The sequence below is a fragment of the Raphanus sativus genome, chromosome 5, assembly GCF_000801105.2.
Source record: "Raphanus sativus cultivar WK10039 chromosome 5, ASM80110v3, whole genome shotgun sequence".
Lineage (NCBI taxonomy): Eukaryota > Viridiplantae > Streptophyta > Magnoliopsida > Brassicales > Brassicaceae > Raphanus > Raphanus sativus.
The window spans coordinates 33,229,815-33,355,824 of NC_079515.1; the positions used below are offsets into that span (position 1 = coordinate 33,229,815).

At 37.6% G+C, this 126,010-nt stretch overlaps 30 protein-coding genes, 3 long non-coding RNA genes and 1 other non-coding gene across 54 annotated transcripts; 17 read left to right on the forward strand and 17 right to left on the reverse strand.

The window, feature by feature from the left end:
* Positions 1 to 791: 791 nt before the first annotated feature.
* On the forward strand, positions 792 to 3,294 carry LOC108859119 (NAC domain-containing protein 82). Its single transcript, XM_018632973.2, has 5 exons — positions 792 to 1,035; positions 1,519 to 1,762; positions 1,865 to 2,142; positions 2,223 to 2,660; positions 2,787 to 3,294. The coding sequence occupies exons 2-5, from the start codon at positions 1,606 to 1,608 to the stop codon at positions 2,949 to 2,951; spliced, it is 1,038 nt and encodes a 345-aa protein (XP_018488475.1). The 5' UTR covers positions 792 to 1,035; positions 1,519 to 1,605; the 3' UTR covers positions 2,952 to 3,294.
* A 370-nt stretch (positions 3,295 to 3,664) lies between these two features.
* On the forward strand, positions 3,665 to 6,743 carry LOC108859122 (glutamate--tRNA ligase, chloroplastic/mitochondrial). The gene is made up of 12 exons (XM_018632975.2): positions 3,665 to 4,069; positions 4,154 to 4,275; positions 4,353 to 4,535; positions 4,680 to 4,798; positions 4,891 to 4,939; positions 5,052 to 5,153; positions 5,263 to 5,365; positions 5,474 to 5,537; positions 5,640 to 5,754; positions 5,847 to 5,947; positions 6,022 to 6,178; positions 6,258 to 6,743. The coding sequence occupies exons 1-12, from the start codon at positions 3,715 to 3,717 to the stop codon at positions 6,489 to 6,491; spliced, it is 1,704 nt and encodes a 567-aa protein (XP_018488477.2). The 5' UTR covers positions 3,665 to 3,714; the 3' UTR covers positions 6,492 to 6,743.
* A 466-nt stretch (positions 6,744 to 7,209) lies between these two features.
* LOC108859124 (photosystem I reaction center subunit N, chloroplastic) lies at positions 7,210 to 8,151 on the forward strand. Of its 2 annotated transcripts, none has more exons than XM_018632978.2 (3): positions 7,210 to 7,602; positions 7,701 to 7,826; positions 7,928 to 8,151. In XM_018632978.2, the coding sequence occupies exons 1-3, from the start codon at positions 7,315 to 7,317 to the stop codon at positions 8,015 to 8,017; spliced, it is 504 nt and encodes a 167-aa protein (XP_018488480.2). In that variant the 5' UTR covers positions 7,210 to 7,314; the 3' UTR covers positions 8,018 to 8,151. The 2 variants fall into 2 exon arrangements, with proteins under 2 accessions (XP_018488480.2, XP_018488481.2); XM_018632979.2 differs by having other exon boundaries at positions 7,256 to 7,602; positions 7,932 to 8,151.
* Positions 8,152 to 8,221: 70 nt separating this feature from the next.
* LOC108859123 (probable methyltransferase PMT26) lies at positions 8,222 to 12,858 on the reverse strand. Its single transcript, XM_018632976.2, has 9 exons — positions 12,660 to 12,858; positions 10,639 to 12,142; positions 10,406 to 10,555; positions 9,960 to 10,230; positions 9,709 to 9,819; positions 9,449 to 9,623; positions 9,080 to 9,352; positions 8,803 to 8,997; positions 8,222 to 8,703 (listed from the first exon to the last, which is right to left on the reverse strand). The coding sequence occupies exons 2-9, from the start codon at positions 12,088 to 12,090 to the stop codon at positions 8,472 to 8,474; spliced, it is 2,859 nt and encodes a 952-aa protein (XP_018488478.1). The 5' UTR covers positions 12,091 to 12,142; positions 12,660 to 12,858; the 3' UTR covers positions 8,222 to 8,471.
* A 2,209-nt stretch (positions 12,859 to 15,067) lies between these two features.
* LOC108859128 (uncharacterized) lies at positions 15,068 to 17,235 on the forward strand. 8 transcript variants are annotated; one of them, XR_008946235.1, is made up of 8 exons: positions 15,072 to 15,485; positions 15,562 to 15,725; positions 15,830 to 15,915; positions 15,992 to 16,099; positions 16,189 to 16,377; positions 16,457 to 16,533; positions 16,614 to 16,728; positions 16,867 to 17,235. It is a non-coding gene; the product is annotated as an uncharacterized LOC108859128 (long non-coding RNA). The 8 variants fall into 8 exon arrangements; XR_001950442.2 differs by having other exon boundaries at positions 15,830 to 15,905; XR_001950443.2 differs by having other exon boundaries at positions 15,830 to 15,897.
* Positions 17,236 to 18,300: 1,065 nt separating this feature from the next.
* On the forward strand, positions 18,301 to 20,222 carry LOC108859125 (protein trichome birefringence-like 14). Of its 3 annotated transcripts, none has more exons than XM_057010876.1 (4): positions 18,301 to 18,561; positions 18,698 to 18,903; positions 18,990 to 19,185; positions 19,269 to 20,222. In XM_057010876.1, exons 2-4 carry the CDS (start codon positions 18,744 to 18,746, stop codon positions 20,140 to 20,142), a joined length of 1,230 nt encoding a protein of 409 aa, XP_056866856.1. In that variant the 5' UTR covers positions 18,301 to 18,561; positions 18,698 to 18,743; the 3' UTR covers positions 20,143 to 20,222. The 3 variants fall into 3 exon arrangements, with proteins under 3 accessions (XP_056866856.1, XP_056866855.1, XP_018488482.1); XM_057010875.1 differs by having other exon boundaries at positions 18,302 to 18,528; XM_018632980.2 differs by having other exon boundaries at positions 18,304 to 18,528; positions 18,698 to 18,900.
* A 213-nt stretch (positions 20,223 to 20,435) lies between these two features.
* LOC108859127 (uncharacterized) lies at positions 20,436 to 21,947 on the forward strand. Its single transcript, XM_018632982.2, has 7 exons — positions 20,436 to 20,670; positions 20,763 to 20,874; positions 20,966 to 21,124; positions 21,252 to 21,292; positions 21,390 to 21,492; positions 21,564 to 21,606; positions 21,694 to 21,947. The coding sequence occupies exons 1-7, from the start codon at positions 20,476 to 20,478 to the stop codon at positions 21,743 to 21,745; spliced, it is 705 nt and encodes a 234-aa protein (XP_018488484.1). The 5' UTR covers positions 20,436 to 20,475; the 3' UTR covers positions 21,746 to 21,947.
* On the reverse strand, positions 21,920 to 24,187 carry LOC108859126 (SAL2 phosphatase). The gene is made up of 8 exons (XM_018632981.2): positions 23,678 to 24,187; positions 23,511 to 23,586; positions 23,369 to 23,442; positions 23,075 to 23,283; positions 22,780 to 22,993; positions 22,616 to 22,705; positions 22,356 to 22,509; positions 21,920 to 22,230 (listed from the first exon to the last, which is right to left on the reverse strand). Exons 1-8 carry the CDS (start codon positions 23,741 to 23,743, stop codon positions 22,052 to 22,054), a joined length of 1,062 nt encoding a protein of 353 aa, XP_018488483.1. The 5' UTR covers positions 23,744 to 24,187; the 3' UTR covers positions 21,920 to 22,051.
* A 300-nt stretch (positions 24,188 to 24,487) lies between these two features.
* On the reverse strand, positions 24,488 to 26,946 carry LOC108857639 (probable SAL3 phosphatase). Its single transcript, XM_018631643.2, has 8 exons — positions 26,762 to 26,946; positions 26,245 to 26,320; positions 26,085 to 26,158; positions 25,796 to 26,001; positions 25,380 to 25,605; positions 25,176 to 25,265; positions 24,937 to 25,090; positions 24,488 to 24,830 (listed from the first exon to the last, which is right to left on the reverse strand). The coding sequence occupies exons 1-8, from the start codon at positions 26,825 to 26,827 to the stop codon at positions 24,640 to 24,642; spliced, it is 1,083 nt and encodes a 360-aa protein (XP_018487145.1). The 5' UTR covers positions 26,828 to 26,946; the 3' UTR covers positions 24,488 to 24,639.
* Positions 26,947 to 28,580: 1,634 nt separating this feature from the next.
* LOC108838778 (SAL1 phosphatase) lies at positions 28,581 to 30,566 on the reverse strand. Its single transcript, XM_057010874.1, has 7 exons — positions 30,329 to 30,566; positions 30,120 to 30,195; positions 29,915 to 29,988; positions 29,614 to 29,831; positions 29,209 to 29,536; positions 28,978 to 29,131; positions 28,581 to 28,892 (listed from the first exon to the last, which is right to left on the reverse strand). The coding sequence occupies exons 1-7, from the start codon at positions 30,533 to 30,535 to the stop codon at positions 28,717 to 28,719; spliced, it is 1,233 nt and encodes a 410-aa protein (XP_056866854.1). The 5' UTR covers positions 30,536 to 30,566; the 3' UTR covers positions 28,581 to 28,716.
* Positions 30,567 to 31,368: 802 nt separating this feature from the next.
* LOC108862974 (E3 ubiquitin-protein ligase RGLG3) lies at positions 31,369 to 33,583 on the forward strand. 3 transcript variants are annotated; one of them, XM_018637256.2, is made up of 10 exons: positions 31,373 to 31,427; positions 31,516 to 31,605; positions 31,696 to 31,780; positions 31,867 to 32,007; positions 32,109 to 32,222; positions 32,318 to 32,495; positions 32,582 to 32,687; positions 32,786 to 32,904; positions 33,028 to 33,235; positions 33,325 to 33,583. In XM_018637256.2, exons 2-10 carry the CDS (start codon positions 31,534 to 31,536, stop codon positions 33,406 to 33,408), a joined length of 1,107 nt encoding a protein of 368 aa, XP_018492758.2. In that variant the 5' UTR covers positions 31,373 to 31,427; positions 31,516 to 31,533; the 3' UTR covers positions 33,409 to 33,583. The 3 variants fall into 3 exon arrangements, with proteins under 3 accessions (XP_018492760.2, XP_018492758.2, XP_018492759.2); XM_018637257.2 differs by having other exon boundaries at positions 31,411 to 31,427; positions 31,502 to 31,605; XM_018637258.2 differs by having other exon boundaries at positions 31,369 to 31,605; positions 33,031 to 33,235.
* LOC108862973 (DNA polymerase delta catalytic subunit) lies at positions 33,517 to 40,796 on the reverse strand. Its single transcript, XM_018637254.2, has 29 exons — positions 40,381 to 40,796; positions 40,188 to 40,298; positions 39,988 to 40,094; positions 39,735 to 39,894; positions 39,456 to 39,651; positions 39,213 to 39,348; positions 38,984 to 39,121; positions 38,724 to 38,801; positions 38,460 to 38,551; positions 38,261 to 38,327; positions 38,081 to 38,152; positions 37,918 to 38,004; positions 37,547 to 37,666; positions 37,367 to 37,462; positions 37,142 to 37,249; positions 36,941 to 37,036; positions 36,780 to 36,845; positions 36,633 to 36,689; positions 36,429 to 36,516; positions 36,268 to 36,347; positions 36,053 to 36,166; positions 35,619 to 35,906; positions 35,224 to 35,295; positions 34,733 to 34,807; positions 34,552 to 34,641; positions 34,304 to 34,464; positions 34,072 to 34,139; positions 33,898 to 33,985; positions 33,517 to 33,786 (listed from the first exon to the last, which is right to left on the reverse strand). Exons 1-29 carry the CDS (start codon positions 40,652 to 40,654, stop codon positions 33,699 to 33,701), a joined length of 3,273 nt encoding a protein of 1,090 aa, XP_018492756.1. The 5' UTR covers positions 40,655 to 40,796; the 3' UTR covers positions 33,517 to 33,698.
* A 1,868-nt stretch (positions 40,797 to 42,664) lies between these two features.
* LOC108856273 (protein CHROMATIN REMODELING 24) lies at positions 42,665 to 48,854 on the forward strand. The gene is made up of 22 exons (XM_018630042.2): positions 42,665 to 42,933; positions 43,021 to 43,143; positions 43,306 to 44,303; positions 44,391 to 44,521; positions 44,635 to 44,689; positions 44,923 to 45,045; positions 45,169 to 45,276; positions 45,367 to 45,422; positions 45,500 to 45,590; positions 45,944 to 46,078; positions 46,165 to 46,242; positions 46,437 to 46,646; positions 46,750 to 46,821; positions 46,900 to 46,980; positions 47,086 to 47,204; positions 47,289 to 47,400; positions 47,500 to 47,568; positions 47,654 to 47,748; positions 47,829 to 47,960; positions 48,049 to 48,123; positions 48,214 to 48,349; positions 48,451 to 48,854. Exons 1-22 carry the CDS (start codon positions 42,810 to 42,812, stop codon positions 48,619 to 48,621), a joined length of 3,294 nt encoding a protein of 1,097 aa, XP_018485544.1. The 5' UTR covers positions 42,665 to 42,809; the 3' UTR covers positions 48,622 to 48,854.
* A 376-nt stretch (positions 48,855 to 49,230) lies between these two features.
* LOC108863410 (protein kinase STUNTED) lies at positions 49,231 to 52,635 on the reverse strand. Its single transcript, XM_057010719.1, has 10 exons — positions 52,241 to 52,635; positions 52,077 to 52,159; positions 51,753 to 51,987; positions 51,090 to 51,680; positions 50,751 to 50,999; positions 50,502 to 50,665; positions 50,317 to 50,396; positions 50,067 to 50,214; positions 49,792 to 49,944; positions 49,231 to 49,682 (listed from the first exon to the last, which is right to left on the reverse strand). Exons 1-10 carry the CDS (start codon positions 52,425 to 52,427, stop codon positions 49,449 to 49,451), a joined length of 2,124 nt encoding a protein of 707 aa, XP_056866699.1. The 5' UTR covers positions 52,428 to 52,635; the 3' UTR covers positions 49,231 to 49,448.
* A 2,767-nt stretch (positions 52,636 to 55,402) lies between these two features.
* Positions 55,403 to 57,602, forward strand: LOC108856168 (farnesylcysteine lyase). Its single transcript, XM_018629906.2, has 5 exons — positions 55,403 to 56,024; positions 56,181 to 56,354; positions 56,444 to 56,803; positions 56,891 to 57,066; positions 57,157 to 57,602. Exons 1-5 carry the CDS (start codon positions 55,497 to 55,499, stop codon positions 57,419 to 57,421), a joined length of 1,503 nt encoding a protein of 500 aa, XP_018485408.1. The 5' UTR covers positions 55,403 to 55,496; the 3' UTR covers positions 57,422 to 57,602.
* A 98-nt stretch (positions 57,603 to 57,700) lies between these two features.
* LOC108858776 (increased DNA methylation 1) lies at positions 57,701 to 58,820 on the reverse strand. Its single transcript, XM_018632649.2, is given in 4 exon segments — positions 57,701 to 57,884; positions 57,886 to 57,938; positions 57,941 to 58,195; positions 58,197 to 58,820. Coding segments are annotated over 4 exon segments (801 nt in total). The 5' UTR covers positions 58,506 to 58,820.
* Positions 58,821 to 60,171: 1,351 nt separating this feature from the next.
* Positions 60,172 to 62,969, forward strand: LOC108863392 (histidinol dehydrogenase, chloroplastic). Its single transcript, XM_018637803.2, has 13 exons — positions 60,172 to 60,334; positions 60,447 to 60,556; positions 60,645 to 60,697; positions 60,771 to 60,843; positions 60,928 to 61,029; positions 61,110 to 61,211; positions 61,297 to 61,368; positions 61,478 to 61,540; positions 61,626 to 61,667; positions 61,760 to 61,819; positions 61,967 to 62,077; positions 62,218 to 62,388; positions 62,474 to 62,969. The coding sequence occupies exons 1-13, from the start codon at positions 60,256 to 60,258 to the stop codon at positions 62,843 to 62,845; spliced, it is 1,410 nt and encodes a 469-aa protein (XP_018493305.1). The 5' UTR covers positions 60,172 to 60,255; the 3' UTR covers positions 62,846 to 62,969.
* Positions 62,941 to 64,681, reverse strand: LOC108863393 (vacuolar protein sorting-associated protein 20 homolog 1). Its single transcript, XM_018637805.2, has 6 exons — positions 64,391 to 64,681; positions 64,011 to 64,163; positions 63,739 to 63,891; positions 63,523 to 63,606; positions 63,285 to 63,426; positions 62,941 to 63,149 (listed from the first exon to the last, which is right to left on the reverse strand). The coding sequence occupies exons 1-6, from the start codon at positions 64,490 to 64,492 to the stop codon at positions 63,124 to 63,126; spliced, it is 660 nt and encodes a 219-aa protein (XP_018493307.1). The 5' UTR covers positions 64,493 to 64,681; the 3' UTR covers positions 62,941 to 63,123.
* A 163-nt stretch (positions 64,682 to 64,844) lies between these two features.
* LOC130495087 (uncharacterized) lies at positions 64,845 to 66,633 on the forward strand. Its single transcript, XR_008934366.1, has 4 exons — positions 64,845 to 64,989; positions 65,094 to 65,240; positions 65,659 to 65,767; positions 65,850 to 66,633. It is a non-coding gene; the product is annotated as an uncharacterized LOC130495087 (long non-coding RNA).
* Positions 66,634 to 68,112: 1,479 nt separating this feature from the next.
* LOC108856543 (ultraviolet-B receptor UVR8) lies at positions 68,113 to 71,308 on the forward strand. The gene is made up of 12 exons (XM_018630374.2): positions 68,113 to 68,307; positions 68,436 to 68,622; positions 68,769 to 68,915; positions 69,046 to 69,127; positions 69,368 to 69,523; positions 69,611 to 69,784; positions 69,979 to 70,050; positions 70,138 to 70,209; positions 70,303 to 70,421; positions 70,550 to 70,635; positions 70,727 to 70,782; positions 71,019 to 71,308. Exons 1-12 carry the CDS (start codon positions 68,211 to 68,213, stop codon positions 71,076 to 71,078), a joined length of 1,308 nt encoding a protein of 435 aa, XP_018485876.1. The 5' UTR covers positions 68,113 to 68,210; the 3' UTR covers positions 71,079 to 71,308.
* A 682-nt stretch (positions 71,309 to 71,990) lies between these two features.
* On the reverse strand, positions 71,991 to 74,923 carry LOC108861528 (amino acid permease 4). Its single transcript, XM_018635408.2, has 6 exons — positions 74,773 to 74,923; positions 74,602 to 74,662; positions 74,261 to 74,494; positions 73,880 to 73,973; positions 73,591 to 73,805; positions 71,991 to 73,009 (listed from the first exon to the last, which is right to left on the reverse strand). Exons 2-6 carry the CDS (start codon positions 74,660 to 74,662, stop codon positions 72,213 to 72,215), a joined length of 1,401 nt encoding a protein of 466 aa, XP_018490910.1. The 5' UTR covers positions 74,773 to 74,923; the 3' UTR covers positions 71,991 to 72,212.
* A 5,050-nt stretch (positions 74,924 to 79,973) lies between these two features.
* LOC130494811 (uncharacterized) lies at positions 79,974 to 80,473 on the forward strand. The gene is made up of 3 exons (XR_008934251.1): positions 79,974 to 80,033; positions 80,127 to 80,191; positions 80,293 to 80,473. It is a non-coding gene; the product is annotated as an uncharacterized LOC130494811 (long non-coding RNA).
* A 383-nt stretch (positions 80,474 to 80,856) lies between these two features.
* On the reverse strand, positions 80,857 to 85,094 carry LOC108862225 (probable glucan 1,3-alpha-glucosidase). Its single transcript, XM_018636287.2, has 6 exons — positions 83,453 to 85,094; positions 82,787 to 83,060; positions 82,564 to 82,699; positions 82,041 to 82,251; positions 81,717 to 81,923; positions 80,857 to 81,491 (listed from the first exon to the last, which is right to left on the reverse strand). The coding sequence occupies exons 1-6, from the start codon at positions 85,037 to 85,039 to the stop codon at positions 81,123 to 81,125; spliced, it is 2,784 nt and encodes a 927-aa protein (XP_018491789.2). The 5' UTR covers positions 85,040 to 85,094; the 3' UTR covers positions 80,857 to 81,122.
* Positions 85,095 to 85,319: 225 nt separating this feature from the next.
* LOC108861625 (uncharacterized) lies at positions 85,320 to 86,727 on the forward strand. The gene has a single exon (XM_018635526.2). It carries the CDS (start codon positions 85,369 to 85,371, stop codon positions 86,593 to 86,595), a length of 1,227 nt encoding a protein of 408 aa, XP_018491028.2. The 5' UTR covers positions 85,320 to 85,368; the 3' UTR covers positions 86,596 to 86,727.
* On the reverse strand, positions 86,611 to 90,712 carry LOC108861622 (beta-galactosidase 10). The gene is made up of 17 exons (XM_018635524.2): positions 90,336 to 90,712; positions 90,020 to 90,115; positions 89,814 to 89,926; positions 89,664 to 89,730; positions 89,485 to 89,577; positions 89,257 to 89,400; positions 89,071 to 89,159; positions 88,893 to 88,998; positions 88,718 to 88,805; positions 88,354 to 88,637; positions 88,071 to 88,255; positions 87,881 to 87,990; positions 87,686 to 87,795; positions 87,486 to 87,593; positions 87,298 to 87,408; positions 86,984 to 87,204; positions 86,611 to 86,908 (listed from the first exon to the last, which is right to left on the reverse strand). Exons 1-17 carry the CDS (start codon positions 90,516 to 90,518, stop codon positions 86,791 to 86,793), a joined length of 2,226 nt encoding a protein of 741 aa, XP_018491026.1. The 5' UTR covers positions 90,519 to 90,712; the 3' UTR covers positions 86,611 to 86,790.
* A 1,537-nt stretch (positions 90,713 to 92,249) lies between these two features.
* Positions 92,250 to 97,822, reverse strand: LOC108861623 (beta-galactosidase 6). The gene is made up of 16 exons (XM_018635525.2): positions 97,332 to 97,822; positions 95,561 to 95,656; positions 95,341 to 95,453; positions 95,108 to 95,267; positions 94,772 to 94,915; positions 94,594 to 94,688; positions 94,400 to 94,505; positions 94,241 to 94,325; positions 93,880 to 94,163; positions 93,591 to 93,772; positions 93,415 to 93,506; positions 93,187 to 93,296; positions 92,979 to 93,086; positions 92,772 to 92,885; positions 92,555 to 92,700; positions 92,250 to 92,454 (listed from the first exon to the last, which is right to left on the reverse strand). Exons 1-16 carry the CDS (start codon positions 97,515 to 97,517, stop codon positions 92,340 to 92,342), a joined length of 2,136 nt encoding a protein of 711 aa, XP_018491027.1. The 5' UTR covers positions 97,518 to 97,822; the 3' UTR covers positions 92,250 to 92,339.
* Positions 97,823 to 99,300: 1,478 nt separating this feature from the next.
* On the forward strand, positions 99,301 to 100,589 carry LOC108861627 (NAC domain-containing protein 102). The gene is made up of 3 exons (XM_018635530.2): positions 99,301 to 99,513; positions 99,603 to 99,886; positions 99,974 to 100,589. The coding sequence occupies exons 1-3, from the start codon at positions 99,354 to 99,356 to the stop codon at positions 100,298 to 100,300; spliced, it is 771 nt and encodes a 256-aa protein (XP_018491032.1). The 5' UTR covers positions 99,301 to 99,353; the 3' UTR covers positions 100,301 to 100,589.
* On the reverse strand, positions 100,518 to 103,209 carry LOC108861626 (uncharacterized). 3 transcript variants are annotated; one of them, XM_018635528.2, is made up of 5 exons: positions 103,011 to 103,209; positions 102,355 to 102,430; positions 101,033 to 102,007; positions 100,883 to 100,957; positions 100,518 to 100,808 (listed from the first exon to the last, which is right to left on the reverse strand). In XM_018635528.2, the coding sequence occupies exons 3-5, from the start codon at positions 101,885 to 101,887 to the stop codon at positions 100,695 to 100,697; spliced, it is 1,044 nt and encodes a 347-aa protein (XP_018491030.1). In that variant the 5' UTR covers positions 101,888 to 102,007; positions 102,355 to 102,430; positions 103,011 to 103,209; the 3' UTR covers positions 100,518 to 100,694. The 3 variants fall into 3 exon arrangements, with proteins under 3 accessions (XP_018491030.1, XP_056842106.1, XP_018491029.1); XM_056986126.1 differs by lacking the exon at positions 102,355 to 102,430 and adding an exon at positions 102,729 to 102,838; XM_018635527.2 differs by lacking the exon at positions 102,355 to 102,430.
* Positions 103,210 to 106,434: 3,225 nt separating this feature from the next.
* Positions 106,435 to 110,518, reverse strand: LOC108856264 (diacylglycerol kinase 2). 2 transcript variants are annotated; one of them, XM_018630030.2, is made up of 8 exons: positions 110,273 to 110,518; positions 108,836 to 109,989; positions 108,225 to 108,600; positions 108,072 to 108,148; positions 107,776 to 107,895; positions 107,263 to 107,433; positions 107,004 to 107,141; positions 106,435 to 106,874 (listed from the first exon to the last, which is right to left on the reverse strand). In XM_018630030.2, the coding sequence occupies exons 2-8, from the start codon at positions 109,946 to 109,948 to the stop codon at positions 106,725 to 106,727; spliced, it is 2,145 nt and encodes a 714-aa protein (XP_018485532.1). In that variant the 5' UTR covers positions 109,949 to 109,989; positions 110,273 to 110,518; the 3' UTR covers positions 106,435 to 106,724. The 2 variants fall into 2 exon arrangements, with proteins under 2 accessions (XP_018485532.1, XP_018485533.1); XM_018630031.2 differs by having other exon boundaries at positions 108,836 to 109,992.
* Positions 110,519 to 111,970: 1,452 nt separating this feature from the next.
* LOC108860415 (probable E3 ubiquitin-protein ligase ARI13) lies at positions 111,971 to 113,932 on the forward strand. Its single transcript, XM_018634299.2, has 2 exons — positions 111,971 to 112,860; positions 113,136 to 113,932. Exons 1-2 carry the CDS (start codon positions 112,010 to 112,012, stop codon positions 113,797 to 113,799), a joined length of 1,515 nt encoding a protein of 504 aa, XP_018489801.1. The 5' UTR covers positions 111,971 to 112,009; the 3' UTR covers positions 113,800 to 113,932.
* Positions 113,933 to 114,542: 610 nt separating this feature from the next.
* On the forward strand, positions 114,543 to 116,349 carry LOC108857470 (probable E3 ubiquitin-protein ligase ARI14). Its single transcript, XM_018631458.2, has 2 exons — positions 114,543 to 114,744; positions 114,850 to 116,349. The coding sequence occupies exon 2, from the start codon at positions 114,856 to 114,858 to the stop codon at positions 116,146 to 116,148; it is 1,293 nt and encodes a 430-aa protein (XP_018486960.2). The 5' UTR covers positions 114,543 to 114,744; positions 114,850 to 114,855; the 3' UTR covers positions 116,149 to 116,349.
* Positions 116,316 to 119,191, reverse strand: LOC130494976 (protein KOKOPELLI). Its single transcript, XM_056985864.1, has 3 exons — positions 117,801 to 119,191; positions 117,623 to 117,700; positions 116,316 to 117,539 (listed from the first exon to the last, which is right to left on the reverse strand). The coding sequence occupies exons 1-3, from the start codon at positions 117,906 to 117,908 to the stop codon at positions 116,316 to 116,318; spliced, it is 1,410 nt and encodes a 469-aa protein (XP_056841844.1). The 5' UTR covers positions 117,909 to 119,191.
* A 736-nt stretch (positions 119,192 to 119,927) lies between these two features.
* On the reverse strand, positions 119,928 to 120,029 carry LOC130495415 (U6 spliceosomal RNA). Its single transcript, XR_008934685.1, has one exon. It is a non-coding gene; the product is annotated as a U6 spliceosomal RNA (small nuclear RNA).
* Positions 120,030 to 122,069: 2,040 nt separating this feature from the next.
* Positions 122,070 to 125,835, reverse strand: LOC108856503 (probable LRR receptor-like serine/threonine-protein kinase At5g63710). Of its 6 annotated transcripts, none has more exons than XM_018630316.2 (10): positions 125,273 to 125,835; positions 124,675 to 124,800; positions 124,467 to 124,596; positions 124,325 to 124,396; positions 124,077 to 124,220; positions 123,923 to 123,988; positions 123,766 to 123,836; positions 123,203 to 123,688; positions 122,722 to 123,116; positions 122,070 to 122,660 (listed from the first exon to the last, which is right to left on the reverse strand). In XM_018630316.2, the coding sequence occupies exons 1-10, from the start codon at positions 125,283 to 125,285 to the stop codon at positions 122,319 to 122,321; spliced, it is 1,845 nt and encodes a 614-aa protein (XP_018485818.1). In that variant the 5' UTR covers positions 125,286 to 125,835; the 3' UTR covers positions 122,070 to 122,318. The 6 variants fall into 6 exon arrangements, with proteins under 6 accessions (XP_018485818.1, XP_018485819.1, XP_018485814.2 ...); XM_018630317.2 differs by having other exon boundaries at positions 122,070 to 122,639; positions 125,273 to 125,831; XM_018630312.2 differs by lacking the exon at positions 125,273 to 125,835 and adding an exon at positions 125,246 to 125,267.
* Positions 125,836 to 126,010: the final 175 nt, after the last annotated feature.

Genomic DNA, 126,010 nt, shown 5'->3' on the forward strand with positions numbered 1-126,010 from the left:
CCAATTTAACAAAATATTAATTGGTTCAGTTGAAATAAATATATTTTAAAAAATTATATGAACTGAAAAAATCACTATAAGAGTACTTACATTTGGATTCAAATCATTTTTTAATAACAAAACTACACAAATATGTTGATTTGTATACAAATTTAAATTACAATGTAAATATTTAATTGAACACAATTAATACAGAAATATGTCACATTGTTTAAACAAAATATCAAAGTAAACAGTTGCGTTCTAAAATCATTTATTTTAACAACAAGCCAAATAAATATGTTGATTGGAGAAGGAATAAAATAAAGCCAAATAAATACATAGTTTACCAGAGACACTCTATATGTCAAATTTATTATAAAGAAATTTTTACTAAGATAAATACATTCAATAATTACAAACAAATAATATATTTTATAAAAGTAAAAAATAATATCCGCGCTTCGATATGTTGATTGGAGAGGGAATAAAACAAAGTCAGAGAAACACATAGTTTACCAGAGACACTATGTGTGTCAAATTTATTATAAAGAAAATTTTACTAAAATAAATATGTTCAATAATTACAAACAAATAATATATTTCATAAAAGTAAAAAATAATACCCGCGCTTTCGAAGCGCGGGTCAAAATCTAGTTTAGATTAAACTCATTTCCAATCTAATTTTTGGTTCAAGATGCATCCTTCTTTTCTGACAATTCCTTTTCTTCGATTGACAAAACCCATTTGGTCAAAATTATATACTTTCCAAAAAAAAATGCGAATAAATTATAAAAATTCAGTTACAAAATAATAGTAAAAATTTCATAACTTGGTTGAGGTTAGTACGTAACCCACGAAAACACTCACTCTTTTTTTTTTTTTTTTTGCAAAATGAGTCCTTAAACTTCCTCTAATAAAACGCGTATTAAGATGTATATAAAACCCTAACCCACAACACTCTCTCACACCCTCTGGCTTCTCTTTCAAGCTACTCTCTCTCCTCTCTCACTCCGACCACCAGTCCTCTGTTACTCCGGTTCTTCTTCTCCACGGGTGCGATCTCGATCCTCTTTACTTCTCTGTTTTTTTTTATGATCCGAGTGTGAGATCCCTCTGTCTTCCTTAATTTCAGTTCCCAAAATGTTTATCCCTTCTTATGATTTCTGGGTTTAGTCTAAGCGGACTTACATTGACTTATAATGAGATCTTCTTATGATCAAAAGAGACGTTTTTACTTGGTTTATAGGGTCTTTCTCTGAAATCATCTTCTTGTTGCTTAAAATCAAAATCCAATTTTGCAGGGTTTTAGGGTTTATAAGAAAATTAGTTTTGATTTCATTTCTCCAAGTCTGCTCGTTTCCTGACTCTTGTTTGATGATTTTTTTTTTTTGGCTTACCAAGTTGATCAGCTGATGCAATCACAAACAGAGATTAGCCCTAGATGTTGTTATTTACAGTCCATCAAAATGAGCTTGCTCACTAAGTTTCTTACTAAAAAAAATGTTTGTTTGTTTGTGTCTCTCTGTTTCACACCAGATGTCAGTTGATATCTGCAAGAAGACTTTTCTGAGGGAAGTTACTTAGTTGTTGCGAAATTTTGTACTCTTTGAGTTTCTCTCTGCAATGGTCAAGAATAGCTTGGAACCTGGCTTTCGGTTTCATCCCACTGATGTTGAACTTGTGAGATACTACTTGAAGAGAAAAGTTCTTGGAAAAAAGTTCATGACTAATGCCATAGCTGAGCTCGACATCTACAAGTTCGAACCACCTGATTTACCTGGTAAGTAAGACCTTAAAAGTCTCATTCTTTTTTTTTTTCTTTTCAGTTCTGTATGTGGTTTGGTTACTCTCCAACTCAAAAAACACTTTTTATCTTTTACAGAGAAGTCATGCTTAAGGACTGGAGATCTTAAGTGGTACTTCTTCTGTCCGAGGCTTAAGAAGTATCCCAACGGCGGTAAGGCAAACCGTTCTACTGAATCTGGTTACTGGAAGACCACTGGGAAAGATAGAGATGTTACTTACAATGATGAGGTCGTTGGGAAAATCAGAACTCTGATTTTTCACTACGGGAAGACGCCTCGTGGGGAACGTACCGACTGGGTCATACACGAGTACAGACTTGAAGACAGAACACTGGTACAGAGGAATATTCCTCAGGTAATGAAAATCTTAAGCAGATTATATCTTTTAGAGATAAACTTAGTTAAATATGTTGTTGTTGTTTGTGACCTCTGCAGGATACTTATGTGATTTGTAAACTCTTTAAGAAGAAAGGACTTGGACCAAGGCATGGATCTGAATATGGAGCTCCATTTAAGGATGAGGATTGGAGTGATGAGGAAGATATAGAGAGTCTTGTAGCTATTCCTGATCCTGCTCCTAACAAAGTAACCAGTGTAGTTGCTTCGGCATCACGCTCGCATCCTCCTGAGGATTGTATCACTAGAGTGATATCAGAATCTTGTGTCTCTGATGTACCGCAACTAACTGCCACAATGCTTCCACCTCTAGCGAGTGATGCTGTAGCTCACACTCCCTTGTCTTCTTTTTCTTCTCCTCTTCTTGAGGTTCCTCACGCAGTACAAGATGACGATGACTTTTATTCTATGCTGGATCTCTTTGTTGTTGATAGCGACGAGTCTTTACGTCTGGACGGATTCAACAACCAGTATGAGGTAACTCTCTGAATCATATACTTTTGATGGATCTAACATTAGTCTTTAAATTTATAGTGATCTTTAGTGGTTGTTGATCTTTTGTTTAAAAGAAAATTTTGTTGAATATTTTTTCAAAATTTACAGGTGAGACATGAGACTGGAGTTCCTGTTGTGGATGAAGCTCCTGTTTGCTTAGAAGATGTCGATATGAGCTGGATGCAAGGCGATGAGCTATTCATAGGCATAGAGGAACTGATTGAGCCATCCACTCCTCCCGCTGCTCAGGCTGGTCATCCCGGTGCTTCATGACTCTATGTAGTCAGACTTAAAACCACTCTGGTATTCATTGCTGTTTTGAGGATCCGTGTTGCTTTGATGCCATGGAAACAGAGACAAAAAATTGTGAAGCTTTAACCAGAATGTTTTCTCTATCGCAAACTCTAGTGTGCACAAAAAGACAGACAATGTCATGACTCAGTAGTAGTAGCTTCTTTTTTTTAAGCAAACACAGTAGTAGTAGCTTAACACCATGAGATGTTTAGCTAGCTTCTATGTTGTGTTTGCCTTAACTAGCATTCATCATCATCATCCATCATCATCATCATCTATGTATCAGAAAAAAATCATTTGAAATTATGTTTTTTCATGGATTCTTAGCTTGAAATCAGAATGCCACATCACACTATCATTAGTCTGTAATCAAAGGCTACAAAGATTAGATGGCAACGAATAATTAAAATGGGTGTACAAATGCAAAAGAGATAATAAAGGTATGTAAATTCAAGGAAGCAAAAGTTATGGGAGGTTTTATAAATAAATAAAAAGCTTAATTTCTAGTAGCAGCATGCCAGCAGCAGACATACGTTTCTTCGTATTGAAATTCGCATTATAAACGAGGGTCATTACGATATCAAAAAATAAAATACGGGGATGTAAATGTAAAGCTGAGAAAGCTAGAAGGGCTCTTATAGAATTATATGCTTTTTCAATTCAAAGCAGACGGACTCTTTCTTACTTCTCTCCGATTAAAAATCCATTTTATCCTCTCTCTCTCAAGCTTTTTAATCAAACGATGGCGAGTCTCGTCTTCAACACGCCGTGGCTTAGGGTTAGGTCATTACCGGAGCTCGCTCCTACTTTCCTTCGACGGCGTCAATCTTCACGGCGAAGCTTCGCCGTGGTTGCGTGTTCATCATCGCCACCAGGCAGTAACGGTGGCTCTGTCAGAGTCCGTTTCGCGCCTTCTCCCACCGGTAATCTCCACGTGGGCGGAGCAAGGACTGCTCTTTTCAACTACCTCTTCGCCAGGTCTAAAGGAGGCAAGTTTGTGCTGAGGATTGAGGATACGGATTTGGAGAGATCGACGCGTGAATCTGAAGCTGCTGTTCTTCAGGATCTCTCCTGGTTAGGTCTTGATTGGGATGAAGGTCAGGGTCTTTAACTTCAGATGCTGATCTATTAAGACACTACTTGTTGTGTGATTGTAAAATTTGGGGATTGAGGTTTTGCAGGTCCTGAGGTTGGTGGAGAGTTTGGTCCTTATAGACAATCTGAAAGGAATGCTCTTTACAAACAGTATGCAGAGAAGCTTTTGGAGTCTGGCCAAGTTTATCGATGCTTTTGCTCCACTGAGGTTGTTTCTTTATCCTCTCAAAATTCGATTTTAAAACCTTGTTGTTGACTTTTTTAATGTTTATTATTATTATGTAGGAGCTTGTGAAGATGAAGGAGATTGCCAAGTTAAAACAGTTGCCTCCGGTTTATACTGGCAAATGGGCAACCGCTTCTGATGCTGAGGTGGAGCAAGAGTTAGCAAATGGTACGCCTTTTACTTACCGCTTTCGTGTCCCCAAGGAAGGCTCTTTGAAAATTAACGACTTGATTCGCGGTGAGGTACGTTTTTTGTTTTGTGTGTTTATTCTCTCAGTCAATAACCTTACATTGTGATCTTGTGAAGTTTTTTACTTTTTTTCAACTTTTTCTTGTGTAGAAAGGTGTAACTATTTGTTATTGAGAATGTGTGATAGTGTCTTGAAGGTATGTTGGAACTTGGATACTCTTGGAGATTTTGTGGTGATGAGGAGTAATGGCCAGCCTGTTTACAACTTCTGTGTTACGGTAGATGATGCTACCATGGCTATTTCACATGTCATAAGGTTACTATACTACTCACTCCCATGCCTTCTTTTTCTTATAAAACATATTTGAATGTGATCTTGATAAAGAAATCTTAAACTATTCATATCAGGGCTGAAGAACACTTGCCTAATACATTAAGGCAGGCTCTGATTTACAAGGTAAGCACTACTAGCTTTTATGTCTGTTTCTTTCAGTTGCTTTACGAAGTCATGTGATCCTGAAGATAGGAAGGAAGAAGAATTTGATTTAGTCTTGTCTTATCAATGGCAGGCTCTGGAGTTTCCAATGCCTCAGTTCGCACATGTTTCTCTAATTCTAGCTCCGGATAGAAGTAAACTATCAAAACGACACGGTGCAACTTCTGTAGGACAGGTGTTTGTTTAAAGCTGTTATTTGTCTTTTACTTCACGTTTGATTCATAGAGTTACTCAACGTATGATTCGTCTTCTAACAATCTGGGTTACGTTGATAAAAAAAACAGTACAGAGAGATGGGATTCCTACCTCAGGGGATGGTGAACTATTTGGCGCTCTTAGGCTGGGGAGACGGCACTGAAAATGAATTTTTCACACTCGAGCAACTTGGTAAGTCGTTCTTGTTTTGACTAATAACTTTTCTTTGCATGAACTTAGTTTGTCGTCATCCTTCATTTTTCTGACTTGTTGGTTTGCATGTTTGTTCTTGATTTGCAGTTGAAAAATTCTCCATTGAACGTGTCAACAAAAGTGGTGCGATTTTTGATTCTACAAAGTTAAGGTGATCCATCGAACTTGTTTAGCTGTTTGATTTAATATAATCTTCTTCTCTTTATATTTGCTAATAAATAGCTTTTGATTTTGCATGTATATAACTTGGAAGATGGATGAATGGTCTACATCTGAAGGCACTTCCATCTGAAAAATTAACAAAACTTGTTGGTGAGCGATGGAAGAGCGCTGGCATCTTAACGCAATCTGAGGGAAGCTTTGTAGATGTATGTATGGACACACTTTCTTCTGATCCTAAAGAACAAGAGATGTTTTCTGTATAGACTTACAGAGTTTGAGATTTTTGTTGGAATTACAGGAAGCTGTCGAGCTTCTCAAGGATGGGATTGATTTGGTGACGGATTCGGACCAAGTACTTTTAAACTTGCTTTCGTATCCTTTACACGCTACATTGGCTAGGTAACTATCAAACCGTTTGAGCATCATGCATTGCCCTTGTTCCTTTCAATGAACCTTTCTTATGGGTTTTGTAGTCCTGAAGCTAAGCCCGCCGTTGAAGACAGGCTTCATGAAGTAGCAGCCAGCCTCGTAGCTGCATATGACAGCGGGGAGATTCCAGGCGCTTTAGCAGAAGGACAAAGTGGTTGGCAGAAATGGGTGAAAGCCTTTGGCAAATCAACGAAGCGCAAAGTAAAGTCATCTGCTCTCTTTGAATGAACAAAACGTTACAAAAGATTGTTTGCTGACTTCTCTGATACTGGTGTTACAGGGGAAATCACTTTTCATGCCACTACGTGTGTTGCTAACGGGAAAACTCCATGGACCTGAGATGGCCACTAGTATTGTTCTAATTCACAAAGCTGGAAGTCCCGGTATTGTGGCTCCTCAGGCCGGGTTTGTGTCCATGGAGGAACGGTTTAAGATCCTTAGGGAGATGGATTGGGAAGCTTTTAACAAAGGCGAGAGTGTTCCTCTTGAACCTACTGCCGCAGCATCTACCTGAGAAAGCTTGTTAATCTGAGTTTTAGTTGGTGAAATGACCATATCCTAAAGACTGATTTCTCGATTCATTTGTAGAGTATTATGTTCTTGATCAAGCTTGCGTTTTTGGGTAAAGTTAGGAACAAAGCAGAGAGCATAGACATCTTATTAAGCAAGTTTTGAATTTGCTTTCGGTGCTCTGTTTTCACATTTGTTGTTTTCATTCTCTTTAAGATAATCTCAAATGATGGAATAATCTCTTTTAAAAGCACAATTTGTTCTTAATAAGGTTCTAAAAATTGGTCTTGACAGTCTAGACAACAAATCGGTTATAGGCTTATAGCTAAAACAATTATCGTAAAGTGGTTTAAATTATCGTAATTTGGTTTGAATCAGTTTAACATTGTCTAAATCAATTTAAATTGGTGTAAATATGTTAAATGAAACAATAAAGTTAATGAAAATCTACAAATTTATATGATTTCTGTATCTAAATGTTTATGTTTCATTAAAATAATTTTATAAATTAAATTCAAAAATTAAAAATATTATTGAATATGAAGAGCAAAAATATATAATAAATAAACTAATAATTCCGTATAGGCACCAGATTTATATAAAGATAGATGAGAGGTGGGGACTGAAGTGAAGCTAACCACATAAGCACTTTAAAGAGAATCTGATTTAGGCTTTTGCCAATAAGACTGAAGGGAAATCTCACCTTATCCACACTCCAACCACAATCGCTTATTACATTCACGTCCACGTCATCATGATCCTCATTCATCTCCTCAATACTAAAATCTAATCTCTTCCTTCTTCAGTCACCAATCAAAAAACTCTTAATGGCAGCCATGAACTCAAGTGTTCTCACCTGCAGCTACGCAATCTCTGGTGCTGGCTCAGTAGAGCTAAACCAGAAAGTGAGTTCATCAGTCGGGTTTGGTCAGAAGAAACAGACGTTTCCTGTGATCAAAGCTCAACGAGCTGGTGGTGATGATGTTGATGGGTCTAATGGAAGAAGATCAGCCATGGTGTTCTTAGCGGCTACACTCTTCTCCTCTGCTGCTGTGTCTGCTTCTGCTAATGCTAGCATCTTCGATGAATATCTCGAGAAGAGCAAGGCCAACAAAGTAAAGTCTTGAAACATTATGAATCTTGTTGAGATCTTTAAAGAAACCTTATATGCAGCAAAGTAATGGTTTTGTTTTTGAAAATTTTTGATTTATAGGAACTGAACGATAAGAAGAGATTGGCAACAAGTGGAGCAAACTTTGCGAGAGCATTCACTGTCCAATTCGGAAGCTGCAAGTTCCCTGAGAATTTCACTGGTTGCCAAGATCTCGCCAAGCAAAAGGTTTTAACTCAACTCTTTTTTTGTTCTTTCTTAGGGAGGTAGTTAATCTTTTGAAGAGATTATGATCATGTTCTTCTTCGTGCTCTCTTGTGTGTTTGCAGAAAGTCCCATTTATCTCTGAAGATTTGGCGTTGGAATGCGAAGGCAAAGACAAGTACAAGTGTGGTTCCAATGTTTTCTGGAAATGGTGAAGAAGTCTGTTTGTTGTTTGTTATTCATTCTTATATAAACCCACCCCCAACAACAATGTATCTCCCTTTATCCATCAAAATTTTCATGTCCCATTTGAATCTATCAAAGTTATCCTCTCATTAGGGATTATGAAGATTATTATGCACACATAGATAGATCAACTTTGGATAAGAATCGAGTATCAAGTTAAATTGGGTAGATGCTTGACTCTGTAATCATCTAACATTAACAAAACAAGAAAGTTCTGCATCTTCAAGACGAGAAACAGGTGCGGGTATTACATACAAACAAACGACTCAACTCGGAGTTAAAACTTAAAACGCTAAAAATGGGAAGAAATACCCTAAAAGACGACAAAAAGGAGGAAGATGATATAACGAGTTAATAAGTGTGTGTGTGTGTGTGTGTGTTTACGTACAAATAGAGTGGGGGGGACTCGAACAAAGTTTGTTCTCAAGCGGCGATAGCATACGCGAGAGTTTGTACATCTGCAGGTCGCCAAATTGACTTTTGAACAGTAAGCAAACCTTCTTTTCCTTTAGAGTAAGTCATATGAACTTCCCATTTCATTGCTTTCACCATGGCTTCCACTTCTTGTACGGTTTTCGCATCGTCCCGGACTATCATTTTCCCTTCTGGTCTCAGAACCCTATCCACTTCCGCAACAACCGCCGTTAGATTGCACCTGTAAAGTACAAAGAGATGGAGATTTTTATCTAGTTAGTTATCATGCTTCTGTTGTTTGAAACAGAGACTCTCTTTCTTACACAACAGATGAACAGACCTTTGTTTGAGTTTGGAGAAAAGATGGTCGGCGTGAACAAGATCGTATGATCTCGGATAAGTGCTGAAAGATTCACACCAGTCGTGGTAGATACCGAAGAGTCCTCGTTCATAGATTATTGCTAGTGTGTCTGGTGAGTCTATTGGAACCACATTCATCACCCACACTTTCATGTCCCTTAGAGCCGCTGCAAATCTGCAAAGAGAACCAAACCACACAAAAACACTAAAGATGCGTCTAAAATCAGATGAAGACATTATGTTTTGTCATGTCTTACCCTCCATAAACGGCTTTCATGTCCATGACATTTCTAACAGATGCCCAGTTAATTCCTAAACCATTAAGGTATGATTTGGTCACTACACGTTTCCAGTGCTCATAATCAGCGGTGAAATCATCTGGTGCTGCTTTTCCATAAACTCCGGTTTGGGAACTTGATAACCAGAACGGTGGTTTCTCTAATCTCGCTGGCCATTGCTCGGGCCATTGAGATCCACGCTGCGTTGTGTCTTCTGGTGCCGTGTGCATGCATGCTTCGAGTGGCACTTTCCTGTAAAACCTCACCCAAAAACATGTATATGAGGCAACGTAGATTGGCTGTTTCTTTTTTAGCTCGGTAACAAATAATAAAAAAACAAAAGCATACCAAGATGCATTTGGGTCATCGGAGTCCGCACATATTGGAGGTTGTTGTTCTGATCTGCCTTTGTAGCATTCATTTGAAGTAGGCTTTTTGTATGTCGCTACACCAACTCCGTTGATTGTGTCCTTGTTGATGGATATAAGTTCCCAACACATTTTCTTAGTTAGTTCAGTCATAGCTGCAAAATTTGCCAACATGAGGTAAACTGTGAGAAACATGTTCCAGAGCAATTATATATATGGAGAATAGATTGTTTTTACAACCTTTCCAAATTTCAACATCTTCGGTCTTCTTCTGATAAACAGGAGTAGCAGACCACACAAAGAAGCCACCGGGTCTCAATACACGATTAAGCTCCAAAAGGAGTTTTCCACCTGTCCATGTATAGTGCACACAAACATCAGAAAGGTAAGAAAGAGTTTGACGGATTCACTAGAAACAGATGGTTAAGATCAAAGGAGTTTCCCATTAAAAGACTACATGTATGGTATGGTATGGTGGTTATGTCACTTACCTTCTATGTGCCATGGAACTCTACAGCGAGCACAGTGAACAATGTCAAAAACTCTGCCAGGGAAAGGTAGCCTTGTAGTGCCCATCACTGCAGAAATGGCGGGAATGCCTCTCTCAAGAGCAAATTGCACTTGAGCTTCATGTTCATCTTTAGGCGCGAGGGACATCGTGACCACGTCTCTGTCAAAGAGGAAGCCTCCAAAGCTTGCAACACCACATCCAACATCCAAGACCACACGAGAGCTTTTACCCCACTCGATACCAGGGACAGACTGTAAAGCAGATTTTTTTTTCATCAGAAGAGGAACTCCATAAGTACAAATATTACCCCTTAAGCAATCAAAGTACAAAACCTATTCACAATTTCTAACACAATAAAGGAATAGAAAACAACTGGATTCATATAAGAAACAATGGGTGTATTGAAGATCACATCTGAATACCAACCTCCTGTATGAAATCGATGTAATGAAGAGCACCATGCTTGAATTGGGTTCCTCCTCCAGGGAAAGTTAGAAACTCACCGGTAACTTTAACCCAATTTTGATGCCCCTTATACTCAGCAAGCTTGGTATGAGGGACGTTAGTGTACCAAATCTGCATAAACGCGAAATATTTATTTTAGGTCCTTCACAGATATATATTTATATAAATGATAAGAGTGAACAAAGTAAGCAGACCTTTTCTCGACTTTTGGGCCACTCAATTGGCCGCTTGTATCCTTCAGGCAAAGGAACAAGGCAGGTGGGTGGGCTGTCTGGGCAATGCCTCTCACGATGCTCATAATGTTTAGTATCCTTTAGACTCTTAATGGCTTGCACATTATCAAGACAGGGAATGTAATCCGGTCCAGCAGTTGTATTGCAGAGTGTCCATTTGAAATCAATTTGATCACCAGAACTCTTCTGAGCTTCTTTCTCAATTTTGGACTCCGTTGCCTGGGTTGTAAAAGAACCATTTTGTGCTGTAGTTTCATTCAGTAGCTCTAACTGTGCCCCAGGAGGCGAGAGATCACCCGAGGTCTCGTTTTTAGGTTGACTCTCTTGCTCCACAATTGTCTCGGTGCTTTCCTTCTCGGTCTTCGTTTCAGCACCTTCAGTGCCTGTTTTGGTTTCTTTGTCACCTTTTGCCTCTGTATCACTTTCATCAGCTGTTTTTTTCTTTTGGTTTTCACTATCCTCACTAGACTCGTTGTCTTCTGTTTCGGGTTTGGTTTGCTTATCATTTGAGTCAGGATTTTCTTCATCTGGGTGGTCTTTCAAATCCTTTTTCTCACCCAAATCACTTCCATCACCATTCTCTGACTTGGAGTCATCGTTTTGATTTTCTTCATCTGGATCGTCTTTCAAATCCTTTTTCTCGCCCAAGTCACTTCCATCACCATTCTCTGACTTGGTGTCCTCGTTTTTATTTTCCCCACCTTCAGTCTCACTTTTTGTCTCACCAGATGAAGTAGGCTCTTCTTTAGTGTTCTCTTCTTTCTTCTCTTCCTGGTCCACTTGTTTGCTCGAGCTTTCATCACTAGATGAAGTAGACTCTTCTTTAGTGTTCTCTTCTTTCTTCTGTTCCTGGTCCACTTGTTTGCTCGAGCTTTCATCACTAGGTGAAGTAGACTCTCCTTTAGTGTCCTCTTCTTTCTTCTCTTCCTGGTCCTCTTGTTTGCTCGAGCTTTCATCACCAGATGAAGTAGCCTCTTCTTTTGTTTTCTCTTCCTTCTTCTCTTCTTGCTCCCATTGTTTGCTCGAGCTCTCATCACCAGACAAAGTAGACTCTTCTTTAGCTTTCTCGTCTTTCTTCTCTTCCTGGCCCTCTTGTTTGCTAGAGCTCCCATCACCTTCAGGCAAACCTTCATCACCATCTCCTTTCTTCTCCTCATTCAGTGTTTCACCAGCTCCATCTTCAGACTTCTGGCCACTGCCCTCCTCGGCAGCAGGTGGGGTCATCTGTTTCTTTATCCCATCTTTAGTGTCGAGAGAAACCTCATCAACGTCCTGAGCAGGTCCAACATAGGATGATGTCATCATCCAGATCCCGACTAAACATAGGGCCACAAACACAACAACCATCACCGTTGAGCAGTAACTCGACGGGGGCCTCCTGTTGTCTAACCTAGTGTACCTCACTTGTGCCATGATTCCTCCGATAACAATAGACTATATAAAAAAAAAAAACGTGTACACGCGCCTACACAGATAGAGAAACAATGAAAACAGACGTTAGGCATCATCGCAAATAAAAATCATCTCCAGAGAGGAGATATCAAAGACAAGGCCACGTCAGCAGCTACTATATAATATATATTCAAGATGCATAAACATACTAATTCGAAAATTAAAAAAAAAAAAAAGTGGTAGCACACTCTAAAATCAAATTCCGTGGCCATGCGCATGTTTTCTGAATAAGATCGAGTTGAGATGATCGAAAGAAAGGTAAAGCCACCAGATCTGGCTAAACCGTCACGATTCCAAAGAAAAAAAAAATCACTCTTAAAAAGTTACTCCTGCAATAAGCAACAAATGATGCTCTGCGAAGATCAACTAAAGAAGAAATCTATGGGAATAATAAACGAATGAATAAAAAAGCAGCAGATCCGCAACAGATCTAGGGAGAAGAACCGTTTCTCTACATTATCGAGATCATCACTAAGCAACATAAGTTACAGAAAAAAAACACACGGCGAAAAGAGTCAGAGGAATGTAACCTGTTACAGGTGAGAAGCAATATGAGGGGCGAGAGAGAAGGGATGATCTGAATCTCAAAAGTTTCAGCTTATGGAGCCATTTTCCGTCAGTTTCTCGGGAAAATTCGAAAGGCACGACGGGGATGTGTATGTTTGGGGGGGGGAGAGAAAGGTGTTATTTATATACAGAGGATGGAAGGAAAGGAATTATTTTTGATTTGATTTATGAATTTTGATTTTAACACGAAAAGATCTCTATTAAATTTGGGAGGGAAATGCCTATTTTAGATGATACGTCGCGGAGTGAAAAAGAGGGAACTACGGAGCAGGCGTGAATTTAGTAGTGGTCGAAAATCTATTCAAAATCTTCTCTTTTTTTTTTAAGATTGTTTTTGTTATGTTTAGTCAATTCCTTATCAGGACACTAACCATATATATTTTTGGTATCAGAATTGTATTTCATCATCATATGATATGATAACTAATAAAGCAAGTTGTGGAAGAGTGGTGTTGTTACTTATATAGCATGTTTTTAGCCAAAAGCAAAAAACGACACTTTTTAACTTTACTCTTTCATACATTTCATTTAAGTCTTTTTTTTAAAATTACCTCTTGGTTAGATTTATAAAGTTCTATTTTAAATTAACAAAGATGAAATACTAATTTCATCTGACATATATAAACTATACTACCAAGTTTCAGTTAGTAATATGATTCAGTTGTCGCTTTTATTTGAGGGCTTGAACGTAATCATTTGGATTAGCAGGTAAGATCATTTTGGCCGTGAAAACGAGTGAAGTAAAGACTAAGGAGTCGAATGACCAATAGGCTATAGAGACTGATCCCTTTAATCTCACTCCAAAGATGTCAAACTTATTTATTTAACTTAAGGTACAATCAAAATTCACATAGTTTCCCTTAATCGCAAAGACCCAAATGTTCACGTCTTTGCTTGTTTGTGACATATTAGCCCATGAAGGCATGTGCTCACTCATCTTTGAGGCCCTTTTGTTAACTACTAAAAACGACGCCTAATCTAAAACCTAACCTCATGATCTATGACATATTCAGATAAGTTAATAATAATGTAACGATCAGCATTAAATTATTGACAATATTTTGAGTTTGTCAAAAATACTAGCTTTAACTTTTAATACGAGTGTTGCCGTGTCTCGTGGATCTTAAACGAGCCTGCTACTTTGAGAATGTGGACAATGAATGTCGCCATGTTGGTGTCTCCTGAAGTTTCCAACATGTCAAACTAGTGCATAAGGGATGCCATTGCCGACGGCCCAAGTTTTGTTTGTTTTCAAGAGTTTTGACTTTTAGCAACTGAACTGATGAAAAGCTAGTTACGTTTGGTCAGTGCTTTCTTTTATTTAATCCAAAATACTGTAATTTTTTTTTGGTAAAATAAATAAAAATACTGTAATTTACAGACGTTAAACAGATAAACGGTGCATGAATGAACCAATACCTTTTTTTTTTTTAAGGTAGCAGTTATCTTTATGCAACCTCTATAGTTTTGACTCTTCAGAGCAACGTCAGATTCCTAAACCCATAAGAACTTCTTTTTGACGAGCATTGTTTAGTTATTTTCTGTACCTTGAACAATTATGTATTGAAAATTATGTATGGTATTTCTAGTGTGGAAAAAACCATTAGTTTTCTCTTTGCACTTCACGTATAAGTTTTTTTCTGTGATATAATGGTTTCAAACTAATATTAGTAATTTCTCAAAAAAAAACTAATATTAGTAAAATAAAATGTTGAAAAGAAAAATACATTGCCACCATTTGAAAAAAAAATCTGAATTGCTACCTACTAAAGAATTACCCTGAAACTTGGATACTGGGCCTATATAAATAAAAGCTATGGTTTGAGTTTTTATTCTCCAAAAAACAAAACTATTACTCGTAATTAGGTAAGAAAGATCTATTCATTCATGTATATATTTTAATGATTTGAACATTCATTTCAAACTTATCAATTTTTACAAAGCAATGATATCAAAATCCAGCAAAATATATTCTAATTAGCATTTAGTTATTTACTAGTTTAGTTTTGTCTTCTGATTTATATCTTTATATTTTTAACAATGAGTTTTTCTAAATCTACTAAATCTGTTATAAACACAAATTTATAAGAAATATATAATATTAAACAAAATTTGATATTTAGAACAGTAACAAGTAATTTGAGCCAAAAACATTAATTTAACAGTTACAAGAAAACATTAAATTAGTAACACGATTTCTAAATTTATTAAAATCATATATATAATGCCTCACTTTTCTCTCTTTAGAGAGCATCCACGTCGGACTATTTTTAATGCCTGTGGGGACCACATTTTGTCTGGTTTCGTATCGTTTGGTCTGATTTGAGTTATCCATGTTTGGTTCGATAATTAAGTCAAACCACTGCGTTTTTCGTTTAGTTCATTAGGGCTTCATTGTTTTATTTCTTCCATCTTCAACACGCCGTCTCCACTTAGCCTAATCTGAATCTGCAAACATAATAATTTTTTTCCTCATCTCTTAACCTCCCCTGTTTTAGCCTATTTCTGTGGTTCAACGTATTTCTATCGTCTCGGAATCCACTGCCCTGTTTCGGTCGGCGAGACCACAAAACAATCAGTGGAAGATGTCTCTGACATATCATGGATCTGCGACATGGATAGAACGCCATTTCTCTTCAGAGATGGCTCTCCAATTCAGGCCTCCCATCCGCAGAAAATGGCTATCGACAGAGTCGACATCGGAGAGAGGACTCGCGCTTCTCAAAACCTAAAAAAAAGGAGAGAAGCTTCTCTTCGTTCATCCTTCTCTCTTGATCAGTACTGATTCCGTAAGTTCAAAAGCGTTGAATTTTTATCTAAGCTTCCAATAAAGTCATGGGCTTTAGATTCCTTTCATGGGTATAGGTGTCGACCAATGGTGAGGCTGGTGAAGTGATGAAGCGTTATGATGTTCTGGATTGACCTTTGCTAGCTACTTATCTTATCAGTGAAGGGAGTCTTCGGAAAGATTCTAGATGCTTTAACTATATCTCTGCTCTTCTGAGACAACCTTACTCGCTTTTATACTGGTATGTTTGTTTTTTTTTTTTGTTTCTGTTACTGAACTTGAAAATATTCTTTCCATTTGATGGCATTAGTCTCACTCTTTTGGTGTACTCTTTTTGTTTTTCAGGACTCAGATAAAACTTGATATGTACTTGGAAGAATCACAGATTCGAGAACGGGCAATTGAAAGAATCAGTAATGTTGTGAGATATTGTATTCTCTTTCCTTCTCTCAGCTGCAATTTGATGCGTAGAACTTTGCTTTACTTGATCTTGCACGTGATGTGTAGGAGACTGATTGTTATGTCCTGCATCAGACACAGCTGAAAATATGAAGTTGCAAGATGCCCAGATATGTACAAGATCATCCCTCAAACAACCATTGATGAAGGCATCTGGTTGTGAAAGAACTTTATCTTATTTAATTTCTTTTCCTTATTTAATAATGTTCATATTGTTTATATTTAGATTGATTTAATCCTTGCAGGTTACAATAACTACTGAAGTCTCATCAAAAAGTGTAAGAGAGCAATCATTGTCTTTGTTAGTGAGACTATACAAAGAGTTTGGTCTCGGGCCGGAAAAGCATCTACACCGCCGGATAGCTTCCTTTCACTTGGAAAGAGTTCGCTGTTATGATCTTTAATGAAGATGACGGTATCATTAATGGCCCTAGGTAAGATTTTTCTTCACTTACTCGAGTCATATTGTTTTTATTTGAAAAAATTGACATGTTTTTGTATGGGTTTTGGTAGAAGGGAGAGATCATATAAGGTGGCTATCAAGTTCATTGCACTGGCCAATATGCATCACTTGGGCGAGTTTCTAGCTGGTAAACGCGCGGATCGACCACAAACCATTTAAGTAATTGATACGTTCTTTTTTATGAAGTTGTGTGGTTTTAAAGTGTAGGCGTGCGAAATTGTAGAAGGACAACGGTGCACAAAAAGGTTGACGAGAAGCAAATTACTGCTCTTTTGAAAGATACATGCCAGAGCTAAGGGACATAGAAAACGATATTCTAAAGGTAATATTTTCAATGGTTCCTTTGTGAGTTAGAACTGATTAATCTTGGTTTTGGATAATGTTTTGAAAACGGTGCAACACAACGTGTATTATCAAGATCCATATTAACCTTGGTGATCATATCTGAATCTGTCTCCAGAGTTGCAAAATCAATGAAACCCCATTTGTTGAAGGGAAATGTGAGGAAGCATCCACTTCCGCTTCTGCCAGCAACACATTTACAGCTGATGTGAAAGAAGGTGAACGCATACACCACGCCGACACGACTCTGCTCCCGTCTCTTTAGATTTTTTTATATTACTTTGCATTATCTATTTCAGATTTTGCAATATGTTCCCTATTTCCAGGTTTTTTTCAAAGCCATTTACGGCAACTTACCTCATCCAAGGAGAATTATTTCTAAACTTTAGTAGTTAAAAGGATTTGATTTAATATTTAGAATAGAGGTAACAAAATGCAAAACATGTTATATATCATAGCGTAAGTAAACATGCAATATTCAGATATATGTCTCCTTCGCATTCCTACCTTCATTTGCATTTCCAGACGTGCATTAATATGAATTTAGAGATCTCTTGTCTTCTTCTTATACATTTATTCTGATAATCACTACAACTATACTAAACAAAACATCACTACAACTATACTAAGCAAAACACTTGACTCCACCTCCTATAACATTTTAAACTACAATATATGTATCTTTCACATTTCAACAGCGCGGCTTTCACATTTTAACATCTCCGCGCTTGCGCGGGGCTCTGCCCCTAGTTCAATAAACCATTCACCTCTCTTGGGTTAAATCATCCATGATTTAACGGTAGCTAATTTGCATTTTTGACACTTTTATTCGTGAAAAAAATAAAAATTCGAAACGTAAAGAATGAAACATGAATCATAGAAGTGTCAAAACGAGTTATAACTCATGAGTTGGCTCAGCTCAGTTCAATGATTGAACGTAGATTAGATCACGAGTTATATGAACGACTTTAATGTATATGAACTAATTCATGAATTTAGTCGTTTTTATATTTTATATATATATATATATGAATGACTTCTATATTTTTTATGTAAAAAATATAGTTTCTATATTAATCATATTTATCTTCTATTATTAAAATGTAAAATTAACTTTTTAAAAATTTTTATAAAAATATAAAAGAATATTGATATCAATCCTCGTATCATATAACTTTATAATTAAAATATAAAATATTTTCAAGAGATTCTTGCATAATATATATTTTTACAATTCAAAACTCTTATGTGAAATAGATTTTTTGATCACTTATTTAGTTTTGATAGAATATATTATTAGGTGTTGATTTTATTCAGTGTTTAATGTTAACATTTTGGACTTTTAATATTTAGATTATATTATAAACAAATATTTTATATTTTATATTTTATATTTATTTATTTTTTATAATTTTTATTTTTATATTTGATCAAGAATTAGCTTATTTAGCTTATGATCTAAATGATCTGAATTTGAATTTACATATCTAATCTCATATAATAAATAAAATGAACTGATCTAACTCATAAAAGAACCAAACTTGCTATGAATTTAGCTGTGGTGAGCGAGTTACCTGGTTTTGACATCGCTGATGAATGACAAATTTTAATAGCGCCCCAAAATAGTTAAAAAGGCAACATACATCAATCGCACAATGGATAATTGTTCATTGACGAACATGTGACTGATCCAAGTAGCCAGAGAATGGATTCGTAAATTGCTCGCTTTCCTGATCTACAGACTTCACTGGAAGATCCGTTCAATCAACCCGTTTATTCGGTAAAGCTCCTATCATCTCCACCCCTTGAATCCGTAAATTCACGAGCTCTCTAGCATTTGTTGTTTTACTTTTATCATCCTCAATTGTCAGAATTAGAGACTTGGATATGAGAACCCATTTTATCAATTGTCAAAAAGATTAAACCTTTTATTGTTTTGTTTTGGAAAGGAGCTTTCTTTGGTGATGTTATCTCAGAGGCATCCAATCTAATAAGATGATTGGTGGGAAAAGTTATATACTCGGAGGCAGTGTATCACTTGCCTTAGTCATCCTCATCCTTTTCATGATGACCCTCCTTGTCTCCGAGGATAACCCACTTCACACTTCTCTCTTTGATGTTAAACGTCAGTTCACTTCTTCTTCTTCTTCAGGTAGTGCTATTCTCATCTATGTCTTCTCTGATTCAGTAAGATAAAAAAAAAATCCAAACTTTAATTTACATTTTTTGTTTCCTTTTTAGTTTGTAACTTTGCAAAGGGGAAATGGGTGAAAGACGAGAACCGACCGTTGTATTCTGGTTTTGAATGCAAACAGTGGTTGTCAACCATGTGGTCCTGTAGAGTAATGGGCAGACCAGATTTCTCTTTTGAGGGTTACCGGTGGCAACCACATGGTTGCAACATGCCACACTTTGATAGATTCACCTTCTTGAAACGGTATGCAAAGGATTTTTCTTCTTATGTAATGTAATGTATATAGTTAGATTGGGTTGTAGTGGAAGCAGTTTTTTGTTTCCTAGAATGCAGAACAAGACGATAGCATTTATAGGAGACTCGTTGGGACGGCAACAGTTTCAGTCTCTCATGTGTATGGCCACTGGTGGCGAAGAGAGCCCGGAGGTTCAAAACGTGGGATGGGAGTACGGTCTGGTGAAACCCAAAGGAGCCATTCGTCCTGATGGCTGGGCTTATCGGTTCCCCACCACAAACACAACCGTCTTATACTATTGGTCAGCTAGTTTATCAGATTTAGTACCCATCAACGACGACACTCATCTCACCGCAATGCATCTTGACCGTCCACCAGCTTTCATGAGAACGTACCTCCACCGTTTCGATGTACTGGTTCTAAACACTGGTCACCATTGGAACAGAGGCAAGATCGAAGGAAACCATTGGGTGATGCACGTGAACGGAACACAAGTCGAAGAAGAAGGGGAGTTTCTCAAGGATATCAAAGACGCTAAAGATTACACGATACGCAGCGTTGTGAAGTGGCTAGACGCACAGCTCCCGTTGCATCCGCGTTTAAAAGCTTTCTTTAGGACGATATCTCCGAGGCATTTTAGAAACGGAGATTGGAACACGGGTGGGAACTGTAACAACACGGTGCCTTTGTCTAGAGGAAGCGAGATCACAGGGGGGGATGGTGGTGATGGATCGATTGATACAACGGTGGAGAGTGCTGTGAATGGGACAAGGATCAAGATTCTTGACATAACTGCACTCTCTGAGCTGAGAGATGAAGCTCATATCTCAGGGTCTAAACTCAAACCTAAAAAGGCTGCCAGTAACGTGACCTCCACTCCTCCTCCGATTGTCAACGATTGCTTGCACTGGTGCTTACCTGGGATCCCTGATACTTGGAATGAAATATTCATTGCTCAGATTTAAAGTACTCAACACCCATTCATTGTGTACACAAAGTGTAGTTCAGTGTATTGGCTCTGTTTATAGGAAGATTTTGTTTTCTTTTTTACATTCTTTTGAGGAACAAAAACACAAAGGCCTACAGTTTGTGTCATACAAATAGCGTTACAGGCTGCGGTTGAGAGTGAATCACGTTTGGTAGTTCTGCACTCGACTGTTATACACAATCGGTTATAATATCAAACCAATCTCATTTAAAGAAAAAAATAACAAAGCGGTACGGTTTAAACAGTCAGTATTAAATAAATGGCTTTATAAACCGGTTCAAGGGAAGAGGAGTCGACTTTTTCTAGAACCATGGCGAGTTTCGAGGGATTTGAACCCGTATTCGGAGAAGTCGTACCCGAGCGCACGGATACGGGTTCGGGTCTACTACGGCGGTGTCTCTTCCACGTCTACGCTTCCGATTCGTTTCACCTCACCGTCCATGCGACGGACTTTATCTCCGGCGCCTGGGAGACGATCCTCTCCGTCTCTCAGCTAGACGATATGGTTCGTGCGTGAGATATCAATTTGACTTTGTTATTGGAAATGACGCTTTAACTCATAGAGAGAGAGATGTTGACTTGTGAATTTTGAAACAGAGGGATACTGTGGGCGTTGGTGGCTCGTGGTCCGAGTTCCTCGATTACACTGTTGCTTCCTTGAAATCCGAAAACGTGAAGCTTCTCCTCGGTGATCATTCACTTTCAAATGGTTAATACTTCTTTCAGCTTATATTTGTTAAATTAAAAAAAAAAAAAAACTTATGGTTTTGACTTTGTAGTTACATTAAATTGAATTCTAGGTGTAGAGAGGGCGAGATTAGTTTGTCAGAAGACGAAAGGAATGCCTCGCGTAGTAGTTCCTCTAACAAAGATGGCTGACTCAGCTGCTACTAGTGAGGCCATGGCAACTCTGTCTCTCGAGTTGTTCAGAGCTTTCAAGAGAAAGCAACACTTTCAAGGTATATATATGTTCTTATTATCTTAACCAGGGCCATTCACTCTCTGCTCTTCTTCTTTGCAAGTAGAGAGTGAGACCAATATGACTCTTTTCTTTTGTCCCTTGTTTGTTTGTTTTGTGCCTTTCAGGGGAAACTGCGAGTACTTTATCTGAGACAATTGATGAAAAGGTATTTTTGGTCCAGTTCTTAACAGTGCTGCTGCAGTTACTCTACTCCTACTTCTTTACCTTGGTTGAAAATATCTCATCATCTGTACTGTGATCAGGATAAGAGGGATGATGCTACTCATAACCAACTGGAACGACACTCCTCTGGAAAACTAGATGTTATGATGGCTCCATCACTAGATAACCGGAAAGACTCTCCCGGTTAGTCATGTTTAACCACATTTAGTCTTTTTTTTGTTTCCATTTCACAAAAGCTCATATTTTATTTGCAGCCAAGCAATCTAAACCTTCTAAACGAGTACCTGCTCACCGCAGGTATTTACATATCTTTTTTTGTCTCTCTCTCTCTCTCTCTAAATCTTTGCCTAAAATCCCAGCTATGTCTTTTATTTTTTTTTGCAGAACACGAAAACGAGGTGCTCTTCTGCAGGACTCAGATGAAGAGGATGGCTAAACGGAACTGAAAATATCAGTAACAATCTGGATCTCCCGAGGAGTTATGCTTAATGCTCATAATAGTTTCCCAGATTTTCTCTCCTCATTGGGTGATGAATGGACATGTGAACATTCCATGTAACATTCCTAGTGAACACATTTTAGAATCCTTTTCTGGAGGCTAACGAAGAAATCAAATGGAATCTTGCTTAGTGTCATTATCCAACCTTTGTACAAATTATTTTCATATCTTGCGTATCCAACGAACTAAGCAGCATACAACCAGTTACCAGTTCAGACATATACAGATAAAAGAGTATTAGTTTCAGCTGTGCGACTCAGAGATAAATTTTCTCTCCTCTTCCATGGCTTCTCTGACTGCCATCAAAACCCATGGCTCGAGTTTCTTGGTGGTAACAATGATCCCTGTCTCGTGAGCAAGATATTTTCCTTTCGAGAAGTCCAGAGATTTTCCTGCAGCATCGCAAACTACGCCTCCAGCTTCTGCACAAGGTTAAAAAATTTGTTCACTTCCCTTACGTTTTTGGCAATTACGATTACGAGCAACCCGTTGCATTGTAATGTGCATGAGAGCTATAACAGTTCTCAGTGTTTAAAAGGGTTTTTACCTGTTGTGATGATGAAACCAGGAGCATGGTCCCATATAGTCTCACGGTGTCCACTGAGAGTGAAACGCAAGTATATCTCTGCGTCTCCTCTCGACACAGCTGCATACTTTGCTTGGCTATCCATCCTTACAGGTAACGCTGTGATCCCAAGCTTCTGTTCAAACCGTAAACAGTACCGGTTTTGTAATAAGAATCCTACCTGGGTATGTCTAAATGAGAGCGAGCATACTGTAACACAAGAAAGAAAGAAAGATCTTTACCTTGGCAATGGAACTATGGATGGGAATTGGTTTGTGGTATGATTCTAAGAACTTCGCTTCTTCGAGATTCTCATTGCTACTCACTCCTACCTGTCTTCAACACAGCTTTCACTCTCTTTTAACACTTATTACAAGGTTCAGCTTTGGATAAGGTTAGATGATACCTTCTGTGGAGGAGAATGCCCTTTGAGCGGTTGCACGTAGGCCCCTGAACCAGATGTAGCAAAGAAAAGACATCCAACATTTTCTTGGGAAGACATGTCTGTTTCACCAAACTCAGAAGCCAAAGGTAGATTAGGACAAGCCATGACACCAAGCACCACTTTCCCTTCCACAAGCAACGCTAATCCCACAGCGTACTGCTCTCCTCTCACAAATCTAAACAAGCAGAGAATCTTAGCACTATCGGGAAAGGTAAAAAGCATAGCAGAAGAGATTGGCGAACAGAGATGTGTTTACCCTCTGGTTCCATCTATAGGATCAAGAACCCAGTGGTAACCACTGCAACCACCTTCTGATTTACCGCAGTCTATAGCGTTCAACACATCCTCTGTGGATAGAGGAGGAGAGTCTGCGTATGATTCCTCAGAAGCTAGAGTATTTTTCACTAGCTTAGTAATACCTTCTAGAAACACCTCACTTCCCTTCTTCCGCAGCTCTCCTGTTTCCTGCAAGAAGAATATCATTAAAAAAAACATTTAACGCTTACAAGACATCTGATTAAGCGTTTGTGTGTGTTTAGAGTTACTGCACCTCTTCTGCTACTAATGAAAAGGTTTCAGGTCGAAGCTCCCTCTCTAATACAAGACTAACAACAGCTTGTGACCCTGAAGAAACAAATCCATTAGTGGTAGAGTTAAGTGAACTTTTAAACTTCATAAGCTGAGGTACAAACCAAAATCAGCTGCAGTAACCGGAGTTCTGTCTGATTTTGTCCATACTTCGGATTGCAACAGAGTCTTCTGTACTCCCTACATCATTCATATAAGACCAAGGTTTAAAATCGATTCTAGCTCCAGGTGGTATGATTAATTCAATGATAGATATGGAACACTTTCTTACTTGGCTGAGACGAGCAGCAAGAGAAACAGCTTTCTTTGCAGCGGCTAGCTCTTTCTCGTAAGCCATTTTACAAAAGATCCAAGAATATATATATGTATCAAAAACGCTTTATGCTATAGGTTTCTAGTGAACCACAATCCATAGACGTTTGTTACATATATGCAATTCACATATTATATTTTATGTTTTGAACGGAGTTTCGTGGGTGATGAATGATGATGGTTCAAACCTTCTTCCAGGTAATGATCACATAACAAGTTGACGTTTAAAAATGGAACTTAAAAGAAAATACATAGTGTATACGACAAACTACAAAGAATATGTAAGTATGCAGAACTATTAAACGGACTTTTTTGTATCGGTCATCATATTTTAATCGAACTCTTAACAAGACGAGAGTCATCACTAATCGTTAAACACTAAACAAATCAGCTATGTTCCAACTAATCAACCTAATAATCTCTCCATAATAAACATTTATATAAGAAACTTCGCAGAAGTTTGTAAATATTCTTTCATAATGATCAATTTGATTCTTTCTTATATGCGAAAAGTCTTTTTTAATTTGTCTTTTTATAGTACGTGACTGGAAAAGAAGAGTATAATTGTCCTTTTATATTCTCGATTAAAAAAAAAAAGAAGATGCGTAGCAATCAGTTAGCTAAGTGAACAAAAAAAAAAGCAATCAGTTAGCTACGTAAGTACACAATTTCACTTTCTCCCCATGATTTAGTGAACTTCAGAAAATCATCCCATACTTTTTTCAAATTACATTCACGTACTACTTCAGAATTTAGATGATTAGGAAAATTAGATTCAAAAGAGAATTAGTGTTTATTATATATCAGGAGTTGAGTTTTAATATTTTTTTTCCAGTGATAATAGTCTGTGTGAGAAAAACACAGACAGAGAGAGAGTAGACCCGAAAGGACAACAATAACAAGGTATATTACAGTTGCGTGTCAGTGAAGTTTCAAAGAAGCAGCTTTCTCTTCTTCCTCTTCCTCTTCTTTAAGTGATTCTCTCACGGCTTTCAAAAGCCTTGGCAACAGCTTCTGCGTCGTGACAACAATGCCTCTCTTGTAATCAAGATACTTCCCTTTCGAGAAATCCAATGGATTCCCTGCTGCATCAGTCACTTTTCCTCCCGCCTCTGTAAGATAAACCAATTTCCCCGCAAGCGTTTTGAGATCATTCATAGACATTGGAGAGCAGAAGCTAGTGAGATAATAAGGGTTTAAAGGGTGATTAGTAGTTACCTGAAACTAGGATTGATCCAGCGGCGTGATTCCATATTGATTCGGGTCTTGCTTTGCGGGTGAACCTCAAGTACACCTCTCCATCTCCTCTAGACAAAGCTGCATACTTTGTCTGACTGTTGATCTTGATTGGAGATTCCTTTATCCCCAGTTTCTGTCACCCGTGCAAACAGAGTCAAACTCAGACCGAAGCACAAGAAGAGATATGTATGGAGAGAATGTGAGGAAGAGATGTTCACCTTAGCAATGGTGTTATGGATAGGGACAGGTGTGTGGTACGACTCAAAGAAACTCGCTTTGGCCGGATCATCATTGCTGCTTACCTCCACCTGATATAGCGTATGAGGAGAGTCAATAACATTGAGCAGAACATATTGAGAAGGTTCCTATTCATAGTAATGAATGAATATAGAAACAGAGTGGTTCTTCTGAGTAGTTTTTACCTTGACAGGAGGAGAGTCGAGAGCATTGAGTGACTGGACATAAGCCCCAGTGCCAACAGCGCCAAAGAAAAGGCAACCCACTTTTTCAGGTGAGGAGGACTTGTGTGTATTGTTGCTGCCAGCAGTGGAAGCCAAAGGAAGCTTGGGACAAGCCATTACACCAAGCACTACTTTGCCTTCCACCAACAATGCTAGTCCTATTGCATACTGTTCTCCTCTTATAAATCTACAAAATAAAAATTGGAATTTCACGAGTAAATAAGTTAAGTTCTCTGATTACACTTCAGTAATGTGTGTATTTGACAAAACAAATCCAATTAGTAACTCTAAGTCCTATTGCAAAACAAATCCAATTAATAAGTAGTAAGTAACTCTAAGTTGCATGAGTGGGACATTATAAAGTAAAAAGGACTGACCCTCTGGTGCCACCGATAGGATCCAAGACCCAATGGCGACCCTTAGGACCTCCTTCTGATTTGCCAGAGTCAATGGCGTTGAGGACATCATCGGAAGACAAAGGAGAAGAAGCGTAGGATTCATCAGTGGCGAGAGTATCTTTAACAAGCTCTGTAATACGTGCCAGAACCGTCTCAGCAGCAACTTTCCTCAGCTCAGCAGAATCCTATCACATAGATCACAACAGAACAAAGATCGTTGAGAAAAGAAAAGGAGCAATAGAGATATCATTGTTTGCAGATAGGGCACCTCTTCAGCTACTAAAGACACAGGTTCATTCTTGAGTTCCCTTTCCAGAACAAGGCTAACCACCGCCTGAGACCCTGCAAGAACATTAACAGATAATGAAATCTAGAGAATGAGATTTGCATAAACAGAATAAAAAAAAAGGTGAAGAGTTTGCCAAAACCATAATCAGCAACAGTGACAGGACTATCATCAGATTTGTTCCAAACGTCAGAGACCAACAGAGATTTCCTCACTTCCTGTAAAACAAAGCCAAGCCAAGCCCAAGCAGTGTTTCATCACTTGTTAAAGAAGATCTGAGTTAAAAAGACTCTCTCTCTAACATCAATCAATCTAGTTTACATATAAAAGAAGGAACCAAATCAAAGATTCTCAGCCTCATTTGGTTAGATTAATTTCACACATTTTATGATCCATAACAAAAATCAAGATCTTCAAACCCTAAATCCGAAAAACTAATCGCAGTTGACGATTTCCAAAGGAAACAACCAAAAAGTCTACACAAAGAGAGAGAGTTTAGAAGAAAAAAAAACAAAAATCTGATTCTTTCAGTCGAACACGCATCATCACAACAATGTCAACGAGATAAAAATGAAGAGTAAATAATATCTGAATCTAAGAAATCAAAGATGATGATGATGATGATGATGATTCACAAAGGAACGAGAGAGTCATCGTACGTTACTGAGACGAGCAGCGAGAGAGACGGCTTTCTTCGCAGCAGCAAGCATCTCATCATAAGACATTTCAAGCACTAAAGAAGAAGAAGGAAGAAGGAAGACGGAAGACGAAGAAGATTTCTATCTCTGTGAAAATCTCGATTTGTGACGGAACCAAAAACCTCTCGCGACTCTGAACCAACTTCTTCACATACGTATTTATTTACTTTTTTTTTCTAATACGTATCATTCTTTTATTTAAATTTCATTTAATTGCTTTTGGTATTAAAATATTATATTTACGCATCTCAACCGTTGTAGAAGACTAGTCCCAACCAATACCGTTAAGACAATGAAAGTTTCCCTCACGTTTTTTTTCTCTCTTACTTTATTCACAAATATCTGCATAAATTACATCAAAATTCGCATTGTTTGTTACAAAAAAGAAGTTACATCAAATTTCGCCTATCATAATTATTTCTAATTTATTAAATAACAAGTGTGGTTTTTTCCCCTGTTTGTTATTATATACTCTGCAAATTGTAACATGCCTTATCTTGTAAGTTATAATCCATGAATGAATTGGTCCAATAGAAATATACATTTATATATTTGGAAAGAGATATTTCAGTAATAAATACTTCAGTGTTTTGAAATACTAGTTAAATATACTGCTACTTTGTAGGTGAGGATAATACCCATGTTACATTCAATGTCTGGCAATAAATAGTACTCCCTCTGTTCCAAAATAAGTGAGTTTTGAGGTTTTTGCACGTTGATTAAGAAATTACAAACTTTTATTATATTTTTCTCGTTTACCTAAAAACAATAATGATTAAAGTAATTTCAACCAATAAACAATTATACTATAGAATATAAATAATTAAAAATATTAAAATACATTTATTTTTTACCTAGAAACTTGAAAACATCACTTAAAATGGAACCAAAAAATTTCTCTAAAACTCCACTTAAAATGGGACGGAGGGAGTATATGATTGTTTTTTTCGTTATATATAGTATATGATTGTTACTCTTTCAGACCCGATAAAATCAAAATAGTATATGATTGTTACTTTTATTATATATATTTTCCAAACTATTTTTTTTTCGGGTACGTTGCATTTAGTTATCTTGACCCTTTTTTCCATGATTTTATTCTAAAGGTTGTGTTTTTTTGTTCTTTGTGAATAAACTGTACTGTAGGGTGAGAATAGGTTCCTTCTTTCGTTTTATAGTTAATGGAGAGTAGTGTAATCTTAATTGATGATATTGCAAATTGTTTTGATTATAGTATATTGAATATGACGTGTGAGAACCTTTGTCCCGATCTGGTCGACTATATATCATGTTCTCATGAGCACAAAAATATCTTTAATTGACAGAGGGGTTATCAATAGATATACCATTCACATTAACGCTTGCGTCGACTAGATTTGTACTCGTCCATTTTATTTGTAAAGATTGACTTTATATGACTTATCATGTGACTGTAGGAATCCTTCATCGTGGATGGGAAAATTATTTTCGGGAATAAAATCTCGAATTTTCAACTTTTTCTTGTTGTGGATTAAAAGTTAACAAAAATTATATATCTATACGTTGTTTATAGTATGTATGGAAAGATTCTACTTAACGCGCTTACTTTTTCTGGAGGATAAAAAAGCAGCTAACGCGCTATCGACACGTCGAGGCCTATTAAAAGGCCTTTTATGGTTATATTGGCCCAAACTTAATACTCTTCATCACGTTATACTCGACCCATATTAGATATTTAAATATCTACTTTTTTATAACGTCTTCTTTATTACTTTTAACTTGATGTTGCATAACGAGACTGTAACATCATGTTTTTTCTTTATTTAAGTAGAAAATCGAAGAAACTCTCAACTGTGTAATGAAACATGTTTAGTTGTAGTGGTGGTGAAAGGAAGAGTTATATAGCAGATACAAAGACACACAAAAGAGAGAAAGAATCAGAGAGATGAAGAAGAAGCCTTCTCTTGCTCAGCAATGGAGTCACGAACAGCTTTCAAAAGCAGAGGCATAAGCTTCTCATTAGCAACGATGATGCCTGTGTCCAAATCAAGATACTTCCCTTTCGAGAAATCCAATGGCTTTCCACCTGCATCCGTCACGATTCCACCCGCCTCTGCTCCCAAAAAAGATATTGGCATATTCATTATTCACATTCATTAAAAAAAAAGAAAAGAGAAAGGCTTAATTATTAATGTTACCTGTAACAACAATAGCACCAGCGACATGGTCCCAAATCTTTTCACGGTATCCTTTATGAGGAAACCGTAAGTATATAGCTCCATCTCCTCTAGACAAAGCTCCATACTTTGCTTGGCTATCTATCCGGACAGGTGGCGCTTTCACACCGAGTTTCTGTATTGTATACCAAAGAGATCATCAGTTAGTTACTCGCTGGAATCACACGGGAAGGTAAGAGAGAAGTAACTTACATTGGCAATGGAGCTGGATAAGTCGTGAAGAGAGTGAGCTCCTTCAAATGACTCGAAGAAGGATGCCTCTTCTGGATTCTCAACGCTCGAGACATGTACTCTGACTGGTTCGGAGTTCGAGTCCAAGGGCTGCATGTATGTCCCTGAACCAATCGTAGCAAAGAAGAGGCATCCGATGGTTTCGTCTGAAGAAGAAGAAGAGTTCTTGTTCTTGTTGCCTCCTGCTATGGAAGCTAATGGCAAGTTTGGACAAGCAAGCACACCTAAAACTACTTTCCCTTCTTCAAGCAATCCTAGTGCCACCGCGTACTGATCTCCCCTCAAAAATCTAATAACAAGCCTTAGTAGTAGTGTCAAGAAACACAAACATTTTGATCAACGAGGGTAGAATAGAAGATAACGTACCCTTTGGTGCCATCAATAGGATCCAAGACCCAGTGTCGACCATTAGGACCACCTTCAGATGTGCCACAGTCAATGGCTCTGAGTAGATCATCAGTGGATAAAGTAGTAGAGTCGGTGGCTTTGGGTGGTAGATGCTCAGTAGCCAAAGTGTCGTTGACGAGTTTCGTGATGCGCTCAAGAATATCCTCAGAACCATCCTTGCGTAGATCCGCTGAGTCCTATCATTACATTGTTTTTTAAAGACAATGTGAGTCGTCCCCCTAAAACATATAAAACTCAAGATAAAAGAGTGTATTCACACCTCTTCGGCTACCAATGAAAAGGGTTCAGAACTGAGTTCCCTTTCTAAGACTAAGCTAACAACTGCTTGTGAACCTGAAAACTCAAAAACAAAGACAGCTTCATTACTCAGAGAGAGACAACACATACAGTGCTACTTGTCCAAAATCATTGGCTTATAATATGCAATCACAGTACAGATTGAAAGAGAGAGAAAAAAAACAAACCATAATCAGCAACGGTGACAGGACTTTTATCAGATTTTGATTGAACATCTGATTGCAACAATGCCTTTTGAACTTTCTGAAACCAAACCAAACCAAACCCAAAAAAAAACAAATCCTTTTAGAGAAAATCTGAATCACACATTCATCTCCAAATCCAAACTGAAGATTTACAAAGTGGGTTTTCTAAAAAGGATCAAACTTTAAGAGACCTGACAGAGACGAGCAGCGAGGGAAGCGGCTTTCTTAGCAGCGTCAAGCTCTTTCTCGTAAGCCATTGATGAAACTACTCTCAGAGTAACAAATGAAGGAGACGACTTTTTTGCGAATACTGAGTTCGATGAATCTCTGAATCTCGAAACTGATGCGAATGTCTGAAGCGGTGCCTTTGCTGTTCGAAGGCAATTTATAGAAGACATCTCTCTCTCTCCCCTTTACGAGAAGAAGATAAAAATGTCTTCATATTTTGATTATTTTCTAATTGCAATCTGACAGGTCACTTTTATTTTCAGAATTTCTCGTATGCACCCATGTACTTATTTATTCTCTTAAATTAAACCCCTATGTTCTATTTTCTATCAAAAACACCATAATTTCTTTACTTGTTAAGTCGTGTACCAAATGTGAAGAACAAAAAAGTAGAGGGTCAAAAATCAATTAGAAAATAGAAATTTTGAAGTTCATAGATTGGTAGTTGAGTTTGTGCTCATGGAGATCGCACGTGGATGTTGTGTCTGAAACAAAGCGAAGATTTATAAAAAGGCTTTTTCGTTTAGTGAAAGCTCAAGATGATTCAAAAGCCCATATCTTATTATATATTCAGAGCCCAAAATCAGACGACGGCTTGGCCACGTTATCCCCTCCCCTCCACATGGATATTCTTCTTCTAGACATTTGTTTAACAGGCCGGGTCAGCCTTAGTCTAGTGGCTAAGTGGCATCCAAGGCACCGGGGTTCGACTCCACCTTCAGGGGTTTCTGGGTGTGAGATTTCCCCAAGTGGCAAAAAAAAAAAAAAAAAAAAAAAAAAGACATTTGTTTAACAGAGTTTGGGTTTTGGATTAATCACATCATGACAAAAAGACCAGATTTTTTTTCAGATTTATGTCGTGTTTAGAAAGGAACGTTACGTAGTCGTTATTTGCGGGTGCAAGCAAAGTGTCACGTTCCACTACCTTTCAATATTCAAATAAACCTGCTTTTATGTCTTGTTTTCTTCTTTTTATTCCCTCCTCATCTATTTCTTAATACAAAAAAGCTTTTTTTTTTCTCTTTCTACAAAAAGTCTTCTTGGTCTTTCCACAAACTCAAGGTTCATATTCTATTCACTTCCTACTTATCTTTTCTTGATTGTGAATTTTATATATCATCATCACTTTGAGCCAGTTGTTGCGGAGCAGGGTGTTTTCTTTCTTCCAATGAACAGATACAACAACCAAAGCAATCAGCAACCTTCTTATATTGCTGATCATTTCAACAGCTTGGATCAGGTTTCCAACTTTCTTTCTTGATTTAAACATAGTTTAATGAAGCAAATTGATGATGAATCATAAGAAGACTTGTTTTTTTCTTTATTTTAGGTGATAACTTCTCTGAGAGAAGCTGGACTAGAATCTTCAAATTTGATCTTAGGAATTGACTTCACCAAGAGCAATGAGTGGACAGGTGATTTTATTTAATCAACATGTTGATAAAAAAAAGATGATTATAAAATGGTTTTCTAGTGTTTCATGTTCTGATTCTCGTTGCAGGAAGACATTCATTCAACAGAAAAAGCCTTCACGCCGTTGGTAAAAGACAGAATCCATATGAGCAAGCGATATCCATAATTGGTCGTACATTGTCTCCATTTGATGAAGACGATCTTATACCTTGTTTCGGCTTTGGAGATGGTTAGTTTCTTTAACTCTAGCTTTCAAGACGAAGATTTAAAAAAGAAAAAGAAAAACTCTTAAGTGGTTTAATTATATGTATTCTTCTTCCTCTCATGCAGTAACAACACGAGATCAATATGTATTCAACTTTTATTCCGAGAACAAAAGCTGCGATGGATTTGAAAACGCGGTTAAAAGATACAGAGAGATTGTTCCACATTTGAAGTTGTCCGGTATTTATGTCTCTACACTACACACCAAAAAAGATCGGTTTAGTTTCTTCTGTCTTAATTTTAAAAACATTTTTTTTTTTCTTCTCTCGCCTCAGGTCCTACCTCGTTTGCACCGATAATTAATGCAGCCATCGACATAGTGGAGCAGAACAATATGCAATACCATGTTCTTGTCATTATAGCAGATGGTCAGGTCACTAGGAATCCAGATTTGCCATTTGGTCGGTTTAGTCCACAGGAAGAAGCTACTATGAACTCTATAGTGGCAGCTAGGTAATACAAAAAGACTATTCAATAAACTCAGACTCATTGAGGTCATGGTTTCTTCATTACTAATATATATATATATATTTTTCCAGCCATTACCCGTTGTCCATCGTCTTGGTTGGTGTAGGAGATGGACCCTGGGACACAATGAAACAGTTTGATGACAATATCCCTCACCGCGAATTCGATAACTTCCAGGTAAAAGTATTACAAACCTAGAATAGCAAAATTTCTTTGTTTTTTCTTTATGTGATATGATTGAGATGATAAAGTGAAAAACTCTTTCGTTTTCACAGTTTGTGAACTTCACAGAGATAATGTCAGAGCACAAAGACGCAGCTAAAAAGGAGGCTGCTTTTGCACTCGCAGCTCTAATGGAGATTCCTTTTCAGTACAAGGCTACATTAAGTCTCGAGTAAGTTGACCCAAGTTTGCACATTTGGGGAATTTACTGTATAAATTATTTTTATAGACTTTCTTGCATTAGATTCTTGAAAAGTTGGCAACTAAACTGAATTTCGATTGTGCTTTTGAATAGTAGAAAACAAGTGCGTGCATCCCGTTTGCACCACAAGCCACTCCCACCACCACTCGAGGTCATAGAGCGTGACAATGCTGTTAGAGCAGTGCCAAATCCAGTAACAGAAACTGCAGAGAAAAGTGAAAGCAAGGCTGCAGTAACACAACCGGTATGTCCGATTTGCTTGACGAAACCAAAGGACATGGCTTTTAGCTGCGGCCACACTGTAAGTGAATATATATGCAAAACTCTTTGCTTGCTCCATAAACAAGATTGTGTTTGTGATATCTCTGTGGCTTTTGTTTTCATATGAAGACGTGCAAGGAATGTGGTGTTGTTGTCAAGACATGCCCAATGTGCAGACAACCAATAACAACGAGGATAAGGCTGTACACTTGACGATGGGGCCAAAGACCATATGGTTTAGGCAGCTAAGCTTCATGTCCATACTTTTGTGTACCATATTCAATAGTTCAAGCAGGATAATAATAAAAACCTAAAATCATGAGCTGCAAGTAGTTTGTAATAACTGAAAATTCTTAGCTTGACAAAACAATGCGAGAAGAGTTGTCTTTCTGACAGGCAATAATCACGAACTACACACAAAGAAGCAAAAAGAAGTCCCCTCACAAAGACGATCTAATGAAACGGAAACTTACAACAGCAACGAAACAATCAAAGCTATGAACTTAGAAGCTCCAACGGTCGAGTTGTTGCTTGGCTGTGGCCATGTCTTTTTGTGCTTTCATTCTCCGGTAAAATATTGGACAATCTCGACTGTTAAAAAGACCAATAAGAATTCCCCAAAAATAAAGTTGGATCAGTTATCAATTTACCTGTGAAAAGACAAAAAATTAATGCAGATGTCGATGATATTAGAAGCAAAACCTGGTGCACAAGACATCTTGGTGAAGAGAGCCTTGGCATTCCTGACACTGTGTCCACAGCCTCCCAAAGAGCTCCTCTAGGTCTGACACTGAGTTTACACAAATGTTTTTTCAGAACTTTAGTGTGACGGATCTAGAAGTTTATATAGAAAAAAAAGAGGAATTTGTAGCTTACCCTGAGACACGTTTTTGCAGTATAACTCGGCTTCTCTTCCCTTGCAACGTGCACACAATGTTCCAGTGCTGGTTGAAGTTGAAAGCAAAAACTCGATAAGAAGATCCCACATATAAAATCATATAAGCTAGAGACTAAAGGAACAAAGGAGCTAAATGATAAGAAACTTTGTAAACGCAGAATCAAGTAGAACTTGCAGGATCCTAATATTCCTGAAAACCATAAAGTGTACCTGATCGGCACTTTGCAGCCAACACAGCTCAGTTGTTTCTTCGCAAATCTCATTATGCCGCTGTTTGAAGGAGTACTAATTGATATTGACCTCGTGTGATCTCCACGGAGAAGTTCACTACTAGCATTTTTTAAGACCGGCTCAAAAATCCTAAGAAGCGGCTGAAAAACAACAACTGCTTTAACCTCCACGAACCAGAATAAAGAGTAGACAAATAAATTTATGGGCAAGCCCCACTTCCAGCTTACCTTGCTAATCTGATTCTCTAGGTAGTAATTCGGGTCTATAGGAATATTATTCTGAAGCACGTAAATCGGATCTTCTGACCGTTCATAAGCCTAGTTGGCATCAAAATGAGATCAGCACGGTAGAACAGAAATGATCTCTACATATGCGGAAAAGATAAATTACGGTTGATATGAAAGCTACCTTGGCACCTTTAGCTGCTTTAATAATAACATATGGTACCCGGTCGCCAACATTTGGCGCTGTTGCAGCGTCTCTCTGTCACACATGAAAAAGCAAATAGCTCTAAGGTTGTCGAATTTCACATGATAAATCATCAGATTTTGTAAAACAGAATGATATCATATATCACAAAAAGAATGCATGAATGAGGAAAAAGAATCCCTGCACTTGTGCACCTCCTAAATGACACGGAAAAGAATCAGATAGGTATTATAAAAGCCAAAAAAACAAAATCAAACTTTAGCATTATCCATTTTTCAGTTTGAGGGTGTATGTCAATGTGATGCCGAAACTAGAGTAAGCAAAGGAATGGAATTTCCTCTACACACGTCTTGTACATATATCTTGATGAATGGAAACTAACCGGCAAGAGTTATCTTCACATGTAAGATAAGAAACGCTAAATCATTGCAAACGATAGATAAACAAAAATGATAAAGAGTAACACAAACCTTACGCATGCGTTCAGCCAGCTCACCATGAGCTGATTTAACTTCATAATCATCTCCTGTTTTAGTTAGACCCTATGATATGAGAATCGCATCAGTAGCATATAGGTCGATTCCAAAAGACAGCTAAAATGAATGCTTTACAATTAGATCTAAAGACTTAAATGCATCAAAGCATCACTAATTTAAGCTTCCTGTAACAGTCATAATCGGGGAATACGGAAATTTGAGATAATCTCACATGTTTCTTGGTTCCACACAGCGAAAACTATATCAGTTTTAAAGTATATAAAAGATGCGTATTTTTTTGGGTTTTCACAATGGCTCTAATCATGACCATATACTTCATGTGGTACAAACATCACACGATGGGAAATCAAGTAAAAATATCAATGTACCTTAGTAATCACCAAAAGCGATAGGTCAATACGGTTCATCAAAAGATCCGAAATTGTATTCTTAACATACTCCGCTGCGCCTGGAACATCTCTATCGATTAGTATTTTGTGAAGACTCTCAGTGACGAGGTTCTTAACCAGTAAACAATTATCCCTTCGTACTGTCTCGATTCCTTTGGTGTCCATTTTGTCAAACTTCTGAGGATTAGTCCACACCAAACCAGCATACCTCTTCTTGTTGATCAGCAAATATGGGAAATAAACCTTCTCAAACTCCAGTTTGATAGGCTTTAAGACATCATACAAAATCAAGAAACAGAAAACGATTCAGCCTATTATAATTTGTATTCAAAAATCATATAATCTTCAACCTCTCCCATGGATTAGAGAGAAGTTTATAATTTGCTCCTAGCAAAACCAATCACATCACTCACTTTGATAAATGTTCCGCTAATATAATCTGCAGCTTCCTTCCCCAAGGTCATCGCAGCTTCTACATCCGGTACGCCAAATTGCACCATGACTGAATCCGTGTCTCCATAAATGACCTATAATACATCATTTGTCCATCAAATTCAAGAAATCTCAGACCAAGCTTATGCTTCAGTCAGACTTTTCAATAACATGATTTAATCAATTGAAAATGTACCTCAGCATTGTATTCATACCCTCCCAAGGTTGTGAATTTATCTTCCACGAATTTCTTTGTTTGTTCAATCATCTGACGACCTTCAAAAAGATAGATATTCATCAGATTAATTATAGAAAAGTACGTGTCCACCCAAGTTGTGGCGTTCACAAAAGAAATACCATAGCTAGTCACGCTTGATGATATTTCTAAGCAAGGTAACTGCCCAATAGTGGCTCCTGTAAACCCGTATACAGAATTTGCACTGATCTGAGACAACAATAGAAAAGGATTAATTACAGGGAAAATATTTTTCATAATTTCCGAACATGTTAATCAACTTTCCTGAATTAGCAATATAAATAAACTGGCAGTAAGAAGTTTACCTTTAATGCCAACTGTCTACCATCTAAAACAGCCTTCTCAAGCGGATCCTTAGCCTCCTATTAGACAATACCAGTTTTGCAGTAATTGTTAAAAACTGCATATAAGTATGCACATATGGCAAGAGTTTCTTCAGAATCACAAGTTACCTTTAAATCTGCTTTAGCTCTTTTACGGGCACTAATGAGCTCTTCAAGAATCTCTGGAAGTATACCCTGAAATAAATTATTCGTTTTGCTCGTAAACTGATGTATTTCTATAAGAAAGTACCCAACAGAATTTGAGAATAATCAATCCAAAAAGTGGCAACCTTTTGTAAACTTTGCTTAACAAATGTTTCCCCTGATGGAGTTTTATTGATATGCTCAGGTGGAAGATTCAGTTTGCGCACATCTTCAGGTGTCACCTTCAAAGATAAGATTATGGGAAATAATGATCGCAAACTAGTAATGTATGAACAAAGGATGATAAAGTAAATAAAACTTAAAAAGAAAATGCCTAGAAGAATTACCAAGGTGCAGTAGCACAAATTATATGCCATCATAATAGACGGGTACAATGAAGCAAAATCCAGAGTTGCAATTGGCTTCTCATAGAAACCTGTTCTTGCTTCTAGAACCTGGTTATCATTTTAAACATCCAGACAACAGATCACTGACCATGTGGTTTCTCAAAATATAGAAACTAATACAAACGAGAGGAAGAAAATAAATGTTACACCCGTAAACCAACTTACAGTTGCGCCTTCAAAAGTTCCTTGTTCAGACCCTTGTTTAGCATTCGGAAGAACCATGTTCTTCTGTTTAGCTTTCCTAAGAAGCTGAGATAGAACCTAGAAACACAATGTTGCAATACAAAATATCAGTCATCATAGTCAACTGAAAAATTAATCCATAAAGTATTAGTTGAGACCTACCTTGATACTCTGTCCTCTAGCAAGAAGAAAAGAAATAGGAACCCCAGTCACACGAGCCATTTCGACATAATTATATATACACATCAGTTTGTCGAGAAGCCGCTGAGGGAGATATGCATCCTGTACCAGCAAAGAAAAACGTTGTTTAGTTTTTACCTTTTCATAAGATTCAAATGGTTGACAATTAACAGAGAAAAAAATAACTGAGAACACCTAGTTTCCGCAATTAACAAAATGATCCCTAAAGAAGAAGGAAAAATCGTGTGACAACATGCAATAGGATCTTAAGTTAGTTAGAAAATATTCTATTTATCTAACAACAGGCAATTCAACAAGACAGGCAACAATCCATAATAAACAAAAGTAGGTACCTTCAAACAATAAACAGCAAGACGCCTCCTGGTTTCCGCATTCCCATTCTGTAGATCGGTTATTATAGAATGGTGGACATCCTCTTTCTGGAGAAGACAATCATGTTAGCCATATAGCAAAAGAAAAAGAATCTGAAATTTTAGGCATGATTACTCATTTCACCTGCTCGGATAGGAAGTGAGCTGAGACAGAATTCAGCGAATAGGAACTTAATTTGTGGTCTCTGTGTATAGCCTGCAATAAATAAATAAATAAAAGAGGTAAGTTGATGTCTTTGCAATGAACTGCAAGTAAAAAATCTAAGAATGGATCAACCAAAAATAATATGCCTGGGAAAGAAACCTGAAAAAGGTCAAACTGAAATCGTCCTTCAATTGTGGTCTCTTTACTTTCCCTTGTTCCTTGTTGTCTGAAACATGGTACGTGTTACTATGGGAAGTAATATATTAAACGAATTGAGTGTAGGAACTCATGAGCCACGAAAAAGGATGAAGCAGGAAAAATGATTGCAGTTTGCAAGAACCAGTTACTCCTACATCACCTTGATGAAAACGTTGAATCCCTCATCCGGACCCTACTGTTCTTTACACGACCAAGAAGAGGAAATTCCTCGATTCCCAGTGCTGCAGCTCTCTGAGATTAAGAAAACAGCATATTTTCCAGGTAAAGATTCGTGAAATTCACGTGCCATTCAGCACAGTAGAACATAGCAAAGTAATACATATAGAATGCTCAAGGAATGCAAAAGCAAGCTTCTCTTAACCAGATGATCCGAAAATAAAAACAGAGGTTAATGTTCAAGTACCTCAATCAGATAAGGTAAATCGAATTTGCAGATGTTATAGCCAATGATGATATCAGGATCAACGTCACGAACAAAATCCTGCAACCAATACATCTTACCCATCAGCAGAATACATGCTTCACCAAACCCACCACAAAATTGCAGTGCCAACATAAAGTTAACTATATCATTTACCGAGTCCTTCCGTTTTTTTTTTTAAAAAGGGTAAACTGTAAGAAAAGGATGGTAGTGAAAGATGAAAAGGAGATAAAGCGAATTACCTTCCAAGCTAGTAAGACCTTTCTTTCTGTTTCAAAAGACATAACATCTACGCCAACGATTGGAGCACATGAGTTAAGTGTCATGACATTGCGTATAAATGGTTGATCCTCTCCCTGAAGAGTTACAAGGTTGGCTATCTAGAAAAAAACAATGAGAATGCTGTTTTAAGAGGGATGATTTCAAAGGAACCAAATATTGAGATATCAAATTATAGCAAAAACAGCTAACCTGGATCACAGGATCATGCTTAGCCTCTGGAAAGTGTCCTTTACGACCCGCACACTCAATATCGAAACTCAGCACACGGAATGGAGCCATTTTTGAGTATTCACCTTCTGGAGCATGACTGATCAAATCTGAGTACCTAAACCCCATGTTAAAGAAAGTAACAACATAAAATAGAATCTGTTACTATGACAACGCACAATCTTGCTTCAAAAAAGGAAACTCAGAGAACTAAGATGAGGATACAGGCAATGGAACTCCAATTGGCAGTATGACAAAGTCCTTGCATCCTTCTTATATTTCCCAGCAGGCACTTCGATCCAATTTCCTCCCACAATATCACGGTCAACCATGAAACGGAGAGCAAAAACAATATTGCTCTCGTATGTTTGGAAGCTCTTCATACCCAATCCATCAATCTGTATGCCTCTATCAAGAATACCTGCCAATATAATAGCTGCATTCAGAACAAAATAAAAACGAGTAAATTAGATAGTAGACACATAAACATTGAGAAAACCATACCGCGACAGCTAGCCACCATAGTGGGCAACGCAACAGTAATCTTGAGAAAAGTTTGGGACTTTTGCTGTTGGTAATACATAATGCTTTTCTTTTGCACCATTTCTATACAACGAACGAACTTCGGAACGTTGGCATTCTTATTGGACTCCCTCATCCTTCCCTGAATTAAGTCAATCAACATTAAGAAAAAAAGAAAAAAACTACAAAACTCTCAGAGATTATTATGTTTGGCATAAAAAAAAAGTAAAAATACCTCAAGACTCTGATGGAAACGAGAGATATCGTCAGGACCCATTCCAGGAGGGCAAGCAATGTAAAAGTAAGGCTCAAACCCATGAACAAAGCAACACACACTATGACCTGAAAACACATACACATCATCAGTCCATCACAATAAGCCTTTAAAAATTCTAAATCGCCGCCAGAGAATCGTTTAGAAAAAAAAACAGATACCTTCTCTGGTTACACCGAAGATCCTGATAACTGCAGCTTGCCCAGAGGAACCAGGTAAAAGCTCCTTATGAACCTCCTTGATTACATAATCAATCTCCAATTGCTGAAAAACTAAGATAAAATAATCGAAATTAGCACTTTCCCCCAGCAAAAATCGAAGAAGCCCTAGAAAGAAAAATTTAATTGAACATACTGATACTCTGCGAATTCGCGAGATACGCGGGTGAGAGAGGAGGTCGAGCCCAGGTGGATGAGCGTGCGGAGAGGGCTTCACGCTCCTCCATATCGCGGAGAATTAGGGATTCCTCGTCTACTTCGTCCGCGAACACATCCTCGTCGACGAATTCGTCTTCTAGGGTTCCGACGATTGGGGATGGTGAGGGAGTAGCACCGGTGGCGCGGTGTTTCCCCGCCGGTAAGGTGGTCGACGGAGGCGGTCGTTTTTTGGAGTTTCCCGCTCGATTCATGGCTTAGATGCGCGGGAAAATTAAGAGAGAGAGAGAGAGAGAGTGAGAGGAAATAAGAAAAAGTGCGTGAAGGTCTTGAGAGAGATTGAGAGAAAGGGGGGTGAAGAGAGAAGATTATACCACTGCGATTCCCGCCAGTTTTAAGGGTTTTACCATTTGATTAAGACATCATAATCATGTTTTTCTTAAGCTGATATGACAAAAGATTGTAGTGAAGACATTTCATGTAAATGGATACTATATTTAATTACTTTGAGAACGGGGCTTGTTTCGGCCTTTCAAAAGGAATTGGAAAGACTCGGCCCAGTTATGGCCCATATCAGGGGTTCACAGTCGCAAACGCTAAAAACATTAGAGCGTTGCAGGCTTGCAGCGCAGGGGAGTCGCTCCTTTTGTTAGAGAGACCAAGGCAAAGACAATTGTATTCCCTATTTTCTTTCCCTTTTGCGTTTTGTCTGTTGAGTCAAATCTTTCTGTATTCGAACTTTTTTCTTTGTATTCTAAAAATGTTCTATATCATATGACTTTTTTCTTTAACGAATGTAAAATTAATTCAACCCAAAAAAATCGTCTTTACGATGTATGCAGCTCAAAGTTTATTCCAGCTGAACACACCTGGCAAACAATTTTGTATCATAACAACACTCCCAACAGAGAATGAGTTCACCTTGTAGCAAACCACCTTTCCATATGACATTAATATGATTAAACGAATATGCTCTACATATACAATGTACTGATAAATACGGTATATGTTTATGCCGTCCGCGCGCCTAAGAACATCTCCAATCTAACTCTATATTTTCTTTTAAAATAGACTAAAAGTGAATTTTGAGTAAGAAGTACTCCAACCCAACTCAATATCCCACTCCACAATGAAATTTACTCTATAAATGGACTAATCTATTTTTTGTTTGTTCATTATTCTATTATGGATTGAAAAATAGAGTAGGGTTGGAGCATTTTTATTCTATATTAATTTTTATTCTATTTTGAAGTAAAATATGGAGTTTTTTACATTGGAGATATTAAGGAGGTGTTATTAAATTTGGTAATTTAATGGAGTTCGATGGAATCTAAATCTGACCCGAAATCAAGTGTTATTCATTGTGGATTTGAGCAAGGTGAATTAAAATCAAGTGTTATTGGATTATGGATTTGTCAAATAGAATTTGAAAAGAATTACTTTCACCTGTTATTCAATATCCTCGTAGATTTCTTGAGAAATTAGTTATAATAGAATTTGATGGACTTTTTAATAAAAAACAAGAGGAATCAAATCCTAACCTTTTTTACGTGACTTTCAAATCGTTATCGATGACATCATATAATCACTTCTTTTCTTTCTCATCCTTCCTTCACCACCATTTTTCTCATTATCATCCTCCATTCACCACCACTGTAATTGCTTCGCCTCCGACTTATCCGCCCGTTTTAAAGAAACCAAACGTTTCGCCGAATCTCTAACCACTCACCGCTTCTCTCCTCTTCCACCGTTCGCCTCCGTCTACGCAACTGCCACACTACTTGAGGAGAACCATCCGTGATTCATGAAATATAGGGCACCAGATAATCCAACCAGTATATACACACGAACAATAGATTAATCTAAGCAAGAACACATGCATTTGCTACTGCATATCCATAATCTGATATGGTCAATCACCATTTGTGCTTCGCTAGTGGAGAATAAGAAGACGAAGATTCACGTAAAAGAATTCCCTTAATATCCATCATAAAAATTAAAATAAAACAATAGATTCCATCACGTATTTAAAAGTCCAGTTAAATCCATTAGAATACTTGTATCTTTTCTATCAAAATCCTTCGTACTTGAATTTCAAAACTTGATTTCAATTCCAATATTCAATAACACCTCCTAATAGCATGATAATTTCAAAAAATCAAAATTAAAATCATAATAATCTAAAATAAGAAAGGAAAACAATATTTTATTACCGTTAAATAGAAGATACGCAGATACACGCTTGAAGGCACTCATTTGTATTGGAACTCGAGAAAAAAAAATCTTTCAAAATTCAAAAACTCGGCGGGATTCTCTTCTTCTTCTTATTCTCTCTATTAACTGGTAGAATCCATCATAGGGAGACGCAAACCCAAAATCTCCAGAAAACATCAGAGACACTGTTGCGAAATGGCGGAAAACACGGCCAGCACTAGAAGAAAACCTCAGAGCTTGAACGATCGTCACTATCGTCTCCTCCAGGATCTCTCTGCGCCTCCTAAACACGCTCCTCCTCCTTCTTCTTCTTCCACCCGTACGATAAATCCTCCTCCTCGATTGTTTTACCTGTTTCCCGTCTTTGATTTTAGATATTTTATTTATTTATTTTTTTAATTTATAGATGAAGAAGATGAAGGAACGAAGATAAAGCTCGCGGGACGACGCCGATTATGCAAGGCCTCGGTGAAGCATGATGCATCGGATGAAGATGACGATCCTGATTTGGCTGATTTCGATTCCCCAGGTATTTTTCACTCGTTTTTTAGGGTTTGTTTTCTTAGTAAGCTTGGACATGAAATTAGGGTTCTTCCAAATCTGGGTTTATATCAATCGTTTGATTTTTGTTACAATACTTCGTCTGATAAGTTCACTCGAATGCGTTTGTGTTGTGTGACGCTCTAATCAGGTAAAGGAGATGCATCGCTGGAGAGAGCTGAAGCTAGGAACAAGTTCACATCATGGGATGAGGAACCGAAGGAAGCTAAGACAGAGGTGGGTGACTTTCCCAGCTTTTCAATGATCACAGACTTTGGCTCTCCCTCACCTCAGCTTGAGCAAAGGGAGGGAAGGCAAGGTGGTGGAGGACAGAACGAGATTATGGATATCTTGGATGATTTGACCTATAAGCTTGGGACAATGTCGATCAAGAAGAAAAGAGATGGCCTAAGCAGTGACTTTGGTCCCGCTCAGAGACATTCTAATGACTTTGAGAGTTTTAAACCCTCATTTTCATTGGTATCAGATCTATCTGAGTCCTCCTCGTCAGATGTGGTTACCGCAAGCAAAGCTGGTGCTGATAGTTTCAATGACAGGCGAGGGAATTCTGGTTTTGCCATCCGGGAAGAGAAAGCTAGTAATGTGTTTTCAGGCGAAAGGGGGGAAAGAGTTACAGATGTTGGAAAGCAGCAACCATTTACTGGTCAGCACTATGTTGTTAAATCTGAAGGGTACAGACAGGAGTACAATCTTGACCGTGGGAAGGACAAACTCAAAGAAGTCGACCGAAGTCTGAAGACGAGTAGACATGTAGAGGTCAGTGAGAAGCTAAGATCAGTGGGAAGGTCGAATGCTGCTAAGCTAAGAGATTTAGACGATGATGAAGATGATGAGGACTGTGTTGTGTTGACTGGTAAAAAGGCGGCTGTAGTGAAAAGCCATCTTGAAAAGCCTAAAAAGCCAGTTCGGTCTCACAACACTGCAACACATGCTTATGAAGAGAAAGTGTCGGAGGATGAAGGGTCTATCACTTTCACTGGCCCCAAATCTTCTTACACTCTGCGTGGGAAGATTGCAACAATTTTATATCCACATCAGAGGGAAGGCTTGAAGTGGCTCTGGTCATTGCACATCCAAGAGAAAGGTGGAATACTTGGAGATGATATGGGTTTAGGTAAAACTATGCAGGTAAGGGAAATTGCAATCTGTACATTCTTTCTTTATTTTTTTCTCTAATAATGTAACTCTGCTGATTTCAGTTGATTTTCATTACAGATATGTAGCTTTCTGGCTGGTTTGTTCCACTCGAAATTGATCAAGCGTGCGCTGGTAGTGGCACCAAAAACCCTGCTGCCTCACTGGATGAAAGAGTTAGCTACCGTGGGACTTTCACAAATGACTAGGGAGTAAGATCAGTTTTCTCTCATTGTTAATTACTGAGATGTATATATACTATGATCATGTTATATACTGGTTGTAAATATTGCGTTTCTGATTTTTTTCCCTTTCCTCTTTATAGATACTACGGCACTTCTGTAAAAGCCCGACAGTATGATCTCAACCACATTCTACAGGTACCTATTCTTATTCCATTGTTAGCCTGGATGTATCACTAAATGCCTTAACTACAGCCTATCCTGTAGTTAATCATTTTTATCTGTATTGCAGTTCTTTCCATATTATTTAGATTGATTAAGCTGAGAAATTTTTTAACAGTTGTTTCTTGGTCTTGTTCTCCTCCAGATAGTTAATTTTTTACTGTTTTGAAGTATGGATTTTCAAGCTGAGATATCTCTAACTTCTGCAGGGTAAAGGTGTTCTTCTAACGACTTATGATATCGTACGGAACAATACTAAGGCTTTGCAAGGCTATCAACTGTTTACTGATGATGATGATGATATCAAATGGGACTACATGATTCTGGACGAGGTAAGGCATATTAATCTTTCTACATTTTGATCAATTAATCGCTGAGAGGCTAGCATTATTGTATGTTTTGACCTTTTTCAACTGGTACCATAGTGATGTATTGATATTTGTCTATATTTCTAGGGACATCTTATTAAAAACCCCAGCACACAAAGGGCCAAGAGTTTGCTTGAGATTCCAAGTTCTCACCGTATAATTATAAGTGGTACACCAATCCAAAATAATCTAAAGGTATTTCACATTAGCCAATGTCTTTTCATCTATGAATGTATTATTTCAGTGCTAATGGCGTCTGCTGATTCCATCTTTTTTTTTTAATAGGAGTTGTGGGCTTTGTTCAATTTCAGCTGCCCAGGGCTCCTTGGTGACAAGAAATGGTAATTATCTTCTCCCTAATCCATAGATGGCAGATTACATATACTAGCTTTGTATTTAATCCTTTAAGTTTCAACAGGTTTAAGGATAATTATGAGCATTACATTATTCGTGGAACTGACAAAAATGCCTCTGATAGAGAACAGAGAATAGGCTCAACAGTAGCAAAGGTGAGGATTTCATTCGAATATGCTTGAGTGGCCGTTATTAGCATGCCTTGTTAAATCTTAGCTCTTTTCTATGATCACTTTTCATTGTTTCCTATTAGGCCGCAAATGAAATGTCTTATATGCTTGTATACATGATATATAGAAAGAATTAAATTTATGATTTTTTCACTAGAGTCTGGAATTCTTTTGTGAGATTGGATTACTGAGTGTGATATAGTTATCGAACAGTTGAGAAGCTAAGTTTCTCCGAAGAAAATAACCTATCAATTCGCTTATGACTTGAGCTGCTAACATCCGTAGGTTGTAGGTCTTGCAAGTATATTTTACCATGTTTACCTCATTTCGATTAATAGAACTTGAGGGAGCATATTCAACCTTTCTTCTTGCGGCGCCTTAAAAGTGAAGTCTTTGGTGATGATGATGCCACAACCGCCAAACTTTCAAAGAAGGACGAAATTGTTGTATGGCTACGGTTAACAGCTTGCCAGGTTTAACTCCTTGACACATAAATACAGTCGTTAGTCTAATATTTTCAGTCATCAGAATTACTGATACTTTCCCCTTTGTGTTGCAGAGGCAAATATATGAGGCTTTCTTAAACAGTGAAATTGTTCTGTCAGCTTTTGATGGTTCGCCTCTTGCAGCTCTTACGGTAACCTAAAGCTCTATTCTTGTTTTCTTTTGTTTAATCAAGTATGTGTGTCTTGTCGTACCCAGTAAGTTCATTACATTAACGTGGGAAAGTGATTTGGCTTCAAATATATATTTCATGTTTCAGTTCTTCTCTTCACAAAAATTAGTGTAGCTAATATCTGTGAGTTACATTGACTGTTTTGTTATAAACAGATTCTGAAGAAAATATGTGACCATCCGCTTCTCTTGACTAAGAGAGCTGCTGAGGATGTCCTCGAAGGAATGGAATCAACATTAACACCGGAAGAAGCAGGTGTGGCAGAAAGATTGGCTATGCATATTGCAGACAATGTGGATACAGATGATTTTCAGACCAAGAATGACAGTATCTCTTGCAAATTGTCATTCATCATGTCGCTACTGGTTAGATCACATTTATGGTTCAATTGGTGAAATTCATTTTGATATTTGTCTGTTTGACTGACACTTTTTTTTTGACTGACATTTTTTCTACATTGTTACTCAGGAAAACTTGATTGCCGAAGGGCACCGTGTTTTAATCTTCTCCCAGACACGCAAGATGTTAAATCTCATTCAGGTTTGCTCCCAACTTCACCCTCAACGGTTATTCTTGAAATTTTATGGAATCTTTATAGGTTACGTTTGGCATTTTCAGGACTCTCTTACTTCCAACGGCTATAGTTTCTTGCGGATTGATGGTACAACAAAAGCCCCTGACAGATTGAAGACTGTTGAAGTGCGTTTTTCTAACATTACATATCATATTTTTTCTCATCATGAGTTAGTTATTCCCTCTTGTCTTCATGCCATCACAATTGTTTCAAACCTTTATTTATTCCAGGAATTTCAAAGTGGTCATGTGGCGCCGATATTTCTCCTCACATCTCAAGTAGGTGGTCTCGGCCTTACTTTGACAAAGGCAGACCGCGTGATTGTGGTTGATCCGGCTTGGAATCCAAGGTACTTACATTCTTTTGAAAGCTGCTGATATTTTTTACTCTATTGAAAATATGTTTATGACATGCTTTTCTGATTTCAATACAGTACTGACAACCAGAGCGTTGATCGAGCATACAGAATTGGGCAAACCAAGGATGTCATCGTGTATAGGTTAATGACCTCTGCAACTGTGGAAGAAAAGATTTACAGAAAGCAGGTTTGTTAGATTTTATGTTTTTTTTTAGTTAGTGCAATAGCTGAGTGATTTGATATGATCTTTTGTATGATCTAATGCCATTGGTATTTGCTTTTGTAGGTGTACAAGGGAGGCTTGTTTAAAACCGCTACCGAGCATAAAGAGCAAATCCGCTATTTTAGCCAACAGGTTTAGTCGTAGTTCCGTTGTAAATAGTGGTCTAATTGTAATCCTATTTTCTAATCGTTTTGCCAATATTTTTTTTTAATCTCAGGACCTTCGAGAACTTTTCAGTCTTCCTAAGGGAGGATTTGATGTTTCACCCACACAACAGCAACTATACGAAGAGCATTACAACCAGATCAAACTGTAAGCATATCATTGATTCTGAGGGAAAATAGAAGAAAGTGTGGTGAACTTGATTCTCTTATGTTTGTTTGTTTCTGTAGAGATGAATTTCTGGAATCCCATGTTAAGTTCCTGGAAACTCTCGGGATAGCTGGAGTGAGTCACCACAGCTTACTCTTCTCCAAGACTGCTCCTATACAACCTATTCAACAAGACGAAGTAGAAGAAATAAGGTAAATTTCAAAACAACTTTTCTCTTTTAATTATAAAACAGTCTTCCTTCATCTTCACATCCTGATTATGATCATTTGATGCAAAAAGGAGAGGAACAACTTCATACTTTGGAGGTCCATCAGCAAAACCAGCAAGCTCTTCACAGGACAACGTGATCAATGGGTATATTGCCATCCACAACCTTTTGTCAAATTTAACTGTTGCGCTTTTGTATAATCTTGCTCATCTATTTGAAAAAATGGTTTCTGTCAGGGCTGAGTATGCTTTCAAACCCAAGGACGTGAAAGTGGACAAGAAAATCAACATTTCTCCAATAGATGCCAGTGAATTGTCGGAAAGCGACATTAAAGCAAGAATCAGTCGGCTATCTATGTTATTCGAGAACAAGGTAAACACATCATAAAACCAACACTTGTAACATCATGTAATGTCTCTATCAAAAGCTTCAGGTTTCTCTAAGTCTATGTTTTGGGTTTCATATAATCACAGAGTATGGTCGCAAGTTTACCTGATAGAGGAGCAAAAATACAGAAACAGATTGCTGAATTGACTCGAGAGCTTGGAGAAATGAAGGCAGCACAAAGCAAGGACATCTCTCATCAAGTTATTGACTTGGAGGAGGATATAAGCCAGAAGATGCACAGAGGATTGAATCTGTAGAGTTAAGATGCAAAAAATGCGATGACCAACGTACGATTTATTGCTATTTTTTTTGTTCCTCACAAATCTGATTTGTTGAGTTCATGAGTTGACAAGTCAATTACCAGATGACTTGTTGCTCAAGCTATAAACGCTACGGTGTGTTAAAACCAGGTTTTTTTTTTCTTTTCATCTCAAACAAAAAGAGAGTGAAAAGTGAAAACCGTAATCAGTAAACTGGATATTTCAACACACTACTTAAGTCTGAAATTAAATCTAATAATTATTGAAGAAAAACTGGTTTATTAGTTATTTAGGTGGTAAAATTGTGTTTCAAAGGTGAATCCTTCTTACTGTAAGATTCTTACATATATAGCTGAGTTAATGAATGATACTAGTATCTTAATACTTAATGATGAGTCTGATTTATACAGGAGGTTTGTGATAGTTTTTCTGGGCACCTTAGGTTGGTGTAAAACTGTAAAGGGCTTTATTAAACCCTAACTCCTGAATACGGTTAAAAAGTAAACGAAAATTACAGTTTATAATCCATACCGAATCTTGAACGGAACTGGAACACTTACAATTTGTACTCTTCAAACCGAACTGAAAACAAAAGAAAAAACCAAATGAAAAGAACGTTGTCATCAATAAACAAAGCAAAACGCTCAAAAACATTTTCTACCTTCACAAACACAAAGAACACAGTCAATATTTTGGCCTCTCTACAAGAGCTCTTCACTCTTTCTAAACTGACACATTCTTGAAAACCTTAGAAAATCCATTACAGATATACACACAACTTAACTTGCATCGTCAAAACAGCTAAAATCTAGTTAAAACTATTATTAGTTGAAACTGAAGCTATCAGTACGGCTCCATCTCCCTTTCAAGTAGTCCTCAACGGAGATACTACTAGCTTCAGGGCTACTATCCGAAGCTGCATCATCTTCCAAATCAAGCAACGCAAGGTTTATGTGTGATTCTATGTTTGTCAAGTACGCTGTTGCATCTTCTGAGGCTCTTACTTGCTGCTTTCCCCATTCCGTTGCATCTTCGTCTCCTTGTAATATCTTTACCACCTGCGAATTAATGAATTAACACCCCCCAAAACAGAGTAATTAGAAGCAAAGACTAAGGATTTACAGCAAAGAAAGGAGAGCTCGAGAAGATAATGGATATATAGCTTACGAGGCCGATTTGTGGACGGTCATGAGGTGCGCGTTTAATGCATAGTGTGGCAGCTAACAATAGCTTCTCGATTAGATCTTTACTGCTATCATCAGCTTCTAGACTTGGATCCAGTAACTGAGCAAACTTACCACTCTCTAGGATTGGATTTGCCTGGGAAAGAGATGCAGTTTAGTCATTTCAAAGAGTAACATTGCTTCCCATGATTTTGGTTACACAATGGCAAAGTTTGCAGGATAGAAAAAAATGTGAAAGTTATGGACAGTTATGCTTACCCACATGACAAGGCTCTCCTGGCCTTTAGATTGGTCGACGCAGATTGGTTTTCTACCAGATAGGAGCTCGAGCAATACAACACCAAACGCATAGACATCAATCTTGTCGGTTACTTTACCGTGCATGAAGTACTCCGGTGCTAGATAACTGTCAAAAAACATTAAAAGTTTTAATGAGGATGCTTGATGGAGTGATGATGATGATGATTATCACTTATCAGGGAAGGACTAAAGAATGCAAATTAAATACCCAAATGTTCCCGCAATACCCCCACATGACACATGCTGTGCAGCACTTGAAGCCAGGCTGGCAAATCCGAAATCTGAGAGCTGAACCAGTATATAATTTCAGTGTCAAATAACAAAAAATAAGATTAAGAATATTTTTATTGCATCTGTGAAGTGAACTCAGATTAAGATGAAATGTAGAAGTACCTGTGGCTCAAAATCATCTGCCAGAAGAATATTAGAAGATTTCACATCCCGGTGAATCACTTGTGGATCGTGAGTATTATGTAGATAGTCTAACGCCTCTGCAACACCCTCTGCCACTTTATATCTCTCCAGCCAGCCAAAACTAGCGGCATCCTTTCTATAACCTAAATCAAGAAATGAGAACAATCAAGATAGATATCTCTCTATGTATGAGAATCCAGAGGGGATATCGAAAGTAGACTATAATACCATGAAGGTTTTCTTCAAGGCTTCCTCGTGATACATAGTCATACACCAGCATTAAATTATTGTTCTCAAAACAGAAACCAAAGAGTGACACAATATTCTTGTGATGCACACTTGTAATGACTTCAATTTCCAGTATAAACTCTTTCAACACATCCAGACAAGGCTTCAATACTTTGACAGCCAGTTCCCTCCCATCTGATAGGTCTCCTTTATAAACATAACTATTACCACCTTCTCCAATCAAGCTATCTGGAAACAGAAGCCAAAAAAAAAAAAAGTATCCATTAGCAAAGTCACGCCAAACCCAAACCCAATGTCAGAACATGGAAAAGGACATACCGGATGCAAAGTTTGAGGTGATTGACACAACTTCGTCGTATGTGAATAATCTACACGTGGAAGAGTACTTTTCATGTAGACCCTCCAGCTCTTCCGGAACGTTGTTCGATCCTCCAAGGCAGGGAGAAAGAGGAGACGACAGCATATGCTCAGAACCGGATCGTGAAACGGAGACATCTTCACCATCGATGCTAGAAGAAGAGCAATCTTCATCACAACCAGAATCACTCCGTTTCCTGTCGAGATACGCTACAGCTTCTGAGTTCCGACCCCGGAGCCTCGAAACCCACTGAAGTACAGCCTTCTTAGCAGACACTCTGGTCCAGCTACTTCGATTACCGTAAATCCCCCGGAAGAAACGCCAACCCTGTGAGCCTGAACCAGTCTCGCTCGTTTGCACTGTCACTAAAGCCAACGAATTGTCAACACCTGAGCTCTCGGTAGACTGTAACGACGAAGTACGACTAGGTCTAGTAGTAGCAGTCCAGCGTGAGCTGGACCTTGCAGGGCTAAAGCTGTTTCCAATCTTCGCCGCTTCAATAGCAATGTTGGGTGATGATCCACAGGGAACAATCATGAGTGATGATCCATCTGCACATTCAAAAGCACAAAACTTTTCTTTAATCTAAACAGAGAAACAGGCATCATCTAATCTAAACATACCATTGCTATTATGCACCACCCTGCGGAACATGATCTTGCCACTCTTAACAGCAAAAACAGAGACATCCTTGGAAAGATTCCTAGCGCAATACTTGGCTAGAGAAGCTGAGGAGCGGATGGTATGGTGTCTCTTAGAAGAACCAACGATTAAACTTGTAGCTCCGGATGATTTGACTTCCTGTACAAGAACTTTCCTCGCTGACTTCCCTCTGAAAACCTTCAGCTTTAAATCAACCTGTGTTTCACAAAAACATCCACTTCACTAAACACTATCCTCAAAGTTTCCACCTTTTTTTCTTAAGAGAGAAGAAACGAAACACTTGCCTGTTTTAAGTTGCAGAAGCTTTCATAGACACCAAGCATAGTGTCAAAGGTTCTTACCAGTGAAACTAGCGACGTTGAGCCTTCTGCAAAACAAAAAAAAACATAAATTAAAAAAAAAAAGAGAAAAACAGAGTAAAAACAGAGAGATCTAAAAAAGAACAAACCGAGAGAGTAGTCGAGGACGTGGAGAGCAACGATTCGATCTCCAGGACGAGCTACATTCACTAGAGACCACGTCAGCACCTCTCTACTCCATTCGTCCGGTTTCACGCCGATTATTACTAACGCCGAACCGTCCGCATCTGACGCCGTTAACGGTTCCTCGACTCCTCCTCCTCCGTTAGGTGCCATCTCGATTCTTCTCTTAGCGATTCACTCACTCGCACAGTCTCTCTCTCTCTCTCTCTCTGTATATCTAAGTAGCAAATCGCTCTCTCTCTATCTCTATCTCTCTCTGTCTTCTATCGTGTTTTGTCGTTTTGCAATTAGGCAAAGAGGAGAGAGCGAATCACGTTAACTGTCTTCGGGAGAAAAGTGGGAGAGAGCGAGGGCATGTTTTGTGCTCTCTGGTTTGAATGAATCTCGGCCGTTGATTTAACCATCATGATCCGATCATGACTTTTTTTTTTTTTTTTTTTTTTGCCACTTGGGGAAATCTCACACCCAGGAACTCCTGAAAGTGGAGTCGAACCCCGGTGCCTTGGATGTCACTTAGCCACTAGACTAAGGCTGACCCGGCATCCGATCATGACTTTAATTCTTATTTTTAGTTGTTAATTAATAAAAATAATTAATTAAGCACGAGCGAATAATAATGAATGGGTTAATGGGACAACGATATGTTCCGTCTCTCTCTTTATTCCGGACCCCAGAATATCTTTCCTCTATATTTCCCTCCACCACTTTATTTTTTTTCCTTACTTTTGATTTTTTTAGTTATTAATTTTAGCATTTTAGTTTTCATTAAATGTCATTATCATACATGTCTCATCATCCCCCAGAATATTCATGCATGTTTCATATTCAGTCAAGTATGTAGCCACCCCTCCGTTCTTTTATTTCTGAATAAAAATTAGCTAAAAAGTAGAGGACATGAATAGATCCATCCGTGAAGACCAAAAAAATGTCTTTGTTTATATATGGTTTGATTTGATTTTGCTTTATATTTTCCCCAAACATTTTGGTAGGTATTGTCAAATCATGTCAAAAATAAATAATGTAGCTGATATTGAATATAAAAACCTATAAAATTAAAGAAAATTTGTTCTTATGAAAAATTACATTGGCGAAATGTTAAAACTTTTGTGACTAAAGTATACGGTGCACAAAGGTTGTCTAAATGTGGTAGTCAGATGTTAATCATAGAATTGAATTATTAAATCACTTAACATTGGAATTTGGGAACGGCAGAGCAAAACCAGAAACTAAATTCATTCTTTAGATTGTGTCTAAAAAGCATCACTTATTATTACTAACTTACATTAGTTGTTCCCAATCATATTATAAAGTGTATGGTGGTGGAGCTAGGTAAAATAAATATGCATATCAGTCTTCCACTAAAGATAACGAGCACTGGTTTGATTACGAATCGAGAGACGAATCCTGAAACTTCTTTGTTTTCTTTCTGAAGTGGACGAATCCTATGTCTAAATAGTATAACCATGATAATGATATTTAACCATACACGCAAGATCAAATTTGGCCATTTGTTAATGTTGAAGTTAGGGTGTGAAAACAGCTTTTGAATGTCATTAATACATCGCTATTTACATTACCATCGTGATTTAGATCCACGGGATGAAACGTAATGATATTGATATTTAACCATGATAATGATACATAACCTTTGCACGCAAGATCAAATTTGGCCATTTGTTAATGTTGAAGTTAGAGTGTGAAAATAGCTTTTGAATGTCATTAATATCTCGCTACCTGATTAGTGATTACATTACCATCGTGATTTAGATCCACGGGATGAAACGTAAATAATTAAAGTAAGCTGCATACAACTTTTATGTTAAAATCATTCTGGAATAAATGAAATAAACTACCTTTCATGGTGTACTAAATAAGTCTAATTTGACTCGAATCTTTGATTAAAAATCATATCCCTCGAAGGTGAAGAAGACCACGATTGAGATATATAAAACAAACAAAAAATAACCAGAGAAAATGGATCCACATTAACTCACTACAACATATAAAATCATCAGAGATTAGATATAATCTGGCGAGCACGATTTAGTATAGCACGTGAAATAAAATATTTTGAGAAATCCAGCTAACCGGGATCTACCGCAAATCATGGATTCCAGAGCAAAAGTGGCAGTCAACTATTACTATTGTAGTGGTCATTAAATAAAGAAACGATAAACCTAATCACTTGGAAAAACAATGTATAATTCACAACTACATCTATAAATTTTGTATTAATTATGAGCAAAAGTGGCAGTTAATTATGATGGTAGTGGTCATTAAACAACAGAAACTATAAACCTAATCACTTTGAAGACCATCTATAATTCATAAGTACATTGATAAATTTCGTATTAAATTGTGAACAAAAGTGACCGCTAACTATTATTGTCGTTGTCGTTAAAAATAAATAAATTATAAACCTAACCCTTAGAAAAATCATGTATAATTCACAAGTACATCGACAACTTTAGTATTCAATTATGATTAAAGTTCATCCAATTAACTGTGTTGACCCAAGACTGAAATCCAATGTTGGTATATAGAACTTATATTATATTTGATTCGATTAGAATTTACATAGTACGAAAATATGTTTTTTTTTTGTTTAAAGAACGTTGGTCTAATAAAGACACCTGTAAATATGTTCTTACCGTTTAAGTCCAAGGATGATGGTCGGGTTCACACTAATAAGTCATACTAGTAGAAAGTAAAGTAGCTTTATACTAGAAGTTACCGTTAGAGTTACGATTAGGGCAAGCGTTGGCAAAATGTGAAGGATCACCACATGAGAAGCACCTTCTCCCACTTACTGGCACTCCAGATGCAGAGACGAAGCTTGTTCTACGGCCATGAGCACCGCCGCGTGAGAAGAACTTCCGTCACCTGTTGGCTGTACTAAGGGGAGATGGTGTTCCACAAGTGTTGCATGAAACATTAGTTTCATCTGGCATTATGACAACGATATTGTTCAAATGAAATTCACATGTCGACTCACAAGGAAGATTTGATCTTAGATGTCACATGTCAAAAGTTCTAGCCGGCCCAAAAATCTCATTCTATGGAAGGCCCAAAATTATTAGTATCTTCCGAATATGATTAACAAATTAAAATTATACATTATGGTTTATAGACTATGGTTGACAAAAAAAAGGTTTATAGACTATGGTTTTAGGCGAATAATCTAGAATCGGTAAGAGAGAAAAACTCAACGAGTTGACTAAGATGAATCTCTCTCCGGTAACAACCTCCCTTCTTCTCCTCGCTCTCCTCTCGCCGTCTCTTCTATCTATCTCCGGCGATTCAACCACCATCGATGATGAATCTCCGCCGACTGTATGCATCATCGGAAGCGGGATCGGAGGCTCATCCGTCGCTCACTTCCTCCGCAACTACTCTGCATCCACGGGATTGTCTCGAGCCCGGATCCTGATGTTCGAGCGTCACGAGAGAGTCGGCGGGCGCATGAGGACCGTCACCGTCTCCGGCGATACGTTCGAGGCCGGCGGTTCGATTCTCCACCCGAAAAACTACCACGCTCGGGACTACGTGAAGAGGTTCAATCTGACGGTTCGATCGCCGACGGCGATCGAAGATTCTTCCGCCGTGGGAATCTGGGATGGGAAGAGGTTCGTCTTCAAGACTTTCGGCTCGAGTATACCGTTTGTGGATAGGATCGTCTCTTGGTTGAATGACGTGTACATGTTTGTTCGTTACGGATTCTCACTGTTGAGAATGAGTAACTTCGTTGAGGTAATTATGAGATTATATTGATTTAGGCGGGTGTCTAAACCGGTTTTTTTAGCGCTTAGGCCGATTTTGGTTTGGTTTAGGTCCGGTTTGCCACCTATTTTTAAGAACAATGGTGTTAACTGTTAACTGATGATGTACATTGATTGGTGGATGTAGAATATGATTGATAACTTCTTGAAGTACTATGAAAGCCTAGAGTCAAGACCTGTCTTCGACAGTGTTGAAGGGATGCTTAAATGGTCAGGCTTGTACAATCTCACTAAGGTCACTCTACAGGAGAAGTTATCCGAAGCTCAGCTATCTCCTTTATTAGTCAACGAGCTTGTTACCGTTAAGTGTTCATTCTCTCTGGACTCATTTATAATCTCGTACTTGCGACATGGTTCCTCTGTTCACAAAAATTTCAAAAAAAATTTCAGGTTATTACAAGGATTAACTATGGGCAGAGTGTACTTATCAGTGGACTAGCAGGTGCAGTGTCTTTGGCTGGTTCAGGTGGAGGTTTATGGTCTGTTGAAGGTGGGAACTGGCAGATGGCTGAGAAGCTGATTAAGCACTCGGATGTTACCTTACACCTGGAGGAGCAAATCGAATCCGTTTCACACCTCGGTAACTACTACGAGCTGAAGTCCACAAAAGGGAACAGCTTTGAGTGTGACGTCACCGTAGTTTCCACACCATTAGACGAGGTGGATATTCAGTTCTCACCCGCCATCTCGATTCCCAAGAGGGAGTTACAGCACACACACGCGACATTCGTGAGGGGGCTTTTGAACCCTGTAAGTGTGTCAATAATCACTGTGGAGTTGTGGATGATTTTGTTTGCCTCTGCAGTTAATTATTTGATGGTTTACTTCTGAATAAAGGGATATTTTGGGATGAAATCGGTTTCGGATGTTCCAGCTTTGGTGGGAACTCTTGAAGATCCTCTAATCCCATTCTCATCCATCTCGATACTTAGGAAGTATAGTGCAACAGATATGACATACAAGATATTTACACGACAAGCAGCATCAGATTCATTGCTTGATGAGCTCTTCAGGTAATACAACACAGCTCGTGTCACATTAATAAGTAATAACTTTGATCTCTTCAGTTTCGTTATACTTTACCTTTTCATTTCCTGAAACAGTCAGAGAACCGAAACTGTTCGCATAGACTGGGGTGCATATCCAAAGTACCACGCGCCTGAAGTTTTTGCACCGTTCATATTAGATGATCATCATTTGTACTATGTGAATGCTTTTGAAAACGCGGCTAGCACGATGGAGACAAGTGCAGTGGCTGGTGAGAATATGGCGAGGCTCATAATTTCCAGATTCAGGACAAAAGAATCATCATCACCACCTTCGTCCGACACAAGAAGCTGTGGTTCTGGTCTTCACTCAGACTTGTGAACAAACTTATCAGCTACGCGTGAACAAGGTTTTTGACTGTGCTCTTTGAAGAATATTATGCTTTGATGTATATATAAAGAAACCATAAAGCTGTAAAAACTGTAAACTGTGCGTTGTTTGTTTTCAGTTATTGATTGAGACCATTATCATGAAGTTTATAAAAAGTTGTGAAAACAGAAAAGATGACGGGTGGGAAACAAGGACTTACATTTATTCAAATTTCAGAGATATACAAGTCATATGTTTTGTTATTCCATGTCAAAAGTTGTTAGCTCCACACTACATATCACATAGAATCAATCTATACATCACAGGGTTGTTCCATCTCGCCGATCCCGTTGGGCTTGACTCCCCTGGCTCTTCTCTTTCCTTCAGAAAGCACATTACAGTACCAACAAAATCAAACAATCCATGTCTCAGAAGTTCCAACCTCTCAGAACTTTCCATAACCGAGAAGCCAAACTTCAGTCCAAGTTGCCACATCCTTTGCCAAAGCCGGTAAGACCAATCTACGAACTCACCATTACAGACATTTTGCTTCTCCAACTCATCCATAAGTACTCTACACATCCCACTTCTCCTGTCATTACACTCTCTAGTCAGTGTCGCCAACAAAGGGATCTCAGCTACATCTTTGCCAATTCTCATTGCCACCACGGTGATAGGCTTATTGTGCCTCTCAATGGAAACCGTGTAAAGCCTGCGTCCCACACCAAATGAGTCTTTGCTGAATATCAATTCCTCAACAAGGTCTCTCCCAGAGAAATGGTCTGGCTGTAGGCTTAAATGGCTTATGAAGCATCTCAACAGCAGAATCTAGCTGTAACACATCGTCATTAGGAACTCTCACCAAATTCCAGACCAAACTTTCGTCGCCTACTTATGCAATCTTAGTTCCTTAGAGTTTCTGAAGCGCTGAAAAGACTCTGCTGCATTATTCACTACAGAACCATGGTCTACACAAATCAAGAAAAAGCTCGGGTGGTAGAAGACATTTTTGGTGGCGTCTTCTACGGCGTTGCTCACAAGTCAACAACATGCTGGTTCCTGGTTCTCCTTTTGTTGAGATCTCGGATCCAATCATTCACAAGCAGTAACTAAAGAGTTAAACCACTTGCCCTCGGGAGATTTGTAGCGCATCTCTCGTGACGTCCCTTTGGGAACATGAGCGAAACGCCAACCAAGAGCAGAGAGATGCTTCTTCGCCTTCAACGAGAAATGGTGAGTTCCTTTCGTCTTCGTCTTTCCTTCTTCTATGATGGACAGCCATTTCCAGAGTGATCATGGGTTGCTTTCCGCTTCTACAGTGATGAATTGACATGAATCATCCATCTTCGTTAGAATCTTTCCAAGAACATTTACGTATGATAGTTCTTTTTTTACTATGTAGGGTTTATGAGACGTCTCCGTTCATAGGGTTTATTTATATGTTGAGAACAAATGAATATTTTCATTACATTTACATTCGCTTTTTATATCTTCATTACATTTACATTCGCTTTTTATAGTTTCCATTTTCACTTCAGTTATTTTGCATGAGATATATATATATATATAGCATGGTCAAAAGAATCGGAACCAAAGAACCGAACCAGAACCTAAACAATCTACATATTACATTAAAAGATATGGAATATGTCAAATTTCACAAAAGTTACCAGAATAAATTAATACATATATCACCTGAAAACAATTACAAATTGTTTTAGCTAAAAAATTTAGTCTGAAGAGATCCTTCATGCAAAATAAAAGTGAATAAATATATGTCAAAGAAGATATACCTTCTCAAAAAGAGGCCACAAATTAATCTAGCTATCACAATCTTTATTGGTAAATGCCTCTTGCAATATGGCGAAATTTTCTAGTGATTCATTTTGTTGTAGTTCCATTTTAGACTACTTCAACACAATAGAATACATATATAGTGCAGAAAAAGTAAAAAGAGATGAATTTTTTTCATAAATTAAAACCAAGACAACAAAAGAATCTAAATATCTATGAACTATGAATACTAACTTGTTCTTCGAGATGTGTTTCTTTTAGGATAGTGTAGAATTTGTTCTTCACAAGAACTTGAATACAATTATTATAAAAAAATGATTTAAATATTGTTTAAACAAACACTGCAAATATTGCGCTTCAGTGATGAGAATAGAAGCATCATTGGCATGTGTATTAGCTTGGATAAGTTTTGCAAAGGCCTAATGTTTATTTTGCATATTTACTTTTTCCTGAATCTTCCATTCTTGTCGTCTTTCAACTTCATGAAATCTCTCACGTATTTATGTATCATTGATCATTTACACCTACAATAACAATATTAAACTTTAATATATCACTCAGCTCTCATCATTATTGTTTCTCACTCAAGTCTTACATATGATATAATCCATATAGCTATAGGTGTATTCGTTTAATCAATGATAAAACTAAGTAACTTATTTACCTCATAACAAACAATACTTTTGTGCTCGGCTCAGATATTATACTCAGTTCGTTTGAAAATGTGAAATGTTTAAGATATAAGGTATGTTCAACTTTTAAGATAATTTTTAAATTTAAATTTTTATAGATTATTTTAACTTGTTGGATTAATTTTAATTTATAGGTGATAAGTAAAACAATTTTTTTTTAATATGGTATTGTTCAAACAAGAGAATACTCTTGTGATGGGCTTTACTGTCACTCGGCCCAATAAGAAGCCTTTCTTTGATGTAAAAAGCGGTAGAGAGAGAGAGAAAGAGAACAAGCCACGTGTAATAATCAAGTCAACCGTCTCCTTTCCTATTCGCCGGCGACACACACACTCTATTTGAGCGAACCCGGTGGTGAAAATGTCATTCGATCTATCTCGTCTCTCCCTCACCTCCTCGCCTCGTCTCTCGTTTCTCACTCACACCGCTACTAAGAAAGGTAAGAATCTCATGAGAATTGGATGTATGGGGTTTGTCTCAGATTCTAGATTCTTTCGACTCTGATGATGATGATCCAAATGTTCCGTCTTTGCTCAATTGCTCCTTCACAGGATTCGTTAGGTGTTCGATGAAGTCGTACAGATTATCTGAACTTAGTTTCTCTCAAGTTGAAAACTTGAAGGCACGCCCTCGCATTGACTTCTCTTCCATTTTCACCACTGTAAAGCTTTCTCCTTTCTTCTTCTTCTCATTGCTCGAGCATTTTCCCACTTCTCTTATCCGTATGACGTGAGCTTGTTTGCTATTAGGTTAACCCAATCATCGATGCTGTTCGTAGCAAAGGAGATACTGCTGTCAAAGAGTAAGTTACTCTGAGTTTTTTATATTTGAAGTATTTTAGATGGAAACCAATTTAAGCTTTGCTTCTCTTTCAGGTACACTGAGAGATTTGACAAAGTCCAGCTCACTAAAGTGGTGGAAGATGTGTCCGAGCTTCCTATTCCCGAGGTAGTGGATTGACAAACGTTTACATACGAATGCTCTATTTCATGTGTGTAGTAAATGAGGTTACTTTCTGTCGTTTGTATTCAGCTCGACCCCGCAGTTAAAGAAGCGTTTGATGTTGCGTATGACAACATTTATGCCTTTCACTTGGCCCAAAAGTCAACCGAGAAAAGCGTTGAGAATATGAAAGTAAGTCGGTTTGGTAAACCTGTTGGCTACTTAAAGTCTTCTTCGCACTGATCTTCACTCGCTCGTTTCGTTTTTCTTAGGGTGTCAGGTGTAAAAGGGTGTCGAGATCTATCGGTTCTGTAGGTCTTTATGTGCCTGGTGGAACAGCTGTTTTGCCATCCACTGCTTTGATGCTTGCAATTGTAAGCTCTTTTTACTTTTTCTCATTCTTCTTGTAGTTCTTCAATAACATGGTCTTTGTTTTTTCTTTCTAATTTCTTCTCTCAGCCTGCTCAGATTGCTGGATGTAAAACAGTTGTCCTCGCAACTCCACCAACTAAGGAAGGAAGCATTTGTAAGGTAGCACTCTAGCTGTTTTTCTTTTCCTGGGGATATTCAAACATTACTCACCCTTTTTTTTCATCTATCTTGTTCCTGAGCTGATGAGTTTGTTTTGTTGTTGATGCAGGAGGTGCTGTATTGTGCCAAGAGGGCTGGTGTAACCCACATCCTTAAAGCTGGTGGAGCGCAGGTGTGCTTATGTTAGCCTTTTCGTATATGTTTTCATGCTGTCTATATTTTTCAGATTTTGAGAATTTCCATTTTTTCCTTTGCAGGCTATAGCTGCCATGGCCTGGGGGACAGATTCTTGTCCTAAGGTATAAATAGGGTTTTATAATATGCCTCAGTAGCGTGTGTCAAACATTTTCCAGCCAACCACACATGAACATGCTTTGGTTGTTATTGGCAGGTTGAGAAGATTTTTGGTCCTGGGAATCAGTATGTTACCGCTGCTAAGATGATTCTTCAAGTAACGTTCCTCTATTACTTTTTGGTCCTAACTTGTTTAGACTACTACTCTTTATCATTATGAAAATCAGAAACAAAAAAAAGGAGATTATGAATCCTATTGATCGAAATTTTTCCTCTCATATTGTTTTTGTTTTTCTTGCTTCAGAACAGCGAGGCAATGGTTTCGATTGATATGCCTGCTGGCCCTTCAGAAGTTCTAGTAATCGCTGATGAACATGCTAGTCCAGTTTACATTGCAGCCGACTTGCTTTCTCAGGTATTCCTCTCTCGCTGGCCATAAAAATGAAAGCTACAATTTAATCTTTCAGTGTGTAGCCGCCCAAGGTTTAACACATCAGGATGAGTTTGTGTCGGCTTTATAACGTGGAACTTCTTTTTGGGTTGAGTTACCTGCAGGCTGAGCATGGTCCAGATAGTCAGGTTGTTCTTGTTGTTGTAGGCGACGGTGTAAATCTCAAAGCCATCGAAGAAGAAATTGCCAAACAATGCAAAAGCCTTCCTAGAGGAGAGTTTGCTTCGAAAGCTCTAAGTCACAGCTTCACAGTATTCGCTCGAGATATGATTGAGGTACCCTCTCTTTTACTGTCACACCTACTATTACTAACTTAAAAACAGCATATGTAAGATCACCATTTGTTTCTTAATCCTCCAGGCAATAACTTTCTCAAACCTGTATGCACCTGAACACTTGATCATCAATGTCAAAGACGCTGAGAAATGGGAGGGGCTGATAGAGAACGCAGGTTCAGTTTTCATAGGGCCGTGGACTCCAGAGAGTGTTGGTGATTACGCGAGCGGGACAAACCACGTTCTTCCAACGTACGGGTATGCGAGGATGTACAGTGGCGTCTCCCTAGACTCTTTCCTGAAGTACATGACTGTACAATCCTTGACAGAAGAAGGTCTGCGTAACCTTGGTCCGTATGTGGCCACTATGGCTGAAATTGAAGGTCTAGATGCACACAAGAGAGCCGTCACTCTCAGACTCAAGGATATTGAAGCCAAGCAGTCCCAAACAAAGTGAATGAATGCCTGTTTTCATATTCAAACGAGTTGAAATTTGTTTAAAGTGTTTGAAGATATAATAATAAGAATAATGTAAGAGATGTTGTTACACTCTTTATCATAATCTGGATTTTCTTTCAGTATTGAAATTTGAATCCTTTCACACAGTGGGATCCCACAAATCTTTGTTCTTTACAACAAGAGACTTAAAGATTGTACAGTAAAACTTCAAGAGCATTAAAAGAGAAGTGCTAAAAGAATGATATAATCTCGTTTTGTTGACTAGTTTCTTCTAGCTCAAGCTGGCAAAGGTTCTTCGAGAACTACAGAGGGCAAGGAACAGACCAAACAAAACATGTCAGGGATTAGTATTCGCAAATCTAAAAACACCATCTCAGGGATTAGTATTCGCAAATCTAAAAACACCATCACAAGGAAAAGAAGAATAAAGGAAAGACCTTTTCTCTTTGTGGCTGATTCAGCTGGTGTGATTTCAGCATTGGAAGCGATGGGTTTTCTCGTTGGCACATCTGGAAGATCTATCTTCTCAGATTCTTGGGGCTCCGTTGTAGGCACATCAGGCATCTCATCAACAGCAAGCTTTAAACAAACATACATCATCATGAATCTATCTCTCTCCCTATATGAAAGATGATAATAAACAAGTGTGTTTCTCATTTGACCACCGAAACATACCTGACTTTCTAGGTTGTCAAATTCTGCTAATATCTCTTCTTCATCCTCTGCTGATAGTTTCTCTCCCAAAATAGCATTCAACTCCTAATATCCATAACATGTCAAAAGTCAGAATCTTTGACAACATGATAATACTATACATTGTGAAAAGAGGAGACTACAAACGCAGCACAACAAACGATAGATACAAACAAAAACTATCAAGTTTGGACTCACATCTTGATAGGCTTTAGCATCAGCGGTATCATCCATAAGCTTTTGAACATCATCAAGATCCACTTCGCTTTGAATGGCTTTAATAGCACTGCTACCCTGCTTTAAGCTCTCAAACACGGCCTTTTGCTTGCTCGTAAGTTCAATATCTGCCAACTGAGTCACACGAAAAGTTTGAGCTATATGTCCTTGACAAAAGCCACATCAAATGCATCAAAAAGAGACGAGTTACTTGCTGTTCAACATTAAGGAGAGAGAAAGAAAAGTTTACTTACTTGCTGTTCAACATTGATGACCCATTGATCAACTTGCTTCAACAAGTCTTCTTGCGTCCGTTTCTTCCTCAGTGCTAACAAAGCCCTCTCCTTTCTATTTTCTCGGATTAAGTCTCTTGCAGCTTGCTTCTCAGCTTCTATTACTTTCTCAAGCTAATTAGAGAAAAATGGAATCAGCCAAAAACTCAAAAAAGCTTGAGCCTTTGTTTTACTACTAACAATCAAAAACCAGAGGCATATATCTAAACTCTAATTCACTGTTCCTTAAGACTTTGGGAGATTCTAATGAAACCAAGACCACAATGGTTTTAACCTATTTGATCTAAGTTTCCAAAATTAAAACAAAAAAAAGGAGCTAAGATTGGGATGGAATCGAAAACCTGCTGCTGGTATTGGCCGAGCTTGCGTCTCTGGGTTTTGAGAGAGAGAATGGCTCGATCAACGTCCGTGATCTGTGGTTTCTTCACGAACATATTCCCCATCTTTCTTCCCTTTTTGCAATCCAACTATAAAAGCAAGATATCAAAAGATTCCGATGAACAGAAAGAGAGAGATTGATTAGTCTCCGAAGAACGAGGCCGATTTCTCAATCAAGTCCTCCACAATCTCTCGTCTCGTCTCTCTCTCTCTCTCTCTCTCTCTGCGCTTTTCAGTTGATCAATAACAGAAGAAACCAAAGAGAAAAGCCAGAACCGGATCCATAAAATCTAAATCGAACCGATTTAGATGGTTTGGTTTGACCGATAATTAAAAATCGAACCGAAGTTATTATACAGAACGCGTGATACGGCGAGAGGAGCGCGGGACCGCAAACGCAGGTGCAGCGTCCCGGCCAGGTCGGTTAGCTTCTAAAAGAAACCGATCGGTTTTGGTGAATTTAAATCCTTTGGCTGGTTTAACGCTTCAAGGTTAACGCTTTAGCTGGACTTAGGATATACCTAATCTCCACACTAATCACGGCGACAATCCAAACAGAGTGGTGAGTGTCTCTCTGTTCCAACGTTGGACTTTCGTTTAGGTTTTAGTGGGATAGTTTTAGAGTCCGTACATTCATTGATTTGAGGTTTCAACTAATGATGACAGAGGAGCTGATAAAGTTGGTTAAGGATGCCTCACAGAACACGGCCATTGATGGGACTGTTACTTTTCACAGGAATAAACGCGGTTCTGGTGCAGACCATTACTCCAGTTTATGACTTTGTCTGCTTCTTGCCTTACTGGGAGAGACGGGTATGTACGTCTTAGAGTAAACTTTAGAGACATATACAATAGGAGAAATAATTTGTGCTAAAGTAGTTATATAATATTTTCTTGGTATAATTGTTCATCTCCAAGTAACATCGAAATGTGTATTACTTTCTCTTCACTTTACGTTCTTGTGGCTGAGAAATTGTTTTCTATTTACTAAATCTTGAGGACTATAGATCAGATCTAACTAGCATTAGCATTGATTTGCTTTGGCTGCATTATCAATTAATATATGTGGTTCTTACTAAAAGATAGTAATAAGATGTGGTTGATGCTAGCTATCTTATTTAGGGCTATTTCTGCACTTTGAATCATTGATTGCAATTGCTGTTTACCCTTTATCGATTTTATCACGGACTACTGAACTCAACTAATAAGGTATCATTTATTTTGTCTAAAGAGACAACGAATCCGGCAGGAGCTTCAAGCATCTTCATTCTCAGTTGGCACATACTCAACACATAAAGCTACTAGTACTACTCAAGCATCTGCTAGATGATTCTCTCCAGGTCATTCATTTTCTGTCTTTCACGTTACAATCACGAGACTCCCAAAGTAGTAAAGCTTAAAGATAAACTGTCCTGTCTACAGATAGTTTCATCGCCCATCCAAATATTCACATGATCTTCCCCATATATACCTCAACACCAAAAAGGTTAGGACATTTTGCTTGCAGCCCTTGAATGTTAGTTAAACTCTACCCCCTTCTGTCTTTCGATAAGATGTTATGAAGAACCAGAATCGGTCAGTTACACTTGCCAAAATAATAAGTCCAAGAAAAACGTGGTTTAAAAGTTTGAAACATTTAACCAAAAAAAAGAAGCTCGAGAGACGTAAATATACAAAGACTAACTCCGCCCATGTGGGTGTTGGTTTTGACTGTGTACTTTGTTCATCGACAAACTTTGACATGTACTCACCTCAATGTTTTTAATGCTTTCATGTGCATAAAGTTTGTTAGTGTCACAACAATAATAGTTAAAACTTCATCTCAAGCCTAAATTATTGTAAATATTAGAAAGAATAGATAAAGATAATGCAAAACATATGTGTTGTGTGATGGAGACGAGCCCATTTTGGAAGAGGTCACAACAAATGTCGCAACTAGAGACTATCTTGATAATCTAGAGTTGTGTCTTTTTGACTTTAATGCTATAATCGGACAATACATATGAATCATGATGTATCAGGCAATGCAATAATGTCTTTGTTCAATAATTTTCCTAACTAGAGATGTGACAACTTGTCACTGACAGCATATAACTCGTGTTTAAGCCGATGTGATGATATCCTGTGGATATTTGACTGTATCCATAGTTGCAATACTTTAAGGTTATGTGTATTCCTATGTAATGAAACATCTTGTCACTCGTGTAATTTCATTGACCATTCAACAAAACGCAAATATAAAAGATAATTTTCATTTTCATTTGGATGTTTTAGGTTTTTGTATTTATGGAATATACATGAGTAACTTGAATTGGTTTGTTTGATCTTAAATTTAACAAAATGTAGCAAGAGTTACTTTTTTCAGAAAAAAAGTGATACATATTTTCAGGTTTATACCTTGATCGCTAATAAAACAAGGATATTTAGAAATGTAGACAAAACTAACTGAATGTCATTTGGAACTCACGAAAAATATTGACTAGCTTCTACACTTCCACACGTATGCACAGTGGCGGACCCAGCTTCCAGTTTTAAGGGGGTCAGAAATTGGGCTTTCGCCCACGTATTAACTAAATTACAGAAAAATAGTCATAATGTGGTGTCAAATAGGTTCGAAGCACGGAAAAGGTGTGTCACTAGGAGAGGAAAATAGCCAACTGAGCTGCTGAATCTACGCTGTACATAGCTGAAACGTCAATAATATATATTTAACCTGTGTCATGTGACACACTATTCCGTAACGTAGGTCCGCCTCTGCGTATGCATGACTCATACGGTCTTATAATCTATATGCGTTACGCGTGTGAATGGCCAAACATGTTCACAAAATTTACGATCTATGTGGTATCACTGATCCTGCATGTGTGTGATGAGCAACATGAATTAATGAAATGGTTTATAATCATAGAAATTTGGGACTGATCGAATGCATACAAATACAGCTCAGTGAAAACAGAATCTCACAAAGAAAAGTTGAGCACTATGACAAAAGTCACAAAACAAACTAACGATTGAAAGCTGAAACGTAGGAAAACGTCAAAAGGTTAAGCAAACAAAAAAAAACGTGATTTACTTCTTTAATTTGTTACTCTTTGACGTTTTTGTCAAAAGGAATAAAGACTTCAAGAGTTTTGAATCTTTAATACAGTAAGGAAACGTAAAGTAATAAAAGTAAAGTAAATTAGTTGAACGAGTTCTAAAACGTTTTGTTGAACCAAAAAAAAAACGTTTGTTTTCGTTTTCAAATTTCACATTAAAATCTGGAAAAAGAAAAAAAATGAAACGGACGAGAGAGATCGTTAATGCGGAGAGAGAGAGAGGTAAAATGGAAAGAAACGCTCAATTAAAAAAGTATAGACTTTATTACCCGGTGATGTTCGTATTTGGAATTATCATGGGATGAGGGACCCCTCTGCAATTAAAGCCGTTGTACACGACAAGGAAGGGGAGACCAGATTAATTACTGTGCGGTTAAATAACAAAACCATATACTAGTAGTATCTAATCACTGTACAGTAAAAACACTCTTTAGTATTTATTACTGTCATTATGCGCTTAAATAAATAAAAAGTATAAATAAATAAAAAGAGCGTTAATTTTTTTTGCAAATTTAGACATGTGCAAAACCACCGGCCATGGCGCCTTTATTACCAACCATCTACTACGGATAGTGAAAGAGAAGCTGCAAATTTTCCAAAATTTTATCACAACAAAATAATTAATATTTTTTCTTTCATATTAAAAGGCAAAAAAAAAAAATCTAAGGGAGAGAGACTGTGATCGATGGCTGAGGAGGAGATGGTGGCTGTTGATGTTACGGCTCCGCCTCGTACTGTTCTCATCATATCCGCCGGTGCTAGCCACTCAGTTGCTCTGCTCTGTATGTATCTGATACAACACTCTTTTTTCTTTGTTTCCACTGCTTTGTGTCGGTGGTTACGAAGGCTAAGCTATGGATTCTTCTCTTGATCTGATCGTGTAATCTTTTTTGTTTGAATATTTGAATAGCTGGGGGCATTGTTTGCTCATGGGGTAGAGGAGAGGATGGACAGTTAGGACATGGAGATGCAGAGGACCGACCTTCTCCCACTCAGCTAAGCGCCTTGGACGACCACCAAATCGTTTCAGTTACCTGTGGTGCTGACCACACTGTTGCTTATTCTGAATCACGCAAGGAGGTCTTCAGTTGGGGATGGTTTGTTTCTTCTCAGAAAATCTTTTTTTTCTTTTCTTTTGTTTCACAAGAGATTCTTTGATGTATTTTGGAATGATATGTTTACTGGCTAGATTTTTTTTTTTTTAATAGTACATTCATTTGATTTATTTTTTTATTTTATGAAGGGGTGACTTTGGGAGATTGGGACATGGGAACTCGAGCGACTTGTTTACTCCACTGCCTATCAAAGCATTGCAAGGTATTCGTATAAAGCAGATTGCCTGTGGGGATAGTCATTGTTTGGCTGTGACTATGGATGGAGAGGTGCAGAGGTATATATTCTAGTCTTACCTTTTCTTCTTCACCCTTATATCAGAATTTGATTACCTTGTTGTGTTACTCTTACAACTTGCCTCTTTTGTTTTCCAACATATCTCTTTTGACTTTTCTGTATATAAAAAGCTGGGGACGCAACCAGAATGGTCAACTTGGTCTTGGTGATACTGAAGATTCTCTAGTGCCTCAGAAGATTCAAGCCTTTGAGGTTTGTCATTCTCTTCTTAGTGTTACTAATTAAGGATCCACAACTGGTGGAGATACATTAAAAAGCTAGCATATGTAGGATTGGTAACTTATAGGGTCTAAAAATAGCTATCTGCAAACACAGATATAAGGTAAAGTCTGTTGATAATTGAAGATGTTAACTATATAGGAGACTGTAAGTTTATGTAATTAGGTTGGTTAAGCCAGAGTGTTACAATCAACACTTGGAAATTTGGTGCAGGGAATACGAATCAAAATGGTAGCAGCTGGTGCAGAACACACTGCTGCGGTTACAGAAGATGGTGATCTTTACGGATGGGGATGGGGACGATATGGAAATCTGGGATTAGGTGACCGCAATGACCGCTTGGTCCCTGAAAGGGTTACCTCTGCTAGTGTAAGAAATCTATCAAGACTCCTGCTACTTGTTTAAACTTGCATTTGAAAATTTCAATGAGAGCCCATATATGGTTACAATTTGTAGGGTGAGAAGATGAGCATGGTTGCTTGTGGATGGCGGCACACAATAGCAGTGTCTTATTCTGGAGCATTGTATACTTATGGATGGAGCAAATATGGACAGTTAGGACATGGGGACTTTGAAGATCACCTTGTTCCTCACAAACTTGAAGCGCTGAGCAACAGCGTCATCTCCCAGGTTTACCCTAGGCTTTAAATTTAAACTATGTATATGTACATCTGAAACATCAATCAGATGGGATATAATATTTGGATAATTTTCCTATTCTAGCTGCATGAAGAAAGTAGTCAAAGTTTCTGATAGTTTACCACCTGCTGAAGAAGATTTATTGCTCAACATCTTCTGAACCTTTTTGGGGTTTTTTTCCCCAGATTTCGGGAGGTTGGAGACATACAATGGCATTGACTTCTGATGGGAAACTATATGGATGGGGTTGGAATAAGGTCAAGAATGTCTAAACCTTATTAAAGTTTCTCAATAAGGTTTCAATAGGATAAAGCTTCTAATGTACTTTCATTTTAGCAATGCAGTTTGGGCAAGTAGGAGTGGGCGATAACTTAGATCAGTGTTCTCCTTTGCAAGTTCGCTTTCCCGACGATCAGGCATGGCTTCTTTTCTTACAAGACTTTAGCTTGTCATACATCTTTTTCTAATCTAATATATACACAAATATCTTTGTGGAAATTTTTTAACAGAAAGTAGTTCAAGTCTCATGTGGATGGAGGCATACATTGGCTGTGACTGAAAGAAATAATGTATTTGCTTGGGGAAGAGGTACAAACGGACAGCTCGGAATTGGAGAGTCCCTTGACAGGTAAAAAAGTTGTAATCATCTTATAGATCTCTATGTTGTGTTTCAGTTGCATATAGGTCTTTTTGGTTTTATGAAAATAACACATTGAAGATTTTGACTATTGATCATCTTCTGTGTGGTTTTTATAGGAACTATCCTAAGATTATAGAAGCATTGAGCGTTGATGGAGCAAGTGGACAACATATAGAGTCTTCTAATTTTGATCCATCTTCAGGTAATTAGTTAAAAATAAATCTCTTCTTGAAACGGGCAAAAGTTAGCTAAGCTAATTTTTTCAATTGCTCTCCATTGTCTTGTATTTGCAGGGAAAAGCTGGGTGTCACCGGCAGAGAGATATGCAGTTGTTCCTGATGAAAAGACAGTAAGCTTCTATTTTCTTCTTTCTTCCCAGATACATTATCCAAATACATTACATTCGTTTTTAACAAAAAAAAAAAAATACATTACATTCGTCTTAGCAGATTATAGGTGTTTTTCTTTTGCATGTGCAAACATCAGTAAATATATCAACGATGCTCTTTGGTTTGAAGACCAATGATGAAGCATATATATATATGTGTTGATAAACTGATATATTGGTTTATGTATGTATGTCAGGGTCAAACGGATGGTTCAAGCAAAGGCAATGGAAGTGATATGAGTGTCCCCACAAACTGATCTCAAGCTTGTGTTCGATTTTGAGTTTTTCTTCTTCTTTTTTTTTCTCATAAGCTTTTTTTTTTAACGATCTCTACTGGGTTGTACACTACGTACGTCTGGCCTAGTTTGGGATTCGCTTCTTTTTTCTTGGTCGTTTTTGTTTAGTTTGTGTTTTGTTACTCAAACTCCAGTGTCTCTTTATTTTAACCATAATAATGTCTTACGAAATATGTGGTTTTTTCTTACCATTTCACTTTCTGATCATGCATATGTTCCATGTTCTATATATTCTTTTAAGCCTCCCGACAATTAGATTATCTAATGAAGTTTGGAACTAGATAAACTAGTAAACATGTCATTATATTCGTTAAACATTCCTAGCTATAATTTTTTAAGTGCATCGTTGACAATCTTCTATCTGAGTGGATTCTCTTCAAAGAGCAACCATCCAAATTGCTGCTTTGAGTGTTTCTCTTTAATTATGTGTCGGGTTACTTTTTTCAGTTATTCGAAAATTGATGTCACTTAGATAGATTCGATTCCATGTATGTTTTAGTACCTTCATTTTTTTTCCAGTTCCATGTCACATCTTTTAAACTTTCTGAAGATTCTTCCTGTCTCCCCCTCGAGTGTCTCTTCCCACATTTTCTTATTTTGTTGTATTTCTTTTTCATAAGAAGAAGCCAAGAAAAAAAAAAAGAAGAAGAAGCCAAGAAAGTGGTGTAGAAATTTTCTTTTCACCGACATATGTTCTACAGTACGCCAATGTTAAGTTTAATTTGCTTTATTTAAATTTTGAAGAAGAAAAATAACACATGTGTATGTATGTTTATCACTATGTATTATATGTATTATATGTATTATATGTATGTTCAGTTTATGTGTCTTATCAAGTCTCAATAGTTTGTTTCTTTGAATGGATGTGGTTGACAACAAGTCAAAATTAACAAACTTCACGTCGATTATAAATTCACAACATATGATATGTAAATGAATTACGTAAAGATTAAATTATAAGAAAACAAAGAAGCTTTAACATTATTCACATTTCACCAAAATGAAATATGTATCAGTTTCAACGATCAAATATTGTATATCGTTTGTTTCTTTCCTCCCTTTTCTTCATGATCATCGGTCATGGTACCCTTTTGTTTAATAAGTAGTCTTGAAGGGCTTGTAAACCTTAAGATCAAGCATTACTCCGACGACTGAGCCAACTCCAGCAACCACTGTAACCACCAAACAACCACAGCTCAACATCTGCAGACAAACCCACTTCATACTCCCCCTCTCAACTTTCCTCTGTTTTATATACATCTCCACGGGAAAATAAACCGTCAAAGGCCAAAACGCTAATGCTCCCAATATCCCCACGACGTCGTTGAAAAACGGCATAAGCATAGATATCACGGTGGTCAAAACCACAAAACAAGACCGGAAAACTGTTCTGAAAACGTTGACTTTGTACGGTGACCTAATTCCAGGGAACCTGATTTCGAATTCCTTGGTTACCAAGTCACTGTCAGGAAACCTAGCTGCTGCTTGTTTTTCGACAAATGCGAAAATAGGCTGAGCAAAGACTTGGTAAGCTCCTACGAGGTGGACAACGATGGCGGCGTTGGCCACGTCGAGGAGCCAAAACGGGTTGTAGAAACCGAACCCGGTTAAGAGGTTTCCTGGTGCAGCATCTCCGAAAGCAGCGTAGCCCATGCAACCACACAGCATGTAAAACGTAGTCGTCACGGCGATGCTTATTCTTGTGGCGTTCTTCATCGTTTTTGATTCAGCTGGTGGAGATCTTACCGTGTCTTGAATCTCGATAAGGACAACAGAGTATGAATAAGCAAAGGCAATGTCTCCGAGTGCTTGGAACGTTCTCCATATCTTCTGTGTCTGAGTCACTGCTCCGATGCTTATTCCAGTGAGACTTCCCTTGAAGACTCCATTTGCTGAAACCCATTAGCACACACTGGTTTGTTTGTAGAATATTTTTTTATAAAGAATCTTATATAGAAAAATCTTCAAAATAGTACTTTTTAATAATTTACCATAAAAATAGCATCTAATTTTTTTTTTCAAAATAATATTTATTAAATGACTAAATTACTCCAAACGTTAAACTTCATCTTAATTCCAACTCTTAAATACTAAACCATAATCACTAAATCCAAATGTTATATGTTCTTTTCAATTTTATATAATTGCTATGTTGTAAATTTGTCTTTTATGTGCTATTTTGATATTAAAATGTCATTTTATTGCTATTTGAATGTATTTTCATCTTTTCTGAAAGTTTTAGATGTTTTTTTTCTGATAATTCGGACCCCGAATGCGAATACCCGACTAATCTCCTAGGAGGCGATCCACTCGTGAAGGTGAAGGTGAAGGTGAAGGCGAGTTAGATATCCACACTGTCTCACAAATAAATCTAAATCTAAGTGATAAATTTTGAATCCGCTGCGTTTAGCACATTTCCGAGTCCACTGTGCCACTCGGTCACAGCCATGTGGTTAGATGTTTTTGTTATTACCTGCAACTTGAATGATACCGAGAGCTAAACCGATTGCAGAGTATGTGAAAGACATGATGGCTGCAACTGTGGAAAGCCACCAAATCTGGTGGAAGTCTTTGATCGTAGAGAGCAAGATCTCAGTCACACCAAACATGATCATGTACGGATTGCTTGACATGTGACATGGGTTCTTCCCTCCGCTCTCGTGGAAACAGTTGGATCTCTTGATAGCCCTAAAAAACACTAGACTTTTAGGGTTTTGTCTAATTATTTATATCAAAAGAAACTCCTTTTTAGAGACACTCACATCATGCTTATAGATGATGCGATAGTGTACCCGATCGTGGTACCGAAAAGATTCAAGAACTGCATCAGACCGCAAATCTTGAACCTAAACCCACCTATCATAACACATAACCGGACAGAATAAGGCATAAGAAAGCAAAGTAGAGCAGAGCTATGCTGCTTTACAAAGAGTATCATTTTACTTTTTTTTGTTGTTACACAAAAATATATGTAAATTCAACATTAGTATTAGTTAAAAAAAATTTTGATTTAATTTTACGTGTTTTAGAAATTATTAGTTGAATAAATATAATTTCCCTAATTATTAAAAACATAACCGAATTTTGTGGAGAAGTATCCAAATAACACTCTTTTATAAAACATAATGAATGGTTTATAGTACCGAGGATTGATTGGACAGCATCCATGTAAGTATAGTTTCTCTTTCCGGAAACAGGATCTCCGGTTCTGTAGCAATCACTGAGAAGAGTGGTAGAGTAGTAAGTGACAAAAGAGAACAATAACATCACTGCAGGACCAGCGATCCAACCTAGTTGACCTATGGCCCATGCCAGCGATAGAACACCAGATCCAATTACAGCGGTTAAAATATGCGCACTCGCGGTCCAAACCGTCCCTAAAAAAGATGCACATTCAATTAGTATCATCGCCTGACTCTTATTACGTTCTCTCTAAGCTAGAATCAAGTAATCAACCATTACATAAGTTTATTGTTACTTTTACCTGATCTCTTAGGTCGACCATCATCATCGAAACATTTGAAAGCTGGCCGAGGAACATCCATCTAGGTTTAATAAGACGTCAAAGAGAATCAAAATATTAGTTCGAAGAACTGTTATAATTAACGTTATTTGGCGGTAAATACATTCTAAGAGAGAGAGAGTAGTATAGTGCCTCTTGATTTTTTTTTTTGAAACTTAGTGCCTCTTGTTGTTGAGCCTTGAGAGATTAAGCAATAGACAAAGAAAGAAATGCAAAGGAGATGCACGGGTGGTAAGAGCAATATTGCTGCTGCATTTATGATTGTTTTGGGTCATCATAATTTATAAGCCATCAAAAGTGGAGAGAAGAATCTTTTCTTATTTCTCAGGTACACAAATTATTATTTACAGGTAAGATATGTGAATTTCGACCACTTTATATTATCGTTTGCATGATATGCTTATTGCTATTAAGGGCATCCACCATGTCTATATATGATCTGAACAAAAATATAACCGAGTTAAATTTGTTTGTGGTGCATATTTAACATAAATTTTAAAAGAAAAACAGTTTGGTACTTTGATACTAAACATCAAATTTGTGGTTCTCTTACTCAAAATATAGGCTATTAATATAAATATTCCTCCAAAAATATGGGTATATGTTTGTCAAAAAAGGGTATATGATCAATATTCACAGTATTCTTACATGCGAGTATGTACATCAGTCCTTGTACATAAATAACCGGATGCTGATAGGGGTGGGTGCAAGGCGAGTACTTGCATTTTTCCATATATTTGATACTCGCCTTGCCTTGAATGAGCAATGAATTTTTAGACTTGGTACTTGCCTTGTCGGAAACGAGTACTTGTTATATCGAGTACTTGTCGCAAAACATGTAACTTGCAAGTTACTTGCCTTGCTCGATTACTTAATAGTAGGGTTGAGCATATGAAAAGTATCCGGGATTTTTGCCATACTTATAAGCCGACTTGCTTTCTTCGGATAGTAAAAAAATTGCCTTATATTTGTATTTGCTAATACCAAGTCCTTAATTAAGCGAGTATTCGTCTATATATGAGATACTTGCGAGTAACTTTCTGTACTTATACTTGCTCACTTAACTTAAAATTTTTGTATTCGAGTCTTTAAAATATAAATTATGTTTCAATGATTTTATGGTTAGGTGATTGTCTATATTTATACTAAATTTTTTTCTGATTCTTATGCTACACCAATGTAAGATAATATAGCGTAAAATTTGAAATAAAAGAGAAAATTATTTAATCCCACATGTTTGATATTAAATAAATATTAAAGTAGATGAAATAATAATGTAAATGTTACAATATATTTTGAAAATCAAGTAACGGGTCGAAACGAGTCAAATACCTAAAATAATTTTAAGCCTTGTTACTTGATTTGCACTTGTAAGTATTTAAAATTATTAACTTGTTACTTGCCTTGATTAAAACGAGTACTTGTATTTACGAGGCAAGTACGGAGCGGGTAACGAATTTAAGGCGGGTAACGGGTATTTGTGCCCAGCCCTAGATGCTGAAACTTTTGTCATAAGTTATACATATTGCAAAGCATTAATTGCATGTGCCGGATAATGAAAAAGAAAACTACTAAAAGTATAGTGTATAGTTTTCTTCTTCTATCTCTCCCATTCTTTGTGTGCGAGTGATATAACGTGTACACTTCTTCTCAAATGTTTTCATTCTTCTCTCCTCCACTGCAAATATCATATCATAGCTCAATAGATCATTCATCAAGGATTCTTGATTCGCAAACAGGGTCGACATTTCGAATTGTTTTCTTTTGCTTCGAGAATTGAACATTCCGAATACTTCGTCCTACTAATGCATGTGATTGAATGGGTCGATCAATTTCTGATCCTAGCTATTTTTACATCGCAGATGATTAAGTCTACTGAATGATATGTATTTAGTTAAGAATACTATATAACATGATCTACGAAGATGTACTGACATAAACATATATCACAACTCACAAGCGAATAATATTGTCTTTCGTTTAAACGTACAATATGTATATAAGTATTTCAACTTGAGAGATTTTTAAGATTTATTTTGATTCCTCCATTCTTTTAGTGAAAGATGCGTAAAAAGAAAAAGAATCGAATGCTTGTTTTACACGTCCACGGCTCCACACCCTGGGGTTCGACCTAATCACTCATATTAATTATTAACAAAAGTCATTCTTACTTCAATTGCTTCCGAGTAGTAGGCTATATTAAGAACTAAAGAAATATATATACACTAGACCAACAATCTTATTGGTTTAAACGAACAAAAGAAAAGGGAAAATGCATGATCAGAAGAGAATAGAATTTGTCATGCAAGTGAGCTATTATCTAGCATTTAACATTTTAAAGAGTATCTTTGATGAACACTTTCGAGAACTCCTTTTGAATTCCAAGATTCTCTTATTTTATTTATTATATTCACATTTACATTCCTAAATTTGATAGTTTTATATATAATTCGAGATCCATGAACGGAATATTGTCTGGAAACATGAGGTTTTAGTTTAGAGGGAACATGTTTTTAAACCTACAAAAATTAGGTAGTTACATGACTCCTGTTACACGAAACTTTAGGCTTCGTGTTTTACTTACACGAATCTAACACTGATAGCGGCAAACTTTACACATCCAAACCTGTAAAGAGTTCAAGTTATGTCAAAGTTATCCGAAGAAAATAAAATATAGCCCACAGAATCTGATTTATCTTCGACAAATCATTTTTATGACTTTAAAACGGATGTGAGAATAAGACGACGTTCGTTGTCCCATTCACATCATTGTTTTTTCTTATCAGAAACGTAATGCTTGAATGGGTTAGTCAGGGTGAAACGTAGGCCTGGGCAGAAATTAACTATACCGAAGAACCGCTCCGGTTGGCACCCGGTTAAGCCGGTACCAGTTTGGATTGGGTTATGTTGAAATCACCGACTGGGCCTCAAATCGAAGTTACTATGGACCTCGGTTCGGATCGGGTTTTATTGTAAGTTACTATGGGCTTCCGTTAGGCCCATTACCCTTTAGTTTGGGGTTAGCCGTCGAGACACGAGTTCTTCACTTCTTCTGTTTCCAAGACAGAACCGTCGACGGCGATTCTTACTTTTCGCTTCGTCTCCTTCACTCAGTGCATGCTTTGTCTAATGCATTCAAGTACCACTTGCTTTTCGATTCGTATTCCTCCATGGAAGCTCTATATAAACTCCTCTTTCCCCATGGAAAGAACCATATCCAAAGTTTCAAACTTCTCAATTCGTATTCTCCATTGTCTCCTCCTTCTCTAATCTCTGCAGTCTGCAATTCAATCACTTACAATCTCTTGCCTACTGATTTGATTCTTAGGTTCGTATTACAATCTCTTATACTTTCTGTAATTCGATTATTATGGATAGTATCCGGATAGTAGATTGATTCTTAGTCTTTGATGGTCTTAGAGTTCTTCTCTTACCTACTGATTTGATTCTTAGTTACTGATATGCTTATTGTATGTGTGTGTTCAGATGGGTTCTTCATGCTTTCCAGATGAAGACGACGTTGAAGAAGTGATGAATCTTGCTGAAGAGAATGCCAATGACAATGGACAAGAAGCTGATGAAAGTACAGAAGTCGCTACAGAAGTTGCTCCAACTCCTGATTCAGGAAAGAGGAAAGATGCCCCAGAATCAAGTACAGCTAATGGAAAGCCATCTAAAGAGCTCAAAGTCATCCTTCCAAGATCTTATGTGTGGGATCACTTCACCAGGACTAAAGAAGACAGAAACAAGTGTTTTTGCCACTATTGCAAGAAGTTATACGGCTGCAAATCTAAGTCAGGGACTTCTAATTTGACCAAGCATTTGTCAGCCTGCAAAGAATACCAAGCTTACAAGGAAAACAAGTCTCAGCAAGTGATCAACGGAAATGGAACAATGCAAGTTGCAAAGATAAGTGAGCCTATGTTCAGAGAGGCAACAAATGAGATGCTGGTGTTAGGGGAGTTGCCACTGTCTTTTGTGGAAAGTGTTGCCTGGAGACACTTCTCTTCTCGAGTCAACCTCTACCGGCCTCATTCAAGGAGAACAGCAAGCAGAGACATAGTGCAGATGTATGTGAAGAAGAAGGCTTTGCTGAAGAGCTGGATTAACTCAAACAAGCAAAGGGTGTCTCTAACTACAGATATATGGGTTGCTCCAAATACAGGTTTGTTTTTGTTTCTTTCTCATTTTATCTGATTTAATTATGTTAGTGTAGTAGCATATCTGATTATTATTTGCTATTAAAACAGGTGCAAGCTACATGGTGATCACAGCTCACTTCATTGATGCATTTTGGATGCTCAAGAAACTGATCATCGGCTTCAAGTATGTCTCAGATCACAAGGCATCAACAATTGCTAGTACTCTACTAGACTGCCTGGCTGAGTGGGAGATTAAGAAGGTGTTTTGTGTCACTGTGGACAATGCAACAGCCAACACTCTGGCTCTGAGAAAGTTTCAAAGAGATTTTAGCTTGGTCAGCAATGAAGCATTTGTGTTAGATGGAGACTACATGCATGTCAGATGCAGTGCTCACATCATCAACTTGATTGTGAGGGATGGATTGCAAGAGGTATCAAAGAATGTGGAGGCTATACGCAATGGTGTATCCTATGTTAGGTCATCTCATGTTAGGCAGAGGTCGTTTGAGCTGAGGGTTGATTCAGGGAAGCTGAAAAGAGGAAGTCTCACATTGGATGTGAAAACCAGATGGAATTCAACATACACAATGTTGACAAATGCCCTGAAGTACAGAGTTGCTTTTGACAAGATGCTACTAGAAGATCGGTTGTACCATGACTACTTCCAAGAAATGGATAATGGGAACAGACGTGTAGGACCTCCTGAATCAACTGACTGGCATGCCATTGAAAGGTAACCTACTGACATGTTTGTACTTGCACAAAATAAATTTATATTGACATGTTCAAAATAAGATTTATATTGACAAAATAAGATTTATATTTTGTCACAGGTTGGTGAAGTTTCTGGTGATTTTCTACAACTCCACTTTGGTTGTTTCTGCTTCCACCAGCTTGAATGCGCATAAGTGTTATGGTGAGATTGTTACAATAGAGAGGAACCTCTCATTTCTGAGTAATAGCAGAGACGATGAATTGAAGAACAGAGCTGATGAAATGTTGAAGAAATTTTTGAAGTATTGGGATGGAATGAAGAATATCAACAAGATGCTGATCATTGCAACTGTGTTTGATCCAACAAAGAAGATGAAGTTTGCGAAGATGTGTTTTGAGAAGCTGTACGGTGAAGATTCTGTTGACTCCAAGGCTATGTCTGATTCAGTTTCTAACTTAGCTTTGAAACTGTTTTGCAGAGTTTGGTATTGGAGATGACAATGGTCCTGAGGCTTAGCTTTTCTCATACGAGAAAAGGTAATTAGTCTCCACTGATTTGATATTCTCTGATTTTTTTTTGTTGCAATGGTAATACTGTAATACTAGTTTTTGTTGTTTGATGTTCTGAAGGTATCTTTGTATTGGTCTTCTTGTGTGGTGTTTTTCTAAGTTATGTTATGCGGCAACTAGTAAAGGTAAATTGAAACTTCATGTCTTTATGTGAATAATTTTATCATTCTCTTTGTGTTTACTTTACTCAGTTTGCTAAATGATTTATCTTGTTATGTGTTTACAGGGACATGGAGCAGCAATGTTCTTTTTTCATCGTGGATGCTTCTTCATTGTTCCCAGTTTTTCATCGGCTATTTGAGTTATTTTAAGCTTATGAACTTGATCTATCTTTTGTTATGTTTTAATGAGTTGTTAAACTATGTTAAACTTATGTTTTTTGGTTAAAGTTATGCTTATTAAGTTCTTGTTTTGATTATGAATTGTTATTTTGGTTATTTAGTCGGTTATTTATAAATTTGAATCGGTTAAATCGGTTAAATCGGGTTTAAATTGGGTATTTGAATACTCTTGTTACAGAAAATAACCGAACCCGAAAAAATTTAGGTACAATTCGGATTTTGAATTAGAGTAGAAAACCGACCCGAACCCGGCCAATTACAAACCGAACCGAACCGAATTTATTATAAATTACCGAATGGTATATATATGTCTATTACCGATTTACCCGATACCCGAATGGGTAGAACCGATACCCGATTGGGTACCCGATTGCCCAGGGCTAGTGAAACGTGGAGGATTAAATAATAATTTAGCAGCAATGAAATACATGGTAATTTAGAAGTAGATGTTTTGAGCAAAACGAAAGATGGTTATGGATAGACCGGTCTGACTACAAGACAATTCGTTTTATGATTCCCAACTCCTTATAGGGTGAGTGTGTTTAAGTACGAAACCATGACATTATGAAATTATCAAAACGCTAAACTCTTAAACAACCATGCAAACGACTTTCAATCTGTTAGCTCTTGCAACTACTTTAAGTCTAAAACTTCCAAAATATTATAAGAAAAGGTATGCAAACTCCGTCGGCCACAAGGAAAAATGGTTCGTCAATCACAGAACCTTAACGGTCCAGTCTTGGTCCACTCGGACACCTGGTTTGCGGATAGTCAAGACCTTTGTACCGGAGGAAGCCACTAGCCCACCCATTCGCAATGGTCCCATCTCAATCTCAGCCTTCTGATTCAAAGGTTCGACCAGTGCAGATTTCGGACCAGAGGTGTGTCCCAAGAGGATAATTCTGTCGATCAAACATCGGGAAGAGAGGCTACCTTGTGAAGGAGCTAAGTTCGTTGATGTAAGAACACCATTGGAGAAGATGAAGCGGCGGTGGATGTAAGAGCCTCGTCTGAATTCAAAGCTTTTTCCATCGTCAATGTAGAGTTCACCATCTGCTTCTTGAGTACTGTTCAAAGCTACCACCTGAATAATACAAAAAAAAAAAGAAGATTAAATGCACAAAGATTACAGACTGTTACCAACCAACCACAGCTTATCTTTCTATGGATCTATCTATATAGTTCATCATTCGGATTCTGTTAATGGCATGTTTTTTTTTTTACTATTACTATACCTGGTCGAGTTACTGTGTTCATTGAACTGATAGCAGATGATAAAACACTGCATCAGTGGAAGAGTTGAACGTACCAGAGTATAAGGATCATTGTCCATTTGAGAAGAACTTCGACGGAAACGGTCTTTCCTCGGGATAATAGTTCCCGCCCTTTGAAACGCAGGAATGCTTTCTTCCGGAGCATCCATCTTGTGAGTCTTGCCTCCAACGTATGTCTTTCCGTTTCTCAGGTCATACCATGATTCTTTGCCAGGCAAATACACGGAAGCATGTGTTGTTCCCTAATTTAGCATACACACGAGAAGAAAGTATGTCACTGATTCGCTCATTTCTTCAAAGATGATTCATACAGTAAAGAGACAAGAAGATAAACGAATCCATCCATAACATCGAAGTACCTTAGTGTAAACTCCTTGCACTAATAGAGCATTACCGACCATGAAAGCTTCATCGTTGCTAAAAGTAGCTTCGTCTTGTGGGAATTCCATCCATAATGGACGTACAACTGGCACACCTGTGACATTGGCTTCTCTAAATAACGTGTAAAAGTATGGGAGCAGCGTGTAACGAGTGTGTATGGCATCTCTCATGAGTTCTGTATTCCGTTCACTGAAACAAAATGAAATTGATCTTAATCGAATAAGGCATTGCAAAATTAATGAGCCAGCAAAACAAAGGCAGAGGAACCTCTGGAGTCTGGACAACCGTTGAAACGCCTACTTGATGAAACTAATGGGTTAACTATTTATAAAATTAACTGACTAGACTGCAACACTTTCTAATTCCGCGCATTCATTTGTCAACTACATTTAATTAGTGTAAAACTGATTATGTCCTTTTTATGTTTGTCATAGACTAAACCTGGAGCCTTTTAATACTCGAATAATAAGTCTTGACAAGAAACAAGTACTCAGATCTTACCCAAACAACCAAGGCTCTCGTCTTTTGGTGTCATGATGAGCATGACCCCTGAAAAATGGATAGTAAGCACCGACTTGGTACCACCTAACTAGTAGTTCTGGTTCAGGATTTCCAAAGAATCCACCAATATCAGCTCCTGCAAAATAAAAGGGAGCTTCAATTAGATTTGAGAAAGAAAAAAATTAATCCTCCAGCAAAATTTGGGTAGATAATTTCCATGCACCTGAGAATGTGATTCCAGTTAGACCAAGTGTCAATAACATTGGAATAGAGACTCTAAGGTGTTCCCACTCGGCTGTGTTGTCTCCCGTCCAAATTGCTCCGTATCTTTGAGTACCAGGAAAGATTGCTCTTGACAATACAAAAGGCCTATCTTTTCCTTCTTCACGCATAACAAGCCCATCGGAAGTTGCCATGTGAAAGTAATATCCATAAGCGTTATGAACTTCCCTGTGTTCAACACCACCAACATGTAATGCATCCCTTGGCATAGTAACCTATTCAAAGAAAGAAAGCCAGTCAGTCTCATCCCAGCGATAACCTTTTTCCATGAAAGTTCAATGTGGGGAAGAAGTGAACTTTCTCTACTGTAAGTCGATAACTAATAACCCAACAAATGTGAAGATAAGCAACCATAGCTTACACTTACTCTTAAAGAAGTCACAAGGCTGAAGATTCAATGCAATATTTGACTAATAAAAAGGTGTCAGATTCATGGCAGATTAGTGATGTGTAAAATAAAATAAACAAACAGAGTTCAAACCTATACATAATTACGAAATAGGGAAACAAAGAACCGCAAACCCAATGAATACGAGAACTTGAGCTACACAGATAATAGAAAAACAATAAGGGAACAAACAAAGACCAATAAGACAGAATGTTATACCTCTGGACCATTGAATACGGAAGGCTCATTCATGTCATTCCATATGTACAAGGACGGAGTTGAACCAACATAGTTCTTATACGAGAACCTCCCACCCCACCATTCTCTAATCTCTGGACTCAACATATCAATGTAAGATGATGAACCAGGCCAGCACCAACCATCAAAGTCCTTTCCAGACGAATCCTTGACATAGTGTCCCATCTGAGTAGCCTCTTTATGTAAGAAGTAGGAGTCATCCCTCTTGATATGAGGATCCACAATTGTCACCATCCGCCTACCCTTTGCAGCCAGTTTCTTCTGCATCTCCTCCGGATTCGGAAACAACGCACTATCCCACGTAAAGTATCTCTTCCCATCTGTATGCTCGATGTCAAGCCAGAGAACATCATAAGGAATATCATGCTCATCGAATTTCGAGTCCACCTGCGCCACATCCTCCTCATCCTTGTAGTTCCACCTACACTGGTGATAACCAGTAGCAAACAACTGAGGCATCGCTGAAGTACCTGTCACACTTGCATACTGCTTCACAACATCCTTCGGCTCAGGCCCTACGAAAAAGAACGTGTCCACAATCCCCGCCTCGCTCATCCACAACGTATCAATCCTACTCTCACCAGAAGGCAATGCAATACCACTCTCCGCGTCCCATCCGTTAGCCAGAACATCAATCTGCATCTCCGCAGCATTTAACCAGAAAAACCCCGAAGTTTTACCAGATTTCCCATGCGAAACCATGAATGGGATCGATCCGTAAAGCCCAAACGGTGATTCGTGCTCGTACTCAAAGACATCTAGGTTAAATAGCCTATAAGGTTCAGACTCCTCGACTCCAGGACCCTTGGTAGGCTTCAAGGCGAAGCTAGTGGCGTGTTCAGGTATCCCATAAACGAAACTGGAATCATAAAACGAAACGTCAAAGCTAATAGACTGAGAACCATACGGTCTCGAATCCGTATGAGTCCTAAACTTCTCCTCCCAGTTATCTCCCTCACCTTTCTTCCTCAGCTGCTCAAAATCAAACAAGCCGTGGGAGTTCAAGGACACGACGCGACGTCGATCGCCTGATCTCTCGCGGACGAAGACCTCGAACGGCTCGTGCCTCACCACCGCCTCGTATCCATCGGAGACGTAGACCACCGAAGAAGGAGTAGCGTCTCCGGCGATCGTCTCCGTGGCTACTTTCTGCAGCCAGATCTTCTTCTCCTCGAGCTCGGAGACCACCACGTCGGGAACTCTGAACCTCTTCTTCGGCGGATTCAGCGTGTGGTCCTCGTCGATCCTTAGCCGCACGATCCGATCGGCGTAAACCGAGAGGGAGAGCACCAACGGCTTGATCTGATCCTCGTCGCTTTGGTTAGCGATTTTTGGTAGGAGCTTGGCTACGAGATCTCCATCGGCGATTGAGACATCGCTTGCGATGAGAGAACACGCGCCGGGAGCACGGGATCGAGCGCGTTTGCAGAACGGAGTCTGGTCGCAGCTGCGAAACTCCTCCTTCTTCCATGAAAGTGCTGTTTGCGAGGCGAAGCAGAGCAGTGATAGTACAAAGAGAAGAGATCTCATTTTGGTTCCTCGTTTCATAGAATCGGAATGGAATCTCTAGATTGAGGAAGAAGAAATACTGAGTGTGAGAGGGAGACGATCTTTACGGTTCGGATAATTACTCGAGCTTATGGGCCCATTTAAGGCCTGCTAATAAGAATGGGTCGTTAAGATCACTGAGGGTGAGGAAGACAATCTTTCCGGGTCGGATATATCCACCCGATTATCTTACGTGCAGAATTACAGTCTAGGTTTAAAGGCCCAATTATTCACAACCCGGCCCAATAACTGATTTACAAATCAGGGTATTTGATTTTTCGGATCTCTTCTTCTCCCGACTAAACCCTAATTTGGAATCGTCGCGAAGGATGATGCCGGAGAAGACGGTAGTTACATCGGAGACTTCAAAGTCGTCTCCTTTAAACCCATCTTCGACGCGGACTATCTGCCATGTTTGCAACAAGCAGTTCGCGCAGTACACGTGTCCTCGCTGCAACTTCCGCTACTGCTCTCTTCCCTGTTACAAATCCCACAGCGTCCAATGCACCGAGTCCTTCATGAGAGAGAACGTTGTTGACGAGCTGCGGCAATTTCGCTCCGACGATCAAACGAAGACTAAGATGCTCGAGATTTTGAAACGGTTTCACCAAGAAGAAGAAGAGGACGATGATGATGAGATCATGACGGATGGCGAAGGTTCGAGTTCGACGCTACCGGAGGAAACTATTCGGAAGATTCTTGCAGGAGATGAGATCAGTTTTGATGATCTGAGCTTAGAAGAGAGGAAAGGGTTTCAAAGAGCGTTAGCTTCTGGAGAGCTTAGCAAAATGATTGAGCCATGGGATCCTTGGTGGCTACGCTCTTCAGCTCAAAGGATCTCTCTTGGGGCTCAAGGTAAACAGTTGGTACAATGCGTTGAAGAAGAAGAAGATGATAAAGGAGCAACCTTTGTGAGCGAAATACCTCGAGGGCCTTATACACCTCTGATGTCGCTAAGCAAGCTTAGCTCCACGATGCCATCTCCGTTGTTACCAATCCACTTGGTTGATGTTTTATATAGTTACTGTTTCACTCTTCGTATATATAATGGAGAATGGCAATCTGATTCGTTGGGTGCAGCGACCATGGTTATGAGTGTTTCATCAGTGTTAGGTCAGAATGCACAACCTGGGACTATGAAGGAAGTGTTGTCGTTTTGTTTGGAACAGACGTGCTCTTCAGCTTATAAGAGCCTCGGTGGTGGTCTGAAATTCGGATTGAATCTGGTTGATGATGTGATTCACTTGCTTTCTCTTGGCAATGGAGCTCTGGTGTGCTTGCTCTGTGATCTCCAGAGGTTGATTCTTGGTGCAATACAGGAAGTGAAATCATCAGGGCGTGATCTGAAGAAGAAACTAAAGCTTGCAGATAGGAAAGTTTTCTTCATGATGTGTTGGGTCAATGAGCAGACTCCAGAAGTGTGGCAAGCGTTGGAATCATCGGTGAGGGCAGAGAAGAACTCGATTGTTGAGCTTAACGATCACAAAGGGTTTAGAGACGTGAAGGAGAAAGATCATACACGAAAAGGCGGTGTGGTAATCGAAGAGATAGAATGAGTAAGATGTACCGAGTTTCATGTGAACAATGCTTTAAGTTATAGCTTCATGATGTAATAGAAATCTTGTTTGTTATTTTGGAACTGCAATAGAGAAATAAAGACAAAAATACAATCTTTTCTTTCGCTTTCATGGTAACATCTGAATCCCAATCTTCTTTGCCAATTGCAACTCAGTTTCATGCATTGTTCTTGTTCAAACCTCTGAGACTTTTCGTCTAGACAGCTTTATCTTCGTGGGATAGCCACCTTTCTCCTCGAAGATCACAAGCTCATTCCCGGAAGGCTTAAACCATGAGCGTGGAACATGATACCTAAAGCCAAAAGCCAAGAATCAGATTTGAACAAAAGAGAGATGTGAAAAACGAAAGACGTGAAAGCTTTAATACCATCTTTGAGATGGCTCTCCACATCCAGTGTTGCATTTATCCGGCATAAATTTCCCTCTGTAGTCACATTCTTTAACGCATTCATCATTTGGAGCGTTCTTTCTAGCAATCCTGGGCCAGTATCTTCCAATCTCTTCACCGTTTAGCCAAGCCATGCCTTTCCCCATACTGATCATATCAAGCCCAACCGGTTCACTTCCAGAAGGTGGGTCTATGATAACCTACCAAAAAGATTCAGATCTTTTAAAGACAGGAAACAAAACACTTGATCCTCTACAAACAAAATATTTGATCATGCCAAAAAGTTGCATTACCTTATACCAAGTCAAAGGTTGTTTCTTGGGAGGTTTTGCAGTAACAGTCCATTTGACAGCACCAGAGTTACCTGGCTTGAACAGACCTAGATGCTCTCCTTGCACTCCGAGCTGCAAAATTTCATGGGATTAGTATTGAAGTGCTCATCTAAGAGAGAATCACTCAGGGGATATGAGAGATATATAACCTTGTAGGACCATTTGCTATGTGTCAAGTTCAATGTGCCACTGTTGAGTCCTTCAATTGAGACGCTTGTAAGTCCGGCTGGAACCCATTCATAGAAGGACCCTGCATTCTGTGCCAGAAACAAAACCAATGTATGATGACGCATAACCACAATGATAACTGGAACAGGATACTTAAGAAACTTTCTGTTTATAGAATTACCGAAAGACCAACGGTCATGCTAAGCAGATCAATATTGTTTTCTCCCGCTTTGAGAGGAACTGATTTCTTGAGTTTGAAGGGCACATGAGTTCCATTCCCTGTCGCAGTTCCTAGAAACCAGTAGACACATTTACGTTAGAAACTTGAATGTGAGAATTAACCAAAAAGAATCACATAAGAGTTTTGATAGTGTACCTAAGTACTCTTTGTTAATGAAAACATGAAGAGTATGCCCCTTTGATTCAATAAAGAGAACCGGACGAGTTTTCTTCTTCAGAAACTCTTCACTGTCACCGACTGTTATACTGCAAGAGATTTTGAATATATTTGCTTCAGATTCGTTCTCAGCGATTTTTTTCCGCGGTATTTAACAGGAAACACTGACCTTGTTGTGTACCAAAGATAGTCAGTTGTGTCCTTTGTGGTGTTGATATGATCAACGAGTTCATTTTTCACAAAGTCTGCTTCTCCCCATATACCTGGCTTCTCTGAGAACACTTGCCATTTAAGACCTGATGCCGATTTCAAATCTTCAGGTAACATTTCTACCTTAGAGGACTTCGCAGTTACCTGTTGCAAATGTAAAAAGGAAAAAAAAAATCAGCCAAGCTGCATTGTTCGGTGTATCATTGACTCATTGTCCGAATCAGTTTCTTTTTCTTTTTTACCTTTGCAGAGTTGAAAACCTCGGTTTTGCAGTCAGGTAGAATGCTAACTGACCAAGCAGGTAAGTGGTATGTCATGTTTTGAAACACAGCCGTCTTGTCGTTTTTATCATCCGAGTTTGACAGAAACGCAGCACAGCTCCCTGAAGAACCTGTGTACACATCAGCCTCGAGTGAAGGGCCTAACGAAAAATTCCGATGCTCGCCACCGATCAGCATGTTTTCAGAGAGCATTATAGCTTTGTGGAGATTCTTAAGGTGTCCCCATTTTGGTAATCTTGGCAATCCTAACAAAAAGGGACAGAAGCAAAACATGAGTTAAGACCTATTCTCACTCCACAGTGATCTCTTTGTTACGCAAACTCACCGTACTCATCGATCGGAGCTTCATAGTCATAGCTTGTTGTGATGAATGGTCCTCCTGAGGTACGTCCGAAGTTTGTTCCTCCATGATACTACACAAAAACAAAAAAAAGCTAACATTCAGTTTACATAGAACTCAAGTAAAGTTGCTCCTCTTGAAGAAACTAACTAGTATTTACCATGTAGTAGTTATGGACACTTCCACCTTTCTGGAAAAAACGAGCAACAGAGTAAGCCACATCCTCTGCTGGTCTATGCGGGTCTCTGCCTCCAAAAGTTTTAAACCTTCAAGAAAAATAAGACTGAGAAAAGACTCTATAGTTAATGATTAAAGGGACCAATGATCAATCTTGTTACCATCCAGGCCAGTTCTCAGTCCATATCTTGGGTTTATCAGCTGTATTAGGTGTGAATTCGTCACAGTAAAAGCCATTGCAGGTACTAATCTGCAAAAAGTAATACAAGAAATCCATCAAGATCCGGTGCATATACAGTTTCAGGTGTGTGGAGATGTTGTGTTTCAGAATTGGATATAGACTTTACCACAGTGGCAGGAGCATCCCATTGCTGGCACATCATCCATGGAACACCAATGTTCTGTGAAACAGCCATGAAAGCAGACCATTGAGCATACCGCTTCCCTCCTTCTCCGTAATCACGCTCATAATACCCATACTCGTTTTCCACCTGATAAAAAAATCACATTGTTAACAACAAACATCAAAACAGAATGATGCTGAAGTTCAATATGTTCTGTCATGTGTCTTAAACCTGAGACAAGATTATTGGACCGCCCTGTGGTGCAAAAAGCTTCTCTTTATTCAGTAGGTTTACTATATAGGTCGTGAAACTCTCCATGTAATGCTGAAACAGAAATTCACAGAGAGCAATATGAGTTTTTCTAGTAACAAAAGAAAACAGAAAGTTTTGTCATGTTTGTGGTTTGCTACCTTCCATGGCTCGTTATCTTGCCTGAAGACTGTTCCTGGCACATAATGCAGCCAAACCGGAACTCCCCTATGTAACCACAAGAGTTTCAATAACGGAACTACAGGGACTCAACAAGTGAAACAGAAAAGATTCAAAAGAAAGAGCGTTACCCATAGTTCCACTCAGCAGCAACAAAAGGGCCAATACGCAGAATCATATGCATGCCAGCTTGCTGAACAGTCTTGATGAACTTCACTATATCATACCGTCCACCAAAATAGTACTACAAACCAAACAACAATACCGGATCTTGATCAGCAAAAAGATTGATGATGGACACAAAGCTAAATTATGTATTTATTGAACTTCTTGCAACCTTTCCAGGAGAAGGCTCATGGCCATTCCAAAACACGTAAGACTCTATTGCGTTGCAGCCTCCTTCTTTCGCTGTTTGAACAAGTGATGGCCACATCTGCAATAAAAGTTAACTATTTTATCAGCAACAAAATTCTCAGGAGAGACATTTTACAACTCAAACTATAATCATAGCTAAAGAACCCAAAACTCATATGCAATCAAAAGCTTGAACTTTATTCGCTTAGATGTACAAACCAAAGAACAGAACAATCAAAACAGTAAAAAGCTTCCAACTTTGGCCTCAGAAAAGGAAGAAGAGTCAGTCAGTTACTAACAGCTGGAACACTTCTCGGATAATGAATGGCGGCGGAGATAATGAGCTGACGGCGACCGCCTACTGAAAGGGAACGGTGGTCGTAGGTAACATTCGCCGCCGCAGTAGCTTTCAACGAGAAGAGAAACACAAACGCCAGCACCAGAATCGCCGGTGAAGCAATGCTTTTAGTAGCTAGCTTCATCTTTTTGCTTTCAAAGTTTTAATTAGATTTTTTTCTCTTGCCTTTAAACCCTCTTTTCTCCCCAGTTGATAGGGAGAAACAAGATTTATTATCTATCCCTTTTTAAGAGCTTCCTAGCAATCTTTCTTGGTTTGTGTGAGTGTGTGTGAGAGAACAGAAGAGTGACCAAATCACTCGTCAGTGTGCGAACTGTGAACTATCGTTTTTTACTTTGTAGATTGTCTCTCTATTAATATATAAGATTTTTTATGCTTATCAACACTGTATTTTTTCATGTAATTGTCAGATTCCATTTAAGACTATTTTGTGTTTTGCTATTTTCTTTTAGAACAAAATGAGATTTACTTCCCCAAATAGCAGTTATTAAAAAAATTGAAAAACATTATTTTTTTTTTTTATTTGTAACGCACATTATTTATTTCTTTATACATAATATATATATATAAATTTACAGAAAGAAAGAAAGAAAAAAAAGTACAACACGATCATTTGTGGTGTGGCTCTTGAATACAATCGTCATGGTCCCTAGGTTAGTGCTAAAGTAAACTTCAAGAAAAAAAGAAGAAAAAGTAAACTTCAAGAAAGAAACAAAAAAACGCATAAGAGAAAGCGAATTTGTTATGGCCTTTACAGTAACTTTTAACAAAATTTGACTTTCATACGAAAGAAAGGATCTTTAGCCTTTTCTATGTTCTCTCAGCACGTAACGATTGTCAAGGGGATAGAACAATCAGCTTTACACGTTCATGAAAAGGCTAATAAAAATACTTGGTTATCTTTTTGTATTATACTATTCTATTATAGATATGTAATATGTTTCCTTACCACTTTTTATCTCTATCACCAAAGCAAACATATCACATGCACTGGATAAATGAAAATGGATACTGCAGATTTCTTTTTTTATAAACAAAGATTTTCAAAACGATACTCTCCGACCAATCCACGTTTTCCGGCATCTTCGTGTCTCCACGGTGCCTTTCTTTGATCTAGCCATATATAACGAACTAATTTTAGATGTGTGTGTCTTCCAATAGTTGTTTATAGAGCTGCGTATATTATGGTATTGAAGTGCTTCCACTGGTTGCGGAACAGCTGTTTTTCTACACTTTTGAACATGTTCCATGTTAACGAAATGCCAATAGAAAAAAGATCTTGTTTTGAGTTGGGCCATCTTCTTTACCAGTTAGTTCTACTTTAATACAGTAAGTTCCAACAAATCTAATGACGATTGTAGCTGCAGTCTTTAAACTTCTAGGGGTCCATGTCTCGTGACTCTGCTTCTTCTCAACCCACGCGCTACTATCAGAGCGTGAATCATACGGGGAAATAGTAAAAATATGTTAAGACTGTGCGTGTCTTCCACAGTTAAAACGGCGGGTGAAGTTCTGTGAATACTGGTGTCGGTGAAGAGACAACTGGATTCGGCGGACCGACGAAGTGTCAGGATCGCAGCTGGATATTTTAGTACTTGCGAATGCGATACGAGGCGAGATCGGTGGATATTTATACTTTATTTCATTTTGATTTTTTAATCTGTGAAGAATATAGTACCAATGTACCATGTTAATTCTTTTTATATAAACTTTACCTTATCGTATATTCATGAAATATTCAGTAAACCAGTGTGTGTGTTTTTTTTTTATCAAACCAGTGTCTATATTCACCTAGATATAAATCAGTGATATACGACTGTAGGTATGAAGTTGTGTTAAATTTCATACGACTTGATCACTCAATGAATTTTATAGATCGCTTTGGTCCAGAATAAACCCCCCAATTACCAACAAAACAAATGTATACAAAAATATTCAGGACAGTTTAACCAACAACTGATATTGTATTCAAAGATATCCCAAGAGGATCACCACCTTCCTCTTCCAATACCACCAACAGGTTTCCAGATGGTTTCAGGAACGCCCTTGGAATATGATATCTGCATCGATCCATATCATTCCCCATCATAAAATGCTCAGTTACACATATAATTTTTCATGTTCAGAATGTGTGTTAGTGGACATGTGTTTAACACTTACATAGATTGAGAAGGATGGCCAGAAGGAGTGAGAAAGGAAACCCAATAACGACCAATGCTTTCCCCATTCACCCACATTTCTCCTTTACCCATACTCTCCATGTTAAGCCCCACCGGCCCATTTCCACTCGGCTCATCAAACATCGTCTGCATATAAACAATTTACATATACTATAGATAAAATTTTAGTATTTTACAACGTATATATGCATACATACCTTGTACCAAGCGAGAGGGTGATTCTTTATGAGTCCAGCGTTGTTGGTACTCCACTTCACTCTATTTAGATTGCTCCACTGATGTAACCTAACTTTTTCCCCAAGCAAACCCACCTTCACAAGACATACATGTTAGGCTGTGTATCACGTCAACACAAACACATTCCTCAACTATATTCATGACGTTAGACGTTTTTGATATTTTACCGAGTAACCCCACTGAGATCTACTCAGATCGATTGTCTTAGTCCCGTCACAGCTGATTTGAGCTTTGGTTAGTCCATAAGACTTCCTCTCCATGTACGCGCCAGAGTCCTTTTTATTCAAATGATGAGGAAAACGTGTTATGATTTCTAATCTCTCGGGTAATACAAGAAAAGAGTAAACCGAGTTTTTGTTAAAGTTAACGCCGTACCGGTAGACCAACCATGCCGCTGAGGATTGAAATGTTGTTTTGTCCATTGATTAATCTAACTGGAACTTGGATTTTAACCGCCCTTATGTCTCTGCTTCCATGTCCAGACCCTTCAAGAAAAAAGTTCCAATTTGTTCATACGTATGAAAGTTGAAAAATGTTTTAATTTGCGAACTAAGTACATGGTTTGTAAACACATTCTCCTTCCTGCTTTCAATAATTAGGTACCTGCTAGTGCATTGTTGACGAACACATGAACAACATGTCCTGATGACTCAATGAAGAGAGACGGCTTAGTGCAGGGTGAATTCGGCTTAAACCTTAAATTCGATGAGCCAAAACTTCGTTAGAAATGAGAAAAATGAACATTATAAATGTAATGAGAAGTATGTATTTTATATTACCTTAATGTGTACCAAAGGTAATCAGTTTTGTCCTTAGTCAGTTTAGTATGTTCCAACAAAGCATTTACTTTCAAAGATGTGCCTGAGAATGTTGGTATCGTTTCTCTAAACACTTCCCATTTGTCCGGAACGTTGAACACTTGAACCGGCGTTGTAACTCTCATGTTCTTGGGCACATTCACCTTTTATCGATAATCATTGTTAAGCCGTTTTATATGATTAGTTAGTCGTTAGTTACTAGTAGTTTATATTATCTGAAACTTGTTAAAGAAGGAATATAATAAATTACCTTTGCTGTTTCATAGATTAGGGTTTTGCAATTCTGAAGAATGGCAATTGACTTGGGACGCAAGCTATATGCGTTGTTTCTGAACTGTATTTGAGTGACTTGTCTCGCGTCGTTGTTCACCAGAAACGCAACGCATCCACTTCTCGCATCTTCAAATACATAAGCTTGTTGCATTGGTCCTAAGGAGAGAATCGTTTGCTTCCCATGAAGCAGAGGATTAGAGGTGGATTTTATAGCAGCATGAAGCTCCTTCAAGTGACCGTACTTTGGCTGTCTTAAAAGACCTTCAAACACAAAGCAAGATCAATTAAGGTTATCAGGTTTTGCGAAGAACCGCGGGTTTAAGAGCTTTAGATCGAACCGTATTCGTCGAGAGGAGCTTGATCATAGTATCCTGTAATGAAATATGAAGATGAAGTCCTTCCAAAGTTTGTCCCACCATGGAACTGTATAAAATTAGGGTTGGTGAGTGTTCTTAATGATGATCATATAGAGAAGAAAGATGGAAACTTAATTTTACCATGTAGTAGTTGATGTAGCTTCCCTTTTTCGCAACGAAAAGAGCTGCGTGGAAAGCAATATCCTCAGCAGATCTAATATAAGGTGGTGCTCCGTAAACCTGAAAGCTGTTTTCATCACACAAAGAAAGCAGAAAAAGAGTTAACTTATTGAACAAGAAACAAGTCAAAAATAGACAATGAAGTAAACCCTTACAAAGATGTCCAGTCCTCGGTCCACATTTTCGGCTTATTAGGTGAGTTTGGTCCTGGAAATGTCTCACCGCATTGCATACCGTTGCATGTATTGATCTACAAAATATAGCATTGGTCTTTATAAGAAAAGACGCATTGATCTTAGATAAGTAACCGGTAGGGTACAGTACAGTACGAACCACTGGATCAGGAGCATCGGGCTGCTTGCACATGATCCATGGCACTCCGGTCTGAAGCCCTACCGCCATTTTACCTGCCCACTTGACGTATGATGCTCCTTTCTCACGAAATGCCCTCTGTACATTTGCGTACTCGTTCTCGATCTTTACAATTAAAATCACAGGAACCCAAACAAACACCATAATTAGAAGCTAGCCGGTCCGGTTCAACTAACTTTCAGAGAGTTCTATACAATCCAGCTAAGGGCCATTAACCGGTCGTAATAATCAAGGTTCGGTTTAATAAGTAATCCTACTTTACATTGAAACAGATGAGCAAAAAAGAAGTTAAATTACCTGAGAAAGAATGATAGGACCACCTTGAGACGCAAATAAGCCCTCCGATTTCATCAAATTTACAATCTTACTGGTGAATTTTCTCATTTGGAACTTGAATGGTTCGTTGTCGGTTCGGTATACCATTCCGGGTATATCCCGTAACCAAAATGGTAATCCCCTGGTTAACCCAAGCGGTTTAACAAAATTTTCAATGTTAATAACTAAAATGTTGTTTAATTTTTGTTTAGTACCCGTAATTCCATTCAGCTTCGACGAAGGGTCCAATACGTAGACAGACGTAGAGACCTTGCGATCTTATCTCTTTAATAAACCTCACCAAATCATTTCTTCCGCTAAAATCATACTGCATTATTCATTTTATTCCAATAGACTATATATTATTTTTTCTATTACATAGAAAGTTGCAAACAATAAATTTCACAAAAGACAAATTAAGATAAATGGACCGACCTGTCCGAGCTTAGGCTCATGGAGGTTCCAGAAAACGTACGTTTGGATCACATCGAGACCCCCTTCCTTTGCCTTCTTTATCAGAGACGGCCACATCTGCAGACAAAGAGGATAATTTATTTATTGTATTACTTGAGAATTTAAACGACATAACAGATTATCCAAATGATTAAAATGTTAATACATTTTTGGAAAGAAAATTAGATTGGCTGGTTTTCTTTGGATCCCCATTGATTAGAGATTTTAACGACAGAAGATTTCTTCACGTGATCATCACATGCTGTTTATACTAAACTATTGTTATGTAAGTTGAGTTGACAACGAAAACATTATTGTTATGTATTGTTTATACATTTTGACCTTTTATTTAATATGATTAATTATTCTTTTATTTTATTATGGAAACCATGAGAAGAACATTACATGAAGCACATAGAACGGATCTGTGTCTAAATAGTTTCAGATTATGAGTGAATTAATACGCAACCTTTAATCTATTGTAATTGTGTGTACTGGTAAGTGGTGACTCTGGAACTGGAGAGTACAAAAATTAAAGAGTCATAGAAATAGAGACAATGACAAGAAGTTAGGAGGAATCTATGAAAAGAAATGAAACTGTGTCGGTTTGAGACCCGTGACATTTATTTTCAGTAGAGTTTAGTCAAGGAATCAAAAATGTTGTGTTAGATGAAATCTCTGTCTTAATCTTGATAGTGAAGCTAAGAAAAACTTGTGAACGTGAACCATACAATAAAATATTTGATTATAAATTATTTTTACAGATTTTTTTTCTTTAGTACATAGTGCATCTCCTTTTCAATATATAATTTATTTATGTATATATTATATATATAATCGCTAAAAAGCAAAATTAATATTTTGTTTTCAAAAGCAATAATTACGTACACGGCAAAGCATTTGTGATGCGTGTACACGGAAAAATATTGGTGTTGTGCGTAAAATTGGTTGCCCACTAGATATTAGTTCCATACTCAATTATGAAACCAAATTACCAAAAATGTAAATATTTCTTAATTTCCTGAAAGGGTGAATTTCTTTTCAAGGAAAAAAAAAGAAGAGTCCTTGTTTATTTCGCCGAAGATAAGTTTTTCTTTTTTCTTTTCTTTTTTTTCGAAAAGAGGAAAACGAATTTCTTACACAACACAAAATACATGAAAAACAAAAACAGCTTAACAAATGTAAAGGAACTCGTGAAAGAGAATTCAGTTACAAAGTTTTGATATATACAAAAGCCATCATATATAAATATATATGTCTATAAAAATAGACAACTGAGCTTAGAAAAAAAAAATCATTTTGTATGAGCAATTTTTTGGTAATTTTATATGTTTTTTTAGTAAAATGTATCAGCAATATTCTTGTAAAATATATGTTAGCAATTCAATCAACCTAGGTCGCATATAATTTGAGATATTTTAAAACTCTTCCATATATATCCAAGTTTTTTCAAACTATATATCCAAATTTTACCAAATTTAAGCAAAAGAAAAACTATATATCCTTATCCAAAAAAAAAAAAAAAAAACTATATATCCAAATTTTATATGCTCGATTAATAAATTTGATAGCAGAGTTTTGTCATATCACATCAATTGGTCCAACCATTACTTTTTTTTTAACGACCAACCATTATCTTTTGTTTTACATTTGCCAAAAACAGTATGCGTATATCGCATTACCACATTTGAATTTACGCATATACAGTTATTATCATATGAATGTTCAAAAATATACGAAGAAAAATATTTACCTCGGGTGTGCTGCGAGGATAATGAATTGAACCGGAGAAGAGAAGTTTCCTCTGTCCATCGATAATCAAAGAACGTCCATCGTACGTTACTCCCTTCTCTGCCGTAGCACCGCCGGCGCCAGCTGCGGAGAGAACAAGAAACATAGCCAGAATAATCCAACACGCCCCGCCCCGACCCGACACCATCTTCTTTCTCCTTTTCTCTTCTTCTTCCTCTGATGTTTGTATTACTGATTACTGTCCGAACATGTGTGTGTGTGAGTATATATACACATCAAGCATGTGGGTACACGTTTTGGCGCATTATATAAATCCAAGAACAGTTTATGATTGGAATACAAGTGTGAGTATAATATGCAAGCGTTTAATGAAGATGATGAGATTTGAGATTTGAGAGCTGTATATATGTATATAAATAGACTGAGTTGAAATAATTGGAAAAGTTTTAGAGCATCTCTTCATACCAAAAAAAAAAAGTTTTAGAGCATCTCTTGAGATTATATATAGCCTGGAAAACTGCATTATGCTTTTCGCTGTTGTCTTACGTTTCTATCAACCGATTTACTGAAGTGCCCTTCTAATTAGACTTTTTTTTCTTTGTCAAATGCAGGATCGTAACATATCAACCGCACTAGTACCAAGTACAAACCACCAATCTATAATATATGTAATCGAAAGACTAGCTATGAATTATTCAACTAACTAAATTAAATTACCTTATTAATAAACAAACAGTTTGATTATATAGAGAAAAATATATATATATATACAATTTGACATGGAGATTACAACATTGGTACTCATTGCCTAGGTGATACTTTTGACAACGTTTCCGGCTCCGACTAGAATCAGTGGTGTATTACGTGAGCCAAATAATAAAAAAAAGTGATTGGAATTAGTGACTAGTGACTAAAGAAGGAATATAACAAGTTCGCCAATAAGCATAATTCTGTTAAAAAGCTGAAACCCAGATAATGATTCGGTTGGTTTAGCGTATACGACACAGAAATTGGAATTTGGAAGTCAGGACTTGCCCCACAATACAGCCTTCACGTAGTGATAAAAGGGGTTTAAATGGGTCTCAAGTTTTTTGTAAGGCCCGTATATTGGGCTTATACATCTAGGTTCTTTAACTTACCCATTAATATCTTATTTGCTTGTAGTTGAGTAAACATTTCTTACTAAGCCATGTACTGTATTTAATGAAACTTTAAGACTAGCCGACAAATGCACACTATTTTGGCATGGGTGCTTATTATGTTCTTAATTTACATGATTTGACGAACTTATTTATTATTTTTTCTCTTCCTAAAAAGCATATCAGAATCCATTATCCATGTGTTTCAATTCCAAATATACCTCAACTATAACACAAGATCAGTAACCAACTTTCTTTTCAGTCACTAACTAAATAACTAACTAGCTACTAAAACAACAGTCTTTAGTAAGAAATTATTAAAACATGTTTTAAAATAAAATGTCGTTTATGTCAATTATATATATATACACATGAATGTTAGTCAAAGAAATTGTCAATTATCGCATCTTTAGCTTTACAAAGTACGTATAAGCCGGCATGCGACTTAAAATGGCGTCATTCCAATGACATGCATGCGCGATTAGACTGACTAAAAAAAAACCTGTGCGGGGAAGCGCACATTAATACTCTTCACGGTCCACTCACAAGTCATAAGACTCATAACTCACATACATTGACCACAAAAACAACGTGCTTGCGTACACCAAGAAGCAGCAGATTGCGTCCACAAAGGTTCGCGCGGATGACGGAAGCAATGACATCACACACTCTTCACCTCGATAATCCAATCATTCCTCGCCACGTGTCAATTCCAGTAGGCTGCGCAGTCAACGTTGAAAAGAAAACGGTTGGGTTCTATCGCACGTGTCGAGCAACTATATCTCATACGTGTGATTCATGAACCTCCTCTATTATAAAAAAAGCTCCATGGCTCGTCTCCCTCGCAAATCGCCGATAAAAGCACTAAAAAAACCTTTCACATAATGAAGGCGGAGCTAAACTTACCTGAGGGATTCCGATTTCACCCGACGGACGAAGAGCTCGTGAAGTTCTATCTGTGCCGGAGATGCGCATCGGAGCCAATCAGCGCTCCGGTTATCGCAGAGATTGATCTGTACAAGTTCAATCCATGGGAGCTTCCAGGTAATTATCATTACTTCAACGCCACGAAACCAAAGTCTCTCTCTTTGGATAATCGAACTGAACTGAAACTCGAGTTTTTTGTTTTTCAGAGATGGCTCTGTACGGAGAGAAAGAATGGTACTTCTTCTCGCACCGAGACCGGAAATACCCAAACGGTTCGCGTCCGAACCGGTCAGCTGGAACCGGTTATTGGAAAGCGACTGGAGCTGATAAACCGATCGGTAAACCGAAGACGTTAGGGATCAAGAAAGCACTCGTCTTCTACGCCGGGAAAGCTCCGAGAGGGGTGAAGACGAATTGGATCATGCACGAGTATCGTCTCGCTAATGTTGATCGATCTGCCTCTTCTTCGAACAAGAAGAACAGCTTGAGGGTACGTAACTGTTTTTTTTTTTTGGGTCTTGTCTGATTGTCTCAATGGTGATGATTAATGTTTTTTTTGTCGGAAAAAAATTTGCAGCTTGATGATTGGGTTTTATGTCGGATTTATAACAAGAAAGGAACAATGGAGACGTGTTATCCGGTGGATGAGGTGACTACGACGAGTACGTCGGAGTCTAAATGCTCAAGTCACGTGGTTTCACCGGGCGTCACGTGTTCGGACAACGTCGAGTCGAAATGGGTTGATGATCTCGAGGACGCGTTCGTGTTTGGTTCCATCGAGTCGTTGCGAAATGACGCTTTTGTCCCTCGGTTTCCGTATCAGTCCGATGATTTCGCCGCATCGTTCGAAGACCCGCCGGAGCAGAAGCCGTTCCCGGATTGGAGTTTTGCTACTCAGGGGTGAAGTTGCTAAAGAGCACAAATATCAAAGCTTTCTGGGAGTATCTAGCCACCACACACACACCGGAGGGAACTCGGTGTCGGATTCTGACCCGGAAACCAAGTTGGGTCATACAGTTATCAGAGATTCAGAGTTGGTGTCCACTGGTTGATCCGACTCATCAGCTAGATTCGATTTTTGTTTTAGATGTCTAAAGATACATTGTAACTGTAGAAGCAACAGTGACCATTATAAATCATATATATATATATAGTCATCATAATCAATGAGCATAAAGCTTATTTTTCTTTGATGACACAATGTACATTTTTTCTCCAAAAGAAGATTACAAGAGTGATAATAGAGGAGAGCTCTAAAGGGGAGAGAGAGAGACAGACAGAGAGATGGTGAAGATGGGTCAAGAGTCACCGTGAGAAGAACGAGAAGCCCAAATACCAAACACAAGAAACCAGAAGATGAATAAGATTGCCCAGTAGCGTGCAGGACCATACTTGATTCTAGTCAGCACCACCTGTTTTCAAATTTTATTTGTAAATTAATAAAATAGGAGCATGAAAATATGTAAAATAACATGTATTTACTTACGAATCTGAAGAAGATGACTATTGTTAAAGCACATAGACCACCAAGCAGGATATGAAGTCCGCTCCTAGCAGTTTTCTGCGCGTATAAAAAGAAACGTTAGACCAGTAAAAAAAAAGCTAACAATATATATATTTATGAGAGATGACATACCTTTCCAACACGAGGAGCAATGAGCCAGACCAAAGTAACAGTGAGTAAACCGGTAGCAAGTAGAATCCCAGTACCTTCCACAGCCCATTTAGTTGCACGGTTTTCCGTAGGCAAGACCCCAAAGCTCACAGCACCTAAAGCTTGTTCTGGCGTTGCCTGAGAAGCCAGAACAGAGCTACTGTTGTTGTTGTGATTATTAAGTGAATGAGGGCCAAACCATGATGATATCTCACTAAGTCGCTGCCTTCGAATTGCACCAGCTTCATCTGCATCTATGGTTGATTCTGTATTCACCGGTGGTAATACATAGTTTGCATCTCCTCCATCAGCTGTTCTCTCTCTCAAGGCGACAACCACTTTGTTGAAATCTGCAGTTTTTATATTTTCCGCAGCATTCCCACAGATTTCACACACCGTAGATCCATGGTTGAGAAACCATTTGAGTGCACAAGCGTAGTGCACCAGAGCAAGCTCGTTTCTGCACGAACATCCAAGCTCGAGCAACGAATCCTGATGCTGCTGGATCCCCATTTCGATATCACTTGTGCAAATGAAAACTTCCCCGTTGCTCTTGACGACGGAACTCTTCTGCTCAGCCTCTGCATCTTTGCTGACTTCATCTGCATTGCTTTTGCGAGCTTCTGGAATGGGAGGAGTGATCCCCAAAAACCCCAAGGCTGTGTCTCCTCTTCTGTCGGATTCCACAGAATGGCATACACGACAAGTTGGCAAACCAGAGTCACTGTCTGTACTGTAGCGCGCTTCCTCAGCTGCTGGTTCATCCTTCTTGACGGGTGAAGAATCGTGATCATCGACTCCACAGTTTGCTGTCTCCAACTGATTCTCTTTACCCATCAAGCCCGGAAAAGAAAAGCTTTGTTTCTTCACAAAACCCACAAACGTAGGATGATGAATCCGTTTCAACAAGAAAAAGAAGAGAGATATGGCCTATTCTGCATGCTTTCAAACGAGCTCCTGCAAGTTAAAAACATTAAAAAGATGTCATAAACATAAAAGTGGAACAAGCTTATGGTACTACTAACACATCACTTCAACAGAGACAGAAAACGTGAATTAAGAGAAAGTATAAAAATAAAAAAAGGAGCCAAGGCTTTACATTCAAAAAGGAACAATGCATAAACTACTAATGATGACTGAGCTTTGAAGGTATATGATGAGGCTAGTGAGAATGTGATATACTAAGTGAGCTTAAAGGTATCAATTTATAATGATCAGAGATCCAACCCAACCTTTCAGATATCACAAGAGCCAAAAAAAAAAAAAACATGGTGAGATCAACTCAAAAACAAGAAGAAACTGACCAAAATACATGACAAAATGATGTCCGAAACCAAATAAATTTTTAGTCTTCGCAGGTAGTAACTGAGCGGGGATGAACTGCAGCAAAATCCAAACGAAAGAAAACACTGACATAAGTAAATATAAAATATAATATCTACAGTAAGCCGATGAAGATAGCCATTACTCCAATTGGTTTACCTAAGCAGATTAAAGCAGCCATAACTCTTAAATTTTTAAAACTAAAGTAGATGTAGCAGCCTCTACTTTAATTTTTTTTTTAATTAACAGATGAAGCAGATGAAACAAGCTATCACTCCAATAGGTTTTAACTGAAGCAGCATGAAGCAAGCACCCATGAAGATTTAATTATCATTTTTAAGAAAAATCACACTACCAAATCTCCACCACTGATTTTAAGGAGAGAAGAAGAAGAAGAAGAAGCCCATTGAAAAAGATGACATCAGCAGTTTTTGTTCTTTCTCTTATGGAGTAATGAGCCACCGACTTAAAAAAACAGAGACAAACAAAATCACGACACGACATATATGAAGCAAGATTTAAAACGATCTACAGATTGAGAGATCAAAACAAGTGCGAATCTGAGCAGATTTGAAAGGTTTGTGGATCAATAAACTTGGCAGAAAAAAAATAAGGGAAGGTGAGAGAGTGAACAAACCTCCGCCAAATCTGGTATGGAACTTTCGGAAAAACGCAATCTGGTTTTTGAATCCTCGGATTCTGGGAATTGAGGAAAAATGCTCGTGAGATTCGAAAAAGAGAGCTCTTCTTTGCCCACTACACCAACCTTCACATGGTGGTGCGGAGAGCTGGATGGAGTGTTTTTTTTTTTGTTTTCTTTCTTTTCACTATATATAACGTTTTTTTCTTTTCTAGAGGAACAAAAAGACAACAAATAAAAAGATGATGAGTTGACAAAAAAGAAGAAGATGATGATAACTTGATAAGTAATTAAATGGTCTCTCTTTTTTTGACCAAAGAATTAAATGGTATTTAGAGTCATTTTGGGAGAAAAAATCTTGACTTCATATATCGTAACAGTTTTGTTTCAAATACTTGGAATCTACTCTATTAATTTAGAGTCCTAAATTTTATCTACCATAGAAATGTTGTTTTTAAAATTTGGACTCATTCATATTTATTAATACGCTACATATGTTTGACCTTCACAAGTTTGTTACAACCAGATTTTATACGCTGTCTAAATAATATGTCCAGATAACTTAAAATAAACCAAAATCTAATTTACTAAACTATCGACAATTAAACTAACAAAACCGGTACGTTGTTAACTAATACTCCCTCCGTTTCATAATACTTGATGTTTTAGAAGGATAATTTTGTTTCAAATTAGATGAAATTTTGAGATTTTAAGGTTACTTTAACTTTATTGGAAACTGTTCAACCAATTAGATTTCACAGTCTTTTTTATTATTGGTTAATTGATTTTAAAATTATATATTTAAAATATTTTTTATTTAAAAATACAATTTTCTTAATCTTTGTGCACTATGTTAAAACATCAAGTATTATGAAACGGAAGGAGTAATACAATAACTATTCCAAGCATTATATACAAAAATAATAATAACTCTAACTGGACTTTGGACATCATGTTAGTATAGAAGAATAATACAATAACACTAACTGACGATCATGTTTATACACATATCGTTTCTGCTTCTTATCAGATCACTACCTGCCCACAGAAAAAAATTCAAATTGTCTCATATTGTGTTCATCTTTAACCATACAAAACATTACAACAAACTAAAAATTCTAACTATGAACACAAAAAAAGAAAAAAAAATTGAGGACTTAAGATGTTATATAGTTATCTTGCAGACTTGGAGAGATGTTGACAAAAAAAGACTTGGGGAGACATTATAAAATCATCATTCAGCACCATAGACAAGTACATGATAAATCTAATCTTAGCTAACGTGTCGTGCAAACAAAATAACCTCTAACAACTTAATTCTTTTTAATTTTTAAAATAAAATTTTAACAAAATCACCTCTTTGATTTAAGAAAAATAATATCACAAGTAATCTCTAAATCATACCACTAAATTACTACATATTAGGGCTGAGAAAAAACCCTAAATTCGAAGAACCTTTTTAAAAAATAGTACTGAATCCGAACACAAATTTGTTAAATATCCGAATGGGGTCAAAATTTTGGTATTAAAAACTGAAACGGAAACCAACCTGAACCAAAGTATTTTGCGTATCCCAATGTATCCAAAATATATCTATATACTTAAATATATATTTTTAGGCTTAATATATTAAAAATCTAAAATATAAGATATTTTGGAATTGTCACAAATATTTGAAAGTTTATACAGATAATCAAGAGTAAATGTCTAAAATAGCCACAAAATATTCAAAAAACTAAAATACTTGAAATATCTATTAATTTTATATGATGAAAAAAATCTATTGATTTTATATCCAAATATACGAGCCAAACTAATTTATATGTTAAATTTAGGTATTTCAGAATACATTATTTGAATTTATATGTAATATATTATTTTTAAAGATTTTGGTAAATTATATAAAATAATTTATCTAGGTCATCTGAGCCGAACCGTACCTACAAAGATCCAAACCAAATCCGCATCAGAAATTTTAAATATCCGAATAGAGCTCAAATTTCAATCTTGAACCCTTTAAACCTGAGTAGACTGGAACCAAACCCGAATGAGTAACTTAAAGCAAACCCCTACTACATATGAAACATTATATATTACAAACTAACACCAAGTACAACATATGTTATAGTACAAATAAATTGTGTACTTATAAAGATAATATATTATATAGATGTCAAAAAATATTTACTATTTCCACCTATTATATAACACAAAAAAACAATAAATTCGAAACTTTATAATATAATTAAGATAATATTAGTATTTTACAAACAATATCCGCGCACAGCGCGGGTTCTTATCTAGTTAGATGCTTATAGTCAAATTAGATGCTTATAGTCAAAACGTTTATTTCCCTTTTATACCAAAATATCATTATGTTGACTAGAAACTTCATATCATACAATAAATCAAGATTAAAGGAAAATAACTATTTTCTATAAGAAAACCCAAGCGTTAATTTAAAATGAAAGTCTGGATATAATGAAGTTTTTTTTTGCTAAAAGAATATAATAAAGTTCTATACGGATAATATAAAAGCAGACGATATGTGTTTTAATTCAAGTATTTTACAGGGAGAAAAATACAAAAGCAGACGATATGTCTTCTTTGGCTCTAATTTGTTTTCTTGATCTTTTTTCTTTTGGTTTGGGATTTTTTTTAAATATTCTGTTTTTTTCTTTCTGACGATATTTTTCGTTTGTGTGGCAAGATGGATGGAAAGGAGCTTAATTATCCAATCTAAGAAATTCGTATCAAAAATAATATAATTACAAATATATGATTTAGTGTAATTGATTGTTACATTTAAAAAAGAACACTATTGATTTTTACATTTAATACATTTTCTTTACAGCAACTAAAAATTATATGTAGCACTAGATATTCTAGTCGTACTGGATAAGTTCAAAATTTTTTTTTTTTTTTTTGCTAAACCGATAAGTTCAAATTTACCACTGGTTTCTTTTTAATAAATTTTTTACCACTGGTTTATAAAACAAAACTTGAAGTAGATGGTTTGATTTAATCATGAGCACTGCGTTAACACTGAATAATAAGATTCATGCTTCTGCTCTTACTTACGTTTCAAAGATAATAAAACACATTCGAGAGGAAGCCTAAACCAGTGACGTCATGTCAAAACGTAGACCATTGATTCACGTCTGAAAGAAGCAGAATCTGTTTGAAAACTATGAAAGTGGACTTTGTTTTAGTTCCTCTCGTACATTTGGACAGCCACATCCAGGTTGGTTCTAGCTTTCGGTGCTGAACCTAAAAAAGAACCTTTTATAGGTTCTCGAGGAAATTACACGTAACTGAATCTTATACGACACATTAAAAAAGTAAAAAAAAAAAAAGCTCATATCAGACAACGAAAAGACGATTGATGTGGGGTAGGTAAATTAAGCCTTTCTCCATGGCCTTTGTATAAAATATCCTAAAAATTTTACTAGTGTATGTATGTATGTTTATATGACCAAAGTTTTTTTAGTTAACACTTTCCGAAGCCAATCTCAGGGGCTTTCGTATTGACACACTATACAGATGACACTCTTCACAACACACAAAAAAGGGAGAAAAAAAATACACAAAAAATCAGGGTACAAAGCAAAAATCTCGTACCCGGGCTTTCTAGTTGGGTAAGACATGATTGTAAGTTACTCTTCTAGTTGGCAAAACTTGTTGAGAGGATATTTGTATTTTACTTTTCTTCTAAGAAAGATGGAGAGCCATTTGTTGAAGAAGCTCTTTCTTTTGACATGCATTTATGACTCCTTTACATTCTGCATCGAGCAAGACCTCGTTCATTATGGCCGCTGCATGACCTCTAGGTTCATCTGACGCTCTTCTTAACATAAACACCTGAACACAAAACCAGCCCTTACATCATCATCATAAGGGTTTCTGTTACCGTTTCATTGTTTGAAAAAGGTAGAGGGCAGAGTTTGTAGCCTTATGACATAAAATCGACGAGAATAAGAAATGATGTACCTGCCCGTGGTGAGTTATCTCCAAGCATCCAGGTTGCTGAATAAACGGTTCTCCATCTATTTGAACAGGGAAAGGACTAGAAACATGTATTTTTATTACCTTCCCCTGTGCTAGCCTCCTGGCCTGAGAAAGACCAACCTGAAAAGGAAGAATCGTGCGTTGAAAATTTGTTGAATCCATTCAGCCTCATACTGAATAAGGAAAATACTAGTTAAGTGTCATAAAGAAGAGCAAAAGGCAATCTGGGAAGAGATTAGACCTGTAGCTTCCCCAGGTGCCACGCTCCACGGACACATACAACCTCTAGAGTCTTGTCGTGCATAGACTGAATGCTAAAACTATCATCATCATCATGTTCATAATCATTTTGCCAAAGATCTACTCCCCCCATATAACTTCCAATGTTAAGTACTATTAGACCCTCTGAATCCTGAAGGAAAAACAAATTAGGGACATAAGTTCTTAGAGGCAACAACAACGATGTTAGCCTTTTGGTAAAATCAACCTAGTCTCAGTTACCATAAAATCAAAGAATTATCCACACAAGGAAACTAAAGGAAGTTGCCAGTCATTTTCTTTTTTACCAAGCAACAACTATACATTACCGATGCTCAAGTTTACCTAATACTATATGCTCAACGGTAATGGTCGGGACTTCCATATTATCAGAGAACAAAAAGGCACAGTAGTGAGGAAAGTGACGTAGACAAATCCTATAATAACAAACCAGACAAGATGGGGAAACACGGGTTGTTTCGTTAGAGTACGATACCTTGGGGATATCAATGTCTTTTCCATCAACCTCAAGCCAGACTTGCCATGGTAAATCGGCACATGCTCGATCCATGATATCCCTCGCACCTTCTTTAGCATATCGTAATTTATTTACAAACTGCATAACAAACAAGAGAAACAAATATATCAGCCGTTTGTTCTGTTTAAATAAGATAATTGTTGGGTTAAGACACAATGCCTACAACACCAATGACAATGATACTTAGCTTCTTCCACATAATGGTGGTCACTATATCATATAAGTTCAGGGTAAGATAAACCCAACATGAGTACCTGACTACAAAACTTCTCTGGATTTTCTTGCCGCATCATGTGAAATTCATATGCAACCTTGGCATCGCAGCCAATACCTAAAAAAATGAAAATGTCAGCTATACTTGATGATCCAAGACAGAGGCCAAAACAATCAATGATTCATAAATTCACCTAAGTAATTCATCATAAATTTGTGGCTCTCTCTTGCTGGAAATATTTTTGTACTCTCTTCTACAATCTTTACACTCCAGCGATCCAACATTGTAACTGCAGCATGATCTATGTCTTGCAAAAACGTTCTTAGACTTCCTTGTCCATCAACTACTGAAATACCTCTTCCCCACTGCAAAACTCTAGATAGATCATTTCCCGTGCCTAACGGAAGAATAGCAACAGGTGGAGGAGATTCGAAATTCCGCTTCTCAATGGCATCAAGCACCCAAGCAACTGTTCCATCTCCTCCACACACCAAAACTCTAAAGTACTTCACTTTGCTACATAGGTCTAGACCAGCATCTGGTCCTTGACAAGAGCCAAGTTCAAAGACCTGCAATTTAGCAAAGAGATTATTATATTATCACTTACTGATATTATATCAGTATGCTTAACAACAAACAAACTTCAAAGCAACATTATCTACATAATACGATTTTTTTTTTCTGGGTCAAAAACTAAAAGACAATATGAATTCCATATTTCAAGCCATCACTTGCTAGTTGCTACTGAAACGATTTTTCGAATATCTATAGTGAATTTCTGACAAACTGAAGTTCATTTGTTACCTGTACTGGATTTAACAGCATATTGAGTCTCCTATGTAGGAAAGGACCGATTTGACCTCCACTCTTGGCATTAATAAAGACCAAAAGCGGTCTTGCATCCGGGGGTAAATCAACCAAGCTATACTTCTTCATATAATTAACAGCAGCATGTTTACTTCGTTTAGGTGCCCCTATACCATTTTGCATTCCGTTACCGTTTGGCATGTCCGAGACCTTATTTAAGCAATCTGTGCTCCTGTCCCTGCGTAGTTTCTTCACTACAAGCCCATTAACTAGGCTTTTCGCAGGATTGCTGCCTGAATCCTCCAATAGCTTACCACCATTAGATTGGGCATTCCCATTTTTACCCCTATTTCGCTTTCTTCTCATCTTCCCCCGTATCGAAGCCAACTCGTTTTTAATAGTACTCAGCACTCCGTTAACACCACTTTCTCCGCTGACTTTCACATGTACTGGAGAGAGGATCACCCTCCTTAGAGAGCCAAGATCACAAGCGTCACCAGATTCCTTGGACATAATCATGTGACACTTGACGTGTATTAGACGCTGGCACCAAAGACAGTGCCACATGGGAGAAGCCTCAATGAAAGGAACACCACAAGGTTCATCACAATAGAAGCAAAAAGCAGACATATCGGCACTATCATCCATGTTAACCCATCGCTCGGACCAGTGATGCCTCACATGGTCAGATCCAGCCTGCGCAACGCATTTGCAGTCTTTCGCCGCAGAGCCAGAGCAGTAAAAGTGAGCCGCGACGCCGCATACAGAGCACCGGTGGACAGGGATACTCAGAGCTGCTTTGTTGGAAACGTTCTGGCCGGGGACGAGAGAGTGGAGACAGACGCAGCAGGTGGATGGCTGAGGCCCGTAACCGTAATCATCGGTCCACTGATGATGAGAGAGTGGAACTTTCAGCCGTTTCCATACTTTCTTCTTCTCTCTGGCGGCAGCTTTGACCCAATTGAGAGAAGTATTGTTCTGCCATTTGAGAAAGGTGTAGACAAGAGCGAGGACACCAAGTGATCCAGTTACAAGCCATCCGAGTATAAAGGGACTATCGGCACCAGAACTGATCAACCACTGAACAAAAGAGAAGCCCACTTCCATCATTGTAGAATCTAATATGCCATTTTAACTTACAGCTTTAGGCCCTGCTAAGATAAAAAAAAAGGATCCATGAGAAGGTAAACCTAAAAGAACAATCACAGATTCAATCTGGCAGCATAATTCTAAAAATATGCCAATTCAATTCCAGAAATGAATTGTCTAAGCATCGAAGCTATACGAGATCAAGCAATTCGGAGGAACAAATCAAGCAGAAGGAGTCATGTAAAATCGAGAAGCGATCTAATCGACGGAGAAACTTCAAACAAAAAAAAGAATCTAGATCTGACGCGAATACTGACAGATGATGAGTCAATTTAAAATCTGTACCATATGAAATCAAATTCACAGAATCGGATCCGAGTTCACGACGGAGAACGGTGAGGTGAAATTTTAAACCCCAGATTTTACGAGCACCGGTCAAAAAATTTCTCCAAAATCCTATTCCTCCTCTAAGCCAGCGAAGCTGAGAAAGAGAAAGAGAAAGAGAGGAGAGAGAAGGAGAGTTCGTATAACGAAAGGTGAAAAGCAAAAGGCGGGACTTGGCCTATATACGCGCTACAAACGAGCGATCAGTCTCTCCTGTTCGTCGGTGTTGGCTTGGTCTTTTACCATTGTACCCCTCACTCAAGTCCTTTTATGACGTCACTTGCAAAGAAATAAGTAAATTTAATTTTGACGATCCAAGTATATATTATAGTTATTTTTTAACGAAATTGATACTGTTTTTTTTTTACACCAAAACCTACTCTACTAAGTAGAAGTCTACCGATTCAGAAAACCAAATCGGAAATATAAAATCTACATATAACATACATAACTTCATGAGAGTTCCTCGTACCACATGTAAACTTGTCCGTTATTATATTTTGTGTTCTTAAAATATGTTTGGTTTTAAAGTTTAAAAAAAAGTTTTATTTTGGCAAAATTTTTCCATATGTATAGAAAAAATTGACTATTTTTCGGATAACGACACCATCTTCAACAGTTAAAAACAATCCGTCACATATACTATATCTGAGAACTATAGAATTTTCATACACTTCATAATCCAAATCAATAAATTTACTAGGATAATATGCGTGTATGCACGAAATGAGCTTTTATATTAATGTTTGTTTATTAAATAGTTTAACATTTTGCAACACTATGATTTTTGTCAATTGTAAATTGACAAATATAAATTTTGGTTGATTCAGATTTTCTGATTTTTGTTATTATACTCATTAGTCTCATTCATGTTTTACTATTTATTAGGTTAGGTTTGGTTGTAAACTGACAAATACAAATGTTGGTTTATTAGTTGTTATTTTTATGTTTTTCTAAATATTATGGTTATTTAAACATTTGATCTGATATGGTCTATTTTTAAAAAAATATTCATATTATTTATAAAATATCATGAAATTTACTTTAATCTAATTAAATTCGATCGAACTCGATTCAAATCGGTGGAACCACAATGATCCATGACCCAAGAAAATTTCGGTTTGCTAGCCGATCCAGTTGTAAAAATACTGAAAAAAATATATATGTCACAATTAGATTGATGTCATGTTTTTTGTTAAAATTGAATACGGTAATAACATATGCAAAACAAAAAAAAGATATTTAGGGGATATTTTGGTATTCTCTTTGTCAAACACAAAACAAATTTTATTTTTGAAATCCAAGGCAAATATTTAACCCTTTAATACATTCTATTATTAAACTTTTTGATAATCACAATTTACTAATTAGAGAATGGTATTGTATAATATATTTTTTTTCTTTTAAAAAAGTTGTTAACCAAAAAAGGAAAATCAGCCTTTAAACAATAGGAAAAGATTAAGGCCCAATGGGCCAAGTTTCCTTGGACGCCAGGCGGTGAAAACAAAAAGGAAAACCCTAAAGTGTCTATAAAATAAGAAATCAAAACCTATTAGTTGTTAATTGAGGCGCAAGCTATCGATTAGCCTCTTTTTATATAACTCCTGTGTCCAGCCCTCGTTGATTTCTTCTTTCAGATTATATAAGTTTATCCTCTCTCTCTTTCGCTCAGTTTCTTTACTTTTGTTTAATCTCAATATGGAGGATGATGATCTACAGAGACCCTATTCTGTTTGCACCAGAGATTATCTTAAAGAGAAGATGAATAAACAGATCAATGATATCTCCGAGATTTTCTGCGTTTCCAACTCCGACGCGACTGTACTACTCATGAAACTCCGGTGGAACTCGCAGCTTCTTTCAGAGCGTTTGTGCCAAGAAAACAAGAAACTGTTGTCTGAGTCAGGTTTGAAACCAGTTGTTACTGACACCAAAAAAGATTTATCAGATTCTTCTTGTGATGAGTTTTATGAGTTCTTTGATGACGTCAATGATGATGATGATGTTAAGACCTCCACACCCTTTTGTTCTCACAAGTTCTCCACTACTTATTGGAGTAAGTATCTTGAGAAGAACTTCTTCTCCGTGAAGAAAACCCTAGCTACAATCTCTTGTCCTCACCAAGACTGTGGAGCTGCAGTGGGGCGTGACACGATCGAGAAGCTAACGGTGAAGGATAAAGATAGGTACGATGAGTATATTCTGAGATCTTACCTCGGGAAACGCAAGAGACAGATCAAACAGTGTCCTGCACAAGGTTGCAGTTACTTCATTGAGTTTCCTCGGAGTGTTGATGCTGAAGAGTATGGTTTGAACGTTGTGTGTCTATGCGGTCATACCTTCTGTTGGAGATGCAGACTCGAGTCACACGGACCTGTGACGTGCAAGAACGCCTCTGACTGGCTGTCTAGAGACTTGGAGAAGTTGTCCAAGTCACTGAGCGTTTCCTGGATCGAAGCCAACAGGAAGCCTTGCCCTCACTGCCTATCTCCTGTGGAGATTGGTCTTGGTTCACTAGACTCCAAGTTCGAGTCTTGTGCCTACTGCAGGTCTGAAAAAAAAAAAAAAAAAAAACAAAACCAAATCTTAATATTGTTAAGTTTTTATAGTTAACAGCATGATTAACCCGGGGTTCTTAACTTTTAACTAAAAATCTAATTTTAAGAACCGATTCTTAGTTTTTTTTAGTTAAAACTTAAAAGTTAAGAAATAGTTTCTTAACTCCCGCTAAGAACCCCACCCTAAGAACTCGGATTAATCATGGTCTAAGTGTTAATCATCATGTACTAATCTGTGTTTGTGTTTTTTTTTCTCTTGGTTTTAGTGGTAGCTTCTGTTGGGAGTGTATGCAGTCAGAAGAATCCCACAAAACGGAATCAGGATCTTATGATGGAGACTGTCTTGAATCGGAAACGGAGGAGGATCCACCAGAAGTGGATACTTCGTGTTTGGATCGCTGGGAGGCTAGTGAGGTCTCATTGGTGGAAGCTAAATCCGAGCTCCAAGCTTTCGAGGAATCCAACAGCACGAAAGAAGAAGAATACGTTAAGGTTACGAGAGAAGGACTGATGCTGATTGTTCAGTGCAGACAGTTCCTAAAATGGAGCTGTGTGTATGAACACATCCACCTAGAGCACGAGGCCTCGAAGAAGGAGTTTCTGAGATTCCTACAAGACTATGCAAGCACACTAGTCCAGAGTTTCTCAGAGACTTTGAAGGAGGAAACAAGAAAGGCCTTGTCTGAACCTACTAGTTTCGAGGAGGTTACTTGCTACAGGGGAAATATATCAGCCGTGACAAGCAGCATTGGTAACTACTTCTATAACTTCTCCAAGGCTCTACGAGATGGTTTGGACGTTGTGGAGGTGAAGCACTATGACGACTTTTCTCCTTGCTGGCTATGTGACCGGTGCACCTATGCGAACACCTGGCTCCATAAGGCGTGTCAGATGTGCTGTGATGAATCTGCTGTGGAGAAGCCAAAGTGATTCGTTTATTAGGAAAAATGTTTTTATTTTGCTCTGTTAATTTCTTGAGACTAGTTCTCGTCATGCCCTTATAAAACCAATGTTTTTCATCTCGTTAGTTCACACCACCTTGACGTTTTTAAGGGTTTACCAATTATACCACCGATGCAAGAACCTAGAAAGCTCAAATAAAAAAAAGAGCAAACTGTGCATATGTACAAATACACAACTAGCTTTATGTTAGCTTCAAGCTGTTCTCTCACTCACTCACTGTCCACCTCTCAGGTACACCAACAATCCTTTGAAGCAGTTTTAACCACTCCAGAAATCGCTAGTCTATCTTCTGGTGAGCTTTCTGTGCAGAGAATAGCCATAGCATACCATCCAAAAACTATAAATTAGGTTTCAGTCAACGTAGAGCTTTAAAAGAATATTCAAGTCTTGCATGATCAAGCAAGAGGATGATTTTCCTTCCTTTTTTCCAAGCGGGCTGACCAAAACCGAGTTCAAGAGGCGTTTATTGTGCACAGTGTGACCATTCTGTCTCGGACAAAGAGTTTATGACATGAGTCAAGCTATGTGTCCCACAAGTTTTGACTTCTATCTATGTCCTTGTTTAATATCAACGTAACATATACATAATCATTTATATATTTTTGTTTATTGAACGGATAAATTATAATCATGATTAAGGTCCAATGGGCCCTATTTCTTAACTAGAAAAGGTTGAATTATATCAAAAAAAAGTTTGTGATAGTGGGAAACAGAACAAAATGTTGCAACTCTCCATTATCCTTTTCCCCTGTAGGAGAGTAAAAAAAGGAAAACCCTAGACTGTAGAGGAAAAAGGAAATCTCTAGACAACAACGAAAAAAAAAACTCAATTGCGATCATTCTCTCTGATCTTCCGAGTTAATATTGTTGATTGAGGCACAAGCTATCTATTGTTTGAGGCTCAAGCTATCTGTAAAGCCCTAACCTTAGTTATTTGATCCCTCTCTTCTTTTACTTCTTCTTTTTGGTAATTTGCTGATTTGTGTTTATTGTATTTTATTTTTGTCAATTCTCAAGAAATTAATGGAGGGAGATCAACAGGGACCATACTCTGTTCTAACCAGAAATGAAGTTAAAGACAAAATGAAGAAACAGATCGATGATATCTCAGGAGTCTTCTACGTTTCAAAAAACGACGCCACCGTCCTCTTCATGTATCTCCGATGGGACACGCTTAGGGTCTCTGAGCGTTTGGGTGAAGACAAGGACAAGTTGTTGTCGGAATCAGGTCTGAGTTCAGTTGCAACTGATTTGTCTGATTCATCCTGGGTGATCATCAATAAGACTAGTGATTCTCATGATGATGATGGTGGTTTAATCTCAACGCCGTGCTGCTCTCACAAGTTCTGCAAAACCTGTTGGAGAGAGTACCTCGACTCTCTGGAGAAGAAGAACCAAACTGTTATCTCCTGTCCCGACCAAGACTGTCGAGCTGCGGTTGGACCGGACACGATCGAGAAGCTAACGGCAGAGGATAAAGACTTGTACGAGAGTTACATCTTGAGATCCTACATAGAGGAAAACAAGGGGTTGATGATCAAGCAGTGTCCAGCACCTGACTGCGACTACGTCATCGAGTTTCATCAGGCCGATGACGTCGAGGAGTACGGTTTGAACGTTGTGTGTCTCTGTGGTCACACCTTCTGCTGGAGATGCAGCTTCGAGTCACACAGACCTGTGACGTGCAACAACGTCTCTGACTGGTTATCCACAGAAGTGGAGGTTTCGGTCGTGGATCGCTGGGAGGAGCGTAAGATCGCGATGGAGGGAGCTCAAGACGATCTACAAGACTTCGAAGACTACATCGTCAAGAAACCAGATAGTTTAAAAGAGCAAGACGTGAGGATCGTGAGAGAAGGACTAACGCTTCTTATCCAGTGCAGACAGGTTCTTAAATGGACCTGTGTCTACGAGTACTTCCACACAGAGCACGAGGCTTCCAAGAAAGAGTATCTTCAGTTCCTGCAAGACATTGCGATAGCGACTCTCCAAAGCTACTTAAAGACGTTGCTAGAGGAAACGGAAACGGCCTTCTATGCGGATGCTTATGTGCTTTGTAAGTTTAGGCATAACTTAACTACCGCGACGAGCAACGTCGGTAACTTTTTTTATCATTTCATAAAGACTTTACAAGATGGGATTGTAGACGTGAAGGTGAAGTCATACGACAATGTTGCTGGTCCTTACTGGCTTTGCGATCGTTGTACATATGGAAACAGTTGGCTTGATATGAAGTGTAAGATGTGCTGTGAGGCTAGTACATCTACTAAGCGTAAGATGTGTTGTGAGGCTAGTACATCTACTAAGCGTAAGTGACTTATATCTTAAATAGCACTAATGCACCGGATCCGATTAGACTTATGTAACTAACCGTGCTTGGGCGAGAGCAGTACTATGATGGGTCGTGTTTATATCACAAAAAAAACATGAAATTTGCATCTTTTAAGGTTTTACTTTTCTGTCTTTTGGTTCTTGTATAATTTTTAAGACTTGGTTTCATCATGTTCTTGATACTTATTACACAAGTAATTTGTTTTTTCTAACTTAACCCTCTCTCTTTTGGGAAGCTTGACAACAACACCATGACGCTTAGGGGTTGTTTGCAACTTCTGATTTTTGTTCTTTGAGTGACTTCTATGATGTCTCACGAACCCTTTCACCAACGCATGAAACTGCCCACCTTTGTTGTTATGTGTAGTAGCCACACCTTTGGATTCTGTTTTCATCCGCTTTTCGACCAGTTTCTCTTTGTCTTTCTGGAGATGTTTCTTCACTAAATGCTTCCACGCTGATGGCTTCTTGCGGCCTTGCTCCCCGTCCTTGTTGTGATGCTCGTGGTGGTGGTAGTGGTGATGGTGGAACACTTTACCTAGCTTGTCCTTGAATCTTTTAAGCCGCCCTGTCCTCTTTTTCCTCTGTTTTGCAGGACCCCTTGATCTGTTACGTGGAGGAGAATCGCTGGCTTGAGAGTTCTCATCACCATCACCATCACCATCATCACTCTCTGATGGATATGATGATGAATCTGACCCGGTGACGCTCTCGGCATGAGTTTCCCAGCTTGAGCCAGAGGTTGACACTGTTTCCCCAGAGGCTTCGTCAGATTCTTGCTCTGTTGAATAAACTTGTTCTTCACTTTCTGAGCTTGTTCCTGTCTCGGTTCCTTGATCTAACAACAAAGTTGGTTTCATACTCTCCATCTTTTGTGACGTTCTGCCAGGCTTCTCGAAACCAACGGACCTCAGAGGACGAGGCGGTAAAGGCGGTCTCGACTGTTTAACCAGAACAATCTGATCATCGTAACGGCTTCGAACGGTTGCATTATTATTATTATTAACACTTCTCAGGCTAGGTGCTACGCTCGATGTTCTTGAAGTCTTCTGACTCATTTGCCTACTCCTTAAATAGCTTTGTCTTGGTTCTATCAACGCTTTCTCGTTTAACCTTTGAAAAGGCATTCCAGAAGATGAGTAACCTTCTTCTTCTTCCATAGGAGGTTTGCAAGACCGTGTTTTTTCACCACGAGTAGAACAAAACTGAAAAGCAGAAAGCTGTGTTTCGATACGTTCGATTGAATCAACGACTTCATGTGTTAAAGCAGCCTTGCTAGGCAACTTGACGATACCCCCCGAGACAGAGTTTACTTTAGTAGTACTCGGTGTAGTGACCCTCCTCTCTGGCAAACTTAACTGTGCTTGTGCAAGTACCTGTAACCAAACCCCACCCCCAAAAGATTCAGAAGCAAGAAACACGATGTAACATATGCTACTAACTAATAACAGAGCCGAACCTTGTGTTGTCTAGCCAAAAGTTCACCCGTCGCAGAATCGAGCAACCGTTTTAGTAGAAACTGTGAATTCTCATCTAACTGCGGTATTGCAGAGGGTTTTACTAATGTTAAAGATTAACCGATGAGAAGGAAATTATATAAGATGAGAAATCGCAAGGGAAATTTTAGTAAAACTCACCAAAAATGCTTGTGGTACATATTCCTTGTTTGCATTTGATTGGAGAAGAAGAAGATTATATAATCTTCTCAGTGACTGAAGATCGCATTCAACGTTAAGCGGCTCCATATATCAAACAAAACAATAGTTCAGAAAAGATGAGAAAAGAAAATAACAGAAAATAACCGTTTGCAAAAAAAAAAAGGTTCTTTGTTTAAACCGACGAGCGAAGGCGATGTTTCGTTTGTGTCGTTTTATTTAAAAGAAACAGGTTCGTTGTGTCGTTTTTATATTAAAGAAACTGACTTCACTGATAAAATTACTGATCAACAGTAAACTCTTCCTGTAATCACCGCTTTCTTCTTCACTCCAGTGTTTCATCTTCTCATCTCCGACGATATGACTTTTAAGAAACGAGTTAAATAGCAAAAATGCTTACCAAATTTTTGAAATTATAATTTACGCCCATATATAAAAAAATCAATAATATACACGGCCATTCTTCTCTCTGTCAGTGTCAGGTTTGATTCATGGAAAACAAATCTGTCAATCAGAATAGTCTCCAACAACGGGGAAAAGAGAAAAATATAGTTTTCATTTTTCATGTTACGTGTAATAACATTTCAACTTGACTAGACTTTTAGTAGTAAAGCGGAAAGCCATATGGTTTCCACATCATTCACGTGCAAATGTTTCTTTTGCTCTTTGTAATCTCTCTTTTTTCCTCTTAACTTTTTCACCTTTGTTGAAATATATAAATGCCTTTTCAAAGTGACAATAAGTTTTGACCAAACACACACAAACGTACATGCAGTAATAGAACTTTTTCCCAAAGTTAATACGAATGAATATGGCCCATACTTACGTTTCCAAAAGGGAAAAGTGAAATATCTTTCAAAGTGAAACTGAAACACAAGGATTTGCATTCAGATCCAGATTTGTTTCTTTAGTTTTTTGTTCGTAGTAAGAAAAGAACGGCTATAAACTAGCCGTAAGAAAAAATACTCGATGAAACCTTCAAGGGGAAACAATGAAACATATGGTTGATATTTTAAGAGAACATTAATAATTCTGGCTGTTTGAGGAGTTTGTAAATGGCTATATAATAACAAACACTGCAGCATGAATCATAGAATGAACCTCGATGGAACAATAACCTTAAGAAACCCAAGTATGAATGACAATATTTTCTCAACCATGAATCAACGACGACGTTAAAAGTAAATGTTTTTAGAAAATTGGCGACGAATAGGTTGAGGGGGATGAAGCCTGGTCCGAGAATCATTTAGAGTTTTTTGTATTTGTTAAAAATTTACTCTTTATGACCTCGAGCCAGACAACATTCCTCTAAACCCTAAATCGCTTCACAAGAAGAAGAAGATAAAGAAGACAAGAAAGTGACCAGCTTTACGAAAGAAGAAGGAAGGGAGCATGGGAAGAGACCCTCGTAGTTTCTTCTATTTATAGAGAGGACAAAAGATCTAAGCCCTAGATTTTTCTTTTGTATTTTCTTACATGGATTTAGTAATTTCGGTTTAATAGTTTGATTAATTTTGGTTATTGTCTCTATATGGTCTGTATAGGGTTACCTAAAATAGAATGTTACAGTGAAATCCAGAGCGGTAAAATCCGACGTACTCCAAGTAAGTACATTCAATTTCAAACCCTTTTCATGATACAAGTCAATTTCTTCTGAAAAATACCCAGTTTAATTGTCTCTTATACATATTTAATAACCGTCATTTCCGAGGCTAACAGAAATCTTCCCTCTAATTTAAAATCCCTGTCAAGTCCCCAAAACGACATCTGCACATATTTTACATTTACATATGTGTGTATATAAATCAAGGGTTGAGTGTTTGTAATTAATTATTATTATTATTATTTTGTAAAAAAAAACTAAGTTGTTGTAATTTCTAGACTGAATTTTGACTTCAACTCCAAAAGATACATGCTAGCTATATGATCATATTATTTTGAATTGTAAACCTTAATTAATTTTATAGTTGAAAAATCCCTCAATTTTATAAACATACACACATATAAACGATAAATATGATGTGTGTGTATATATGTATAAATGTCTAACGTATTGAATGAACGACAAGTACATCTGTCCCGATTTTTACCTTTTTTTTTTTCTACAGAAAAATTTGGTCATATTTCTTGATTCGTGCGTATCATCTTGGCGCATGGGTTATGCTAATTTTTTCTGTATCATTGCAATTTTATCGGATGTCCCCAATGGACACTTATTACTTATGACTCCTCAACTAGTCAACTTATAAGTTAAAGAACCTGTGACGAAGTCTAAAATAAAACATCAATTATTATCTACCAAAACGTATATAATTGCATGCTTTTACATTTCTGAGGTTGTTTTAACAATTCATTTAATTTAGATAAATGATTTTGCGATGGTGTAGGTTGTTACTAGCGATCAAAAAACATTTCAACCAATTGCGAATCAATTATCAAACAAAATGATTTTTATTCCCATTTTTTCATATGATTCTCATTCTACCATTTACAATATCTAGCCGGGGTTAAAAAAAAAAATTCTAGCCGGGGTCGCGGGTTTAGAATCGTCAGATATATTATTAGGCGCCATGCAATAAAACGTAACGCTCATATTTGGTTAGCTACATGGGGTGATGCAACATACATTCAAATTAACTGCTATGAAAACGACAAAACATTGGTTTTGTCTCCACGTCGGTTCGTCCAAATTTTCCTCTTGTAGATCATATCTCATTTGTGTAATTAACTTTCTTTTAAAGTAACACTAGATTCTAACCCACCCGACTGGGCGGGTGTTATTTTTTTCAACAATATACCATTTATAATTTCTTCTGTTTTGGATATGTCGTAAAACTATTTTGTACGTGTTTCTATATGTTAGAGTATATTCATTTTGTATCTTTGTTTGATATATAATAGATAGCCACATCCTTTTTTAAATGAATCATCTATTCTATTAAATTTATTAATACAATTTATTAACTTGTATGATTATCTAAATGACCACAATAAAATATATCTAAAATACAAATTTATATTAGTTTTTGGATTTTCATTTTAATCACATTATATTGGGTTATCTTATTGACATTCTTTTATAAATGTTATTTTATCGATTTTTTTTACAAAACATAGAAATATAGAAAACATTATTAATGAAATTACCATTAATGGAGAATTATATATATGTATATAGCATAATATAGTATATCTTATAAGAAATATATTAAAATTTGTTAACAATTGGCCCATTTAAATGAGAAACAAAATTAAAATTTTAATACTTTAATTTAGTTGTTAGGGAAAGAAAATAATAAATTACAATAACAATTATTGTTATGATATTATTATGCAAATAGATAAATATCAGTTGTGATTTCTAGGAAATGGTCCAATGTGACTTTTAAATGGTAGATAAAATCTGTAATTCTCTTTTAATAGAGAAGATACATTACCATTATATTTGTTTGTCTTATTTATGTATAAATGCATTATCATTCTTTTCAATCAAGAAGATTTGTATTCTCTCTAAAAGACAATACATTTACGTTTTTAGACAATACCACAGTATGATTACAAATCACATACTCCATAATGAAAGTGATCTGGTAGCTTTGTTAAATTTAAAAGTGTACTTTAATAATATTTAAGTATTTTGCTGGTTTTGGTCAACAGCATTTAATTTATAGTTTAATCAACCTTTTGTTTGAGCTAGATAATTTTTATTTTTACTGGGTTGGGTTTTTGAGTTTGGTTTATTTAGGGTTCGTCTGAGAGGCTCAGGCGAAATACTCGAACCACACGTCACAGATAGAAGAGGAAAAAGAAGATCCGGGTCGTCCATTTCTGAATGAATCGTAGGGTAAAGAGCAAAGTTACCTGGGAACCGGACATGTCGGTGTCAGCGGAAACCAAGCACCAATAACCGAGAAAAACAGCCCGGTTTACGAGGACGACTCTTTTTCACTGACTGCTTACGTCTGCTCCGGTCCCATTTATTGCTCCATCTTTCTCATTTAACGCACACAAAGTACAACACAAACTAGTCGTTTTTTTTTATTTTGATTAAACCATAATTCTTGTTAATGTGTACTAGTTTATATTTTGGAGATATGTGATAATACAATTTATAAAAGAATTTTAAACCAACCAATTTTGAAGAAATGAGCTCAAAATTTTATAACGGTCTAACGACATCATATGAAACGACACGGCGTCGTAACATCGTTTCTTAAAACAGAGCAAGAATCACGAGCGCCAAAAACAGAGGAAACTGTAATGCACTGCCTCCATAATTACCATAACCACAATAACCAATTCATATATACAAAAACATAGCTAGGTATATGTATGTATATCATCCAATCTATTACACAAACCAAGCTTGTGTGTTTACTTCGTTTCCCACCTGTTTTAATACAGTTAGCAGCTCAAATACACTTCTAGGTTTATCTTTTATACATGTAATGAAAAGTTTTTTTTTTTTTTTTCAAATATCTTTCTAACCCTCCTTCAACTTTACCTTGCTGACGATAACCTGATAGATTCCTGATCAATGGTGGATTCTTCTTCATCCCAAGTAGCTGGCAAAGTCGGAAGCAACAATGCTTCTTTGTTCCTAACTTCTTCAAGCTGTTCCCACTCAATCCATTTTTCAGCCAAACCACCAGTCCCTTGAAGCATCTTAACCACTTCAGACATCGCTGGTCTATCTTCCGGTGCGCCTTGTGTACATAGAAGAGCCACTTGAACAATGGTTTCAACTTCTTCAGAATCATATGTAGTCAAATTGCTATCAACAATGTCTCTGAGTCTCTGTTCTCTCAACAGCTTCTTTATCTGTTTCATACACAACCAACACTAGTTTCTATAACTTAAGACGCAAGAAAGCTTAAGAAAAAAGATAATTCTCAAGTCTTACATGATCTAGCAAGAGAACGTTTTCCTCCTCTTCCAAGCGTGAAAAATCGATTGCGCGCTGACCAGTAACGAGTTCAAGAAGCGTTATACCGTAACCGAAAACATCGGTCTTCTCTGATGATTTTCCTGTGCAGAGATACTCTGGCGCAATGTGTCCCATTGTGCCACGGACTTGAGTTGTGACATGAGTCAACGAGGTGTCCACAAGCTTAGCTAAACCAAAATCTCCAAGAACAGGCTCAAAGTTGTTGTCTAGAAGTATGTTTGCAGCCTTGAGATCACGGTGTATGATCTTAGGGTTACAATGCTCGTGTAGATACTCCAAACCATGAGCTGAACCGTAAGCCACACGTTTCCTTGTTGGCCAGTCTAACCCTTCCTCTCCCGCCTTCAAATCTATAATATACAAACCCTCTTCAACACATAATAATAACCTAAAGTCATTGATGAGTACAGAGAAGCTATTGTGTAATAATTAATACCTCTTAGTCGATATGCAACGCTAAGATTCTCCATGTATGGATACACGAGGATTCTCTCAGAGGAAGTTGTGCAGAAGCCAATGAGACGTAAGAGATTCTTATGAACCGCGACGCTAATGAGCTGAATCTCTCTTTGGAAAGCTGCTTCACCTCCAGGACTGAAGTAATCCGCAAGACGTTTCACTGCAACTTTTGTTTTGTCCGGAAGCATACCTCTGTACACTTTTCCAAACCCTCCTTGTCCGATCAGATTGCTCTCGTTGAAACTGTCTGTTGCTAGCTGGACTTCACGCAATGAGAATCTTTTTAGCTGTCCGAAGGAGATCTTCCTGTCATCTTCACCAGCTACATCGAAAAAGATGTCGTTCTTGGTTCTGCGGAGGCGATGGTGGTGATACATAACCATAGCTCCGAGGAATAAGATTACAGAAGCAACGCAGCTTGCGGTTAAAGTTATGTCTCTTAGCTTCTTCTTGGAGGACGTGACTGCAGTTAATAGATACTAGTTTATAACTCTGTTATTTTAGTATATGAGTTGGATAAATAAGAAATAAATCAAGAACCTGGAAGACGAGAGCTTGAGGAACAAGGCTGGTTCAAGCTTTTACCACATATAAGATGAGTTCCTGAAAAACTGAAGAAAACCACACTATGTGGTTATAAAACTGAGAAAACACTGTGATATAAGTAGGTTCGTGAGGAAGAATAAGATTGTTTTACTCGAATGTTGGGATTGAGAAGAACTGTGTTGGGATGCTTCCTGTTAAGTTAGTGTTTGAGAGATCTCTGTGAACCAATAAGCCAAAAGAAACTCATAAACGCATAGTTCAAAGATGGTTTTATAAGAGGTTTGTTTTTCATGTGGACTTATTACAAGTGCTTTAGATTCGATAGCTGACTCCAGCTCGTGGGTATTGAGCCGTTGAAACTGTTCATTGATAGGTTTAACGTCTGAAGATTAACCATGTTCCCTAGATAATCTGGTAAAGTACCAGATATACTGTTGTTCTGTAACTCTCTGCATTTAAGGCATCAAGAAAAAAAAATCATGTTTTGTATACAAAAAAAATCTTGTTTAATGGAATCTTTAGAGAATCAAAAAAATGGTTTGTGATGTCTTACAGTGTAACCAAGAATTTCAGTTTTGTAATAGATGGAGAGAGTGTTCCTGTGAATCCATTTGAGGCAAGACTCCTATAAAATTGATACAAAAATGAGTTTCAACACAATGAAAAATCTTGGAAAATAAAATTTGACTACTTACAGAGCCACAACGCTCTGGTCTCTGCAGGTGACATAAGACCAGCTAAAGCAAGGGCTCACGAAATCGCGTGTCCATCTAAGACGATTGCTTGAATCCTTAAGTGAGTCTCTGAGCTGCAACAAAGCTCCTCCTAGCAGATTAACAAGAAGTAAAACCAGTTGATACCTTAAAGATCATTTATACAAAAAGGCTAATTATAGATATTTACCTTCTATATCTGGTTGAGTTGATGAAGAAGTGATCCCCACAAAAGTTAAGATCATGAAGCATTGTAAGATCAAATGGTTCCATGTAAAGCAATTTCTTAGTGGATCGCAAAATCTTTCACCGTTCCCTGCAGTTTATTAGATATTATAAGAATTGTTATGTATATGAAAGTTTAATTCTTCTACAAGAAACACATAGCCCTTATGATCAAACAATGTTAACAAAACATTAACAAGCAAATAAAGGAAAAAAATGAATCATGGGTCAAGTTATGTATTAATAACTAACAGCTTTGTTTGTTTTTGATGTGAAACATTGTCATATCAACTAATAACTTTCCCACCAGAGCTCATTAGAAGCCAAAACATGAAGAAGATGAAAGCTTTTAAGCATCAAGAACGACAACTTTTCTTATTGTGTCGTTGACTCTTTGCTTTTGATGTTCAAAAATCTCTCTGTGTTTCACCCAAATACTTTGTAGCTCGAAACTAAAAGAAGCAATTAATATATTACATAAAAAAGCAAAAACAAAGAAGCCTAAATAATATATAAATGGAGAAAAAAACACTAACGTGTAAGAATAACAAAGCTTTTGGTACCTGAGTGAGCCATAGATAAGCTGAAACACTCTAAACACAAGAGAACAAAAACATGGGTTGAGAAGAGAAATGGAGGGTTTGTGTAATAATGAAGCCAATAGGAGCAACAATATTGAAAGAAAAAATCATATAAAGAAGATGACTCTTTTAGAAGTTAGTGCCTTTAGAGGACCCACAAAAGGTATTGTTCAATTTTTTTATCCATATGATGTAAAGAAGAAGAAGAAATGCTGCTTTGAAGGAAAGAGAATCCCACTAAGTTGAAACATCTTCGATTTCTTAATTGGTGGTGTATTTGTTTCTTTTTTCTTGCTTCTTTATTTTGATTGATCTCTTTTGCAAGTGTGGGACTTCATTGAGATTGGGACTAAAAGCTGAGATGAATGAACCTACAAAAGATAATAATAATAAAGAACGATCTGAATGAATCAGTCATTTAGACACGAGCTTGATTAAGAAGTAAATTATATTTGGGAAAGAGCTTTTGATTTAGGAATAGTCAGAAGCATGTGTAAGAAGGTTCCACTTGTTCAGATCATATTCCACTAGTCTGGACGTACGATGGCAATGCAAAGGGGCATTTTGTTACATATATATTCCTCTCATCTCTCACTCACCTTCAGTACTGAGTGTAAAAAATAATATACAAACACAAATATATTTTGAACAGAAAAAACTGAGAGAACTTTATTCAGTTTGATGGATATAAAATTCTAAAGCATTTTCTTATAAGAAACG

Excerpts from the sequence above, each read along its gene's own strand:
- LOC108859119 (XM_018632973.2), top strand. The coding sequence starts at position 1,606 with ATGGTCAAGAATAGCTTGGAACCTGGCTTTCGGTTTCATCCCACTGAT. Across the intron at positions 1,763-1,864 it reads CGAACCACCTGATTTACCTG|AGAAGTCATGCTTAAGGACT; the intron begins GTAAGTAAGACC and ends TATCTTTTACAG. Across the intron at positions 2,143-2,222 it reads TACAGAGGAATATTCCTCAG|GATACTTATGTGATTTGTAA; the intron begins GTAATGAAAATC and ends TGACCTCTGCAG.
- LOC108859122 (XM_018632975.2), top strand. The coding sequence starts at position 3,715 with ATGGCGAGTCTCGTCTTCAACACGCCGTGGCTTAGGGTTAGGTCATTA. Across the intron at positions 5,366-5,473 it reads TTTCACACTCGAGCAACTTG|TTGAAAAATTCTCCATTGAA; the intron begins GTAAGTCGTTCT and ends CTTGATTTGCAG. Across the intron at positions 5,755-5,846 it reads CTGAGGGAAGCTTTGTAGAT|GAAGCTGTCGAGCTTCTCAA; the intron begins GTATGTATGGAC and ends TTGGAATTACAG.
- LOC108859124 (XM_018632979.2), top strand. The coding sequence starts at position 7,315 with ATGGCAGCCATGAACTCAAGTGTTCTCACCTGCAGCTACGCAATCTCT. Across the intron at positions 7,603-7,700 it reads AGAAGAGCAAGGCCAACAAA|GAACTGAACGATAAGAAGAG; the intron begins GTAAAGTCTTGA and ends TTTGATTTATAG. Across the intron at positions 7,827-7,931 it reads AAGATCTCGCCAAGCAAAAG|TCCCATTTATCTCTGAAGAT; the intron begins GTTTTAACTCAA and ends GTTTGCAGAAAG.
- LOC108859123 (XM_018632976.2), bottom strand. The coding sequence starts at position 12,090 with ATGGCACAAGTGAGGTACACTAGGTTAGACAACAGGAGGCCCCCGTCG. Across the intron at positions 8,998-9,079 it reads ATGAAAGCCGTTTATGGAGG|ATTTGCAGCGGCTCTAAGGG; the intron begins GTAAGACATGAC and ends TTCTCTTTGCAG. Across the intron at positions 8,704-8,802 it reads TTCTCCAAACTCAAACAAAG|GTGCAATCTAACGGCGGTTG; the intron begins GTCTGTTCATCT and ends TGTACTTTACAG.
- LOC108859125 (XM_057010876.1), top strand. The coding sequence starts at position 18,744 with ATGATTGGTGGGAAAAGTTATATACTCGGAGGCAGTGTATCACTTGCC. Across the intron at positions 18,904-18,989 it reads TTCTTCTTCTTCTTCAGGTA|TTTGTAACTTTGCAAAGGGG; the intron begins GTGCTATTCTCA and ends TTTCCTTTTTAG. Across the intron at positions 19,186-19,268 it reads AGATTCACCTTCTTGAAACG|AATGCAGAACAAGACGATAG; the intron begins GTATGCAAAGGA and ends TTTGTTTCCTAG.
- LOC108859127 (XM_018632982.2), top strand. The coding sequence starts at position 20,476 with ATGGCGAGTTTCGAGGGATTTGAACCCGTATTCGGAGAAGTCGTACCC. Across the intron at positions 20,875-20,965 it reads TGATCATTCACTTTCAAATG|GTGTAGAGAGGGCGAGATTA; the intron begins GTTAATACTTCT and ends ATTGAATTCTAG. Across the intron at positions 21,125-21,251 it reads GAGAAAGCAACACTTTCAAG|GGGAAACTGCGAGTACTTTA; the intron begins GTATATATATGT and ends TGTGCCTTTCAG.
- LOC108859126 (XM_018632981.2), bottom strand. The coding sequence starts at position 23,743 with ATGGCTTACGAGAAAGAGCTAGCCGCTGCAAAGAAAGCTGTTTCTCTT. Across the intron at positions 23,587-23,677 it reads TTGCTGCTCGTCTCAGCCAA|GGAGTACAGAAGACTCTGTT; the intron begins GTAAGAAAGTGT and ends TGAATGATGTAG. Across the intron at positions 22,994-23,074 it reads CCTATAGATGGAACCAGAGG|ATTTGTGAGAGGAGAGCAGT; the intron begins GTAAACACATCT and ends CTGCTTGTTTAG.
- LOC108857639 (XM_018631643.2), bottom strand. The coding sequence starts at position 26,827 with ATGTCTTATGATGAGATGCTTGCTGCTGCGAAGAAAGCCGTCTCTCTC. Across the intron at positions 26,002-26,084 it reads TGTCTTTAGTAGCTGAAGAG|GATTCTGCTGAGCTGAGGAA; the intron begins GTGCCCTATCTG and ends TCTATGTGATAG. Across the intron at positions 25,091-25,175 it reads TCCATAACACCATTGCTAAG|AAACTGGGGATAAAGGAATC; the intron begins GTGAACATCTCT and ends CACGGGTGACAG.
- LOC108838778 (XM_057010874.1), bottom strand. The coding sequence starts at position 30,535 with ATGTCTTCTATAAATTGCCTTCGAACAGCAAAGGCACCGCTTCAGACA. Across the intron at positions 29,832-29,914 it reads TTTCATTGGTAGCCGAAGAG|GACTCAGCGGATCTACGCAA; the intron begins GTGTGAATACAC and ends ATGTAATGATAG. Across the intron at positions 28,893-28,977 it reads TGGTGCTATTGTTGTTACAG|AGGCGGGTGGAATCGTGACG; the intron begins GTAACATTAATA and ends TTTTGGGAGCAG.
- LOC108862974 (XM_018637256.2), top strand. The coding sequence starts at position 31,534 with ATGAACAGATACAACAACCAAAGCAATCAGCAACCTTCTTATATTGCT. Across the intron at positions 32,008-32,108 it reads TTGTTTCGGCTTTGGAGATG|TAACAACACGAGATCAATAT; the intron begins GTTAGTTTCTTT and ends CCTCTCATGCAG. Across the intron at positions 33,236-33,324 it reads CTTTTAGCTGCGGCCACACT|ACGTGCAAGGAATGTGGTGT; the intron begins GTAAGTGAATAT and ends TTTCATATGAAG.
- LOC108862973 (XM_018637254.2), bottom strand. The coding sequence starts at position 40,654 with ATGAATCGAGCGGGAAACTCCAAAAAACGACCGCCTCCGTCGACCACC. Across the intron at positions 39,122-39,212 it reads AGCATGATCCTGTGATCCAG|ATAGCCAACCTTGTAACTCT; the intron begins GTTAGCTGTTTT and ends GTTTTTTTCTAG. Across the intron at positions 34,642-34,732 it reads AAGCAGCTAAAGGTGCCAAG|GCTTATGAACGGTCAGAAGA; the intron begins GTAGCTTTCATA and ends GATGCCAACTAG.
- LOC108856273 (XM_018630042.2), top strand. The coding sequence starts at position 42,810 with ATGGCGGAAAACACGGCCAGCACTAGAAGAAAACCTCAGAGCTTGAAC. Across the intron at positions 46,243-46,436 it reads CGCCTCTTGCAGCTCTTACG|ATTCTGAAGAAAATATGTGA; the intron begins GTAACCTAAAGC and ends TGTTATAAACAG. Across the intron at positions 46,822-46,899 it reads AGATGTTAAATCTCATTCAG|GACTCTCTTACTTCCAACGG; the intron begins GTTTGCTCCCAA and ends TGGCATTTTCAG.
- LOC108863410 (XM_057010719.1), bottom strand. The coding sequence starts at position 52,427 with ATGGCACCTAACGGAGGAGGAGGAGTCGAGGAACCGTTAACGGCGTCA. Across the intron at positions 51,681-51,752 it reads GGTGGTGCATAATAGCAATG|ATGGATCATCACTCATGATT; the intron begins GTATGTTTAGAT and ends TTGAATGTGCAG. Across the intron at positions 49,683-49,791 it reads ACCGTCCACAAATCGGCCTC|GTGGTAAAGATATTACAAGG; the intron begins GTAAGCTATATA and ends ATTAATTCGCAG.
- LOC108856168 (XM_018629906.2), top strand. The coding sequence starts at position 55,497 with ATGAATCTCTCTCCGGTAACAACCTCCCTTCTTCTCCTCGCTCTCCTC. Across the intron at positions 56,804-56,890 it reads TGAGGGGGCTTTTGAACCCT|GGATATTTTGGGATGAAATC; the intron begins GTAAGTGTGTCA and ends TTCTGAATAAAG. Across the intron at positions 57,067-57,156 it reads TTGCTTGATGAGCTCTTCAG|TCAGAGAACCGAAACTGTTC; the intron begins GTAATACAACAC and ends TTCCTGAAACAG.
- LOC108863392 (XM_018637803.2), top strand. The coding sequence starts at position 60,256 with ATGTCATTCGATCTATCTCGTCTCTCCCTCACCTCCTCGCCTCGTCTC. Across the intron at positions 60,557-60,644 it reads TCTCTTCCATTTTCACCACT|GTTAACCCAATCATCGATGC; the intron begins GTAAAGCTTTCT and ends GTTTGCTATTAG. Across the intron at positions 60,844-60,927 it reads CCGAGCTTCCTATTCCCGAG|CTCGACCCCGCAGTTAAAGA; the intron begins GTAGTGGATTGA and ends GTTTGTATTCAG.
- LOC108863393 (XM_018637805.2), bottom strand. The coding sequence starts at position 64,492 with ATGGGGAATATGTTCGTGAAGAAACCACAGATCACGGACGTTGATCGA. Across the intron at positions 63,607-63,738 it reads ATGCTAAAGCCTATCAAGAT|GAGTTGAATGCTATTTTGGG; the intron begins GTGAGTCCAAAC and ends TATGGATATTAG. Across the intron at positions 63,427-63,522 it reads TTGACAACCTAGAAAGTCAG|CTTGCTGTTGATGAGATGCC; the intron begins GTATGTTTCGGT and ends GTTTGTTTAAAG.
- LOC108856543 (XM_018630374.2), top strand. The coding sequence starts at position 68,211 with ATGGCTGAGGAGGAGATGGTGGCTGTTGATGTTACGGCTCCGCCTCGT. Across the intron at positions 68,308-68,435 it reads CCACTCAGTTGCTCTGCTCT|CTGGGGGCATTGTTTGCTCA; the intron begins GTATGTATCTGA and ends ATATTTGAATAG. Across the intron at positions 68,916-69,045 it reads ATGGATGGAGAGGTGCAGAG|CTGGGGACGCAACCAGAATG; the intron begins GTATATATTCTA and ends GTATATAAAAAG.
- LOC108861528 (XM_018635408.2), bottom strand. The coding sequence starts at position 74,662 with ATGGATGTTCCTCGGCCAGCTTTCAAATGTTTCGATGATGATGGTCGA. Across the intron at positions 73,806-73,879 it reads GCATCATCTATAAGCATGAT|GGCTATCAAGAGATCCAACT; the intron begins GTGAGTGTCTCT and ends AGTGTTTTTTAG. Across the intron at positions 73,010-73,590 it reads CGGTATCATTCAAGTTGCAG|CAAATGGAGTCTTCAAGGGA; the intron begins GTAATAACAAAA and ends AATGGGTTTCAG.
- LOC108862225 (XM_018636287.2), bottom strand. The coding sequence starts at position 85,039 with ATGAAACGAGGAACCAAAATGAGATCTCTTCTCTTTGTACTATCACTG. Across the intron at positions 83,061-83,452 it reads CCGTATTCAATGGTCCAGAG|GTTACTATGCCAAGGGATGC; the intron begins GTATAACATTCT and ends TTCTTTGAATAG. Across the intron at positions 81,492-81,716 it reads ACAATGATCCTTATACTCTG|GTGGTAGCTTTGAACAGTAC; the intron begins GTACGTTCAACT and ends TGTATTATTCAG.
- LOC108861625 (XM_018635526.2), top strand. The coding sequence starts at position 85,369 with ATGATGCCGGAGAAGACGGTAGTTACATCGGAGACTTCAAAGTCGTCT.
- LOC108861622 (XM_018635524.2), bottom strand. The coding sequence starts at position 90,518 with ATGAAGCTAGCTACTAAAAGCATTGCTTCACCGGCGATTCTGGTGCTG. Across the intron at positions 89,731-89,813 it reads GCTGCTGAGTGGAACTATGG|GGGAGTTCCGGTTTGGCTGC; the intron begins GTAACGCTCTTT and ends GTGGTTACATAG. Across the intron at positions 87,409-87,485 it reads ATAGCAAATGGTCCTACAAG|CTCGGAGTGCAAGGAGAGCA; the intron begins GTTATATATCTC and ends GAAATTTTGCAG.
- LOC108861623 (XM_018635525.2), bottom strand. The coding sequence starts at position 97,517 with ATGGTGTCGGGTCGGGGCGGGGCGTGTTGGATTATTCTGGCTATGTTT. Across the intron at positions 95,268-95,340 it reads GAAGCTGAATGGAATTACGG|GGGATTACCATTTTGGTTAC; the intron begins GTACTAAACAAA and ends TGGGTTAACCAG. Across the intron at positions 93,507-93,590 it reads TACCTTTGGTACACATTAAG|GTTTAAGCCGAATTCACCCT; the intron begins GTAATATAAAAT and ends ATCGAATTTAAG.
- LOC108861627 (XM_018635530.2), top strand. The coding sequence starts at position 99,354 with ATGAAGGCGGAGCTAAACTTACCTGAGGGATTCCGATTTCACCCGACG. Across the intron at positions 99,514-99,602 it reads CAATCCATGGGAGCTTCCAG|AGATGGCTCTGTACGGAGAG; the intron begins GTAATTATCATT and ends TTTGTTTTTCAG. Across the intron at positions 99,887-99,973 it reads ACAAGAAGAACAGCTTGAGG|CTTGATGATTGGGTTTTATG; the intron begins GTACGTAACTGT and ends AAAAATTTGCAG.
- LOC108861626 (XM_018635527.2), bottom strand. The coding sequence starts at position 101,887 with ATGGGTAAAGAGAATCAGTTGGAGACAGCAAACTGTGGAGTCGATGAT. Across the intron at positions 100,958-101,032 it reads TTGCTCCTCGTGTTGGAAAG|AAAACTGCTAGGAGCGGACT; the intron begins GTATGTCATCTC and ends TTATACGCGCAG. Across the intron at positions 100,809-100,882 it reads TAGTCATCTTCTTCAGATTC|GTGGTGCTGACTAGAATCAA; the intron begins GTAAGTAAATAC and ends ATTTGAAAACAG.
- LOC108856264 (XM_018630030.2), bottom strand. The coding sequence starts at position 109,948 with ATGATGGAAGTGGGCTTCTCTTTTGTTCAGTGGTTGATCAGTTCTGGT. Across the intron at positions 108,601-108,835 it reads TGCTGTTAAATCCAGTACAG|GTCTTTGAACTTGGCTCTTG; the intron begins GTAACAAATGAA and ends GCTAAATTGCAG. Across the intron at positions 108,149-108,224 it reads ATTTATGATGAATTACTTAG|GTATTGGCTGCGATGCCAAG; the intron begins GTGAATTTATGA and ends TCATTTTTTTAG.
- LOC108860415 (XM_018634299.2), top strand. The coding sequence starts at position 112,010 with ATGGAGGATGATGATCTACAGAGACCCTATTCTGTTTGCACCAGAGAT. Across the intron at positions 112,861-113,135 it reads GAGTCTTGTGCCTACTGCAG|TGGTAGCTTCTGTTGGGAGT; the intron begins GTCTGAAAAAAA and ends TCTTGGTTTTAG.
- LOC108857470 (XM_018631458.2), top strand. The coding sequence starts at position 114,856 with ATGGAGGGAGATCAACAGGGACCATACTCTGTTCTAACCAGAAATGAA.
- LOC130494976 (XM_056985864.1), bottom strand. The coding sequence starts at position 117,908 with ATGGAGCCGCTTAACGTTGAATGCGATCTTCAGTCACTGAGAAGATTA. Across the intron at positions 117,701-117,800 it reads ATGTACCACAAGCATTTTTG|TTAGATGAGAATTCACAGTT; the intron begins GTGAGTTTTACT and ends GCAATACCGCAG. Across the intron at positions 117,540-117,622 it reads TTTTGGCTAGACAACACAAG|GTACTTGCACAAGCACAGTT; the intron begins GTTCGGCTCTGT and ends GTTTGGTTACAG.
- LOC108856503 (XM_018630313.2), bottom strand. The coding sequence starts at position 124,995 with ATGACAATGTTTCACATCAAAAACAAACAAAGCT. Across the intron at positions 124,801-124,961 it reads CATCAAAAACAAACAAAGCT|GGAACGGTGAAAGATTTTGC; the intron begins GTTAGTTATTAA and ends AATAAACTGCAG. Across the intron at positions 124,221-124,324 it reads CTGAAATTCTTGGTTACACT|AGAGTTACAGAACAACAGTA; the intron begins GTAAGACATCAC and ends CCTTAAATGCAG.